The sequence below is a fragment of the Talpa europaea genome, assembly GCF_964194135.1.
Source record: "Talpa europaea genome assembly, chromosome: 6".
Classification (NCBI taxonomy): domain Eukaryota; kingdom Metazoa; phylum Chordata; class Mammalia; order Eulipotyphla; family Talpidae; genus Talpa; species Talpa europaea.
In genome coordinates this window covers 44,040,803-44,176,640 of record NC_140072.1, presented here as the reverse complement: position 1 = coordinate 44,176,640, position 135,838 = coordinate 44,040,803, and the positions used below count along the sequence as shown (strand labels likewise).

General features: G+C 42.7%; 1 gene segment (V, D, J or C); it reads right to left on the bottom strand.

The window, feature by feature from the left end:
• Positions 1-15,497: 15,497 nt before the first annotated feature.
• On the bottom strand, positions 15,498-100,915 carry LOC311172120 (immunoglobulin kappa light chain-like). The segment is given in 4 exons: positions 100,867-100,915; positions 100,447-100,748; positions 18,896-18,926; positions 15,498-16,015 (listed from the first exon to the last, which is right to left on the bottom strand).
• Positions 100,916-135,838: the final 34,923 nt, after the last annotated feature.

Below are 135,838 nucleotides of genomic sequence, written 5' to 3'. Positions count from 1 at the left end.
TAATAAAGTGCAATGGAAAGATTATGGACTTGAGAAGCCAGGAGGACCAGCCTTCTTAGAGGTGCTCTGTTATTAGCTTCAAATTATGGACAAAGAAACTGAGGTTTCAAAAGTGTTAACAACTTCTCAACACCAGTCAACCAAGTTGGTAGCAGAGCTGGTTTAAAGTCAGGTCTGCCTGGCTTCTCAAGTCCATAATCTTTCCATTGCACTTTTATCATTATACTAAAGAAATGATGTTAAAATATTTTTCTTCTTTTCTTGGTAGTTTATTCCAAAATCTAGCAATTTCCTTTTTCTGGACATGCTGAGTAGAGGGTGTGGAACTTTAACTCCTCTGCCTATAACCTGTGGCTAAACTGGGCCTTCTCTTGCTTCCCACACCTCCTGCTTGATCTGCACGCAGTGGGACTACACATGAGTCAGGGGGTTCAGAGTCCCTTATTCTGGTTTTGCCTCACTTTTCCCCATGGTGTTATGGTGACCAGCTCTGTAGCATCTGAATTAGGAATCCTGGGAGAAAAGGACCCCACCCCCAAAGGCTGCACATCAGCAACATAGTGGCTTAGCAAGTTGGACCCTGAGACCAATCTGATAGTGAGAGAAGCTTGTTTTCATTTCTTCTTTTGCTAAGCCCATCTGGGTAAGCAGGTGCAGGGCTGACTCTTAAAATAGAAATCTTTGTTCCATGTGACGTGGCACCATGGAAACCCCCCGGTTTCTTCACCTGTTGTTCGGATTAACGAGATGAGGAGGTTCTGTCCCCTCATCATGGCGTTTTCCTGACTTTACTGGGACATTGCATTTGTCACTTGGGTTCTCTAGTTTCTTCACTTATGAAATACCAAATATTTGTTCTTGGCAACCTCAAGGATCCTTCCTAGCTTTGGCATTGGGGTCAGGGGTACTCACCTGAGGGTAGCTGAGGGTCCCCCGATGTGGGACACAGCCCTGCTAGGCCCAGGCTGGGGCCTAGTGTGCTCTGATGCTGTGTCCAAGGCTCTGATTAGTGTTCAGATGGTGGGATTCACCACCTCAATCTTATTTAGTTCTACTGGCAATTTTATTTAGTCCTAGCAGCAATAGCTGGATCTCTAAATTATTGTTGTCTGTTGGTATCCCTTTTGCTCCTTAACCCTCTCTAAAGCAGGTATCAAATCCACTAAAAAGCTTGACTAAGTTCTGATATATATGGTTGGGATCACAGAACATGAAGGTGATTTAACCCTGGGAAGTGTTATTTCCACGACAACTATTTCTCCTTTTTGGTTTAAGTATTAAAGATTCCTCTCAAAAGTTCTAAATCTTTTTTTAAAAAAATATTTTATTTTATATAATTCTTACATCATTTTTCATTTTTGCACAAGGTATGCATTTTCATTTTGGTTATATTCCCTTTTAAGAAACAGAGATTTGTAAAATTCCTCTGACTTTTTTTCTGATGGCCAAACCCATCCTCAAATCTCAGCTTCCTTTTTGTTGTAAATTAAGAAAAATAATACCTCCTTCTTGAGGATTGCTGTGGGAATTAAATGAGAAAAAGTGGAACTGCTTAGCAATTTCACATATTAGACACACAGAAAATGTTCACTCATGGTCAAATAGTAGATTCCACTTTTTTTTTTTCTACTCAGGAGTGCTAGCTATTGATTAACCTTGAGGATGAGAAATAGGCACTGTGCTCTCAAGGAGTTAGCAATATTTTAATGGAACTAAATGACTCTGTATGGAACAGTTAGAGACCAACTTAAGTCAAAACATGACCAACTCTTGCACTGGGGACAAGGTACTCTTAGCAGAGCAGGAAAATCCTCAGAGGGATGATATCTGAGACTAATTTTCAAGGAGAGTGGTGTGCAGCATTGCTGACCAACCTAGACCACAGGTTATAGGTTCCAACGGTGAGAAAAAAGCTAAGTAGGGTCTCTCTAGTGGTGCAGGGGTTAAAGTCTCAGCACTATCAAGCTATCAGCCACTGCAGCATGAGTTCGATCCCTGGATGGGGAGCTGATCTGCATGGCGCAGCAGACCTCTCCTGTCTCACCTGCTACTCCCCTTAGCAGTGTATTTCAGTGGATCTGCCTGTTCTGCTCCCCACTCTGTCTCTAGTGAATCCTCTCATCCCACACACCTCTGTCCTACACCCCAGTTCTTGTATGCATAAATAAATAAAAATAAATCTTTTTAAAAAAAGCTAAGTAAAATTGTATCTGTAAATAAAGAGAATGATGTATATTATTCAAAATGATCAATATAATATCTAAGTTAAAGAAATGCAGAGGAACAGCAAGTGAAAAAGTGAAAGAATTTTAATATAAAATTGAAGGATGATGTGAATTACAATGGTGGCTATGTGTGAAGAGATACATATATATTAAAAATTATAGATAAAATAAATTAGAATAATATAATAGGTGTGTTTGGGTTATGGATTTTTGGATGAACTTCACAAATTTTTTTTTAGTAGATTTTTTACTTTTAGTAATTGACACAGACTAAATATTTTGAAAGATTTCACACTAAATGGGGTAAAGCCTGGGGTAAAGCTTCAATTCTCTAACGAAGAATTCTGAACTCTGGTATTCATTGTGATCTCTGTCTTGAATGATTTGATTTTTTTTTGGAGGAAAAATGTGTAATGAATCCAGTGGGTTATGGAGTCCTCATTCATGTACATTTCTGTGCATATTCCCTGCAACCTGATATTGAATCCAAAGGAAGGCTCTGGGAGCTCTGACTTTGGACAGGATTTGTCCTGCTGCTTCTCTGGAAAATTCTCGGTTCTCCCAATCATCAGTCAACTCTAATTGAGGCACATTCCCCATCAAGAAAGAAACCTTATACCAACAGCTAATTTAGTCAATGGGTAAAAAAAAAAGAATGACATAAATTTAATTTAGTCAAATGGACTCTTCATCCTCAAAAGAATTCCCTTAGAATGTCCCTTAAAAATATATTGATTTTTCAGAAACACATTGATTCCATGCAGTGTTTACCCAGTAAGAAGTAAGAAACACTTAGGACAGTTTTTTCCAGTTTATTAGGTAAGTTCTTGTTAATGGGAAGAATCTGAGGATGCAACACAATTAGTGACCCTTAGGGGTCTTCAATCTAACTTAAGTTAAATCAATTCAGCTCTATGAAAGCCAATCCATTCAAGCTAGACTAATCTTACCAGGTCAAAAGACACAAGAATGTTTGTACTATTGAACCAGCAACCAATCTTTCCCTCCAAGCAACATGACTCAGGTTAGCCCTCCATTCTTTCTTGCTAACCTATGGGAGCCTGGGATCCTAATAACTTTCTGTCTATGTTTGCTTGATAATGTAAAGAAGAGGAAGGAGACCTGGTCAGAGAACTTTGAGACCTGGTTTCTACTTTTGGCTCAACTTCGACTACTCAGAATGTTGTCAATTAACCTCTCTAGAACTTGGCCTCCTTATTTGTTAAAATAAAGAGAGTAAAAAGAGAGTAGGGCCTCTCTGGTGGCGCAGGGGTTAAATTCTCAGGACTATCAAGCTATCACCAGCCACTGCAGTTTAATCCCCAGCCAGCAAGGGAGCTAACCCACTTGGTGCAGCAGACTCTCCTGTCTCGCCCTCTGCTCCCCTCGGCAGTATATTTTGGTAGGTGTGCCTGTTCTGCTCCCCACTCTGTCTTTGGTGAATCCTCTCACCACCCACCCCCACCTCCCCGTACCTCTGGCTTTCACCCCAGTTCTTCTATGCATAAATAAATAAAAATAAATCTTTAAAAAACAAAACAAAATAAAGATAGAAGTCTGAGTTTTCTGGCCACTTCTCTCCAATTCTAGTAGTCTATGAATTCACTATCTTTTAGCCACACTTTTTGGGTAATTCAAATCAAGTCTTAATCACAATAATACTTTAAGTAGGCTTTTCTTAAAGCATTAGTGCCCAATTTGGCACAATCCTAATTTTCCCTTGTTTGCACCTGCTTTTTGGGGGGAGGGGAGGAAAAAATTATATATATTTTTATACACGTACTCCTTGAGGATATAACTTATGACGACTACGTCCATATATCTCCTCACAGTGGCCTGAGCTCTTGGGTGGTTGTCAAAACAACATTCTCCTTGGTGATTCTATCTTTTCTTGTGGAGTCCTTTTCAGTCTAATTCTTGCTTCATTTGAAGAATGAAGAGTTCATATGCCCATATTAAAAATATATCACTTCTTCATTTTTTCTTCACTTAATTTTTTTTAACATTTTTAACTCAAAAGTAAAGGGTTATCAAATTTTAAATTAATCCTGGAATTTTTATATAGCTACTATTTCTTTTCCAAGTAAATATTGGAAATAACTTTACAAACTTTTTTTAAAAACAGTTTTATTCTTGGGCCTCCCCAGTGGCACAGTGGTTGAGTGCTGGGTTGCGAAGCTGCCAGCAGCCTCTGCAGCGCTGGTTCAATCCCCGGCCGCCAGATGAGGGTCCCACATGGCGTGCAGACCTCTCCTGCTGCCCACTGCTCCCCTCAGCAGTGTACTTCAGTTCTTCTGCCTGCTCTGCTCCCCGCTCTGGCTCTGGTGAATTCTCTCAACCTCCCACGCTTCTGACTGTACCCAGTGTTTGTATAAATAAATAAATAAATAAATAAATCTATCTTTAAAAAAAAGTTTTATTCTTATAACTAAATGAGGTTGTTGGATAAATTTGTCTGGAAACACACACACATATCCTTTACAATGATGAAAGGGCAACAATTTAGGTCATTCAGAAGCTGTTGACTCAACACCTTCTTGTCTCTGGTCAAACCACTCTAACCAAAAGTGGACTTCCCCTCTCTACTCTCAGAAGTGCCCAGTGTGTGCACAGAGGTGGTGAGAGAGGCCATGGTGCAGGGTAGGTGGAATTGGATTAGATTTCCTGGGGTCATGAGAAAACGACTTCATTCGAGGTGGCTGGCTCCAGAAGGCTCAATCTCTTCTCTATCCTTACATGAAGCATTCTTTGGAACTGAAAGCAGTATAGGTAGAACAGGGTGGATGTACAAGGACAGCAAAGGAGTAAGAAGACCAATCCCTAAAGTCAAAGTTGGAAAGTGAATTACAAGTGCAGCGATATGCTTCAGGAAGTCCTGGATCATCTCATCCTATGATATTATTCCAGGTGGGTGGTTGTATGGAGTAGAAAAGAGCAACAGACTTCAATTCAGAGGGCAGGTATCTGAGAGATGTTTTTCTAGTTGAACAACTCTCAATCTTTCCGGTCCTGTTTCTTCATCCATAAACTGGGGTTATAATGTCACACTCTGTGAGTTGGCATAGCCGAATAACAAACAAACACAACAACATTGATAGAAAAACAACTCTTACAATAGTTCCACAAACATAAGCCAATTATCAACAATTCATTATGCATGCACCCATTTATTTATTTGATTTGTTTGTACAACCAAAGCACTGTACTTTGTGCTAAGCTCTGCAATAAACATAAAATTGTATACAGATCAAAGCACAAAAAATCTAGGTAAAGAAGAATGATCATTTGATACTAATGGAAAAAAAAATCACATTTTGTTTACAAATCCCCTAGCCTCACTAACATAACTGACCAATGTAAGACATCAGTTGTTGGGTTCTTGGTGGAATGTTGGGGTGTTTTCTGGGGCTTGTTGTGGCTGGTGTATCCACAGCTACTGGGCAGAGACATGTGATGGGTCAGTGCCGGGGGGGGGGGGGTTGCCATTCTCTGTAGATCTTGACTTTGGGTTGATCCTTGGGAAGTTGGGTGAGGTGGTGATAGAGCTGCTGCCCAAAGACCTGAGTCCACAAGTCACTTTCCAGAGACTCCAGGGGGAGATTGTGGTGTGTCCACTTTTCATTGACTTGCTATGGGTGTCTTATTTATATTCATACCTGTTCAGTCTTCTAGAAGTCTGCAAGAAGTAAGTCATGAAAAGCAGCTTTCAGAAACACTGGCTGCATGGATTGAGGACAAATGCCAACTTGTTGACAAGGTTTATGCTACTGAAAAGGAGTATGCGGGCCTTGAGACAGCTTTTGAGAATGCCAGAACTAACTAGAGAAAAAGTCATTAAATATAGCTAGCCTTGCAGAAACTTACAGACAGGTGATGAGGGCCAACTCAATTTTGATTGAGGAACTCAATATCCCAATTAAAGAACAAACAGAGGAGAGATTCAGATTCATACAGCTATAAGAAGAAGAGGAGATGTACAGATGCTAAAAATGCTCAAATCCCTAGAAGGACTCATGAGAGTCACATCGCAAGGAGTTTTTCCAAACATGCCAGGAGGCAAAGAACAAGACCTGAAGGTCCCTCCCTGGGGGTGGGCCTGGGTCTTAAAGCAGCCCTGGCCCTCCCCTCCATTCAGGCTGCCTGACAGTCGGTCAGGCTGCAGTCCCCCGCCTCCACCTTCCACCTGTGATGAGGCTGGTGGATGCAGGGAAGACCTTCTTTGGCCTGTAGTTTCTTACTTTACATCATAGTCTCTTCCAGACTAAAGTCTATTAAAATTCCTAGAACACACCAAAAATATGTGACTTTTTCATATTCAGAGTATGTGGGTTTAAAGTAGTAAAAGAAAAGTTGTACTTAATAGACTATTCTTTCTAAAGTCAACTTTGACAACAGAAGTGAAGTTCCAGGGAGCAGGGGGTGGAAAAGAGTGGCGTAAAGACAGAGGGGGTCTACAGGTAGTGATGGGTTTTTAACATTTGTTTAGTGAACAAAAAAATGTTTTTTGAAAAAGATCATGAATTGACCACATCAGGCCCTATTTCATTTGATGTTCACAGCGATATTGAGACAGAGGCCCTAAAGCCATTGCTTCCTTATAGTCAAAGAAACTAAGATCAAGAGGGGTCAGTTTATAAATGATGAGTCCCCCATCAGAGCTCATTAGCCCATGACTTCCTAGTCAGGACTGGCATCCTGGAATGGTCTTCAAGGGCATGCTCAATTTGGGCAGGAGGATGAAAGTATGAGTCTTCCCTGGCTTCCATCATGTGCTATGTGCCCCTTTTGTGTGATGCAACAGAGCTCTCTAAATACCTTACCCTCCATCCCATTGCTCTGTGTTGCAGATTGTTTCCATACTAGACTGGGAGCTGCTTGAGATGGAGAGCTCTATTGCGTTCATTACATTACCTATGGAACTTAACAGAGTCAAGGGCATGAAGATGCTAATCAATGTCAGTGGAATGAATGAAGGTGGACATCCATATATCCCATCATACAAATAAGCTTTGTGTATAGTAGTTAGGTTGCTTGGTGTTGAAGGATAAACAACTAAACCTGCAACTTGGGTTAGGCCCAGCCAATAGGTGAGTGGATATGTGAATGGCTATCTACACAGATGGAAGGGGAGATAGTAGAAGAGGATGCATCTGTCATGGATGCTAGGAAGATACTAAAATATATTCTGAAGGGTTGCTGTAACTCATCTCTGTCCTTACCAATGTCCTATTCCTGAGATGCCCAAATTATTCAACAAGAATTGCTACTTGCTGCTCTCAAATACTTGCAGGACTTCTGTGGGCCTAATGAAGAATCTGGTTACCCTCATCTTTTTTCTCACATGCAGTCTGTGTGGGTCCTATTGCAATATAAAAACTCTTAAAGGATGCTGACTATTCCGGACTGAGGTTGCCCAGTGGGAGAACCCTAGGCCTGGAGATGGAGCAGTGTTTTAGCTGGGATGGTATCAGACCAGGTTAGAGTTGGTGTTACGTCCATCCTAGTGTTGGACACAGACTTGGCCAGGTGCTGTGATGGCCCCAGGTGCAGTGGGCCTGGGGAGCTTCTGAAAGGATGTGGGGTGCACCACCCAGCCTGTTGGAGGAGATTGGGAGTGAAACCAGCAGATGTGTTCAAGGTTCTCTTTTCAGTTCCCCAAAATGTCTTCTTCTTGACCAGCGCAGTGTGACTGTTGCTATGACAATTGCTATCTTGGTCCCTGGGACTCTCCCTCATAAGGTAACATTACTTTTTTAATCTTCTCAGACCAGTCACTTTGAAACTTGGTAATAACCAATCTAGGGTGGGGATGGACTAGGGCATGGTTGGGGCCTGAGCACTGTGATGGTGGAAGATGTTGGGGTACTTAGTGGTACCATTGGTTAATGAGTTCTTTCCCCCAAACAAGATAAACCCTGAAAGTTGTCTTAGACTTGACTGACTCTCCATTTTGAAAAGATTCATGGATTCCTCCCCTGAAATATCTGTAATTAACTCCTTGCTGCATCTGGAAAAAAAACATAGCAGGTAAAAATCAGGGAACATCTGTTGGGTGTCTAGTAGGCATCTTTTCCATCTCACTAGTCTCTGAGAGCTCAGGGAAGGAGTTGACAAGTGGCGCTAAAGGCAGATAGTAAGGGGATTCCTTTGGGAATTTCACTCTTCTTCCGCCACCTCTCCCTTAGTTTCATCTTGCCTAGAGTCTTTTCTTGATTACTTTGATCTACAAAGTCTTCCCAAACTCCTAAATCTATAGAGTTTAAGTGACATATACATACTGGAGAAGTCATGAACAATTCCTAGCACACCTGTGGACTTTTCTGCACCAGTGTCCTGCATACTCCTTTTTCTCCTGTTACTGAGTAAACTGTTCCTAGCTAAGGGCCAGACCCCCCGCTCTGCCTCACACTTTCCTGCAGCACCAGACATTACTTCCCTACTGGGTCATTCTCACTTGCATTAAAAAAAAACTATCATTTCTTTTCTCCTTCCAGATAAATTGTCCCACTTTTACTTGAAAGAATTGCCCATGCGCACTGCAACAATTTCTTTCCTACCATTTTTCTTTGGAACTCATTCTGATCAGAATTCCACCTTCTCTTGTCTAGTTCACCAATGACCCCCATTATCAGTAAATCCAATGGCCCATCTTCATTGATTTGACACAGTGGACAGCTGATCAATTTCTCCTCCATGCAACATTTCTTCTCTTGATTTCCTCGTTTTCCTCACTTTCTCCTCATTTTCCTTCTTCTCTGACCAATCCTTTTCATTTTTTTTCCTGATTTTTCCTCATATGGAAAATTGCTTCATGTTGTAGTGCCTCTCAACTCAGTATTTGCCTTCTCCATCATTGCTCTGCTCTACATACTCTCTCACAGTGCCATGGGTTAGCACCATCTTTATTGTAATGACAGCACATTTATGTCTCTAGCACTGATTTCTGTTCTAAATTCCAGGTTCTTATCTCCAGCTATCTTATTTACCGTCTCTGCTTGTTTATCTGATAAACATCTCAGATTAACATGTTCAAGACAGAGTTCCTGAAACTTCAGTAATCTAGGTAGTATCTATTGGTACAGGATGGATAAATAGATCAATGGAATGGAATAGCAAGTTTAGAAATAGACCCAACTAATACAGTCAATCCATTTCAACAGAAGTGCCAAAGAAATCCAACAGGGACAAGAAAATCTTTTTAAATAAATGGAGTTGGAACAACTGGATAGCCAAATGGAAAAAAAAATGTTGACCCTTAAACATCATATAATACAAAAAAGTTAATTCCAGAAGGATCACAATTGAGGTCCTGGTCTTTGCCCCTCATCCCCAAATTTTTGCCTTCTATAAGTTTCCTCATTTTAGTTCAAGCAATTCTGTCCCCCTCTCAATTCTTCAGGTCCCAAATTCCGGATTTACCTTTGTCTTCTCACTTTCTTTTTCATGTCCACACAGTTGCCTGTCTTGTCAGTTCTGCTTTCAAAGCCACATTACCTGTGTTTTTCTAATAGGCTGTGAAGGTCCCTTCCATTTGCCCCTTAACAGTTTGTTCTCATCAGAGCATCCAGGAAATTTTTGTTTATATATGTCAGGTGAAATTATTCTTTTGCCAACCTTCATTTTACTTGGAATAGAAGTATTTCTATATTCTATTTCACTGTTGTTTATTTTTCTTTTAAAGAAGAAGATAGAAGAAGAAGATGTCATAAGAAAAGATAAGGTGGCATCTGCAGGAAGATGCCCCTGAGTAATCTGCTTCTGCAGAGTAAGATCCACTTGTGAGCAGATGATGCTGGCCACCAGCTCATATCCCTAGACTGAGTCCACCTTCAAGGGGATCAATGTCAAGTGTCTTCAGAGGACTAGGAATTGGCCCAGCTTTTTTTAGCCTCTCCACACTCCTGGACCTCAGGTGTGTACGGACTGAGGCTTGGGGGATCTCCTTCTGTAGACACCATATGCAAGTCTTTATCCTGGAGGCCTCACTTCACTGTTGTGTTACATTAAATCTTTTGAGAAAAATAAAAATAAAAGATGGAATTTTCTAATCCCTGTTTATATATAAACTAACATCGCTTGCTATTATTTTTTAAAAATAAAACATTTGACAACAAAACAAGACAAATTTCTTCCTATTACCCATGAGACCCTGCCTGACATGCCCTCCTGCCTGTAAGCTCATGTTGGAAACACTCTGGGCACACACCCACCTCAAGACTTATCATTTGCTGCTCCTGATGCCTACAATGTTCTTATCTGTTTATCCACAGGGTTCATGTCCTCACATATTTTTGATCTTTACTTAAATGTTACTTTCTCATAAAACTTCTGATAACCGAGCTGAACTTATAACTCTACTCTAACAACTCCTGCCCTTTCTTCTGTTGTCATTTCTCTTGAACACATATCACTATCAAATATAATGTATTTTTAGGTATTAATATTGTTCATTATTTATCTTCTTACTATATGATAGACCTCACAAGGGAAGGGAATTTTGCCTGTATTACATCTCCAGTATTTAAAACAGTGTCTGGGAAAGGCCTTCCTGGTGGCTCAAGGGTTAAAGTCTCAGCACTATCAAGCTATCTCCAGCCACACGCCAAGCACAGGGATGATAACTGAGATGAGAAAGCATACATTGTAAAAAAATTAAGAATGGGGAAATAAGTCAGAAAGAAAAAGAAAAATACCGGATGGTCTCACTCATAGCAGGAATTTAGAAAACCTAAATAAGGGACCAGAAAAAAGACCAATTAATACAAAATAAAAATCAAAATTGACTAGCAACTATAAACCAGAAACACACTACAGTGGGAGGGGGGTGGAGGGAAGGGGAGAGGAAGGACTAGGGTCAAAATAAGGGAGGGTGCAATTGTATGGGGAATATAACCAAAATGAAAATGCATACATTGTGCAAAAATGAAAAATGATGCAAGAATTATATAAAATAAAATATTAATTAAAAAAGATAAATATCAACAAATTCATAAAAACTGAAAAAAATTAAGAATGATGTATGTAAAAAATATATAAAAATAAAATAAAAAAAGAATTTGGTCCCCTGCCAGGGAGCTGACCCACATGGCACAGCAGACCTTTCCTGTCTCACCCTGCTGCTGCTCCCCTCGGCAGAATATTTCAGTAGATCTGCTTATTCTGCTCACTACTCTTCTCTGGTGAATCTTCTCACCTCCCACACTTCTGGCCTGCATCCCAGTTCTTACATGCATAAATAAGTAAAAAACAAAAAACAACAGTGTCTGGGACATTTTAAGAATTCAATAAATACTTATTGAGTGACATAATAAGCTGGGGTTCAGATTCACAGACTGGTGGTTAGCAAGCTTCCTGTTACCACAAACTACTCTCCTATTTGATGCCGTTGTTTTACGGGTCTGGCTCAGTTTCCTTGTGATTACAGAGGTCTGGTGTGCCCTTCACCCAGTGTTCTAGGATGGTTACTTCTCACATAATCATAGTGTAACATCAAATCCAGCAATCTGACATGTATGCATTGGGAGTTTACAGAGTTTTATGCCATCCGTATCACATGCCTACATGTATGCAATCAATCCTGCAATCAACAAATAGAATTATTGCATCATCATCAAAACCTCCCTTTACAGTCACATTCATACTCTTTTCTTCCATCTTCTCTAACCCTTGACAATCTATAATCTGTTCTCTGTCTAGACAACTTTCTTTTCTCAAGAATATATATAAAACGAATCTGTTGAAATTGACATTTTTTTTTCACTCAGTGAAAAAATGAATCACCCAAGTTGCTGTATGCACTAATCTGATATTTATTTTTATTGCTACGTGGTATTTCTTTGTCATTTCATGGTATGGAAATACCACACCTAGTTTAAGCCCTTTGATTTTGAGGGACATGCTAGCTTTTTTTTTTTCCAATTTTTGGCTATGATGTAAAAGATTGCTATGAACAATTATGGAGGATTTTCTTGGACATAATTTTTCATTTCTTGGAGATAAATACTCCAGGACTGCAATTGCTGTGTCATAGGATTATTGTGCTTTGTTAATTTTTTTCAAGAAAGTGACAAGCTATTTTCCATAGTACATGCCCATCAGCCATAAAAGAACGATCCAGTTTCACTGCATCTTCACAAGCATTTCAATATGACCACATCTTGGTTATATCTGCAACAGCCTTATTCCCAAATAAGAGCACATTTAAGGGTAGTGGGAGTTGGCACTTGAGTATATCTTTTTAAAGGACCCAATTTAACCCATAATACCTGTCTTTACTTCCTCAGATCACATGGGTTCTGGCTTCTGAGTTTTAAGAGAAAGACTTACCTTGGATTTATAGCCCCCACTGGAAGTGCCCTTGATTGTTGAATTTTGCCCCTAGGGATGAGTGAACAACTTGATGTCATTTGAAGGGCCGTTTGAATAGTCTTCCTGAATGCTACTGAATTAAGTTTCAAAGATTTAATAATAATGAATGTTCTTAGCAGGCAGAATGCTGACATTTTTTCCTCACCCATTTTTTCCATGATTATCCTTTCCCACTGCTTTTGTACTGTAGGAAAACTTGATTATAAATTTATTGAGGAGAAGGACATAGTCTTAATTACTTCTGTACCTCATTCAGAGTGCAGACTGAGAAATGTGTTCAGTAAATGTTTTTTGGATGCATGGGTAGGTGGGAGGGAAGGATTGGGTGCCCACACAGAAGTGGGGGTTGTTGGGGGGAGTCACAGTTGATTCTATATGTACCTCCACTCCCAATTATAACCTCTTGTACGTGGAATCACAATAAGCGGACTAGATTAATTCTGTCCCTTGTTGCCTTGCTCAAGTCCATTGCATTGCATTGCATTTCTTTCTATGTTTCTGATTAGCCAGATAGGGGAGGAATCCCTGGCAAGGTGGCCTGTTTGACCCTCTGTTCTATGCAGCACTGTAATCACTGGAAAGCAGAAAGACACTAGGCAAGTAGGGATTTGATCCTGGGCTACTTTTGAAGAAGAACCTATATTTACCAAAAAGAAAAAAAAAAAGCAGTACACAGATAATAATTGTATGGCTCAATTAGCTTTCATTCCCTTGTGGTGCAAGGGGTTAAGATGCAACTGATGAAGCTATTCACAGCAAATGCAGTAAGAGTTCAATACCCGGCCAGGGAGGTGACTCACATGGCTCAGCAGACCTCTCCTGACTCGCCTGCTGACGCCCTCAGCAGTGTATTTCAGTCAATCCGCCTGTCTGTCTCTGGTGAATCCTCTCACTCTCACTCCACACACCTCTGGCCTGTACCCCAGTTCTTGTATGCATAAATCTTTAAAAAAATTTTTTTTCACAAAATGGCACATTATTTTATTACCTAACCCACCAAAACCCCTTCTTATCTCTTCCCAGACAGTACTTCATTCCACCCCCAGTCAAAAGTAGCTCCCATCCCTATTTCTAGTTTTATTTGTACCTGGTGTTGAACTTTATATAGATGAAAATATATAGAACATTTCTTCTGTGTTTGTTTTCTTTTGCTTATTGTCAAGATTTAGGTAACTTCTCAGGTATAGGTGGCAGTTCATACATTTTTCTTAGGGAATGGCTTCCAGTTACAGTATATATTTATATATTTACTATACCTTGATGGTCCATCCTACTGTTGTTGGACATCTGGGTTATTTCCAGCTTTTGACTTATTTTTTTAAATTTTTATTTTTTTAAAGATTTATTTATGCTACAAGAACTGTGATACAGGCCAGAGTTGTGGTCGTGGGAGGATTCACCAGAGACAGAGTGGGGAACAGAACAGGTGGATTGACTGAAATACACTGCTGAGGGGAGCAGCGGGCGAGTCAGGAGAGGCCTGCTGCACCATGTGTGTAGCTCCCTGGCCGGGGATCAACTCATGCTAGAGTGGCCGTGGGCAGCTTCATAGGTTGCATCTTAATCCCTTGCGGCACCCGGGAGGCCCCCAACTTTTGACTTTTATAAATGAAACAGCTCTGAAAATTCTTGCATAAGTTTTTTTTTTTTTTTTTTTTTGGCAAACAGACACCTGGGATTGCTGTGTCATTGAAACTTAACATAGTTCAGCTTTATAGAAGCTGCCTAACATTTTCATGACCTGGCCCGACATTTTGATAAACATTTTTAGCCTAAACAGTGTGATGAGAATTAAATATGGCGGTGGAAAGCACTCGGTGTGGTCTTTGTCAGAAAGGAATTTAAAGTGATGAATCAATACCCTCCTATCAAGCTGGAGTCCATAGGAACTAAACATTTGCCTATTGCTTATTCATTTAGATTGTTTTTGTTGTTTTGTTATTTTTTATAATGTTGCAATGAATGACATGATATTGCTTGCATTTTTTTAAAATTTGCTTTCAGTAAATTCTCAGGTTTGACTAGATGAAAGGATATGTGATTGTAAGAACTATCCCCCTTCGAAGGACTCTAAGGTCTGCTGAGAGGGGACAACAGGAGCAAGTCTCTTCCCCCTTGGGGTGGGGTGTGAAGATGGGTGGCTCATGGATTCATGGAGTATCTTGAAGAGGTCAGTAGGGTAGATAGAATGGAGGATAATTATCTTTAGGAATGACGTCGCATTTTATTTATTTATTTTAATGCTGTTGTATTTTATAGCAATGCAATATACAGTTTCTTAGAAGATAAACTGAGTAATTGGGAAACCAACATATAACAGGTCCTTGAATAGAGTCACTTCATTCAACATTGTTTTGCTATAATGCTGAGTGGAAAAATTGAATTGCTGCCCAAGGCCACTGTCTGGGTGGAGTTTGCAGGTTCTCTTTATGTCTGTTGGGTTTTGTCCGGGGACTTGCGTTTCCCACATCCCAAAGATGTGCATGTGAGGTTCACAGTCTGTCTCAACTGTCCCAGTCCCAGTGAGTGTGGGGGTGTGTGCCTATACCCTGTGATGGAAGGGCATCCTGTCCAGGGTGGGGTCCTGCTTGCCCCCCAAGCTGCAGGAAGGTTTAGCTATTACTTTGAAGCTGTTACCCAGAATGAGCGGATTGGAAAGAAATGAGTGATTGTTCAGTAGTGGTCGTTTAGTAGTAGAAGTGTTTGGGCTCTTTATCTAAGAAGTTTGGTAATGTTTTTGTGACCAGAAATTTAACTCTTGTTTATATCAATCAGCCTGTGATAAAATTATTTTTAAATATAACATTTTGTTTCAACTATCAAGTTTCCAAGACTTATCCATGTGTTAAGTTGAGGACTTACTGTATAATAACAATTATAGCAAGAAGGAGAGAGAAGTCACAGGTGCAAAGATTCACTTTATTCATTTTTGCCCCCCCCCATATTAGCATGATTACAGCCAAAGAGGGGGAGGGGGAAAAAGTGGAGAGAGGGGGCGGGAGACTGCCATGAGGTGGGATAAGGTAGGGAAAGGGCCAGAAACTTGAGTCGGGGAGATTGGGACTGTGGTGGGGTGATGGGGCCTGATAGGCCTCTCCTCTAACACTCATTCCTGTTGAAGCTCTTGATGAGCGGGGAGGTCAGGCTCTTGTGGTCGACCTCACAGGTGTAGATGTTATGATTTCGGTAATCTGTACTGGGTATCGTCAGGGTGCTGCTGAGACTGTAGGTGCTGTCCTTGCTGTCCTGCTCTGTGAAACTGAGGTCGGAGCCATTGGCTTGTTCAACACCATCCACTTTCCACTTGACTTTGATGTCTCTCGGGTAGAAGTTATTCACCAGGCACACTAGAGAGACACTTCCGGTACTTAACTGCTCCTCAGATGGTTGGAAGATGAAGGCAGAAGGCTTAGCCACATCTCCTGTGAAAGGAAGCATGGAGAGTAGAGTTTAAGTAACATGGATATACTCCAGGGGAGTGCAGTCTGTGAGCAACGCCAGGGCTCGTCAGGACAGACATGCAGATGGCCGTGTCCTTATTCTGTGTAAAGGCAGCAAGAAGGCAGGGAGGAAGCATATTTATAATTTCGATTTTGAGTTTTTCCCTTGAGTCCCATATCCTTTAAGAGAGTCTGAAATTGTTTTGTCTAAATGCTGCAGCCATTCTAAGGCCCCTTTTTATATGCTTTTTTGACGTAAACTTTCCTTCAACTGTGTTCGCAGTCCCTACAGGAAACACAGTGCTTCTGACCAAAAAACAAAGGCCATTTTGTCTTATTCCCTTGGAATTTTGAAGTGTTCTTTTACCCTTCATGATCAGACTTGGAATCTTCCTTCACTCTCCCCTTACCCCACAAAAGTCTCAGAGGGAACCTGGGACCTGATGGCTGTCACCACACGGGTCTGGGTTCAGCTAGCCCAGGAGGGGTCAACTGTAGTTTTGGCCACCTGCCTAGGAGGAACTAGCTAGCTTCATTTCTGACCATGAGCAGCTGCCAGATGGGCTTCTGGAAATCCCCCTCTATGGGCATTCAAGCCCTGGGGTGGATGCGCAAGAGTTAAAATAACGAATCAAATATCTTTTGCTGGAACAAAAATAAATGAATAGGTTTTTTTCAGCAGATAAATGAATAGGTTTTTCTATATTGACGTTCCATGTTAACCAAACAGTTTAACGTAAGATACTAAACATTTTGTATTTTAATATTTTTTTCTTTTAACTTCATTACTAATTTTTTCAGAGACTTTATGAAATAGATTTGGTAGTAAAATAATGTGAATTCGAGAAAAAATGGAGGGTAACTATTTTATGAGGATATTCCTATCTGGGGAAATCCTTGCTAGTTAAAAATTTTCCATCCTGAATTAAGGTATTAAATAATTAGTATATTGGATACGGAAATTCTTGAAAGACATCTTATTAACTTTTAATGGAGTTTAAAATCATAGACATAGACAACTTTTTAAAAGGCCTTCCACATAGCTTTGAAATAGTTTAAAAGATTTAGTTTAGTTTTAAAACAGTTCCAATGTAGTCTTACTCAAGCCATTAACTTCTTGAAAATTAAAAACATGTCACAAATTTATCTTACCTTTATTAAAAAAAAATCAGTTAATATACCCACATGGTAGTTACTGTAAATTACATAAAAATTAATTAAGCAAAACCTGAGTAGCCAGACTACTGACCTTACATTAAATTTTTGCTGATGCAGATTTTACCCTAAAAGATTTATACCTATTTCTTTCTTTGAGGTTGAGTCTTTATTATTTAAATAGATTTGATGAGAGAATATGGTAAAGTCTCTTATCACTGAAAAAATAACTTTAAGTTCTTTATGGTGCCCTAATGGAAATTTTCATTAAGAGGACATAATAATATGAATTTTATTTCTGAAATCTCTAATAAATCAGCTTCTCCCTGCTTTTCTAATGTTAACTCAGTGCCCATCACATTTCTATCCTATTCCGTTTGTGACATTGTCTGTACCACTGTGTCAGGAAAGTGGGCAGCAGCAGCACTAAATGGACTCTCAGAGAGTCGCCAGAGCCTTTAGTGGCCAGGCCAACTGCCACGAGAGCGCCATGGCCACAAAAATTACTCAGTCACAAGAGTGCCACGGCCACGAAAATCAGTCAGCCTGCAAGAAGACACCCATGAGGGCCACAGAACTCGCTAACTGTGGCATGACCTTCTTGGCAGTCTAAAATTAAGGCCAAATAACAACTAAGGGAAAGAAAAGAATATACTTATTAAAATATTTCTTATTTTTCTACAAGTTTGTGGGCACTTAAAAATGCAATTATTTTATTTCCCGTCACTTAAACAAAGTTCTTCAAAACTGAGCTTTGGGGGCTCACCATCTTTCCTCCATTATCAGTCATTTCAAGTTTAGTCTAATACAAAAATTGAAACTGTCAAGATGTACAATATCCATAGTTTTGGACTATGGACAGTATATCACTCATTTTAGAGTCTAAAAATGAAATTGCTGCTGATTCTCAATTAAGCCGCATCTTTCCCATGGCAAAAAAGTCAACTTTTCTAACTTGTAACTGATTTTTTAATATGTGTTATTGATTTTTACTATCTTATAAAATAATTTATTGGACAGAAGAGAGAAAACAGATTAGGAAATAAATACGTTTCTCTACTTTTCTGTATCAAACACAATGAGCAAAAATCAATATTGTATTTGGCAAAACTGAATGAAAAAATTAATTCAATTTTTCTTTTTAGAGCTACAAGTCTTCCTTTTTCATCTACATTAATTTTTTCCCCTTGAGCTACTCTTTTCAGATTAAATTAACCTTTTTGCCTACAAGTCAATTTTAGGAGCTGAGTTTAACTTTTGGAACTGATGATACATCTAAAAGGTGTCTCATTTATCCCTTCCACAAAACACATATTTCAGCCTTTAAAAATTAATACTGTATTGACATTTGGCCCCAAATTTCAGAAGGCAATAGAGAAAAATCACTTACATTTAACCTCCAGACATGTCCATTGGTCAAAGGTGATCCACAGCATTAGCTTAATTTCTCTCTTTCCCCTCAATTAAAAACCTCCCTTTGCTGCTAACTTCTGTAGACTGAGGATACCAGAAAATCTGGCAGTTTAGCTGCCCCGTCAACTCATTAGCTCTTTGCTCTTCCCTGAGACAAACTGATTTTCAGTCCCCAGATCATCTGAATTTCGGAAGAACCCCGTTTTCTCCTAATTCACCTCAGTTCATGTCCTAATCATGAAATCCCCCATTTTGCGACTTTATGAGAAAAAAGGAGCAGAAAAGGGCACTTACGTTTCAGCTCCACCTTGGTCCCGGCGCCGAACGTGAGCCACAGTGAGGGCTCACTCACCGGCCCCTCAACAAAAACCTTCTGAAGCCAATTGTCTGAGAAAGTCTACTTCAGGGCAAGAGTCAGCTATTTTTCTCACAAATCCTACTCTCCTCACAAACTCAACAATTGGTTGGTTTGCTCATCTTAAAATTGGCTGTTTTCTGCTCTTTGTATTTGACTTACCAGAAATGGCCCATTTAACTAAAATGTCACAAACTGGCATAAATAATTCAACAGGATAAAAACTCACAGATAATTGAGCAAAACGGTACTCACGTTTGAGCTCCACTTTGGTCCCTCCGCCGAAAGTGAACCACAGTGATTTCCCTCTACTTACACTCTTACAAAAACCTGCTCTGAAAGCTCAGCCACCCCTTCCCCCAATTAAGTCATTATGATTTGGAAATCTTAAAAATGAACCATGGGCTAGTCTCCTGTGGGGCAACTTTCCCTCCTCTGGAGCTAGTCTGGGAATGAAATTCGTTTGATCCCTAACTTCTGAGTAATGGAAACACACACAAAGGAATAAAAAGCAAATCAATTAGAAACAGCACAGAATCAGCTGAAAACAGCACTTACGTTTGAGCTCCACCTTGGTCCCAGCGCCGAACGTGTACCACAGCAGTTCCCCTAAACCAACCCTCTCAACAAAAACTGAGTTTCCCTTCCTCACAATTCAAGGCTCTGTCAGAACATATAACTAGGCTCCCTAGTAAATTTCTGAAATTACCACTTATACAAGTTATTTTCACCCAATACCGGGACTGAATAATTGAAATCACAACAAGTGTAACCTGTTTCTCACCTTTGTTTACAGATTACCTTTGCCTGGAAGGAAGCCAAGGGCTGCAAAAGTTAGTTTTTAGATCACTTCATTGACACAGGGATCACAAAACACAGAAAAGTGAGGAAAGAGAGTTTGGATTCTACTCACGTTTGAGTTCCACCTTGGTGCCTCCTCCGAACGTCCACCACAGTGGCAGCTCTCCATTGTCTCACTGTACAAAAACCTTCTCACCCAGGGGAACAGGGCCCTGGGCAGCTGCTATTCAAGCAGGCGTGGAGGCCCTGGAGCTTCTCTGATAGAAAATGTTTGCTTTCAAGGTGAGATCTAAAATCATAGAAAATGATATTTTTGTCTCTATGGCCTGATCCTTTTCCTTTGCAAGCTACCACATCTAGACTGTTTATTTAAAATTTGCTTTTGCAAATAGGTTGACTGTTAACTATAAAGAAAGACAAGCAAGTTAAAAAAAAATACCCCTCCTCCTTCTCCTGGAACTGGAGTCTTTTACACACAATAAACCTCATTCGATGCTATTATGGAACTCTTTAGCATCAGTTAAGAATCATTAAAGGGTATCTTCCTATGTCACTGAGTTGTTTCAAAAGAGGTTAACTAAATATGCATCAAGTCAAGACCAGGGTCTTATTTTGAAATGTATTTTGGAGTCAAGCTAAAGATGACATGTGAAACAAAAATCAATAAGAGTAGAAAAGTGAACTTCACTAGCTTGAATGTCTGTTCTCATAGGAGAGGTAGAACCCATCATGTCTTATTGAGTTGTCCCAGCTACATGCCGTCTTTGGAGCTGCCAGGGAATCATAGGGTTCCATGGTGTTTCAATGGTAACCCATCAAGGACATGGAAGATCTCATTTTATTTTGAGTCTAACTTCACTTATTGCAACCTTTATTTGTCTCTTAACTTCCCATCCCCACCTCAGCTCCCACCATCCTAAACCTCTTCCTATTTTTCTATGACCCCCAGCTTTTTGCAAAACACTCCCTTTGCTTAAAAACATCTTTGTGTGCCAATATTAGCTTGTGAACAACTAATTGTCTTTCAAAACAAGAGAAACCACTTAGATTATTCCTAAGCAAGTGACCTGGCTTTGCTGCAGACAGAAGCAGGTCATTAAGTCTAATTCAGCAAATTGCACTTCTCTGCTGTTAGTTTCTTCCTACCTTCCTGGATTATAAGTTGTTTGGTGTATAATTGACTTGTATTTGGAAGACCCTGACAAGTATCTTCACCTGACAAATGCTCAACAATTATTTGCAGAATGAATGAAACAGTTAAAGTCCAAAATTGGATAATAAAAATCAACAATTGATCAGAGTTGATAAATCATAATAGACCAAGGAGTAACCACTACAACAAGTTTTACTAAAGAAGTTGTAATTGTAATTCTGAAGATTGGGAGTAGGGTTTTTGATTCTGTCACTGGGAATTTTGCTAATTTCCTTGAATAGCAAAATCAGCAGTGGATCTCACCAGAGGATGAGGAAAGAAGGACTCAAGTTGAAGGAAGTGAGAAGAGAAAAAGTGGCAGTGGGAATTAAATGTGCAAAATGGCTGATCCAGGGTATAGTAAACATAGATCCTAAAGAGGATAAAAAGTGATTTTCTCTACAGAGACACCTGAACAATGGTTCACATCTATTGAGCACTTCTAAAGTGCCAGACATTGAGCATGGATCACCATATTTAATTAGCCCCCAAATCTAGGCAAAAGAAACTAATATTATTCCCTATATTTTGTATTGAGTGCAGCAAGTTCAAGTAACCACTTACAGCAGTAAGTGGCAGATCTGGGATCTGAACTTGAGCACGTAATTGCAAGATTCTGCCCTTTGAACTCTGGGAGTCAAGTCACCCAGTGGAAGCAGCATGCCTGGCACAAAACACTGGCCTGGGGAGGAAAAGGAAATGCCACTTATTGTCCTAGGGTTGTGAGTAGGTAAGTGTGACAAGTGAATATGCAAGACTGCTCATTGAAATGTTGTCAAAAGATGTTGAAATTTTGTTCAAAAATGGAATATAACTAAAATCTTTATCAATAGGAATTTAATCAATAGTTTTGATTAAACTAATTATGATAGAGCTTTGCAATGGAGCACAAAGCAGCCAGGAAGAGGTAGGTTCCTACATGTCTTATGGAAAGTACTTGTGAAAATACAGGCCATCAAATATAGGCATCCTGAGATACCATGATCCCATTTAAGTGGAATCTATATAGATGTAAGATCAATCCCTGAAGGAGCCACAACCAGCTGTGCTCAGTAGTGGCCTCCTGGGATGACAGAGGCATCTGTGGTGGAAGGAGGAGGAATAGTTCATTTTCTTAATCTATGTATTGTAGATTATTTGATTTTTAAAACCTGTGTGACTGCATTTATTCTGTAGTCAACTATACCTGGTAGAATTCTCAATATTCTTGTGCAAAGTACAAATAGAATTTTTTCATTTTATGTATATATATATATATATATACACACACACACACACACACACACATATACACATACTAGATGTATACACATACATATATGCAGGAGTTTTCTTGAATACTTTTCTATTATCTTTAAGAATGCAAAAGAGATAGGAGTTTTCCTGATTCTGTATAGGATGTACTCTGACAAATATTGGAGATGGGAATGAAAAGATGACAAGACTGTAAAAAGGATGCATGTTCCTAGATAATTTGGAGATTTAGTATGAAGAGAGCAACTGAATGACAACTATGAAGCAGGATTTGCTTCTAATAAAAAATGATTATCAGGGGCCTCCCTGGTGGTGCAGGCAGTTGAGCGCTGCACTGTGAAGTGGTCCGCAGCCTTTGCAGCGCAGGTTCCATCCCTGCTGACCGGCAAGAATCCCACATGGTACAGCAGACCTCTCCTGTCTCACCCGCTGCTCCCCTCAGCAGTGTATTTCGTCAGTCTGCCTGCTCTGTTCCCCACTCTGTCTCTGGTGAATCCTCTCACCCTCCCACACATCTGGCCTGTACCCCGGTTCTTGTATAAAAATAGAATAAATCTTTTAAAAAATGATTATCGTACGATCCATTGTGGCAAAAACTATCACACAGAGTAGTGATTGATAGCAGTGGTGTTTGTGACATTTCTTGTAATATAAAATGAATCACTGAGAAGTGCTGAGATCCTTAATATGTGTATGGTTCTTTATTTGATGGCAAAGGATGTCTCAGAAGCATCTGTCCAAAGGATGTCTCTGATCTACCTTGATAAGAAAAGGCAGTGCCAATAAAATGGTCAGAGAGGTTCTTGATGGAAATGCAATTTTGTTAGAGCATTTTAAGAAATTCATCACTGAAGATGCTTCATATTACCCCCTAACAAACTTAAATTCTAGAATAAAGTATAAAATGGGGTAGGGGAGAGAGAGAGACACTAAAAGCATATTTATACGCTATCTTATCAATGTTCCTTATGTCCAACATTTCAAGAAGCACCATTTTTGCTTTTCTTTCTTTCTTTCTTTCTTTCTTTCTTTCTTTCTTTCTTTCTTTCTTTCTTTCTTTCTCTTTCTTTCTTTCTTTCTTTCTTTCTTTCTTTCTTTCTTTCTTTCTTTCTTTCTTTCTTTCTTTCTTTCTTTCTTTCTTTCTTTCTTTCTTTCTTTCTTTCTTTCTTTCTTTCTTTCTTTCCTTTCTTTCCTTCTTTCTTTCCTTCTTTCTTTCTTTCTTTCCTTCTTTCTTTCTTTTTTCTTTCTTTCTTTCTTTCTTTCTTTCTTTCTTTCTTTCTTTCTTTCTTTCTTTCTTTCTTTCTTTCTTTCTTTCTTTCTTTCTTTCTTTCTTTCTTTCTTTCTTTCTTTCTTTCTTTCTTTCTTTCTTTCTTTCTTTCTTTCTTTCTTTCTGATTTATTTATTTATACAAGAAACGGGGTACAGGCCAGATGCGCGGGGAGGGTGAGAAGATTCAGCAGAGACAGAGCGGGGAACAGAACAGGCAGGCTGACGAAATACACTGCTGAGGGGAGCAGTGGGTGAGACAGGAGAGGTCTGCTGTGCCATGTGGGATTCTCGCCGGCTGGCTGGGATCGAACCCGCGCTGCCGAGGCTGCGGACAGTGCAGCGCTCAACCGCCTGCGCCGCCAGGGAGGCCCCATTTTTGCTTTTCATTTGATTTAATAAATCTGCCTATTTGGAGAGGGCTGCCTCACATCAGGAATGTATAGCAACTCACCCAGTGTGTCAGGGACACAGTGGCAAATTTTGCTGTTTGTAAGATTTGAGGGATGGTGGCTTCCCTACCTGGCTCTGGAATGTTTGTGTCTGATAATCCATCTTGACGTCTGTGGTTCAATGCTTTTTCAGCTCATCCATCACAGTAGAGTTCAAGGCAGGTGCTCTTTTTACTTCAGTTTAACTCAGCCTTAGGATCAGATTGTTATATTTACTGATATAAGGAGGAAATTCTGGAGTCCACAACCTGATCACTTGCAATCCTCTGAATAGGGTGTCACAAGTGGAATCTGCCCTGCTTCCCCAAAGGGCAAGGATGATCCCATAAAACCTGGAAGGAGAGAGACAGAAGTCACTTAAGAACTTGCTGCTTCTTGCTTCTTCAGGTTGTCTGCTTCCACTCATCTCTGAACAAAAACATATTGGGAGAAGCAGAGTCCTTTGTTCAACCACATGCAAATTCTTGTGTGCCATAAGCAACACCCAAGATTCTGTTCCTGCTCTGAAAAATCTAGACATTCGTTTTCTTTCCACGAGGGCATTAAGGCTGCAGGTTTCGTTTTATTTCCTAGAGTGAAAGAGAAAAGGGCAGCAACGGTGTCAGAACTTACCATCCTTAGAGAGGCTCAGCCACCAAGATTTACATATTGAAAGTTGTGGTTCTTGACTGGTTTTACACTAATGACAACCCCCTTGAGCTCTGCCCTAGAGTTTCCTGCCCACCTCAGTCTGCCTATTTAGCACCCAACCCTGTGTCCAATCTCATCTTGCTACAGAGAAGCCCATCACGAGCAACTACGTGACTGGGAAAGTTGTGGAAGCTGTTGGGAAATAGATCAATTCAGACTTGGTTCTTCATGATTTTGCCCTCTCTGTTGTCAAAATCCCCAGATCTCTCATGGCTTCTCGATTCTGATTCCTTCTGGCTTTTATACAGAGTCACATTGTGTGAAAATATATGATACTTAATATTTAATGCATAACCAGTAATAAAATATATAAAAAATCTTATTAGATATACAATGTGAACTTAAGAAAATGGTAATTATTTAGAAGACTTTATCTCTCTCTCTCTCTCTCTCTCTATGTATCTATCTATGTATGGTTAGAGCAATACAATAAAAATTTGACTTTTTCCTTCCCTCCTTTCCTTCTCAAGCCCTATGTGTAATTACAGAACTGATTATAGTGAGAGATCATTATATTGGCATTGATGTGTTATTGTTTGCCTCCTTAATTAATTATATAATAAAGGACATTTCAAAACATAATATAATATTTTTGTCTAGGGTACCTGGTTGAGAAGCATAAATTTCAAATAGATTTCTTCTGTTCCTTATACCCTCAATAGTGAGAATAGAAATAGACATAGTCTCAAATTCTATCTATCTATCTATCTATCTATCTATCTATCTATCTATCTATCTATCTATCTATGTTTATAACACAGAAAACAAAATCTTCTCAAATATTCAGAGTATTTATAATATTTGCTCTCTACATCCCCCTACTGTGAAACATCAATAAATTGTCTCAAAGCAGAAATAATTTTTGTAACATTCTCCTAAACACAAAGCAATAAAACTAGAGATTATCCATAGTCAGCGAACAAGTTATTGACTTGGAAATAAAAAATTGCCCACTATTCAAAAACTCTCAAAAGAAAAGAGATCAAATTACAGAGTGCCAGATTATTTGAAAATAAATGAGAATTCTACATGTCAAAATCTATGGGGTGGTATCAAAATGACTCTCAAATGAAAATGTATTTATTTTACAGATTAGCCAAGAAATAAAACATAAGTAAACATAGCATGAAACTCAAGAAGTTAGTCACAGAATAAGTTAAACCGAAATAAGATGCAATTAGTAAAAAAAAGAAGCAAATTAAATAAAATATTTATTTTAGTGAATTAAGCCAAGAAATATTTCTTTGAAAAAGATCAATAAAACAGACAAATTTCTGGAAGGTCTGACAAAGGAAAAAGAAATGCAAATAGATATTGGGCATGAGAAGAGATAATAACATACAAAAATTGCTTTTCAGAAGTAAAGTACATGCTACCTGAATCTCCCCCATTTTTCCTGCCTTTTGGGACCACCCTCGTCATTATGATTTTTCCTTTTTGGATAGTGGTTGAGAGGGTCAGTTCTGTTGATACAGAATTCACATATCACACAAGTCATCATTTAAAGTGTGTGATTCAATAGCTTTCATTATATCTGCTATACCACATACCCACAAATGTAACCATCACCATAATTTTTGAAAATTTTCAATATCTCAAAAAAGAAACGCTGCCCTTCTTATCTATCACTTCCCAGCACTGTCATCCTTCACAGCCCCAGCAACTACTAATCTGTTTTGTTTCTCTATGTTTGCTCATTTTGGATATTCCATACAAATAGAATATAATATGTGGTCCTTTGTGATTGACTTTTTTTCACTTAATACAATGTTTTCAAGAGTTATTCATGTTCAAGCATTTAATCACATTCTATTCCTTTTCACAACAGAGTAATATTCCACTATAGGAATATACCATATTTTGTTTATGTGCTCATCAGTTTATTCATCCTTTTTATTCTCTAAATAAACCTGCTCCAGTCTCCCTGTGACAAGTTGGTGAAGGCTGCACCTCTCCAAGGATTCAAAGTTTTTCAAATGTTCGGTCAGTTCCTATTTCAGATTCTTATTCCAAAGAGGTATTTGTCTCCTTGACTATTTTCATGGTTTATGTGGCTGCTGTCTTGTCTCTGCTCCTTCTTACCTCATGTCTGACTCTTTCTCCTTCATCATTTCTCCAGAAACCCTCTTTGAGTGGGTTCCTCTGTTAGAGAGTGTTGGGCTAATAGAACATTTATTCTACCCATATTCAGAGAAAAACCCCCATAGGTCATTACTTATAAACATCCAAATGAAGCAGAAAATTTCTCACCTCCAAGAATAAATTAAATAATTGGCCCAAGAAAAGTTGGAAACTAGACTAAGCCCCTAATTAAAGAGGAAATAGGGGAGTATATCAAAGATCTCTCTCTTCTGAAATAATCTAATCTAAGATGATTTTCAAGCAGTTTATTTTTGAAACTGGTAATGCCTTTGTCAAGAAGATATATAGATGGAATGTTTTTCAATTTTTTCTCAGCATTGGCATGAAAGTTTACTGCAACTGGACCGGACTAGTTCTCCAAAGGAAACCTGGGGCCACTGCAGATTAGAAGGGCTCATTTCTATTCCATAAAGCCTCTCTCCAGTAGTTGTATGACTTTTTAAAGTAAAGTGAAGAGAAAGGGTAATTAGTTAGACAACTCTTACAATGATCTGGCTGGGGACTAGGAGAAGAGCTATATACAAGGGACAACTGACAAAATTAATAACCAAAACCCAGAAGATCCATCCAAAAGTAAGGCCTACATACAAGGCCATCTCAACGTAGGGGGAAAATCACAAACACAAAGATAATCACACACAATATACCACGAACTCTTGTCTCTACCCAGGATATCGTCCCTTTCAATCCTATGAAAAATAATGTTCTTTGCCTTCCTTGTTAGTCTTGCATTTCAGGGGGCACATTATGAGATCTTGCACTCACCACTGTGCTCTTAATTGGTGTTCAGCACATATTTACTGATAAATCAATGAGGCGAACAAAGATTGTTCAGCAGTCAGCTGGCACTTGCCGTTTTCACCTTGTTCTGGTGCCCTCTTGTGATCATCTTTGGTTGTTTCTGAGACTCTGAAAACTATGTGATGGTAGTGCCTTCATCTGGGATTGCCTCTGCAGCAGTTGATGCTGGGGCCATGTCAGGCACAGAAAATGGAGTGTCCCTTGGAGGGGTTTGTGGGCTTCTGAACTGTTCAAGCCAGAACAGACAAATCATGTTTAGCTTATTCAGTGCAAGTGGAAGAAAACTGCTTGAAAAAATAAACTGCTTGAAAACCATCTTATATTAGGGAGAGGAAATAATTCACTCAAGGCTGCTTAGCCGGTGAAGGACTGGGCTTGAAGTAGAACAGGGTGTCTTGCCTTCCAATTAAACTAATTCTATAACATCTGCAGCAACTGGCAAAATCTTTGCAAGCAGGGACATTTTTTTGAACAGCTGCCATCTGGTCTTCCCAAGCCACAGGGAAATTTTAATGCATTTTCTGAAATTCACTGAAAAGATGAAAAATGACCCCATGAGGGGGCCTCCCTAGTGGTGCAAGGGTTAAGACACAACCTATGAAGCTATCCGCAGCCACCGCAGCATGAGTTCAATCCCTGGCCAGGGAGAAACGCACATGACACAGCAGACCTCTCCTGTCTTGCCTGATGCTCCCCTCATCAGTGTATTTCAGTCGGTCTGCCTGTTCTGTTCCCCACTGTTTCTGGTGGATCCTCTTACCCTCTGCACTTCTGGCCTGTACCCCAGCTCTTGTATGCATAAATAAATAAATATTTTAAAAAATGACCCCATGAGACATGAAAATATGTTTCTACAGCATGACAGAAGCTTCAGAACTCAGTCAGGACCCCAGTCACCATTTTTAAAGCCGGAAAAAACCTCAAGTATTTGACTTTTATAATTGAGGAAACCAAGATTCCATTAATAAAGCTGAGACTGTAGGTGCACAGCCAGGGTCTGAACATCTGCCTTCTTAGAGTCAGCTCGTGATTTCCATTAAGTGGAACTGGTGCAGGCAGCCTGCAGAATGCATGATTGGCACATGAGCTGTCTTTCTCTTGACAGTGTATTAATGAAAGGTAACCATAGCTATGCTAATAGATGTCATTAAGGCTTAAATGATTTCTTGCATCAGAAATTTATTTTTAATCTGCATGAAGTTCTTGTTGGAAGTGGAGGGTGGAGTTTCTGTTCTAAGCTGTCCCTCAGGACACAGGCTGACAAAGGAGCTTTCAGTATAAAGTTTCGATAGCCTGTCACCATACTACCAAATTGGAGTATGATTATGATTGTGAGAGAAAAATTGATCTCAGACTCCTGTTATTAGAGTGGGCTGGAATTCCAGACTGGAACGGAAGTTATGGGGATGAGAATCTTTATACCTAACAGAGTTCGCCTCTGCTGTTAAAGAAATTTTGGCCATTTAATGAGCAGGTGAAATTGAGTGAACACAGACTCTCTGGCTGGGCCATGAAATCAGGGTGGTAACATTCTCCACCTCGAGTTTCCTACATCCTGCCTTTCTCACATTGTAGAATTTTATAATTAGATTCTTCTCTTCCTGCTAGGGACTGAACAACATGAGGAGTGTGACCTCATCTAGGTAGTTCTATATTCTCCATTGTGCTAACTAACTGATGCAGCTTTCTAATATTTTCTCTTAGAGCTTTGCATTGAGGAATATGAGTGATTTTTCTCTTTGCTTTTCTTGTTCATGTTCAGTCTTTGATTTTGGCTTCAAGATTACACTTACAACAACATGATTAAAGTTTCTAAATAATGATAATTACAGTTTATCCCCCATCCCAGTTCTCTGGTTTTTTTTTTTTTTTTTTAAATACAGGGTTTTTATTTAGGTTTTAGTTAAATTTAGCCATATTTACCTGGACCTGGACACTGATTTAAGCAAATTTACTATTAAAACAGTATTTAGAGATAACCAATAAAATGTGAGTAGACACTGGAAAATAGGTAATATTAAGGGATTAATTATTCAAAATTCTGTATTATGATGACAAGGTGGTTATTTTTCAAAAGTTCTTATCAGTTAGCAGTGTACTGAAATTCTTAATGGAATGGCTTTAAAATACTCCAGTGTGTTTTTTTTCCATCTATCTTTTATATGGTTGACCATGCTATAATCATTAAAAACGAAAATAATTGAAAAACATGACTGAGTGACTCACCACAAGGTTGGGGTGTAGTTATGAAAGTCTGTCTGTAGATGGCAGTGGTGTATAAGCGAACAAGCCACAGATAGCAAAAGCAGTTACTATAAGCTAAGGCAAATTTTACTGTTTTTGGACTAAAGTTCATGATAAGATTTCTAGAGTAAAAGGTACATAGCAATCTTAAATATTTAAAAAAAATTATAGGTGATTTATAAGTTTTCTAGATACTTTAAACAGACCATTAAAATAAACACCCATAAACCTGTAAATTTATTATACCTGTATTAACATTTTGCTCCCTCTCTCTCTATCTCTACTTCTGCTTCTATTTTTCTATGTCACCTACATAACCCTTACAAACTCCTCCTTGCTGTTTCAGAGCTGTGTGGATTCATCCTGATGCTAATCCAGATGCCCATTTATTCATTTGCAGTAAAAATTTAACCATCCAGTAAATTGGATGGTGCCATCCCCTGGCCAGCACTTTCTTCCCAATTGAACAAGATACCATGTAGTCATTGGAACATAAACTGAGACGGGATTAGAACCCCGACTCTGCATTTAATGAGCTGAGTGTAACATTAGGTAAATGACTTAACTTTTTCAAAAACTCAGATTTCTCATCTGGAATGTGGGATAGTAATACCTCTCTTATAGAGGTGTGATGAGGAGTAAATTAAGTACCATATATGGATCATGTAGCAGAGCCCTTGCTCCTGTACTTGGTTCTTAGTATGGACAAATTTTCATTGATTAGATCCAGTTCCCTGGGAAGCACACATATATATGCGCGGTTGACGAGAAACAGTCTTTGGATTATTCTTTCACTAAGTAACCAGAGTCTTCCTAAATAAATAAAGAAAGTTGATCAAGTTATCCCCCTGCTCAAAACTCTTCTTAGATTTCTCACTGCGCTTAGAAGTCCCTTGTCATCTTCTCTCAAGCCTACCTCAGCGGTTCTTCTCCGATGCTACTGTGGCTGGAATCACCTGGGGGACTTTAAATGCTATGATGCCTGAATCCCACCCTAGAGATTGTGATGCTCTGGTCTGGTGCATTGAGGATGACAGGGCATTGGAGTTTCCACGAACACACCAAGTGAGTCCAATATGGTGGAACCAGACCCCTCCCGACTGGCTGACACGTTTCTTACCAAGCTCCTCTCCCTTCCTGCTCCGGCCTCTGGTGCTGCTGTCTGATCTTTGCACATGCTGAGTCTTGTTCCCCTTCAAGGAGCCATGTTTCCTCACTACCCAGGTCTGCTTCAAATCCACTTCTGCATGAGTTGGTCCCTGGACAGAACCCGGCCTCCTCTTCACCTCTGGAATCTGGGGTTTTGGAGGGCTGCAACTTCAACTATCAGAGTCTTTCATGACTAGTTGAAATGGGTGCAATTTTGTTTTTTGACTGCAGTGTGATTTTTCACAGCAAAAATGTTTAAGACTCAGGTATTCAAAAGTTATCCCAGCTCTTTGGAGTCCCTCATGCAGGGTAGGAACTAGGATGAAACAGGCAAGGCATTTGCTTCAGGTGCAAAATTTAAGGAGATACAAAAAAACCCCTTAGTAATTCAGCTAAATAATATTCTAAAAATCAAAATCAATGCAAAAAATTCATAATAAAAAAACAATTTTAAAGTAAAGACAGGATCTATGTTTTAAATAAAGAAATATCAGTAGGGACTGATTTATTTTGTAGCTGTAGTGTACTTGAAGGAGTTTGATTCTGTGTATTTTCTTGGGTTGTGTTTCTCCAGCTAAGGTGATGGGGATTTCCAGAAGTATAAAATTTGCTGTAGAAATATTTTATATTAAAACATAAATGGACATATTGTGGAAAAGAATGTAAGTTTTAATTAAATTTCAAAAGAAAACAAACACAAGATTGAAGAAATATTTCTTTGAAAAACTCAGGTCAGGGCCTCCCCGGTGGCGCAGCGGTTGAGCGCTGGGTTGCGATGCTGCCCGCAGCCTCTGCAGCGCCGGTTCGATCCCCGGCTGCTCCCCGGCCACCGGAGGAGGGTCCCACATGGCGCGCAGACCTCTCCTGCCGCCCGCTGCTCCCCTCAGCAGTGTACTTCGGTCCTTCTGCCTGCTCTGCTCCCCGCTCTGGCTCTGGTGAATTCTCTCACCCTCCCGCGCTTCTGACTGTACCCAGTGCTTGTATAAATAAATAAATAAATCTTTAAAAAAAAAAAAAAAGAAAAAAAAAAGAAAAACTCAGGTCAATTCCCAGAACGTTGGAAAATCGAATTTTCTTCGTTCTGCACAAGGTGTAGTCATAAGTATGAGAAGCTCTGTCATAAATCTTGCAGTTAAAGAACATCAGAATCCAAGATAGTTATAACCTGCAGAATTGCTTTTTGCAAATGGGAAGGTGATAAACAATAAGAAAAGTAATAGGTGAACTTTGCAAATAGCCTTACACAAAAGTGTTCTGGTTGAGTCTTTGCTTCCTATATGTAAAGTGAAAATGTTAGGACAGATGAGAGGTAAAGTTCTTTATTACTTTAATATTTCGAGATTTTTAAAAAAAGATTTCTTTTTTTAAAAAAGATTTATTTATTTATTTTATACAAGAACCGGGGTACAGGCCAGATGCATGGGAGGTGAGAGGATTCACCAGAGACACAGCAGGGAACAGAACAGACAGACTGACGAAATACACTGCTGAGGGGAGCAGCGGGCGAGCCAGGAGAGGTCTGCCACGCCATGTGGGACCCTCGCCTGCCGGCCAGGATCAAACCAGCGCTGCAGGCTGCGGACAGCTTCACAGCGTTGCGGCGCTCAACAGCTTGGGCCACCCGGGGAGGCCTAAAAAAGATTTCTTTATGCATACAAAAGCTGGGGTGTAGGCCAGAGGTGCAGAGGGGAGAGAGGATTCACCAGAGACAGCAGAACAGGTCGATTGACAGAAAAACATTGCTGAGGGGAGCAGTGGGTGAGACAGGAGAGATCTGCTGACCCGTGTGGGTCATCTCCCTGGTCAGGGGTCGATCTTGTGCTGCAGTGGCTGCAGACAGCTTCATAGTACTTAGACTTAACCCCTTGAGCCACCAGAGAGAAACCTTCCCCAATTTTTTTTTGAAAGAGGAAGGCTGATGAACATCTTCTTGAAATTTGTAGTGCATAGATACAACCAGAAGAGGGCAGCAAGTGTCCACTCTTTTAAAAATAAAACCTTCCTAAAGGGCTACCTGGCCAGGGGGAATTGTGACATTACAATTAAAACTGTGTCTCACCCATTTAATAAAAACCAATTTAAAAGAGACTTTCTTTGGAAATCAAGAAAGTCTTTTATTATTTTATTTTATTTCCATTGAGGCATAAATGACATATATTATTTTCAAGTGTACATGATTTGATATTTGTACCTATTGTGAAATAATCACCACAATATGTTTAGTGAAATTCTTCACCTTATACAGTTGCAATTTTTTCTTGTAATTAGAGATTTTAAGATTGTCTGTCCATTTTAAAATTAGACTTTTATTTTTTCCCTTGAGTTGCATAGATCTAGATATATTTTGGATATTAGCCCCTTATCACATATATGATTTGCAAATATTTTTTTCTTCTATGTAGGTTGTCTTTTCATTTTTTGGATCACTTTTGCTATACAGAAACTTTGTGGTTTGATGTAGTCCTACTTATATATATTTGCTTTTGGTGTCAGATCCAAAAATTCGATACCAGGACTATGTCACAGAACATACTGCCTATGTTTTCTTCTAGGAGTTTTATGGCTTCAGGTCTTACATTCAAGTCTTTAATCCGTTTTGAGTTAATTTTTCTGTGTGGTACATAAAATAGTGGTCCAATTTCAATCTTTTGCATGTGACTCAATATCATTTATTTAGGAGACTGTTCTTCCCCCATGGGATGTTCTTGGTTCCTTTGTTGTAAATAATCGACTATATCTACCTGGGTTTATTTCTAGGCTCTTTAGTGTGTTCTATTGTTCTGTTTTGTTGTTTTTTTAAGCAATGATGGAGTTTTTATTTATTTTTTTATATTTTATTTTATTTTATATAATTCTTACATCATTTTTCATTTTTGCACAATGTATGTATTTTCATTTTGGTTATATTCTTATGCCAATTCCATTATGTTTCAATTTTTTGAGAAATGCTTATTATATTAAAAATATTTTTTTATTGGGGCCTCCCTGGTGGCCTAGGGGTTAAGTCTCAGCACTGTCACCGCTATGGTCTGAGTTCGATCCTAGGCCAGAGAGCTAACTCACATGGCACAACAGACCTTTCCTGACTCGTCCGCTGCTCCCCTCAGCAGAGTATTTCAGTAGATTTGCCTATTCTGCTCCCCACTCTCTCTCAGGTGAATCCTCTTACTCCCCATACCTCTGGCCTACACCCCAGTTCTTCTATGCAAAAATAAATAAAATCCTTTCAAAAAAAGAAATATTTTTATTAAAGTAACATTGCTTTATAATATTATATAAATTTCAGGTGTGTATCACTATAATCTAACATATGTACATAATGAATTATGCTAACTGCTAAAAGTTCATCTACTCCCAAGTTAGCATTGTATGTTATATAGTTTGTAATCAGGAAATGTGATGCTTCCAGCTTTATTCTTTCACAAGATTGCTTTTGTGATTCCATATAAATTTTAGGATTGTTTGTCCTGTTTCTGTGAAAACTCCCATTGGAAATTTGATAGGGATTGCATTGAGTATGTGGATTGTTTTGTATAGTGTGGACATTTTAAAAATATTAATTCTTCTAAACCATGAGCAAAAATATCTTTCTTTCCATTTATTTGTGTCTTCTTCAGTTTCTTTCATTAATGTCTGATAATTTTCAGTATATAGGTATTTCACCTCCATGGTTAAATTTATTTCTTAGAACTTTTTCTTTTTGATGAAATTATAAATTGTATTGTTTTGTATATTTCTCTTTTTGGTAGTTTGCTATATATGTGTAGAAATGCAGCATAATTTGTCCTTCTCACAACTTATCTGTCTCATCCTTGTTACTTCATTTTGCCTGGAATGGAATCCTTACATGGATGCTAGAGAATGAATGTTTGTTTCCCTGAATTCGTATGTTAAATCCTTTCCCTCCCTCCTTCCTTCCCATATGTACCTTCCCCTCCCCCCAGTATATTTTATTATTTTTAACATGATTTTTGATTTCAGGAAGCTTTCTCATTATTTCTGGAAAACGAACCAATTTATAAACACTTCTGAATTTAAAATAGAAGACGTTCATTAAATTACTCAGCAATTTGTGGTTTTAGAGTTTCTAAGTTGACCATAGGGCTCTAAATTAGCTTCTGTGTCTTCTGTCTTATAACTGCGCTTTCAGTGTTACTTGCACAGCCCACTGCTCCTGCAATCTGCCTCTATATTTGCTAATTGTTTTGCATAGGCAAGGGTCACACCAGCTGCTCAGAATTTTATAAAGAGGGCCGTGGCCATGTGAGCTGAGCAGCGACAGGCAGGGCCAGCAAGATGACGTTTCGGGCCCAGGTCCTCCTCATGCCCTTGTTGCTCTGGGTCTCCGGTGAGAAATTTCTAAGTGTCCCCATCCTTTGGAGTGATACCTTTTTTAGAGTTAAAAAATAATTTTAAGACATAATGAGTCATGCTGGCTATTTCCAATATAGACACATCATGTGCTGACATGTGATGGCATTTGAAAACACCTTTAGATGATATTTCACCGTGTCTATTTAACATGTCAGCTCATCATTATCCTTTTGTGATTGCAGGTGTCTGTGGGGACATCGTGTTGACCCAGTCCCCAAGCTCCCTGCCTGTGACTGTAGGAGAGAGGGTCACCCTCAACTGCAGGGCTAGTCAGAGCATTAGCAACTACCTAGGTTGGTACCAGCAGAAACCAGGGCAAGCTCCTAGGCTGCTCATCTCAGATGCATCCAGCAGAGTATCTGGGATCCCTGACAGATTCAGTGGCAGTGGATATGGGACAGATTTCACTCTCACCATCAGCAGCCTGGAGCCTGAAGACTTTGCAACTTATTACTGTCAGCAGCGTCAAAGCTATCCTCTCACAGTGCTTCAGCCTTGAACAAAAACCTCCCCAGGGCTGTGAATCAATACTTCTGTCCTGCCCAGCTGCTTCCTCCCCAAGTAGCGTGAATGTGGAAACTCTTTATCTGCCTAACAGGCTGTATCTCCTGTCTTAATCCCTTGGAGGGTCTGTAGAGTCCAGGAAAAAACTGAGTGGGCATTTCTGGATCTCTCTCTCTCTCTCTCTCTTGTTTTTAGTGGGATATGTTATTAAGCTGTCTTAGAGATGCTCTCAGGAGCTTTTGTGTCACAGGAAGTGGCCTGCTTCCATGGACAGATAGCGTGATAGAGTCATAAGGTCTATGCCTACCTCCTGGAGATGGGACCAGTGAAATTTACACCCTGATTGATCAATTCCCTCTTCTCTTTGCCTCCTTTACTCTGGAACATTTCTATCTAAATTTTCCCACTCATCTTACCTTATCTGCAATTGCCCTCCAGCTCTGTAACTTCCCAGTACTAAACCCTTGACCTCTTCTATTCAAAAAGGTAGTATGCCTGCCTTGAAGGTAGTATGCCTGCCTTGCTTTCTTTCGTCCATATATGCTGTTTTCCAGCCACATCTTTCTGATTAGTGTCACTAAAATGGCTTTCCCCCACCATTTCACTTAGCATGCATTTTCCTCTTCATTTCTTTTAGCTTTACCCATTCTTGCAAAGGCAATTCTCTAATGGAAATTTGTAATATATATAGTAGCAGCATTCCCCATTATCTTTCCTTATCATTCATCACCTTTCTCCCTTATACTTCCTATGGGTACCCAAGTCTAATTTTCTGATTGAAGGAAGTTGTGGCTCTAAATATCTATAACCTTCATGTCTTAGATAATATTTAGTTAACATGGTCATTTCTGCATGAAATGGAAAAACACTAGTTATTCAAGTATTAAGTCTTCACCTCCTTTAGAAGTGTTTGGGTTAATAAAATTATGCTTCATGAAAGATTACAGCAAATCTGGCCTTTTATGTATATGAGAACTTCTCATAATAAGGAACATATTTAAAGTATTGATGTTAACAAATCCATGCTCTTCATTCTGAGTGCTTACTATGTGTCAAGAGTAAAAGTACCTGCTTTCACTCCAGTTGGGAGAGACAGAGATTAAACAACCTCCTCAGTGAAATTTTACTACGTTGTTTTGTATGTACTATGGAGAAAAATAAAGCAAGGACAGGGGTTGAAGCTTGCTGTGGTAAAATATGTAGGCTTTTTTCCCCCACAATTTTAAGTATTTATTATATGAATCGAAACTATGACATTTATAAATATGCGAGAATCACCCACAGCATATAATAAACACCACAACAATTAAAGACACATCCAATAAAACATAATGTATTCATTATGGGAAAATTCTTTCTACCATGAAATTCACCTGTGATGGGTTCTTGACCACTGGGTGTTGATAAAGTATCAAGCACATTCACTTGAAGACTTTTAAAACTGAATGATGTGTTAGCCATTATCATCTAATGACCTATTCATGAAATATAGTGGCTTACAATTGTAGTGGTTCTATTGTTGTGTTCATTGGTTAGCTAAGTAGTTCTGTTAATCTGGCCTTTGGTTGATTAGCCAGATTTGGTTAATCTTGGCTGACTTGCTCATGTGCTTTAAGTTAGCCAGCAGGTTAAGTGAGTGCTAGTTAATTAGAAAGGTTCACATCTATTTAATCTACTTCTGTATTTGTCTGACCAGCAGTTGGGGATGAGCGATGGGGCCTCATGTCTCTTATTATGTGGTAGACTAATCTCAGCCTTCTTTGGCAGTTGGCAGCGTCCCAAGAGAGAAAGTGAAATCCTATAAGATATCTCATTGCCTAGACTCAGTGTTGACCCAGTAACCCACTGGCTGAATATTTTTTTTTTTATTTTTTATTTATGCAAGAGCTGGAGTACAGGCCAGATGTGTGGGAGGGTGAGAGGATTCACCAGAGACAGAGCGGGGAACAGAACAGGAAGACTGATGAAATACATTGCTGAGGGGAACAGCGGGCGAGACTGGAGAGGTCCGCTCACCACTGTTGCTCCAAGGCTGGCGGGGATCGAACAGGCACTGCAGAGGCTGTGGACAGCCTCACAGCACTGTGCTCAACCACCTGCACCACCAGGGAGGCTCCATTCCTGCATATTAGTGATCAGTGTAGTTGACCCTGCTGAAGGAGAGGTAAATAAATAGCTTTTGATAAGGAAGGACTGTGAAATTACGGCCCAATGTGTGGATATAGGGACAGAAAAGGAACAGAGGATCATTTTTACTATCAATTCACTATATAGATGGTTGTGGAAAGCTGCACTGAGTTTTCATCAAGTCCTTGATGTGGTGAGCAAAGGAGCCATGGGAATATCTCCTGGCACTAGTCAGAGGAAACAACGCATTTCTGGACCAGTGATTTGGAGAAATAGAAGAAAGCCAACATAGCTAATGTGGAGTGGACAAGGGAAGAGTAGTGGGAATAAGCTCAAAGGAATAACAAAGAAGTCACATTGTTTAGGACTCTGTAGCTTTCTCTAAGGTTATGTTTTGCGTGCTGTGGTAAGCAGGAGATCTCTGAGTAGTGCAAGTTATGGTTTGATATGTAGGTTTACAGGATCTCTCTCAGGGACAGGAGAGGTAACAGTTAGGAGGCCATCCCCATCATCTGGGCTGGAGATGGTGGCAGCTTGGGTTCACAGCTGTGGCAGCAGAGGAGGGGACGAGTGGAATATTTTGAAGCAAGAAATAAAAATATGCTGATGGGCTTGACAGTGTGAAAGCAAGAGAGGTCTCAAGTTGACTCCAGGGTTTTTCTCTCACTACCAGAGGGGCTGATTTTGACAGAATAGAACCTGCCTGGTTGAATCTACTGATGGTGCTCCTTGTTGAAGTTTTCAGTTCAGGCTCACATTCTTTGCCCCAGCATTTGTTTTGTTCTTTTTAAGCATTTTTATGTCTATCTGTGTTCTCTTATAGGTCTTATAAGACTGTTACATTGAATTATTACTCAGAGAGTTACAAATCTTTGTTTCTTTAGGTAGGTTAGAGAGCTTTATTATCTTTTGTCAGTATTGTGTTTGCTGGGTTCTTTACAGTCCCTGTGGCCTTGTGTTGGTGTCTGTTTATTTGAAGGACACGTCTATCCCATCTGCCAGTCTTTACAGTCGGGTTTTGACAGATAAAGACATTCTCTAGGCCCTTGGTCTGATGGGACTATCTCTGGGGTTATAGTTGACTGGGGCTGGATCCATGTCATGTGGCTGCTGCTGGGTCCACAACTGGGACCCAACTTGAACTTGATCAGGAAGCCACTTCTGTGTCTGCAATTGAGTCTTCAGATGGCAAGCCTGATACCAAGGGCATAGGTAAGTTTGTCTCCTGTCAGGTATCTGAGCAGATTCCCTTAAGGTCCTGGGGGATGAGGTGGAGGGGATGGTGGGCAGCCTTGCCTCCAGAACCATGGTAGAGCAGGGCTGGAGCCAGGTCACAGGGCTGCTTCAGGTCCACAGTTGGGATTAGGGTTGAGGTGCTCTACCAAGGGCAAGTTATATAGCTCTGCCTTGGTTTCTTGGCATATGGAACTGATGGTAGGACTGTAGCCAAGTGGAGTGGGAGCCCAATCTATAGAGAGATGCTGTTGCATCTGGCCTGCAGCTGGACCATGGTCAATGAACCTGCCATTAGCATGTTCTGTCTTTGCAGTTTCTCCCCTTGGTCTTGGGTTCCACAACTTCTACCAGGATCTCCAAGCTCCTGCAGAGGTACTTTTGTATATGGATGGATGCTGTTTCTGTGGGTGAACAGGAGTCAGAGAACTTCTACTTTGCCATCTTGTTGGTATCAGATTATTTTTTCTATAGTTCATGACCTAATAGAGCTTGAGGAAAGAGACCAGAAGACTCTAGAATGAGATGACTTGAGAAAGGTTAATATCTGTTAACTTACAGAGAAAGATATTATCTTCTTGTTTGGACTGAACTAAAGACCTATGGACTGGACCCCAAAATAATTTTTAAAAAATTTTCATCTGTTTTTAAAGACACCACCCAGCAAGTAATTGTTTGAGAAGTCTTTCAGTTCATGAGAACTGATGATTTTGGACTTTTAGCCAGAGGTTAGAATCAGTCAGTTCCCTTTTCTTTCTTTCTAGAGGAAAATTATTCTCAATTATGTTTAGCCAAGACTAGCTTGTTAATACTAGTTAACTCTTCTCTTTAACCATGTCTTCCTCTTTTCTCCCGTTAAAAATCCCTGACTCTGTCCCTTCTGGGCATACCTTTTAGGTTTTCTACCTGGATCTGTGTACCATGAATTATTATTCTTTGATCTCAAGTAAACACGCCTTGTTTTTTAACAACTTTTTGAATTTTCTAGGTGGACACAATCAATAGTGACTCCATTTTTAATAGGTATGAGACAGGCACGGGACATCATTACTTGCACTTGTTTTGCAAATAACTCCTTTCAAGAAGCCTATGATTTCAGTTCCTGTCACAGCTGTGGGAGAAATGCTGGCTGCACCTCACTGAACACCCCCTCTGGGGATTTTTTGTGAAGAAATGAGTCATCTTTTGTAGATATTTACACACTTGACCACGGCCTAAGTTGCCACATCCTCACACTCCAGACTTGCCACCGTTGAATGGAGTGGGATTAGTTCTGATGGTACAGTCAGAAGCTGGCCCGTGAGATGCACAGCAGTGCTCCAGCCTTGTGCTGCAGCGAGGCCGCTGGTCCCTCCATATCATACCATGATCATCATGGTACAGGGGCTGGTCTAGCTCAATAGCTGATGGCCACTGTCTCCCCCCATCACAGGTCAGAGCCTGTGATGCTACAGTATAAGGATACTGCACTCAGGAGACTTAACCTAAAATGTGAGGAAGCTTGTTTGTGAAGAAACGTTAAACAGAGAAGCTTATCTCTGTGGTGTGAGAGCTGGAGGATTAAACAGTGGGGTCTACTTTATTCCACATTACATCTTCAAATCATTTTCCCAACAAAATACAGCAAACACTGCAGGGACTACTTGCTGTGTTTCTGTGACTTGGCATGTCTTACCTCACCAGGACATAGGTCACTGCCCTCATCTCCTTGTCCCTCATCAGCTCCGTGGTTTTATACCCCACAGCTCATCAAGGTCTAATTAAAAGTCTCTGAACTGGAGGACTGTGCCTGGGGACCTGGGTGGACTATGTACAGACTGAAGGGATGGAGAATTTGCTACTTCAAAGTCCAGAGGCGTCAGGAGAAGGAAACTCGAGGAAAGAGAGGACAAATGCACCCTCGGTTGCTTCACTGCCTCTGAAGTCTAGTAAATCCTATGACCTTGAAGTTTCTCCTGTGCACTGTGTTGAAGACCAAGGAGTGGACGAAGGAGGTGGGAGAAGTTCCAGGCAGACTGTACCAGTCCCTTCAATTTGTTTTTCACAGTCTGTGCACCAAGTGTTCAGCTGGTGCTATCTGAGGCCCTCTTGAGCAGCTGGTTGTTGTGGCAGGGAGAGCTGTGGGCCCACCTCAGTGGGGGTTTGTGTTCATGGCTCAAGCACTGTGGGAGGATGCTTCCTGGTCTGTAAACAGTAGTAGACTGCAGAGTCTTCAGGCTCCACATTTCCAATGGTGAGAGTGAAGTCTGTTCCAGACCCACTGCCGCTGAAGCGTGTGGGCAACCCATTAGATCGGGTGGAGGCATGGTAAATGAGGAGTTTGGGGGCCTGCCCAGGCCTGTGCTGGTACCAGGATAAGTAATTCTTCCCATCTGAGTAGAGGAGGCTCTCACTGGCCCCGCAGCTGATGGAGACACTCTTTCCCGGGGAAGTAGGAGGGGACACAGCGGCCTGCGCGAGAGCTATCTGTGCGCTGGAGCCTGCAATCAGAGGCACACACAGCTGATCCAGACATGCTGTGATTCTGTTAGAGCTAGAAAGGGACTCCAGAGAGAGACTAGAAAAGAGCCTGTCGCTGTCAGTACTTATTTCCTGCCCCTCCCAATGCCACTCTTCTCAGGGAGCATGAGGGTTGCCCCTCAGGGAACATTCCCCATGGGGATGTTCTCTCACCTGGAACACAGAGGAGCAGGAGCCCGAGGATCTGGGATGGCAGCACCATCTTCCCCTTGCCTCACCTCCCAAGGCTGCTCAGATGCTGCCCCTGGAAAAAACCTGTTTATCAGCCTCTGCCCACAGGGCTGGGCCAATGGTGGGGGCCAGTGAGGAGGTTGATGCAAATCCCCGTGAGGGTTGAAGGTGGAGCCTGTGGAGTCAGGGTGTGGTCACCCTGGTGATGCTGTCTGCCAGAGGCTCCTCTGGCCTGCCTTCCCTTGCCGGCTTCTACCCTTGTAGACCTTCCCTGGGGATGCCACAGATGTGTAGAAATTCACATTCTCACCAGTGTGTGGAGGTCAGACCATCAATTCTTCATTTTGTACAAGTTTCTGTTAATATCAGTGATGCTGCTGGATTCTGGGATGTTTCTGAGCCCAAAGTAATTGTGCATAAAGAAAAACTATGCTACCTGACATAATTTTTCAATTTTCCGATCTAATTTTACTGACTTATTCTTTTACAAGACTACATCATTTCAGAAGAACAGCTCACAGCTTGATCTGTGTTTAAGCCTTACTTCCCAACACGGGTTCTAGTGCCATCCCACTGCGACGTCCATGCCTCTGCTCACTGAGCTCCTTCCTGCTTTTTTTCTGGTAAACACTATGTATTTCACTTTTCACAGATTCTAGGCCATTTCCATTTTTTTTAAATATCAAGAACAACTTTTCAGTTGTTTGTCATATGATTTCTCTATACTTAACTACATATACAATCATTGTTTTCATTTTTTCACCTCTCTTCTGTTAATAGCTCAATAGCTTAATAGCTTAATAGCTCCAGTGTACCTTGGGTCATTCCTTAGCAGGAATATTCTTAGAACTGGGTAGCAGTGACCACACAGGTTGCTGCTGTCCACTTCTAGTCACCACCATCCCTTCTGGACTCACTTTGCCCATAATCCTTTTTCATCTATGATTTCCTGTGTAGTTGATCAAGAAGGAGCCCATCCTGAACTTTGGAAGGCAGAGGGAAGGCTTGATATCATCCATGGCACCTGTGTGAACAGTGGGGAGACTCACCTGTAGGGTGCAGGCAGCTGAGTGCATCAGCTACCCCTAGGCTTCCTGAATAGGCCTAGGCACCAAACGGTTAGACAGCCTCTATCTCTAATAATAGATGCATTTATTTCTGGATGGAACCAAAAGGAACCATCCATTTCTACTATCAGCTTCCTTGATTACCAAATATCATGCCATAGAAAGGTTATATTCAGACTTTAATTCTCTGTAAACAATTCAATCATTGAATATCAACAGTGACTGACTTTTGCTGCATGAAATCAAACTGGGGCTGTAACCCACTTTCCTTGGGCTTAATTCATTCTGTATTTATTAAATCAGCAGAAACATTGTCATGCCTGTGTTTCTAGTCTGAGAAGAGAATTAGGGTGCTAAGAACCCTCTCTTTCTTGTGTGAAAACCTTTCAGTTATTTTCAAAGCTTGGCTGCATCTGAGGACCGTTCTATCAGAAGGTGTACCAAGAGGAGCAGCTGGGGCTACCTGGCATCACACATCTGCTCCTGGGTAGTTTTTGTTCAGGCCTGTGTTACTGTGGGAAGGTAGTTGTTATACTGCTGACAGTAAGAAGTGGCAGCATCTTCAGGCTCCATGCTGCTGATGGTGAGAGAATAATCTGTCCCAGATGCACTGCCACTGAACCGCATGGGACCCTGGGCTGCAAATTGGATGTGTAATAGAAGAGGAGCTTAGCAACTTTCCCTTAGTAGCTTAGTAGCTTAGGAGCTTTCTGCTGATATCAGGCTAAGTGTTGTTAACACTCTGACTGGCCCAGCAGGAGATGGTGACTTTGTCTTCTGGAGATGCAGGCACGGAGGGTGGATACTGGCTCATCTGGACATCACACCTGGCCCCTGAGATGGAAACAGAAAACACACCCACACTGTCATCCCGTCATCAGAGGACTTCCCTGAGGGTCAGGGGTCCTGCCCATTCGGGGCTGATCAAGTCCTGGTGTTTCCTTCCTCACCTGGGAGCCAGAGCAGCAGGAGGCTGAGGAGATGAGCAGGGGTCAGAGTACGGGGGGGCAATGTGTCCTGACTGGGACTGACTCTCAGGGGCTGTGACCAGCCTACTAATAAGCCTCTAGGGAGGTGGATTGAGGCCTGGAAAGATGCATATGAGCAGGGGCGGGGCAGGCTGGGCACAGCTGCAGGGCTGACTCCACTTAAACCCTTCAGGGTCCTGAGAGCACAGAGGAGGCCCCATGGCCTGTGTCCCAGGAGCTCACAGACACGGTGAACATGGTTCTCCTTGATGGTTACATGGGGCTGGCCATCATATGGGTAACTGTTACTGATGCCTTTTACAATTTTGCTCTCAAAATGCATTTTAAGTATATCCATGAATGACAGTATTCTTCCTCTTTAGGAAGTAAAGATGATATAGCTTATGATGAGGAACAAATTGTGAAACACACGTGAACATGTGTGTAATTTGTGTAAAAATATACATGGACCAAGATCCAATTATAAATCAGAGACATCCTGCAGGGGAGGAGGAGGGAGAGGGATCAGAGCGAGGGAGGGAGGAGCACAGGGGACTGAGGTGATGGTGCACAGGTGCATTGGGGAAGGAAACTCCATGGGGACTACACCTGAGGGGGTGGGGGGAAGCAAATATTGTTTAAAAATGAACAATGATGTAAAAAATAAAAAATAAAATGCATGAAAAATAAAATATTGTAGTATAAGAAAAAAATATACATGGACCATTGCTGGGATGATGATGATGATTATTATTATTTTTGTTATGTATGTGCATTTCCTTGTGTGTGGTCAATTTCTTTCTGTCTTCTACATTTATTTTTTGAACAAGATCATAAACTGTCTCAGGCTTGTGACTAAAAAAATCAATTTTAACTTCATGGAGAGGTTTTTATTGATTAAGTCAAAATTTTTTTTTTGACAGTATAATGAAGTAATACATTTTATTCCCCAGAAAATGTTCTACACAGTTTTTGGGTTCCTTGTCTTCATGGTTTCCCAAACAGGGTCCATCTGTTTTAAACAAAAATTATGTCACACTTCCTGGGACATGACATTATAATGAAAAAATAAAGACATGATATTTCCAAACACATCACCAAAATCTGCTGATCAAAATATTACCAAAATATGGAGATTCATTTTGCAGATTTCAGTTGTAATTAGCAGGAACCCCAATGTATTGTATAGAAGAGTACTTAAGTGCATCATAGAGAAGAGTACTTAAAAGTCCTGTGTGCCAGGCTAAAGGGAGCTAAATCCAATAATTTTTTCATATCAACTGGAACATCTCATTTCTCACCCCTCCCTGCTGTGTCCTCCTTTGTGTCACCATCATATAAAGGGCCGCTTCAGTGAATGTTGAGGAGGCACTTGGAGCAGAGAGACACGTGAAGAAGCTGCAGTAGCTCTGCATCCTGCTTCCTTCCTCCTCAGCCTCCTCTCCAGCTGCTTCTCCTCCCTGCTCAGCTCTACCCTCCCTGGTGGGACAGGGAACATGGAAACTCCCCTTTTCCTGGGACCACCCTGTTACGGTATCATCTTCCCTCGCTCCCATATCCAAGGCCTTGGAAAGTTTAATTCAGACTAATTCCCTTTATGAAAACAAGTCCAGATTGGAATATCAACAGTGACTGACTTTTGCTTTATGAAACCAACCTGGTGGTGTTACCTAGTTTCCTTGGGCCTAATTCCCTCTGTCTTTATTAAATTAGCATATACATTGCCATGCCTGTGTGCTGGCCTGAGGAGGGAAAACAGAATTTAGGGTGCCAAAGACCTGCACTGTCTCTTCTGTGAAAACTTTTCAGTTATCTTCAAAGCTTGGCTGCATCTGAGAAGTGTTCTCAGCAGAAGGGTCACCAGGAGGAGCAGCCTGGGCTGCCCTGGGCAATATCTGCTCCCCTGGGTGGTTTGTGTTAAGGCTTACATCACTGTGGGAATCCAATTATGATCCTGCATGCAGTAATAAGTTGCAAAATCTTCAAGCTCCAGCCTGCTGATGGTGAGAGTGAAATCTGTCCCAGATTTTCTGCCACTGAAGCGGGATGGGACCCCAGGTTGCAATGTGGATGCACTACAGATGAGGAGCTTAGGCACTTTCCCTGGCTTCTGCTGATACCAGGATAAGTCATTATTAACACCCTGACTGGCCCGGCTGGAGATGGTGACTCTGTCTCCTGGAGATGCAGACATGGAAGATGGAGACTGGCTCACCTGGATCTCACTCCTGGCCCCTGGGATGGAAACAGAAAACACACCCACACTGTCATCCTGTCATCAGAGGACTTACCTGAGGGCCAGGGGTCCTGCCCACCCAGGGCTGCTCAACTCCTGGTGTTTCCTTCCTCACCTGGGAGCCAGAGCAGCAGGAGGCTGAGGACCTGAGTGGGGGCCCTCATGTCCACGCAGGGTCCTGACTGGACTGGACTGACTCTCAGGGGCTATGACCGGCTTACTAATAAGTCTCCAGGGAGGTGAACTGAGGCCTGGAAAGATGCAAATGAGCAGGGGCAGAGCAGGCTGGGCACAGTTGCTGGGCTGACTCCCCTCATAACCCCCAGGGGCCTGAGAGCACAGTGCAGGCCCAGTGGCCTGTGTCCCAGGAGCTCACATACTCAGAGAACATGGTTCTCTTGGCTGGTTACATAGGTCTGGCCACCATGTGGGTAACTTTACAGATGTCTTTTGCCATTTTCGCTATCCAAATGCATTCTTAGTATTTTTCTTCCCATTTAGGTGGTAAAGATGATATAATCTAATGATGAGAAACCTAATGTGAGATGCATGTGGATATTTGCCTAATTGATATATAAGGATCATTGCTGGTACCACTCTTATTATTAAAAATTCTATGTGTATTTCTGTGTGTGCCTGTGTATGTCAAATACCTTTTGTTTTCTGCATCATTTCCTGAACAAGAACATTGTCTCTTCTAGACTTACAGCTAAAATTAAAAGCAAATTAATTTTAATTTCATTTTGAAAGTTTTTGTAGATTAAATTCAAAATCATAATTTTATATTTATGAGGTAATCAGTTGTTTTTCTAGAATATATTTATGAAGTAATCAGTTGTTTCTCTAGGCTTTTTTTTTTTTTAAAGATTTATTTATTTATTTATACAAGCACTGGGTACAGTCAGAAGCCGGGAGGGTAAGAGAATTCACCAGAGCCAGAGTGGAGAGCAGAACAGGCAGACTGATGAAATACACTGCTGAAGGGAGCAGCGGGTGGCAGGAGGGATCTGCGCACCATGTGGGACCCTCACCCTGTGGCTGGGGATCGAACCGGTGCTGCAGAGGTTGTGTGCAGCTTTGCAGCCCAGTGCTCAACTGCCGCGCCACCGGGGAGTCCCTCTCTAGGCTTTTGTGTATGGCATGAGGTAGCAGTATCATTTTTTTGCATGTGGTGGCCCAGTTTTCCCAACACCATTTATTGAAGAGTCTATCCTTTTTCTACTCATAGATTAGTTGGCCATATATGTTATGGCTTTATTGCTGGGTTTTCAATTTGATTCTATTGGTCTGTGTGTCTGGTTATGTCCCAGTACCATGCTGCTTTTATTATTATGACTTTGTAATATAGTTTGAGTCTGGGAGTGTAATACCTCCATTTTCCTTCTTGTTAGTCAGGAGAACTTTGGCTAGCCAAAGTAATTTTCCATTCACTGAATGCCACCCTGCTGATTGGAGAAAATTCCCATTTACCTGTGAAATACTATGAATTGAGCCTGGTTTACACTGAGGCCACTTTACCCTTATTGCAATAAAGAGAATAAAATCTCTTTTCCATTTTTTAACATCTATGCAACTCTGGTTTATTGCTGGCACCTTTCAGCTTCTATATTCCTAATTTCTTGATGCTGGAAGTGGAATTTGTGTTGTGTGTGTGTGTGTTTCTTTGAGTGTGTGTATGCATTATTCTGGTTCTGGACACTAGGAGGGAGGACCCTTCAGGTGTGAACTTTTCATAAGTCATGTGACTATTATGCATGCTCCTTTTGCCCCTGACTATTAATGTGGTTTTCACTTTGGGCTCCACTTGAACAATAAGCAGACACTTTTCTTATTTTGACCTTTCCTCTAGGAGGGGATGCTACAAACACATGTGTCTAGTCAGGGTCAGCAGTAGTTGTGCACAATCACAGTATAAACCAGGGGAGTGCGTAGGACTACTCTTCTAGCTTCTGTCTCTCCTTTTTTTTTTTTTTAAAGATTTATTTACTAATGCATACAAGAGCTGGGATACAGGCCAGAGGTGTGGGGGTGAGAGGACCCACCAGAGACAGTGTGGAACAGAACAGGCAGATTGACTGAAGTACACTGCTGAGGGGAGCAGCAGGTGAGACAGGAGAGGTCTGCCGCACCATGTGGGTATCTTCCCAGCCAGCTGGGATTGAACCAGCACTGCAGAGGCCGCGGACAGCTTCACAGAGCTGAGCTCAACTGCCTGCACCACCAGGGAGGCCCTCTTCCTTGGCTTCACTAAACTTCTGTTCTTTGTCCTGATAACATTTTGTGTTATACTCTGTATTCTGTTCTCCATTATTTAATAACCTCCATGGACAAAAGATTCTAAGTAGGTTGGTGTCCTTATTAGAGTTGCATGTTGTAGAATTATCTTACTCACTTTAACTTCATGTGTGTGTTATGATGAATTTTATTTCCTCCAAATGTTGAGTCGCTCTTTCCTCATTAACAGGAGCAGTGACCCTAGCTCACTCCCATTAGTGCAACTAATAGTGTGTGTGAATCAGGTTAACAGCTCTCCAGGCAAAGGGCTGCAAGCTAGATGTGAGATGTTCTTTTGCATCTAATTCAATTTTCTCCCAATGCTTCCATCAATGTAGGTCTGTGGAAAACGGGAGCATTTGCACAAAAGATTCACCTAAGCGCTGGAACACGGTATGCGATCTCCCATAGCTGACTGTCCAAATATAGATGATATAAGGACATCTGAGCCTCTGTCCATCAGCTTGACCATGACGCTAGGTGAGAAGCTGGGTGATTCCAGTGCTCTCTGTTGTTGGTTCCATCATGAGTGCCTCTAACTTTTTTGGAGTCTTTAGATCTGATCATGACTTTCTTCAGACATCTTGCAAAGGTTTTTTTCCTTTTTTTTTATTTATTTATACAAGCACTGGGTACAGTCAGAAGCGCGGGAGGGTGAGAGAATTCATCAGAGCCAGAGTGGGGAACAGAACAGGCAGACTGACGAAATACACTGCTGAGGGGAGCAGCGGTGAGACAGGAGAGGTCTGTTGCACCATGTGGGACCCTCGCCAGTGGCCGGGGATTGAACTGGCGCTGCAGAGGCTGTGGGCAGCTTCGCAGCCCAGTGCTCAACCGCTGTGCCACCAGGGGAGGCCCCAAAGGTTTTTTTTTTTTAATCAAAGGATATTATTGTATAAAGTTTACAAAACTTGATAAATGTATGTCTATTAAACCCATAAATTACTTTTATACATAAGAAAATATAATTTTCTTGGACTACAATATCTATACAATTTTCATAGCTAACATGAGCATTTATCTATGAGTACATAGTAGATAAACCTTACTGGCTAATTTGCAACTAATTCCTTATACCCTTTTAGCCCCCAAAATATTTTTTATTAGATATAAATCATTGTATTTCCAAGCAATCCGTGCTAATATGTAAGTGATAGGTGCAAACTGTCATAATATGGTGATCCCTCACCATGTATAAAATATCTGGTAATCATGTTGTACACCTGAAAGTAAGATAACATGATAGTTATACCTTAATTATAAAAACAGAAGTAAGAATAGGGGTTCCTCCTTTTAAGAATGAGGAAGAGGGCCTCCCCGGTGGCGCAGCGGTTGAGCGCTGGGTTGCGAAGCTGCCCGCGGCCTCTGCGGCACCGGTTCGATCCCCGGCTGCTCCCCGGCCACCAGAGGAGGGTCCCACATGGCGCGCAGACCTCTCCTGCCGCCCGCTGCTCCCCTCAGCAGTGTACTTCGGTCCTTCTGCCTGCTCTGCTCCCTGCTCTGGCTCTGGTGAATTCTCTCACCCTCCCGCACTTCTGACTGTACCCAGTGCTTGTATAAACAAACAAAACAAACAAATAATAAAAAAAAAAAAAAAAAAAAAAAGAATGAGGAAGAAAGAGAAGCAGATGGCCCTCTCCACTGAAACTTTAATATGAACATATTATTGCCCCCACAGAAAGGCATGAAATATTACCTTCTAGTGATGGGTGTGAAAAGATGGTTCTACATTGATATATTATCAAGAACAGATATCCTGGACCAATTTATGTGATACCTTCTCAGACCTGTGCAGCAGAGACACTCGTGTCTTATAGGAGGATAAGCCAGTGTATTTCTTTATTGTGGAGTCTAATTCATTTTGTGTATTGGCTTTCTCATTTATTCCTTATTAATTATTTCTCATTTCTCTTAATGTCTTGCTGCCTATAGATAGGTAGGTTTTGTTTCTGTCTGATACAAGCCCCCCTGTTACCAGTCATAGCACAGCCCTATTTCTCTCACAGATGAACCAATATGGGTGAAAAGTTATAAGGTCACCCTATATCCTGATTCTTTCTATTATTAGCTATTTAAGATGTTTCATTTATACTTAAAAATGAGAAAAATAGTCGAAAATTTACAAAATACATCATCTTTCAGTGTGATCAAACTTATTTTGTAATTGACTATTCAGTCTCACAACAGATCATCTGGATTCGGGAGGTGCCGGGATCACCGCTGCCCTCATGACACAGTTTCCTGCAACTGCTTTTGTGAGACTTCCAGAGATTTGCACCTGTGGAAAACAGCCTGATAGTAAAACACTTTAAGCCAGACTTTGTGATTTTAATTTGAGCCCTACATTCTAACATCTGATTTTTCTTTTCTTTTTTCTTTTTCTTTTTGTGGGGCCTGCTTGTCCTATTTTTCTCTCTGGTAAGGGTCAACACACCTCCTTCCCATTGGAGTCTCATGCAAGCTCGTTTGCTTCCATGCATCTGCTCAGAGGGTGTCCGTCCACCACCCTGAGGTCCAGCCACGGCTCTTTAGGTGAATTCTAATCACAACACACAGCACTTTGAGAGGAACCTGTATCTTCAGTAGTAGGTGCATTAACTTTTGGAGACACGAAGTAATCACTGTTTCTCGTGTCACCTTCCCTGACTTCCATATCCTGGGCCTTTGGAAGGTTGTAATTCAGGCTGTGATTCTCTGCATGAAAACAATTCCAACTTGAATATCTACAAAACTGACTTTTGCTCTATGAACCCCAACCGGTGTTCATAATCCAGTTTTCTTGGGTTTAATTAACCCTGTCTTTATTAAATCAGCAGAGGCATTGTCACATATGTGTTGTTGGACTGAAAAGGAGAAAGAGAACTAGGGTGTAGAGGAGACTCCCTGAAATTCTCTCTGAAACTTTCAGTCACCTTCAAAGCCTGGCTGCATCTCACAACTGTTCTCAGATGGGGCACCAGGAAGACCAGCTGGGGTTGCTCAGCTTTACACATGTGCTTCCCTGGGTGGTTTTTGTTCAGGCCTGTGTCACTGTGGGAGAGGAGTGTAACCCTGCTGACAGTAGTAAGTGGCAGCATCTTCAGGCTGAAAGTTGCTGATGGTGAGAGTGAAATCTGTCCCAGATCCACTGCCACTGAAGCGGGATGGGACCCCAGGCTGCACACTGTTTGCATAATAGATAAGGAGCTTAGGAGCTTTCCTTGGTTTCTGCTGATACCAGCTTAGATAACTGCTAACACTCTGACTGGCCCGGCAGGTGATGGTGACTCTGTCTCCCGGAGATGCAGACACGGAGGATGGAGACTGGCTCATCTGGATGGCACACCTGGCCCCTGGGATGGAAACAGAAAACACAGCCACACTGTCATCCTGTCATCAGAGGACTTCCCTGAGGGCCAGGGGTCCTGCCCACCTGGGGCTGACCAACTCCTGGTGTTTCCTTCCTCACCTGGGAGCCAGAGCAGCAGGAGGCTGAGGAGCTGAATAGGGGCCCTCATGTCCACGCTGGGTCCTGACTGGACTGACTCTCAGGGGCTGTGACCAACCTACTAATAAGTCTCCAAGGAGGTGGACTGTGTCCTGGAAAGATGCAAATGAGCTGGGGTGGGGCAGGCTGGGCACAGCTGCAGGGCTGACTCCTCTTAAAACCCCCAGGGGCCTGAGTGCACAGTGTAGGCACCATGGCCTGTGTCCCAGGAGCTCACAGACACAGAGAACATGGTTCTCCCTGTGGTTACATGGGACTGGCCATATGGAAAACTGTTACTAATGCCTTTTGCCATATTTGCTATCAAAATGCATTCTAAATATTTTCATAATTAGCACTATTTTTCCTATTTCGTTAGTAAAGGTGATATATTGATAATTTAAGAGGAGAAACATATAGTGAGTAGGAAGTGAACATTTTGTCTAATTAAAAGAGTGGATAATTGCTGGTACCACTTTATTATTAAAAATTCTGTGTGTAGTTCTCTGTGTACATGTATATGTCAAACCCTTTCTGTTTTTTTTTTTTTCGTTATTTCCTGAACAGAAATGTATTCTGTCTCAGGCTTTTAACTAAAATAAAAAAAACTGAATTATAATTTGTTTTAAGGACTTGTGTAAAATAAAGTCAAATCTTTTTTTTTTTACAGTTTTATGAAATAATCTATTGTTTCTCCAGAAAACATGGATATATACAACTCTTGACTTCCTTTTCTTCTTGGTTTCCAGGATAAGGACTGATCCATTTTAAAAAAAAATTATGTCACATTTCCTGGGACTTGCCATGACAATTTTTAAGTAAGGTCATATTTCCAAACATATTACCAACATTGTTAATCAAAACATTACCAAAATATGGAGAATCACTTCGCAAATTTTCAGTTTTAAATAGCAAGAATAGTATATTGACAAAATAAAGTCCAGAGTGGCAGACTAGGAGGAAGACTTGATCCAGTAACTTATTCCTATCAACCGTAAATCTAGTTTCTCCCCATGTCCCCATTCTGACCTCCTTTGTGTCGCTTAGTATGAAGAGCAGCTTTAGTGGATATTAGCAATTCCCAGGATAATGTGTTCCTTGATCAGCTGTGGTGTCCATGCCTTATATTCCAGCAGGTTCTAACCACCCTCCACATGGTCAGGCTCAGGCACTGGCCATCCTCTGCCAGGGCACTGCAGTCAGGGAGATGGCGTCCATGAAAGGCTCTTCTGCTGCCCTGCATTTCATCCCGTGACAGGGTTGGAATCAGTATTTGCCAGACCCAATACTAATTGAGAGCACTGAAAGGGTAAATGTGATTTTTTGGAAAAGAGAACTCAAGTGTCATTTCTCTCCCCAACCTGTGCTCAAAGTGTCAGACTACAGAAGTTAAAAATAAGTACAAGGGCCTCCCTGGTGGCGCAGCGGTTGAGCGCTGGGTTGCGAAGCTGCCCGCGGCCTCTGCGGCGCCAGTTCGATCCCCGGCTGCTCCCCGGCCACCAGAGGAGGGTCCCACATGGCGTGCAGACCTCTCCTGCCGCCCGCTGCTCCCCTCAGCAGTGTACTTCGGTCCCTCTGCCTGTTCTGCTCCCCGCTCTGGCTCTGGTGAATTCTCTCACCCTCCTGCGCTTCTGACTGTACCCAGTGCTTGTATAAACAAAACAAACAAATAAATAAATAAATAAAATGCCTCTATTAAAAAAAAAAGAATTAAAAAAAATAAGTACAAGATTCAGGGTTGAGCCACTAGAAATCCAAGGGACATAAAAGAAAGACTCCCATCATTTGTTTAATTCAGGAAAGCTTTTTTTTCCCCCAAGAAAAAAAAAGGAAGAGTGTGGTAAAGCAGAAAAAGACCATCTTGGCTAGAAATAAACAGTAATCATGGCGAAAGATGCCAGCCACTTCTGGGTACAGTGAGTTTTGCATGTAGTGTCCCAGGGCACTGCTTTTCCCCGTGGACCTGGGTGCTGTGGGGACCTGATGAACTGAAAACCCCTGTCCACTATTAAAAGATGCCTGGCAATTTATGAGATTCCAATGAACTCTACTTTTGCAGGTGATACACGTATTTAAACAATTTTCCTTACCTGATCCTCTTCCTCTATTTCTGTTCTGAGTGGCTTGTAACATGAAGCATGAATTTTGATGTTGTAGGCATCTATATTGATAATTATTTATCAGGCAGGGGTCAGCTGGTGGTTTCTGCTCTAGCCCCATGAGTGACCTCCAGCTGTGGCTGGTGTTGATGGAGCCAAGGCTGTGGGGGCACAACTACCCCAACAGCGCATTCTCCCTCCTAGCTGTGGCTGGAGCAAAAGCCCCAAGCCAGGCTGCAAGTGGGAACTGAGGTGTAAACATCTCAACACAGATGCACATAACTGGTTTATCCTGTCGCCTTGGTAATCTCTAGTTTCTAAGTTCTTTACCCATTTCATTTTCCAGATGTTAGAACTTGCCACTGCCATTATATTTTCCAATTTTGCCATCCTGAGGTATTTTCAAATATATATTTCTTTAGTTACAAAATGGAGCAGATATGTTTTCACTATGTGACTTGAAAGGGAAAATTTTAGAAAGTGTTCTTTAGAAAGCTTTATCTCTTCATTTGAATGCCTACTTAAATTATGCTTCAGAATTCACACACAGACCCCTGGTATCTGATAAACTCCAGTTTCCCTGGATTTACACATCTTACATTTACACATCGTATGTGTAAAGAGGCACCAGTAATTTGCATTTCTAACAAGGTTCTAGTAAGAACCAGTGATGCTGCTGACTTCTAGACAAATTTTGAACAGCAATCATTGCACTTAAGGAAATCTAGGCTGCTTCTGTACAGTTTTTAAATAATAGTTTATTGAGCTACCACTCATTTACAAGAGGATATAATTTCAGAGCACAGCTTCCATATGCTTATGTACTTTGCCCCCCAACCACCAATTCCTGTGACATCACAGTATTGAATTGAAGCCCTCTGCCCAGGGAGCATCTCGCTCACTGTCCCTCTGGTCACCTCCGTAGTTTACACAAAGTCTAAGAGCAATGTTCATAACATTCCTAAACCATGTAATGCTTCTCATTTGTCATGCAATTTTGATAAAATTAATTTTCTATATATCCAATTTCTTTCTATTTTTTTCTTCTTACACCATTATCTAATGACTGTAGCAGCTCCAGTTTATCTTGGGACAAAATTTACCAGCAAATTCTTAGAACTGGGAAGCAGTGATCACACAGGCTCCTGCTGTCCACCTCCTGTCACCACCTCCCTTCTGGACTCACTTTCCCTAGAACACCTTTTCCATTTATGATGTCATGTGGAGGTGATCAAGGAGGGACACTTTCTGAGCTGTGTGGTCAGATGGGGAGTCTTCAATATCATTCTTGGCAACTGCAGTCAGCAGTGTGGGCAGAGAGGACGGCTGGAGAGTCATCTGTGAGTCACCAGTGAGGCAGCTGAGAGCATCACCTTAACCCCGGGCTTGTGGGCAGGTTGGGCAGCTTGTATCTCCAGTGGTAGATGCAGTTACTGCTGGGGACTCCAAGGAATCACTCATTTCTAGAATCCCCTTCACTGACTACAAAATCCTGGATCTTTAGAAAGTTTTAATTTAGACTTTCTCTGTATGAAAAGTATTCAAGCATGGGATATCTACAGTGACTAAATTTGCTGTATGAACCCCAACTGGCGTTGTAACCCAGTTTTCTTGGGTTTAATTAACTCTGTCTCTATTAATCAGCAGAGATGTTGTCATGTCTGTGTTCTTGAACAAAGCAGAGAAAGAGAATAGTGTTCAGAGGAGCCTCCCTGCTCCTATGAAGACCTTTCAGTAACCTTCCAAGATTGGTTGCATCTGACACCTGCTTTTAGCAGATGGGGCACCAGGAGGAGCAGCTGGGTCAGCCCAGCCTCACACATCTGCTTTTAGGGGTTTTTGTTTAGGCTTGTATCACTGTGAGAGGAATATTGTAATCATGCATACAGTAGTAATTTGCAACATCTTCAGGCTGAAAGTTGCTGATGGTGAGAGTGAAATCTGTCCCAGATCCACTGCCACTGAAGCGGGATGGGACCCCGGTTTGCAATGTGGATGCAGCATAGATGAGGAGCTTAGGAGCTTTCCCTGGTTTCTGCTGATACCAGGATAACTCATTGCTAACACTCTGACTGGCCCGGCAGGAGATGGTGACTCTGTCTCCCGGAGATGCAGACACGGAGGATGGAGACTGGGTCATCTGGATGGCACACCTGACCCCTGGGATGGAAACAGAAAACACAGCCACACTGTCATCCTGTCATCAGAGGACTTCCCTGAGGGCCAGGGGTTCTGCCCACCCGGGGCTGATCAAGGCCTGGTGTTTCCTTCCTCACCTGGGAGGCAGAGCAGCAGGAGGCTGAGGAGCTGAGTGGGGGCCCTCATGTCCACGCTGGGTCCTGACTGGGACTGTCCTCACAGGCTGTGACCAGCCTACTAATAAGTCTCTGGGGAGGTGGACTGAGGCCTGGAAAGATGCAAATGAGCAGGGGCGGGGCAGCCTGGGCACAGCTGCAGGTTGACTCCCCTTAAACCAGCAGGGGCCTGAGAGCACAGTGCAGGCCCTTGTGACCTATGTTCCAGGAGCTCACAGACACGGAGAACATGTGCTCCCTGGTGGCCACCAGGGTCTGGTGAAGCGCCATATGGTAAATGTTTCTGATGCCTTTGTTATTTTATTGTAAGAATGCACTAAAATACTTATATTCATAGCAGTATTCTTTCTATTTAGGAAGGAATGATGATATGATTTGTGATGAGGAACAAATGGTAAAATCCATGTGAAAGTGTGTATAAATAAAATATATGGACCACTGCAGGTAAAATATCTCCACTAAGTTATCATGAAAATGCATGAGCGTGTATGTTCATTGACTTTTTGTATTTTACATATAGTACAGCTTAGGCTTGTGACTAAGTATCAGAAATGAATTTTAGCTTCATATTAGTTTTCATTATTAGAAATCAAAACCTTCTTTTTAAATCTTTTGAAGCAATCAAAATTTTTCCCAGGGGGCCTCCCCGGTGGCGCAGTGGTTGAGCGCTGGGTTGCAAAGCTGCCCGCAGTATCTGCGGCACCGGTTCGATTTCTAACTCCTCCCTGGCCACCGGAGGAGGGTCCCACATGGCACGCAGACCTCTCCTGCCGCCCGCTGCTCCCCTCAGCAGTGTCCTTCGGTCCTTCTGCCTGCTCTGCTCCCCGCTCTGGCTCTGGTGAATTCTCTCACCCTCCCGCGCTTCTGACTGTACCCAGTGCTTGTATAAATAAATAAATAAATCTTTAAAAAAAAATTAAAAAAAAGTTTTTTTTCCCAGAAAACATTCATATATACAATCATTGGCCTTTATGTCTTTGTGGTTTCTGGGACAAGAACAGATTTATTATAAAGACAGCTATTTTGCATTGCCTGGGACTTCAGATTAGTGTGTAAAAAATGATATTTCCTTGCACATTACTAAAATATGGTGATTCACAACGTTATCCAACACATCAAAAAAAAGAAATATAAAAACCATATGATATTATCAATAGATGCTGAGAAAGCTTTCGACAAAGTGCAACACCCATTCATGATAAAAGCCCTTGAAATTCTTGGGATACAAGGAACATACCTCAACATCATAAAGGCCATCTATGACAAGCCAACAGCCAGTATCATTCTCAATGGTGAAAAGCTGAAAGCATTTCCATTAAGATCTGGAACAAGACAAGGATGTCCACTCTCACCACTGCTTTTCAATATAATACTGGAAGTTCTAGCCAGGGCAATAAGACAAGAGAAAGACATCCAAGGAATCCAAATAGGAAAAGGAGAAGTCAAACTATCACTATTTGCAGATGATATGATAATATACATAGAGAACCCCAAAAACTCCACAGAAAAACTAACTCAACTAATCAATCAGTTCAGTAAAGTGGCAGGATACAAAATCAACACGCAAAAGTCAGTAGCCTTCCTATACACAAACAATAAATCTGAAGAAGAAGAAATCAAAAAAACATCCCTTTTTTTATTGAAACAAAAAAAATAAAATATTTGGGAATAAATCTAACAAAAGAGGTAAAGGTCCTATACAAAGAAAACTATAAAACACTGTTAAAAGAAATAGAAGAAGACACAAAGAAATGGAAAGACATCCCCTGCTCATGGATTGGGAGAATAAACATTATTAAAATGGCCATCCTACCAAAAGCAATATACAGATTCAATGCTATTCCAATCAAAATTTCAATTTCATTCTTCAAAGAAATAGAACAATTATTGATGAAATTCATATGGAATCACCAAAAACCCCGAATAGCCAAAGCTCTCCTGGAAAAAAAAGAAGGGAATGGAGGCATCACACGCCCAGACTTCAAACTATACTACAAAGCCATAATCATCAAAACTGCATGGTATTGGAACAAGAACAGACATACAGACCAATGGAATCGAATAGAAAATCCAGAAATAAACCCACAGATTTATGGTCAACTAATCTTAAACAAAGGAGTAAAGACTATGCATTGGAGAAAGAAAGTTTGTTCAATAAATGGTGCTGGGAAAACTGGGAATGAAGCTTGACCACTACCTCACTCCATACACAAAAATCAACTCAAAATGGATTAAAGAACTAGACATAAGACCTGAAACCATAAAATATATAGAAGGAAATATAGGCGAAACACTACGTGATATGCACATCAAAGACATCTTTACAGACACATCACCCAAAGCAGTGATAGTGAAGGCAAAATCAACAGCTGGGACTACATCAAATTAAAGAGCTTCTGCACAGCAAAAGAGACAATAACAAAAACAAAGAGAAACCCCACCAACTGGGAGAACATTTTTGCACCCAACACTAATGATAAAGGACTGATCACAAAAATCTGCAAAGAGGTGATGAGACTCAACAACAACAAAGAAAACAATCCAGTCCAAAAATGAGCAGAAGAGCTAAAAAGAAACTTCTCTGAAGAGGAAATGCAAATGGCCAACAGGCATATGAAAAAATGTTCAACATCACTTGTAATCAGGGAATTGCAAATCAAAACTATCATGAGATACCATCTTACACCAGTGAGAATGGCACATATTAAAAAAACAAGCAACAACAAATGTTGGCGAGGGTGTGGAGAAAAAGGAACTCTTCTGCACTGTTGGTGGGAGTGCAAACTGGTCCAACCACTATGGAGAGCTGTGTGGAGATTTCTGGACCTACTAAACATAGAGCTTCCATATGATCCAGCAATTCCACTCCTAGGTATTTACCCAAAGAACACAGAAACATCAATTCCAAAGAGCACCTGCACCCCCGTGTTTATAGCAGCACTGTTTACAATAGCTAAGCTTTGGAAACTGCCCAAATGCCCAAAAACAGATGACTGGATCAAGAAGATGTGGTACATATATACCATGGAATATTACTCAGCATTCAAAAAAGATAAACACATGCAATTTGCAGCAACATGGATGGCGCTGGAAGGGATCATGCTCAGTGAAATAAGCCAAAAAGAAAAAGAAAAATACCGGATGGTCTCACTCATAGCAGGAATCTAGAAAACTTAAATAAGGGACCAGGAAAAAGAATAACTATAAGAAAGTGAAAATCAAAATCAACAAAAAACTATGAACCAGAGACACTTTTTGGGGTGTGGGGTGTGGGAGGGGAGGGATTGGGGTCAGAATGGGGAGGTTGCAATTGTATGGGGAGTATAAAAATAAAATTTATTATTTAAAAAAAATAAAAATAAAGCTATGAAATCTCAAAAAAAAATAAAATATGGTGATTCATACATTTTCAAAATATGGGAATCACTTGGCAAATTTTCAGTTAAATAAGCAAGAACCTCATTGCACACTGCATTAAATTAAGGAGTAATGAAACAAATGAAAATCCAGAGTGCCAGGCTGCAAAAGATGCTCAATCTAGTTACTTCTTTTTCTACTATATGATCCAATTTCTTCCCCCCTCTCCACTCTGCTCTCCTTTGAGCCATGCTCATATTAAGAACAGGTTTAGTGAATATTTTTCAGATCTTCAGATGAAGTGCTCTCTGGTCAGGTGTGGTGTCCATTCCTCACATTTCAGCAGGTTGTGAGGTTCCCTCCACGTGGTCTGGCTCAGGCACTGGCCATCCTCTGCCAGGGCACTGCAGTCAGGGAGATGGCGTCCATGAAAGGCTTTTCTGCTGCCCCACATTTCATCCTGTGAAAGGGTTGGGTTAGCAGTCTCCCAATACAATACTAGTTGAGACTTTTGATAGGGCAAGATTGATGCTTTTGAGGAGAGGACTCAAATGTCATCTCTCCCACTCACTTAAAGATCTGAGGTAAGTATTACAGATGGAAAATAAAAGTGAGAGCTTCAAGGAGTCGTCACTCTGAACCAAAGGAACATATAGGATGAAGACTCCCATCACATGTAGTTTGGAGAGCTTTTTTTCTAAGAAAAATTGTAGAGTGTGATAAACCAGATGGTGATCTTCAGTAGAAATAAACAATAAACTTGGTGAAATATGCCAGTTAAATTTGGGTTCAATGACTTTTATAGTTATTGTCAGAGCATGATTTTCCCCTTTGACATGTGTGGAGTGTTTTCATGTTGAAAGATGAATGGAATATCCACTCTCCATCATTAAAGATGTTTGGATATTTGGCAATTAATGATGTTTCAATTATTTTACTTATGCAGAAACACAAATATTGAAACTATTGCATTGGCTGTTTTGCTCCTCTGACTCTGTTAGGATGAGGGAGGATGACAGACGAAATGGACAGGACACCTGAAGCTCCACTCACTCTGGGCAAGCACCTGGCTCCAGTGAGGGACCAGAAGGGCAGGGTAGGAGCAACAGCAGAAATCTTATGTGTCTATAATCTGGGCATCCCATTCAAATCCAAGCTGCATGAGGTCAGTGGTTCTGTCTGATTTGTTCAAAATGCCCAATAGATAAGGATGTTATGACTCTATATTTGTATAATTCTGTGACTATTTTTGGTTTATGGAAGAAAAATGAAGATTGTTGTGGCACAACCGAGGAGATGAAGCAATTCCACCTATTACCCCCACGAGGTGCTGTTACACCTCAGGTCTATATGGACAGAGCCATCAGCGTTTAGGATGTTTTCTGAGAAATTGGTTTACTGACAAACAGTGACAAAGGTGACTCATATTTCACATGTATCCAGGGTTTGTGTTTGTTAGAACACATTACTTCTTTCCATACCAAATTTCCATCAGATTATTTTGGAGACTGGCTCAATGCCCACATGGATTTTTCAAATTTTTGATTTTTTTTCATTAAGAAGGAGCATAATTTTATTTTTATGCTTTTTGCACCAAATATTTTTGAGTAACTACTGAGAGTCAGTCACTTGCTAGATGCTAAGTTTAAAGCTCAAAGAAAAGAAAAATTCAAGGGCAAGAGAGATAGGGGAGGTAGTGTGGGAGGGAGGAGAGGGGGTGAAAGGGGTGAAGAGTGAAAGGGGAATAAGGAAAGGGAGAGAGAGAGCGAGCTCGAATAATTTCTATGCAATCATTGATTGCATTGAAAGAAGGGAGAACGTGCTTATGCCCTCATACCCTGTTGAAAATCAAAGTGTCTACCTTGAGTACATGTCTATTTACATTTTTTGTCATTATTCTTTTTTTTTATTTTTATTTTTTATTTTTTTTTTAAAGATTTATTTTATTTACTTATACATGCACTGGGTACAGTCAGAAGCGCGGGAGGGTGATGAGAGAATTCACCAGAGCCAGAGCAGGGAGCAGAGCAGGCAGACCGAAGTACACTGCTGAGGGGAGCAGTGGGCGGCAGGAGAGGTCTGCGCGCCATGTGGGACCCTCCTCGCCATGTGGGACCCTCCTCCGGTGGCCGGGGAGCAGCCAGGGATCCAACCGGCACCGTGGAGGCTTCGGGCAGCTTCGCAACCCAGCGCTCAACTGCTGCGCCACCGGGGAGGCCCGATTTTCACTTTCTTATAGTTATTCTTTTTCCTGGTCCCTTATTTAAGTTTTCTAGATTCCTGCTATGAGTGAGACCATCCGGTATTTTTCTTTTTCTTTTTGGCTTATTTCGCTGAGCATGATCCCTTCCAGCGCCATCCATGTTGCTGCAAATTGCATGTGTTTATCTTTTTTGAATGCTCAGTAATATTCCATGGTGTATATGTACCACATCTTCTTGATCCAGTCATCTATTTTTGGGCATTTGGGTTGTTTCCAAAACTTAGCTATTCTAAACAGTTCTTCATGCAAATGGTAAAAGTACTGAGTGCCTGTGTTATTGACAGAGGTACTTTCTTCCTCAATTCATTCTTCTTTTTTTATTCATTTGTAATACTTTCAGGTTCATTATCTTGGGTTTATATTTCATCTGAATTTTCCTCATCTTTGCTGTTTTCAATTATTTATTTATTGAGGTATTGGATCATGTTTTCCTAATCCAGTCCATTAATTATCTATCATTTTGCTATACCTTAAGCATGCTAGAGATAAAGAAAAGGCATCCCTGGCTTATGTTAGTTATCTTCTTGGTGTATTCATTCGCCTATTAAGTGTTTATTTCAGGTATTTTTCTTTACTCGAGATTGACTTCCAATTAGTAGTGGGAATGTCTGGGCTGTTACCTCTTCAATAAATTTTCTTTCTTCTTCATCTTTTCAGTCTTCTTCATCTTGAGTTCCAGTTATAAGTGTGCTGGTGTTTCCCCCTCTATCCTGTGTGCGCTTGAGGGATTCTATATGATCTCCCTTTACTTCTCTCTGCAAAGTTCTGACATTTCCTCCTTGCCACCATTTCACTTTCTACTTCTGTCAAATCTTCTACCAAACTCATCAAAAGTAATTTCTTTACTTTTATGTACATACATATATACATATATAGTTATGTATTGAGGTGACATTGGTTTATTTCACTGCATATGATCAGAGCAAAGGGTCACGCCTCTTCAGGTGTCTGCTCCCACACCACACCCACCACCAAGGCACCAATAATCCTCCACCACAGTCCAGTGAGCTCCTTCTCCCCTCCCCACTGTACTTATCCCTTTGGTAGCTTCTATTTTACAGCAAGAGTTCCAGGATGCTTTGGTTTGATTGAGTCTCTCTGTTTCTTTCTTTTGTTTCTTTCTATCCACATGTGATAGGAATCATTTAGTATTTGCTTTTCTTCTTAGTTTTGCTTAGAATGATGCCCTCCAGTCTCATCTATATTGTCACAAGAGTTCACTTTTTTTTGTTTGAGTAGTATTCCAGTGTTTGTGTGTGTGTGTATTCTAAATCCAATTTTCATTGTGTTGTACAAGAACTTTTTTGCTTGTGCCAGGGTAAATGCTGGGGAGGCTGCCACTGCATTGAAATGGCCCCTGCAGGGCAGAGTTTGCTTTTCCAGGTTCATTTCTCCCTGCCAGGGTGCAGTCCTTCTAAGATACCCAGTTGGTATTAATCAGAGTCTGTTTTGTTTGCAACATGAGGACAGATTTTTTTGCCTTTGCCATATGAAACTTTCATCTTAAGTGCAAATATATAAAATCGAGTTGTTTTGACATATTGACCTTGAGTTAAATAGGATTAGCTGTTTTTATTACTAATTCCAATAGCTTCTCTATAGACTATTTGGTATTTTTTTCTGCACACAATCTATTGTCTGTGAACTGTGGTAGTTTTAGTCCCTCTTTCCTACTCCTCCTTGTTGGTGCTGTTGCTGCCTTGTTGCCCTGGACAGGACAGGCCTGTGTTGAAAGGCGTCCACTTAAGGGAGGCTAACCAGGGCCACGGGCAGTGAAATGGTGCCTGAACCTGACAGTGCATTTCAGTCTGAGAAACAGTCCCCATTCAGAGTTCAAATTTTGTCAAGAAGTTATATTTGAGAACTTTAAGATAATCAAACAGAGGCACAGCTGTGAAAACAGCCACCACATCAGTTGTTTAATAACAAGCAGCCGGGTCACTGAATAAATACAGATGGTCTCCCAGATTACACTGAATCACTGTGGGAACCCAGTATAATACCCAGTATGATACTGCTGACAGTAATAAGTGGCAGCTCCAGGAATAAGTCAGGCTCCAGACTGCTGATGAGAGTAAAGTCTGTCCCAGACCCGCTGCCAATGAACCAGGCTGGGATGCCATTGGGCCTGTTGGATGCACCTTAGATAGGAAGCCTGGGAGACTGTCCAGGTTTCTGCTGGTACAAAGTTAAGTAGCTGCTATAAAATACTGACTGGCCCTGCAAGAGATTGTGGCCCTTTCTCCTGGAGATAAAGACAGAGGGACCAGAGACTGTCAACACTGCTTCTCCAGTGGTACCTGAATAGGACATAAAAACAAAAGTCAGTTATTCTAGATCTTGACCACTGTCCTCAGAGCAGAGAGAGAGTGGGGTGATCTACATTGAGCTTTAGCTATTTTGCTTGCTGAGCAAAGGTGTGAACTCCCAGGACCCAAAACACAGACAAAGCAGAACCATCCAGGGTGCCCTCACCAGGGAGCCAGAGCAGCAGGAGGCAGGTAAGCTGCCCTGGGGCTTCCATGGTCCCCTGTGTCCTGGCTGAGGCAGGTCTTGCCCAGAGCCTGCCCAGCACTGATATGGGCTCTGGGCAGCAGGGCAGGCTGGGTGGGTGGGGGGGAATCAGCGGGGGTTGAGGAGCAGGGCTCTAGCTGCAGAGACCATTTCCTTAGCTTCTCTCCACACATCAGCAGCCACCCCCGGTGGGGGTGGGGGGGGAGGGTCATTCAGAAAAGCCTGTTGACTCGGACTGACTCTTTCTCTTTGGTCACAGAATTTACTTCTGTGTCCTCCCTGAACCTAGAATAGTTCCATATCCACCTCAAGAAAGTCTGTTGGGAACAAATTAGAGGCCCGTGGGCCTATTCTGTTTTTCCTGTGATGTGCTTCCTGATCTCCTGTGGAGCATGAATGGGCCCAGCAATATTGAGGGTTGATGAGAAGTTGATCTGCCAGATATAGTTTTCATTTGAGACTTATTTTTCCTGAGACTTATTTTGTGAGAGACAGGTGTGAAGAGTCCAACCTATTCCTCCAGGCAACTTGGGTGGCAGGACAGCCACACGTGAGGGCAGGACCCAGGCCCTCACCCCTCCTGTACTCACACCATTTCCCTGAAGACAGAGGAGGGGCTGACATGCAGGCCAGGAGCTGTTCCTTGGGAAAGAAGGAAAACTACCAACTACATTTTAGTTCTACAACAGAGTAGGCATCTACTAACAGAGTGGTGATCTACTCAGCACAGGTGGATCTATTGAAATATACAGCTAAGTTGAGCAGCTGAGGAGACAGGTAAGATATGCTGTGCCATGTAGGTTAGCTCCCTGGCCAGGGATTGAACTGAGGCCTTCGCAGTGATAGCACTGAGACTTACCCCAGGCCACCAGGGAGGCCCCTAGTTCTACAACTTTAAAAGCATTTTCAGTGTTTCTTAGAGAAGACATCTGATGCTGTGGTGGAATTTCTTGGCAGACACAAACAGGAGGTCTCATTTTAGATTAAATGAATACTTGAGGGTTTTGTGTTTCTTTTCTAAATCAGCAGGGGCACTGCCAAGTCTGTATTGGTAATCTGAGGAAGAAGGTGAAGAGTTAGGGTTTCAAGGAGCCTCACTGTCCTTTATACCAAAATTGTATAGTCAGTTTCAAAGGTTGGCTACATCTGAGAAAAGCTTTCTGCAAATGGTGAGGAGAAGCTGGGGTTGCCCAGCCTCACACATCTGCTTCCCTTGGTGGTTTTTGTTCAGGCTTGTATCACTGTGGGAGGAAAAGTGTAATCATGCATACAGTAGTAAGTGGCAGCATCTTCAGGCTCCAGGCTGCTGATGGTGAGGGTGAAATCTGTCCCAGATCCACTGCCACTGAAGCGGGATGGGACCCCGGGTTGCAAATTGGATGCATGATAGATGAGAAGCTTAGGAGCTTTCCCTGGTTTCTGCTGATACCAGTCTACCTCATTGCTAACACTCTGACTGGCCCGGCAGGAGATGGTGACTCTGTCTCCTGGAGATGCAGACACGGAGGGTGGAGACTGGGTCATCTGGATGGCACACCTGACCCCTGGGATGGAAACAGAAAACACACACCCACACTGTTATCCTGTCATCAGAGGACTTCCCTGAGGGCCAGCGGTCCTGCCCACCTGGGGCTGATCAAGTCCTGGTGTTTCCTTCCTCACCTGGGAGCCAGAGCAGCAGGAGGCTGAGGAGCTGAGTGGGGGCCCTCATGTCCACGCTGGGTTCTGCCTGGACTGACTCTCACAGGCTGTGACCGGCCTACTATTAAGTCTTCAGGGAGGTGGACTGAAGCCTGGAAAGATGTAAATGAGCAGGGCGGGGCAGGCTGGGCACAGCTGCAGGGTTGACTCCCCCTCCAACCAGCAGGGGCCTGAGAGAACAGTGCAGGACCTGTGACCTGTGTCCCAGGAGCTCACACTCACCAGGGTCTGAGATTCCTTCAATATTGTCAGGTTCAGGCACTGGCCATCCCCTACAGTCAGGGAGATCGTGCCATGAAAGGCTCTTCTACTGCCCCACATTTCATCCTGTGAAAGTGCTGGAATAAATGTTTTCCAAACCCGATACTAACGGAGACTTTTGAAAGAACAAATGATGGTTTTAAGGAGATAATTCAAGTGTCATCTTCCCCATCTGTTTTCTAAGGTTTGCGGTAAGGATTACATAACAAAATATGAGTTTCAGGAGTATTCCCTATAAATCTTAGTGACCCAGTGGATAAAGACTCTTATCTTTTGTTTACTTCAGGAAAACTTCTTTTCTTCTAAGAAAAATGGAGGAGTGTGGTAAAGCAGAAGAAGGTGATTTTCACAAGAAATAAATATTAAACATGGTGAGTGATGCCAGCTACATGTGGATGACTAATATTTGTGTCAAACCTTGACTTTCTCCTTTGACTTGTGTGTCATCCTTCATGCTGAAGAATTACCTGAAAGTCCCCTGTTCATGGTTAAAGATGATTTGTGAACTTGGCAATCAATGAGATTACAATTGACTCTGTTTTTGTCGACACATAAATAGAAACAGTTGTGCTAACCAGTCCCCTCTTCCTTGAACCGTTATGATGAGGGATAAGGACAGATTACATGTGCAGGACACCCATAGCTCCTCTTACTCTAGGCAAGCACCTGGCTCCAGGCAGGGACCAGGAGGAGTAGGGCAGGAGCAGCAGCAGAAATCTTAGGTGTTCATAATCTGAGCATCCCATTCAGATCCAAGCTGCATGAGGTCAGTGGTCTGTATGATTTGTTCCAAATGCCCAATAGGAGGGATGTTATGTTTCTGTAATTTGTGTAATTCTATAACTATTTTTGGTTTTATGGAAGAAGAAATGAAGACTGCTCTAGCACAGCAGAGGAGCCGAAGCAATTCCATCTCTTACCCCCAGGAGGTGCTGTTACACCTCAGGTCTGTTAGTGACTGTAAATAGCACTTGAGATGGTTGACCAAAAAGCAGTGACAAGGGTGACTCATATGTATCCACGGGTGACTTCATATGTATCCACGCCTCATTTTTTGAGATAGTGTTTATGTTTGTTAAAACAAATTACTTCAATCCAGACCAAATTTCCATCAGACCATTTTGGAGAGTGGCTCAATGCCCATATAGATATTTCAAATAACTGAGTTTTCTCATAAAGAAGGAATATAGTTTTTCATTTTTATGCTTCTTGCAGCAAATGTGTTTGAGATGCTACTGAGAGCCAGACACTGTGCTAGATTAAGTTCAAAGATGACCAAAAAGAAAATAAAGGGAGGGCCTCCCCGGTGGCGCAGCGGTTGAGCGCTGGGTTGTGAAGCTGCCCGCAGCCTCTGCAGCACGGGTTCAATCCCCGGCCGCAGGGCGAGGGTCCCACATGGCGCGCAGACCTCTCCTGCCGCCCGCTGCTCCCCTCAGCAGTGTACTTCGGTCCTTCTGCCTGCTCTGCTCCCCGCTCTGGCTCTGGTGAATTCTCTCACCCTCCTGTGCTTCTGACTGGACCCAGTGCTTGTATAAATAAATCTTTAAAAAAAAAAAAAAAGAAAGAAAAGAAAAAGACTATGAATACTCAGGGGTATTTATTCAGAAGCAAAGCAAAGAACTGATGGAGGCACAACCTGTAGTTGGAGAAAGTAGCTGTGGAGCTAATCTTCTTTCCCTGGGTCTGCAGCAAAACTGTTCTAAACGGTCAGAAATTTCTGTGGCTACTTTGACTGGAAAGAAGGTAAACTTCCTACTTGAGTACATATTGATTTTTATCTACAGTTCTTTTTGTCATTAGTCTTTGCGTAAATAATAAAAATACTGAGTCCCCATATTATTTAAAGTCTTTTCTTCCTCAATCCTTCCTCATGGTCATCTTTTTTTAAATTAGTAATACTTTTACTTAACTTGTATCCATTTGCATTTCTCTAATCTTTGCTGCTTTCAATGATTTATATTTGATTTGTTGGATCATTTTCTCCTCAATTAGTTTGTTAGTTGTATAGTATTGTATTATTTTAATTATTTATTATGTATAATTATTTATTTAAGAATTTTATTATTGAGTATAGTAGAGATTTACAGAAGGCAGCCTTGGTTTATCTCACTATGCATTCATTCTTTTATTATTTATTTTTTTCAGGTATTTTTTATTAGGAAAGATGGGTCTGACATCAGTTTTGGACATTTCTCGGCTCTGATGTCTTCAATAGTTTTTCTGTCTCTATTTTCTCTCCTTCATCTTCAGTTTCATGTATAACCTGTTTGATATGTTTCCCCCTATATTCTGCATGCTCTTTAACCCCTTTTTATAATTTCTGTGTTTTTTTGACACAATAAGTTTGTAATGTTTTTTCCTGTCCACTACTTTACTTTCTATTTCTGTCAAATTGGCTGTTAAACTCATCTATGAAGCTGTTTATATTTATTTATTTATTTATTTAATTTATTGTACTTTTATTGAGATGACAGTTGGATTACATACAATTTGTTTTTTGCATATTCACTTGAATTCAATGGGATGAGCTATTTTTATTACTAATTCCAATAGTTTCTGTTGATTAGCTTGAAATTCCTCTGCACACAATCTATTCTCCGTGAACTGTGATAGTTTTATGTCCTTTTTCCTACTTCTCTTTGCTGCTACTGTTGCTGCTCCATTGCTCTGGTCAGAACAGGCCTGTGTTTAAAGACGTCACTCACGGAGGCTGATCCAGGGCCACTGACACTGAAATGGTGCCTGAACCTGACAGTGCATTTTGGTCTGAGAAACAGTCCCGAGTCAGAGTTCAAATCTAGTAAAGAAGTTTTTACACTTGAAAACTTTCAGACTTTCAAATAGAGGCACAGCTGTGAAAATAGCCACCATAGCATCTGCTTATAAAGGAAGCTGCTGCTGTCACCACATAAACACTGATGGTCTCCCAGAGGTTTTTGTATTACATCAAATCACTGTGGAACAAATTATAATATTGCAGACAGTAATAAGTGGCAGCATCTTCACGCTGGTGATGGTGAGAGTAAAGTCAGTCCCAGACCCGCTGCCACTGAACCTGTCTGGGATGTCATTGGCTCTGGCAGATGTACCATAGATGAGGAGCCTGGGAGACTGTCCAGGTTTCTGCTGGTACCAGGCTAAGTAGATGCTAACACTCTGACTGGCCTTGCAGGTGATCATGGCCCTCTTTCCTTGAGATAGTAACAGAGAGGCTGGAGACTGTCAACAGTACTTCTCCAGTGGTACCTGAATAGGAAATAAAACACAAAAGTAACAGGGTTATTCTAGATTATGACTACTGTCTTCAGAGCAGAGATAGAGTTGGTGATCTACATTGAACTTTAGTTATTTTTCTTGCTGAGTAAAGGTGTGAGCTCCCAGGACCCAAAACGCAGATAAAGTGTCCTGAGCAGAACCATCCTGGATGTCCTCACCCTGGAGCCAGAGCAGCAGGAGGCAGAGAAGCTGTGCTGGAGCTTCCATGGTCCCCTGTGTCCTGGCTGAGGCAGGTCTTGCTCAAAACCTGCCCAGCACTGATATGGGCTCTAGGCAGCAGGGCAGGCTGGGGGAAGCATGCAAATCATTGGAGGTGGGGCAAATCCGGCCTCTAGCTGCAGAGACCATTTCCTTAGTAACTCTCCACACTTGAGCAGCCACCCCCAGGGGTCATTCAGTGAAGCCTGTTGACTCAGGCTGAGCACTGAATTTTTCTCCACTGGTCACAAAATTACATTTTCTGTGTCCTCCCTCATTACTCACCTATAATAGCTTCATTATTAACCTAGAGTAAGAATGATATTCTTGACATATGTCTGTTGGGAACAATATACAGGCTTGTGGTCCTATTTCTCTGTTTATCAATAATGTGCCTCCTTGGAGCATGAATGGATCCGGTTGTACCAAGTGTTGATGAGTAGTTATCTCTCCAGATAGAGCTTTCACTTGCCACTTAGTGAGGATATTTTCCTGAGGAAACTAATGTCACCTTATTTTTGTGTGTGTGAGACTAAAGAGTCCAATTAATTCCACTTGTTGATAGGGTGGCAGGACAGCCACACCTGCATGTGAGACTTAGCCACTATTCCTCCATCTTGTGTATAACCACCATTTTAGTATTTTCAAGTTTTGCTTACTCAAGACTAAATAGCCTGCATTCCAAAGAGGGTTTATGACCCTCACCCCACTCTTGTCTTATCTTGGATGGCCAGCCACAGCGGAGCCGAGTAATGGGTCAAACTAGCCATAAAATAAATGTGTACCCACCGTTGTTAGGAGATGCACCTGTGTAATCAATAAATGTTTACCCACCGTTGTTAGGAGATGCACCTGTGTAACCAATAAATGATTGCCAACATGATTTAATTTTTAGAAATCTACTTGTAACCCTATATAAGATCACTGTTCCCTTTGTTCAGGGCTCCTGACCTCCGCTGTTACATTGGTGCGTGTCATGAGCCTGGACTCGAGCCCATAATAAACTTGTTTGTGTTCTTGCATCGGCTGTCTGTGTGTCCTTGGGGGCTGCACTAGTCGACGTTGGGCACAACACTGCAGGGTGGGCAGGACCCAGCCCTTGACCCCTCGGGTAGTCACACCATTTCCCTGAAGACAGAGGATGGGCTGACCTGCAGGCAGGAAGCTATCCTTGGAGAGTCTCCAGTATCCATATCACTCTGGCCTGCACCAAACATCCTTCAGCCAGACTCAGCTTTTTCTTTTCACAATTTGGGAAACTGCTCTCATTCCTAATGTAGATGGAATCCCATGTGGGTCTGTGAGATGCTCAGAAAGTGCACATGTGAGGTGAGCAGTGGTCCGGAATGAGAACTAACTGAGCAGCTGGGCACAAACTCCAGGTCTGCTCATTTCCTTTAAATCTGCTGCTTCCCCACAGCACTTCTATTCTTTGCTGTCCCAGTCTTTGTTAACATCTCAAGGAAAGAGTTTTATTAATGCTTGGCCCACAGCCCAACGATATCTGTCCAGTAGTCCAGACATTATAGTGCTAGAATCTGAAGCCGGATAGCTACATGAGGGAGGAAGCTGCATTGCTTGAAGATGGATGACAATCATATAAATTTGCAATCATATAAATTTCCCCTTTCCAGTTTCCATATCTGCGAATATGTGATAGTAATAGTATCTATCTTACTGTTATGTTTTAATGTTAACCACAAGAAAACATTTAGAACTTTGCCCAAGAATAAATATATTGCTATTAATTTATAATGATGATCACTGTGATATTTAGCACTATAACAATTACCATTATTGTAAGTACACTTAGCAGAGACCCCTGAAAAACAATCTTAAACCTAATCCATGTGTGTTTCATCCACAGACACTTCAGGTTCTCAGGCTGTTTCTTCACCTCCTGGCTCACAGCTCTCAAAAGGTCATTGTCTTAGTTTACACTAATTGCTTAGACTTCCATTCATCCACTCAGCCCTGTTCTATGTGTTTTTTTCTCCATTGCCGGTAAATCTTTAACCTAAGAAATGTTGTAATGCATTGAAGTCTTCTTCTGAGATAATCATTATTTTGCTTTTTTACTTTTTCTAGTTTCTCTAGTGCTTGTCCCATGACTCACAATAAGGAACAACTTCCCCTGTCCTGCAAGGCCTGCTCTAGCGTTATTTCTTCAGGCTGGTCACCTAACGAGTTTTGATAGAGGAAACTTCAGAAGCATTTCTCTCTCCTATTTATTTATTTATTTTTGTAAAATGGGGATTTAACTGTCCCTGGTCAAGAAATAAATTTAGAGTGCCATGGGTAATATTTTACAATCATAATGAATAATATAGAACAAAGCAGAAAACTCGTGTCATGCCTGATGGACGAATATAAGCATTGCTTCACGGATTGTGTTAAATGGTCTAGCCTCATACATGTGCAGTGTGTGCTGGATGATCCAAGTGTCAATGTCACTGGCATAGGATATCTGCTCTGCCCTGAACTTGCCCACTTTTTCCATTATGAATAATGGACTGAAGTATTTTCCAGTGATTCTCAAATCATGGGGCTGTTTAAGATGCAGGTGGAGGAATCTGATTGAGAGAAAGCACTGGAAGGCCTGAGGCTTGTCCTGGGCTGCTGTTGCCATCAGCTCCCTGGGGAGACAGCAGCTGGAGGGGGAGCTGGCCATGCTCCTCCTGTGCTCACACCTCCCCTCGGCTGCACAGTGATGCTCCAGGATCTGGCTCTTCTAAAGAAGCCATATCACTGCTCTAAAGGACTCTGTGACAGAGCATGTTGTGAGTCATGCTGACTGGTCGGGTGACTGGGATGGAGGAAGGACAAGGACCTGGGAATGTCCCACCCTTAGGTGCTGGTGAGGATAAGGAGTTGGTGGATCTTAGATCTAGTTAGATGCCCTGTGGTCAGCAGTATGGAGAGGAGGCAAGGATACTAGTCTCACTCAAGCAAGATCACTAAATTTGTATTTTTTCTTTTTTGAGGGCTAAATTGATATTAGTCTTTCCTTCATTTGAAGCCAGTCATGAAATTTCACAGCAATTTAAGGGGTGCAGGCAGAACCAAGGTGATTGGAAGGCTCGTTGGTGTTGTGTCCCTGATGGCCAAATAGGTGCAGGCAGGGCTGGGCTCTCATGGGCAGCTGGAGCAGCACTGACTGCCTGGATAGTTGGTAGGTAATTTCTGGAGCTGGCAGGAATGTTCTCCATGGGATGCAGTTTGGTTTGAGCAAGACGTTGCCTGCAGTGATAAGCATGTGGGCATCAACTCCCTGGCCTTGGATTCATACTTGGCAGAGTTGATGGCCCTCTTCTGCTGCTGCTTAGCCTTTTCTACCACAAGTCTTGCCCTCTCTGCTTCCTACTGAGCCATCTGTTTGGCTTCTAATGCTTCTGTGGGTAACTTCCCAAAGGTCAGATGTTAGCTCCGTATATCACTGCTCACCTGTCTGGAGACCGGTTCTCTCTGGGTGATAGGTTCTTCACTTCAAAATGAACCACCAACTGACTTGAGGATTTCTGTTGCAGCACGCGATGGTCATAGCCTGTTCTGGTGCTTGTGGGGATGCAGGGAAGTGGGCTAAGAAAATGGCCAGAAAAGGATGCACTGGGTGGTGTTCACGATCTATAAATCTTTGTTGCCAATGATTACTGACATATTTCAAGGTCGAGAGCAGCAGTCAGGGGATGAGAAGTGAGTCCCTTCCCTTTCCATGACATCCGGCACACCTGGACTTAGTCAAAATGACAGTTCTGTGTCCGGAGCCACATAAAAAGGTGGCGTTCATGCCTCCAGAGACAGCTCAGGCCAGGCCACACTCCCCATGGACTCAAGCACACTGGCTGCCACATCTTCTTCTGGACCCGCTCACACCTGCCACCACTCTCATTTCACACCCACACTGTCATCCTGTCATCAGAGGACTTCCCTGAGGGCCAGGGGCCCTGCCCACCCGGGGCTGCTCAACTCCTGGTGTTTCCTTCCTCACCTGGGAGCCAGAGCAGCAGGAGGCTGAGGAGCTGAGCGGGGGCCCTCATGTCCATGCTGGGTCCTGACTGGGACTGACCCTCAGGGGCTATGACCAGCCTACTAATAAGTCTCCAAGGAGGTGGACTGAGGCCTGGAAAGATGCAAATGGGCAAGGGTGAGGCAGGCTGGGCACAGCTGCAGGGCTGACTCTCCTCCAACCACAGGGGCCTGTGTCCCAGGAGCTCGCAGACACAGAAAACGTGTGCTCTCTGGTGGCCACCAGGGTCTGGTGAAGCATCACGTGGGTAAATGTTGCTGATGCCTTTTGCTATTTTTGCCATCAAAATGCATTCTAAAATATTTCTATAATAAGCAGTATTCTTTCTATTTAGAATGTAATAATGATATGGTATGTGATGAGGAACAAATAATGAAATGCATATAAAATGTGTGTAATTAAACTATATAGACCACTGCTGGTACCAGTATCACCACTGTTATTATCATTAAATTGTGTATGTGTGTGTGTGTATGTTCATATCCTTTTTGTTCTACATTATGTCTTAGGCTTGTGACTAACTCTCAAAAAAGATTTTTTTTTAGCCTCATCCTGGGGTTCTTATGATTAGGTATCAAAATCCCTTTTAAATTTTATGAAGTAATAAAAATTTTTCCCAGAAACTATTCCTATACATGATCATTGGCCTTCATGTCTTGGTGGTTTCCAACATAAGAACAGATCTATTTCCAAGAAAAATTATTTTGCATTTCCTGGGACTTAACATTAGTGTGTAAAAAAAGCTATTTCCCAGCACTTTATCAAAATATGGCGATTCAAATTGTCAAAGTATTGAAAATATTTAGCCAATTTTCTGTTAAATAAACAAGAACCTCACTGAACACGGCATTAGATCGAGGAGCAATGTGACAAATGATAACCCATAGTGCCAGCCTGCAAGACAGGCTCAGTCTGGTGATTTAGTTTCTACTCTCATTTCCAATCTCTTCTCACTTCTCCACTGTGTCCTCCTTTTGCCACCATCATATCAAGGGCAGCCTCAGTGGATACTAACAGATCCCAGGATGATGTGCTCCTTGACCTTGTGTGGTGTCCATGCCTCACCTTCCAGCAGGTTCTGAGAATCCCTCCATGTGGTCAGGCTTAGTCTCTGGCCATCTTTTGAGAAGTTATTGAAGTCACGGAAATAGTTTCTTGAAAGGCTGTCTGCTGTCCACATTTCATCCTGTGAAAGTTTGGAATCAATATTTTCCCAACTCAACACTAACTGACAGCTTTGAAAGGGCAAAATTGATGCCTTTGAAGAGAGAACTAAAATGCCATCTCTTCCTTCTGTACTCAAAGGTCTGAGGTAAGGATTACAGAAGGAGAAAGGATGTAAGAACTTCAAGGAGGAGTCATTTTAAATCAAAGGAACATATAGGATAAAGACTCCCATCTTAGTATAGTATAGAAAGCTTTTTTCTAAGAAAAGTTGTAGTTGGGAGGTAAAACAGTGAAGGTGATCTTCACTAGAAATAAATAGTAAACATGGTGAACGATGCCAGTTCATCACGTGTTCAGTGATTTTTGTGGCTGTTATCAGCACTGATTTTCCCCTTTGACTTGTGTATTGGATGGTTTCATGTTGAAAGATGGATTGAACATCCACTCTCCATCATTAAAGATGATTTGGCTATTTGGCAATTAATGACCTTTCAATTGTTCTACTTATGCAAAAGCACAAATATTAAAACTCTTATATTTATTAGCTGCCACTGCTGATTCTGTTATGATGGGGGATGAGAACACAGCCTCTCTCACCCTGGGCAAGGACATAGTTCTCAGTGAGGTACCAGAAAGGAGCAGCAGCAGAAATCTTATTTGTTTATAATCTGAGCATCCCATTCGAATCCAAGCTTCATGAGATCAGTGGTTCTGTCTGATTGTTCAAAATTCCCAAAAGGTAGGAATGCTATGATTCTGTAATTGACTATTTTTGGTTTTATGTAAAAAAAAATGAAGACTGCTCTAAAACAACAGAGGAGCTGAAGCAATTCCACCTATTACCCCCAGGAGGTGCTGTTACACCCTAGATCCTCAGTGACCCTAGAAATAACACTAGAGTTGTCTGAGACATTGGTTGCCCAAAGATCAGTGACAAGGGTGACTCAGATTTCATATGTATCAAGTGCATCATTTTCTGAGATATTGTCTGTGTTTTTAAAAACAGATTGTTTTATTCCCAGACCAAATTTCCATCAGATTATTTTGGAGAGTGGCTCAATGCTCACACAGATTTTTCAAATTTTAGAGTTTTTTCATAAAGATGGAACATAATTTTATTTTTATGATTTTGCAACAAATATGTTTGAGTTCCTACTAATCCAGGTGTTGGGAAGCTCGTTTGCTTCCATACAACTGCTCAGAAGGTATTTATTCATCTCCCCAAGGTGAATTCTAATCACAGAACATAGTCCATTAAGACAAACCTCTATCTTCAGTTGTAGATGCATTAATTTCTGGTAACACAAACTAGTCACCCATTTCTAGTGTCATTTTCCCTCACTACTAAATCCTGGGCCATTGGAAGTTTGTAGTGAGACTTTAATTCTCTGTTGAAGCAAATTCAAGCATGGAATATTAGCAGTGACTGCCCTTTGACCTTGAAACTCAACTAGAGCCATAACCCAGTTTCTTTGGGTTTAATTACAGCTGTCTTTATTAAATCGGTGGCATTTTTATATCTGTGTTGCTTCTCTAACCCACCACCAACTCCTAATGGCCCCGTAGTATTGCACTAATGCCCTTGGCCCATCAAAGCACTCTTACTTCCTTTCCCTCAGGTAATAACATATTTTTCACAGACTCTAAGACCTATTTTCATAAATAGTTTTATGACAAGTAAAGTTTTTATTGATCACATGATTTAATACATCTAATTTCTTACATATTAATTTTCTTTTTCTTTTTTTTTTGCTTACTCAGTTACTTCATACCTTCGGCACCTCCTGTGTATCCCGGGACATTCTTTAACAGCAAAACACTCAGAGGTGAAGAATAGGGACCCTACTACCTCCTGCTGTCCACCTCTGTCATCACTTCTGGACTCATATTTCCCAGCACCCCTTTTCCATCTATGATTACCTGTGGAGTTGATCGAAGTGGGGCCCTTCCTGAGATCTGGAAGTCAGAAGCAGAGGCCTCAATATCATCCATGGCACCTGCAGACAGATGTGTGGACAGAGTAGAGGGTTGGAGAATCACCTGCGAGGTGCAGGCAGCTGAGAGCATCTCCCAGTCTAGGCTTCCCCGGAAGGTCTGGGGACCACACAATTGGGCAGATTGTATCTCCAGCAGTAGATGCGTTTCCTTCTGGAGACACCAGAGTCACCCATTTCTAATATCAGCTTCCCCGATTTCCATATCCCAGTTCTTTTCCAGGTTGTAATTCAGACTTTAATTCACTGAATGAAAACAGTTAAGGCATGGAAGATCAACAGTGACTGTCTTTTGCTGTGTGAACCTCAACTGGTATTATAACCCAGTTTCCTTGGGCTTAATTACCTTTATTATCTTAATTTTTCTGTTGAGTAAATATTAGTTTATACCATTGTTTTCATAATAGCAGTGTAGGATCCCACCTTCAGGCATTGTGACCACTCTGTCCACCACCAGAGAACCCACAGTCCACTGCCGGAGACACAATGCTTCCCACTTTCTTTGTTCACTGATTTCTGCTTCTCAACCCCCCTTCCCTGTGGTTGTCCTCATTCCACAACTACTTATATCTTTATTTAATCAGCAGAAGTATTATCAGATCTGTGTTGCTGGGGGAGGTGGGGAATGAGGATTAGGGGTTGAGGGGTCTCCCTGCCCTTCTATATAAACCTTCCAGTTATCTTCATAGCTTCACTGCTTCTTAGAAACTCTCTTAGCAGATGGAGCACCAGGAGGAGCAGCTGGGGCTGCTCAGCTTTACACATGTGCTTCCCTGGGTGGTTTTTGTTCAGGCTTGTATCACCGTGGGAGGGAAACTCCAATCCTGCTGACAGTGGTAAGTGGCAGCATCTTCAGGCTCCAGGCTGCTGATGGTGAGAGTGAAATCTGTCCCAGATCCACTGCCACTGAAGCGGGATGGGACCCCGGGTTGCAAACTGGATGCATGATAGATGATTAGCTTAGGAGCTTTCCCTGGTTTCTGCTGATACCAGTCCACCTCATTGCTAACACTCTGACTGGCCCGGCAGGAGATGGTGACTCTGTCTCTTGGAGATGCAGACACGGAGGGTGGAGACTGGGTCATCTGGATGGCACACATGGCCCCTGGGATGGAAACAGAAAACACACCACACTGTCATCCCATCATCAGAAGGCTTCCCTGAGGGCCAGGGGTCCTGCCCACCTGGGGCTGCTCAACTCCTGGTATTTCCTTCCTCACCTGGGAGCCAGAGCAGCAGGAGGCTGAGGAGCTGAATAGGGGCCCTCATGTCCATGCTGGGTCTGGCCTGGGACTGACAATATGGGTTGTGACCAGCCTACTAATAAGTCTCCAGGGAGGTGGAATGTGTCTTGAAAAGATGCAAATGAGCAGGTGCAGGGCAGACTGAGCACAGCTGCTGGGCTGACTCTCCTCATAACCCCTAGGGGACTGAGTGCACAGTGCAGGCCCCATGGCCTGTGTCCCAGGACTCACAGGCCTGGAGAACAGGTTGTCCCTGGGGGACACATGGGACTGGCCATCATAAATAATGATGGCTTTTGACATTTTTGTTATCAAAATGCATTTTAAATATTTCCATAAATAGCAATGTCCCTTCATTTAGGAAGTAATGATTGAATAATTTATGATGTGGAACAGATTGTGAAATGCATATGAATATGTGTCTAATGAAAATATTTGGGCTATTGCTGGTATCAATATTACCCTATTATTATTATTATTATTAGTAGTAGTAGTAGTAGTAGTAGTAGTAGTGGTAGTAGTAGTAGTATTGCCAGAAAGTGTGTATCTACTTTTATGTGGGCAGGTATAAGATCAAATTTCTTTTTCTTATCTCCATTAATTTTCTGCAGATCATATTCTGCCTCAGGCTTGTACTAAAATAATAAAGTGATTTTAACTTTATTTTAGAGCATTTTATTCATTAATATCAAAATCTTTTTTAACAGTCTTATTAAATAACCAATTATTCCCCAGAAAATTTTGAGTTATACAATTTTTAGCCTTCATGTCTTTGTGGGTTCTAGTATAAAAACAGATCTATCTTAAACACAAATTATGTCCCATTTCCTGGGACTTGACATCACAATGTGTCAATAAAATCATGATATTTCCAAACTTATTAGCAAAATTTGCTCAAACTTTACCAAAATATGGAGTTCATTATTAAATTTTCAGTTATAATAAACAGAAATATCAATTTATACTACATAAATAGAAGAGTGCTTATACAAAAGAATATCCAGTGTGGCAAGCTGAAAGAAAGGCTTAAACCTGTGACTTAATCATTTTAACTGTCAGATCCAAGTTCTTCCTGTTTCTCCACTCTGGCCTTCTTTTTCCACCATCAGATTAAGGGTAGATTTACTGTAAGACAAACATCCCACAATCATGTGCTTCTTTATCAGGTGTGGTGTCCATTCCTCATATTCCAGCAGCTTCTGAATTCCCTCCACGTGGTCAGGCTCAGGCACTGGCCATCCTCTGCCAGGGCACTGCAGCCACAGCGCATTGAAAGGCTCTTCAGCTGCCCCTCATTTCATCCTTCAAACACGTTGGAATCAACATTCTCAAATCCAAATACTATTTGAGAATTTTGAAAGGACAGAGTTGATGCTTTGGAAGCAAGAATTCAACTGTCCTCACTCCCACCTGTACTCACAGAACTGAGCAAAGGATTACAGAAGGAAAAAATAAGAAAATTCTTCATGAGCAGTCACTATAAGCCCAAGGAACATGAAGGATAAAGACTCCCATTTCTTCCTCATCTCATGAAAACTTTTTTTCCGAGAAAAATGGAGGAGTGTGGTGAAGCAGAATGTGATTTTTAACTAGAAATAAATATTGAACATGGTGAGAGACGCCAGGGACATCTGCACAAGTGATATTTGTACATAGTGTCAGACATTGACTTTCTCCTTTGACTTGTGTGTTGGATGTTTCATGTCCCAGGATGACTTGAAAGTCCCCGGTTCATGATTAAAGATGATTTGTATACTTGGCAATTAATGAGATTGTAATTGACTTTACTTTTGCAGAAATAGAAATATTTTAACAGTTGTACTATCCGGTTTTCTTTTCCTCTGACTCTGCTATGAGGAGGTCTGAGGACAGACTAAATGGACAGGACACCCACAGCCCCACTCACTCTGGGCAAGCACCTTGCTCCAGGCAGGGACCAGAGGGAGCAGGGTAGGAGCAGCAGCAGAAATCTTACCTGTTTATAACCTAAGCATCCCATTCAAATCCAAGCTGCATGAGGTCAGTGTTTCGATCTTTGTAATAATGGCCTATGATGAGGCAAGTTGTGATACTGTAACTTTATATTTTCAGTTTTAAGTAAGGATAAATGGAAGTGCTGTAGCAGAGCGGAGGAGTTGAAGTTATTTCACTCTTCCTCCAGGAGGGGTATAAAAAAATCAAGGGTTTTTATGGTGGTGGACTAGGGTTGATTTGATGCTGGTTGCACTATGTTGGTGATACCTGATGCGGGTATCCAAATATCACCTCAATTAAAATCATTCAATTAATTAAAGAATCAAAGCCCTCATTTTCTGAGGTAGTTTTTGTGTTGAGGAAAATATGAGGGATTCCTCTGGATATAGCCTGATCCCCAAGAGGAACATCAGAAATGCATTTAAAAAATCAAAAACAAGTCTGAGACGGAGCTATGAGTTTATTCACCGTGTCCTCATTCTGTTCAGTGACCTGTATATATTCCATGAGCTGATACCAGTCTTATAAATATCAAGTCACCTTTGAAATTCATGCTCATAAACACATACATCCCATTATATTAACAAATTTATGTTTCAAGTTGGCTGCAATTGTGTGAAAGGGAAAGTGAATCCAAATAATATTTCACATTAGCAATTTTTTTTCTGGACTTTATTTTCTTTTATGTTTTAAGCTGATTTTCAGACTCTTCTCAGATCCAATCACATTCTCTGGAACAAAGATGTTTGTGCCTCCTTTCCATTATCTGTCCTCACAGCTCACTGCACGGGCACCCTTTGTGATCATACTCTCTGAAGCTTCTGGAGGCAGCAGGCTCCTGGGCTGACTGATCAGGGCTCTATTGATGGGGTTTCCTGGCCCTGCAGCCTGAGGGTGTCAGACACAGGAGCTGCAGCAAGATGGTGCCCCAGCACAGCTCCTCATCTCCCTGGTGCCCCCTGCAGGAGACAAGGAAAATCTCATATTAGCCACTGGGAGTGGCGGGGACCGGAGGGGTGGGGGGCACGTCATTTAATCACTGCAATTATATTGTAATAAAATTTATGCCTCATCTTTGAAATCAATATATAATGTAGTGGATTGACTAGCAGCTCTCATATTAAAGCTCATAATCCTGCAGGGAGAAAAGGCATCCCTCCACGAATCAGTGGAACTTGGGATGGGTTTGCTATTTACCTCTTTCCCTCTGAACCTTCCCCAGTACACATCTCTAACTAGCTCCTGTGACACTGATGATACCACTGGATTTCGGACAAATTCTAAGCAACAGAGCATTTGCATATCAAAGAAAAAGAGTGTGTGCCACCACACACATAGACATGTACATCCCCATGCGGTTTTTTATCAAGGAAGTCTGTCAATGATTCCTATATATTTACAGTAATTTTTTTACTTTTCTGTATATATATGATTTAACAAAGTTTCATTGCTATGAACCCAGGTTAGCTAGATACTTGGAGGAACGTTTAAGAATATCTGGGGTTCAACCCCTATCTTAAAAACCTGAGTTGGGGAATGAGTGATAACACTGGGTTGTCAGCTTCCCAACATTGCTATCATTTCTGGAAAGACACTGCCAAAACCTTTTTACTTTCTGTTATTTCTTGCAGAGTCCCCTGATGAGGGTGTTGCCCTGAAATTGGAAAGTCAGAAGAGGACGTCTTAGTCCTCTCCTGAGCACTCGCAGGCAGGTGTGTGGGAGGAGCTGACGATGAGAGAATCACCTGGTGAGACCCTCCAGGCAGCAGGGAGCATAGGCGGCCTCACCTCCAGTTTCCTGCAGAAGTCAGAGTCTGGGACCTACATCACTGCTCTGACTTCGGGGAAAGACCATCTTTCCACTTCTGGCATTTGTTTCCATTGTTACCATATCCACCGACATATGAAATGATACATGATTTAGTTCTACATTATTATTATTAACAAATAATTCCTTGGACTAGCTAGGATGAGTTCTCTTTTATGCTAGGAACCCTGGCTGATGCTGTAACCCAGACTCCTCAGATATAAAAATGACTGTCTTTTTTTGAATTAGATATTGATTGTCCAGCTCATGCTGCTTGGCTGGGGAGGAGGAACATTTAGGGTGTAGAGGAGCTTCCCTGCCATCTGTGCCTACATTTGCTGTCTTCTTTAAAGTGTGGCTGGATATGAAATGTGCTCTCAGCAGATGGGGCATCATTAGGAGCAGCTGGTGCTGCCCAGCCTCACACATCTGCTCCCTGGGTGGTTTTTGTTCAGGCTTGTGTCACTGTGAGAGGGAAGCTGTTACCTGGCTGACAGCAGAAAGTGGCAGCATCTTCAGGCTCCAGGCTGCTGATGGTGAGAGTGAAATCTGTCTCAGATCCACTGTCACTGAAGCGAGATGGGACCGCGGGTTGTAAATCAGTTTCATATTTAATGAGGAACTTAGAAGCTTTCCCTGGTTTCTGCTGATACCAGTGTAACTAGTAACTAGCGCTCTCACTGGCTTGGCAGGTTGAGATGACACTGCATCCTGGTGATGCAGACACGGAGGGTGGAGACTGGGTCATCTGGATGTCACACCTGGCCCCTGAGATGGACACAGAAAACACACCCACACTGTCATCCTGTCATCAGAGGACTTCCCTGAGGGCCAGGGGTCCTGCCCACCAAGGGCTGATCAAGTCCTGGTGTTTCCTTCCTCACCTGGGAGCCAGAGCAGCAGGAGGCTGAGGAGCTGAGCAGAGCCCCTCATATCTGAGCTGGGTCCTGCCTGGACTGACCCTCGGGGGCTCCATAGATTAGACATAAGTGTGGAAGGAGGAGCTGTGCTCAGGGAAAATGCAAATGTGCTAGTGGGGCAGGCTGGGCACTGCTGCAGACTGGTTTGTCTCAGTAACCGCATAGCACAGTATCCTCAGGGCTCCAGGTCAGACCAGAGATTTGCCTGCAGAGTGTGTTTCTCCATGGGGACCAAGGGCACTATCAATCTGTGAATGGAGTGTTGTTTTTGCTCTCCTCATGTTTGAGGACATGCTTTTTGCTTCCTCTCCAATGCAGACAGGGTCTGTCAGGCATGACACAACCTCAGAACCCCCCTCAATTTGGAACCTATGGATATTCATGAGGCCAGAGACGTTTCTTTTGTTCTGATGGTTTGGCATGCTACATTATTGGCACTACCAACCAGAGGTACTATAAATTATATGCCCAAATAGAAAAACTGAGTGATCAGGGTTTGTAAGGAAGGGACCAGACACCCTATCTGCCATCACTCACCTGTGATCCCTGCTCAGCCTTTATGGGAGTTCTGCCCCATCTTTTCCACCAACACCAGCTAGGGCAGGGATTTCCCCTCCACATCTGGGAAGCACAGACACATTCCTAGCACTGTTGCTATTAAACTATCCATGCTAAGGGTACCCTGATTTTCCCACATTTTTCCTCCTGCTTTCTATTCCCTCTTAAATCAACTTCTTTCTCTTTAGAAGCTGAGGTTCACCTTAGACCAAGAGCTCAATTATAACCTTGAAGCTACTATGTCCCCTAAACCTGCATATTCTACCATCACCCAGTCGCTCCCAGTTCCTAAGCAGGGCTTATTCTTAATGATTAGATTTAGAACATTGGGCCCCCAGCAGAGGGAGGAGACAACCTTGCTGACAGGTGAAGGTGGAAGCTTGCGCAGGGTGCTGAAGCCCACGCAGTATGGAGCTGTCATGTACGTGGGGTGAAGATGCAAGTGTAGTGGGAGTGCTGAGCTAGGAGAGACGAGGGCTCCCCACATGCACGTGACAAAAGATGCACCCAGTTTGGGTGTGCAAGTGAAGGGACATAAGGGAGGTTATTCACATGGGTGGGGACCCACCGTGCAGAGTTCAGAATCCAGAGTGGGCGAGAGGACACCCCTGCAGGGGGATAAATATGGTGGATGCCTTGCAAGGCCATGCAAGGGCTGGAGCAGAGTGTGTGTGTTTGTGTGTGTGGGCGGAGTTGGAGTTGTCTGCACAGTATCTCCAGGGCTCCAGGTGGACCGGGAGGTGGAGGTGGCAGCCACAAGAGTGATTGCCATCAGGCATGCTGATCAAATAGAAAATGCATTAGTGACATCTAGAGCCAATAGTATCACTTTGAGAAAAGAGTTTTAGATAATTGAAGTAGAAATGGCAAGATTAGAAGAATGATGTCTGGAAAAAAAGCATGGAGTGGATACATGGGGTGATGCAGAGGTGAGAAATCTTTTATCAAATGTTCATTCCAGCAGAGCCTCCACCACGAGAGGCTCACCATCAAATTAACACAATACTTGGCCAGTGGATGGCAACTTCTGCCCGTTGTTGGCCGTGGGTGGGCCCCAGGGCATGTGTGGACCTAATGGCCCTGATTCCAATACAGGCTGGCTGGCTTCACAAGCTATTTGTCTTATTTCTACTTGATTGTTGTTTGCTTGCTTCCTTCTGCGTGCACATGCCTCTGTGTGTGTATGTGTGTGTGTGCGTGTGTGTGTGTGTCTTGCTTGATTTCTTTATATATTCATTATACTAACACATGATAGCATTTTATTTATCCAAATATTCTTACCTGAAGCCAGAGGAGCAGAACTCCAAGGAGCTGTAACGGTAACCCCATCTCTTCTTTGACTTTTCTCTTTTGCTCAAGACATATTTTTTTTAAGATGTATTTATTTATTTATTTATACAAGCACTGGGTACAGTCAGAAGCGCGGGAGGGTGAGAGAATTCACCAGAGCCAATGCGGGAAGCAGAACAGGCAGGAGGACCAAAGTACACTGCTGAGGGGAACAGCGGGCACAGCAGGAGAGGTCTTCCCACCACGTGGGACCCTCACCCAGTGGCTGGGGATCGAACCTATGTTGCAGAGGCTGCGGGCAGCTCCGCAACCCAGCGCTCAACCGCTGCACCACCGCGGAGACCCTCAAGACATATCTTAAGATATAGATCTTCTGATAGCATTTTGAGAGACAGGACCACTTGAGATTTAAGAGAAAGAGCATATGCAAATTATGGGGCTTTCTTGTGGTTTAAATATTTAGAGAAGAGTGTCAGGAGAGCTCTCACCCTTTTTCCTTCTTTCTGTGTATTATCTCCCTCTGCTGACCACCTGCAGATAGTGGTGTGAAGGTTTTGAAAGAGCTGACTCCAGGCTTGAGCAAATACAGGCACTGCCAGGCTACCACCCACTGAGCTACAGAGTATGTTATCTGCAATGAACAAGATGCCATTCATCCAGTGTTGGGGCAAGGTGGTTACCTCTCCTGTGCTCTGTCCTAATTCATTGTCTGAACATTCCAAACAGCATCACACCACACCTCACAACATCACGTTAACTAGACTTGATGAACAAGGAATGACCAGGTGTGTGTTTAATAGAAACACACAAGCAGCAGTTGGTGGATGCATATCCTAAAAAAATTCGTGGGCTTGCCATTTTGGTAAACATGTCAAGGGTCCAGATGTCTGAAGTATTCAGATCACCCCCTTCAAGTTAAGACAAGTAAATGCCTTTGGCACTGTTGATGACAGATACTGAAGCACTGTGTTTTGTAATCACTTCTGAAATATTGCAAGAACACATCCCACACTTGTGTAAACGGCGCCATCCCACCTGTCAGCCAACTGTGGTCACAATTTAGAGGGGACTCAGAACAGAGAAGTTCTGTAGCAGATTCAGGTGGTGATGCCAGTGTGCTGTCATTTGGACCTCTGACCTTGGTGTGTGAAGCTGATGAATGTGTGTCAGATAAGGGCACTTCTGAGCACTCAACAAACCCTGACAGAGAAACAAAGCATCGACATCTAGGATTCTACAGCAACACCTTGTCATTGTCTAAATATCCTATTCCCTATTCAAAAAGTTGTGCCTGAAATAGCATAGAACCATGGCAGATGTGTCCAGGGTATAATAAGGAACTGTACACCTAAAACATATATATTGTTGTTAACCCATTAAAAAATAATTCAAACTAGAAAAGGAAACTATTTCTTTAAAAAAACATTTATTTAAAGAACAACAAAATCTTGACTATCAATCTGCTGTCAATTCCCCATCAGCACCATCACTTGCAACACATTTCCCAGAGCCCCTTTCACCTATAGTTCCCTATAGAATTGCTCAGTGAGGGGTCCTTTCTGAAGGTGAAAGACAGAGGAGGGGCATCCAGTAATATCCATGGGTACCTGTGGCAGATGGGTGTAGAAGAAGACTGGAGACTCAACTGCTGAGATGGTCCAGGCAGCTGAGGTCATGAGCACACCACCTCAGAGTTTCCTCTACACGCCTGGGGACCCCGTGGCCAGGCAGCCAGTACCCCAGTGGAATATGTTCTCTGCCATCTGGGGACACACTAGACGATCACTTGTCTATATATCTGCTTCACTTATTATATCCCCAGGTCTTTGAAATAATATAATTTTTCTTGTTTACAAGCAATTCTGCTCTGACTTTCTACATTGACTTCTCTTTGATGTATAAACTGTGGTCAATGCCCAAAACAAGTCTCCTTGGATATAGCTAGCTGTGTGTTTAATAAAGCGGCAGAGGAATTGTCATGTCCCTTTGCTAGAGTTGAGGAGGAAGAACGAGAATTAGGATGCAGTGGAGCGCACTGCCCTGTCTACCCAAACCCTCCTGTCAGTTTCAAAGAATGGCTGCAACTGAGTTGTGCTCTCAGCAGATAGAGGGATGGGAGAGGCAGCTGGGGCTGCCCAGCCTCACACATCTGCTCCCTGGGTGGTTTTTGTTCAGGCTTGTATCACTGTGGGAAGAGAACTATAATACTGTTGACAGTAGTAAGTGGCAGCATCTTCAGGCTCCAGGCTGCTGATGGTGAGAGTGAAATCTGTCCCAGACCCACTGCCACTGAAGCGGGATGGGACACCAGTTTGCAAATTGGATGCACGGTAGATCAGGAGCTTAGGAGCTTCCCCGGGTTTCTGCTGGTACCAGGCTAAATACTTGTTAACATTCTGACTGGCCCGGCATGAGATGGTGACTCTGTCTCTTGGAGATGCAGACACGGAGGGTGGAGACTGGGTCATCTGGATGGCACACCTGGCTCCAAAAGAGAAGAAGCCCGAAGCAGAGAACGCCAGAGAGCCCAGATAGAGTGAAGATTTGCCAGTGAAGATTTGCTGGGGGCTGGGAGGACTGCCAGCCTCCCAGCCCCCCAGCAAATCTTCACTCTATCTGGGCTCTCTGGCGTTCTCTGCTTCTGCTTCGGGCTTCTTCTCTTTTGGTTTCTGCTGCTTCTCGGCTTCTGCTTCGGCTTCTCCTGATGCTACTGGTGCTGCTCACGTCCCCCCGTGATGCCGCCCTTAAAAAGCAGTCTTAACTCAGCTGAATCCCATCTACCTATGCCCACACCCTATTCCAGGTGCCCGCCATCAGGCATGCATTCAGGACAAGGATCCATCATCTATCCTGATGGCGGAAGGGCAGAAAAGCCTGACATTTTCTTTACCCTACAGTCCACCCCCTCAGTGTTTTCTGCCATACAGTCTATACATATATATACAATTTTCTAAGCAAACAAACAATGCAGCCATGGCCCACAAAAGCAAATACATCAAATATAACAAAATACAATATAACAAAATACAACAGAACACAAATAAGTCCAGGCAGGGCACCAACCTAGTGCAAAAGACAATTATTGGTACCAGCAGATAAGCCACCAAATCTGCTGCCGAAGGCACTGCTCATACGAGGGAGGGGAATCACTCACGGCATCTACTATATCACACCAGGAGCCGTCAGGCTTCCTGGCCTTCTCTGGCTGTAGTCTCGGCTACAAGGCACACACAGCATCCACCCCCAGGATGCACTAGCTCTGGGATTGGCAATTTTATTCTGTTGGGGGTAATCACCAACCCTCAGGGTTTCTGTCTGCAGTCGCTCCAACACTCGGCCTTCACAGCCACCCATGCAACTCGCAGACCCCTGCACTCAAGCCAACCCACTGCACAAGCACATGGGTTGGGGATCAAAACTCTACATGTGGCTTGGGCTCCACCCCAAGCCACGTTCCCCACCCATCCCCCAAGGACAGGTTCCTCAGCTCCTCACCTTCACTCAAGAATGAGCAGGGCATCACCCACAGGTGATTTTACGAGACTCACAGTTCTTCAGCATACTCAGGCTGCTTAACAGCCACTCAGGGCTTCTCAACTTAGCATCAGTACCAGCTTTTGCCTTCTTAGTTGGCTTTTCTCCTCCACCTGGCTGCTGGGCATAACAGGCTGCTTTTGGCCATCTAGACCCACTGGCCACCCCCTGATTCTCAAAAAAAACATAACCTGCCAAGGTCCTCCGCCTTCTGGCGGGATTGTCAGTCCAAGTTTATCAGTCCATGTCCATTGGCCTCTCCCTGCATCAGCAGCGGCCTGCTGCCTCAGGGGTCATTGGCTGGTCCTTTCTGGTGTCATTGCCTGGTCCTTTCCAGTGTCGTTGCCTGGTCCTTTCCGGTGTCGTTGCTTGGTCCTCTCGGGCGTCTCCTCCATGCGAGGTCTCGTCCCACAGCTCCGGACTGTATCCACCTTCTGTGCTGCCATGGCACCTTCAGTGTCATCACAGGCAAACAGTCTGTTCTCCTTAGTCCCTCCAGGTCTTCGGAGGGCTCCAATACCTATCTGCATGGATCCTGCCGACTACGCCAATTGCAAGGGCAGGACCGGCCACAGTGCAGGTTTTCTGATCCCATGCAGACCGGGTAAAGGAGGAGCCAGAGTCCTCAGTAGTTTTGCAGGTTTTTTATTTGGGGTTCACCAGGCATATGGCAGGCAGGGGTGCTGGCTGGGGGGCTGGGAGGCTGGCAGACCTCCCAGCCCCCAGCAAGTCTTCAACCTATCTGGGCTCTCTGGAGTTCGTTCTGCTGCTTCTCGGCTTCTCCTTCGGCTTCGGCTTCGGCTTCGGCTTCTACTGCTTCTACTGCTGCTGCTGCTGCTGTTGCTTCTGCTGCTGGCGTCCCCGTGACGCCGCCCTTAAAAGCACAGTCTCAGCTCAGCTGAATCCCATCTACCCATGCCCACACCCTATTCCAGGTGCCCGCCATCAGGCATGCATTCAGGACAAGGATCCATCATCTATCCTGATGGCAGAAGGGCAGAAAAGCCTGATATTTTCTTTACCCTACACTGCCCCTTGGACATTGAATTGCCCATGATCCCAGCTACCTTACCTTACTTTACTTTACTTGCCGGCTTACCACAGCTGGTCCTTCAGCGGTTCCTTCGTTCTTTTTCGTGCCCCATGTTGGGCGCCACCTGTCCCGACCCGCGGGATTAGGAGGCACGAAAAGAGAAGGGCTGAGGATTGAAATGAGGGGCTTGAGACAACTTGACGCTAGCGTTTGCTTCTTTATTTTTCCTTTATCCTTTTCCTACTTTTCCATGTCTTTCTTTTCCCTGACTTTCTTACTTCCCTGGCCTTCTCTCTGCTCCTCTCGCAGTAACCCTTGCCGTATCTCCTTACAGTCTCCTCGCAGTCCTCCTCTCTCTCTCGTGGTTCCCTTCTTATACCCTGGTCCCTCCTCCCATCGTGCCTCTCAGTCTCGCGTGATTTACAGGAGAATGCAGGGGTTTCTCCGAAGGTGAAACAGTAAATCGAAACCTAATTCATCGAGCACATGTGCAACATGGCGCATGCTCCAGGCGGCTCCAGACACCACCTGTCAGCTAACTGCGGTCACAATTTAGAGGGGACTAAGAACAGAGAAGTTCTGTAGCAGATTCAGGTGGTGATGCCAGTGTGTTGTCATTTGGACTTCTGACCTTGGTGTGTGAAGCTGATGAATGTGTGTCAGATCAGGGCACTTCTGGGCACTCAACAAACCCTGCCAGAGAAACAAAGCATCGACATCTAGGATTCTACAGCAACACCTTGTCATTGTCTAAAAAATCCTATTCTCTATTCAAAAAGTTGTGCCTGAAATAGCATAGAACCATGGCAGATATGTCCAGGGTATAATAAGGAACTGTACAACTAAAACATATATATTGTTGTTAACCCATTAAAAAATAATTCAAACTAGAAAAGGAAACTATTTCTTTAAAAAAACATTTATTTAAAGAACAACAAAATGGTGACTATCTGCTGTCAATTCCCCATCAGCACCATCACTTGCAACACATTTCCCAGAGCCCCTTTCACCTATAGTTCCCTATAGAATTGCTCAGTGAGGGGTCCTTCCTGAAGTTGGAAGACAGAGGAGGGGCATCCAGTATTATCCATGGGTACCTGCGGCAGATGGGTGTAGAAGAAGACTGGAGACTCAACTGCTGAGATGGTCCAGGCAGCTGAGGTCATGAGCACACCCACCTCAGAGTTTCCTCTACAGGCCTGGGGACCCTTTGGCCAGGCAGCCTGTACCCCAGTGGAATATGTTCTCTGCCATCTGGGGACACACTAGACGATCACTTGTCTATATATCTGCTTCCCTTATTATATCCCCAGGCCTTTGAAATAATATAATTTTTCTTGTTTACAAGCAATTCTGCTCAGACTTTCTAGAGTGACTTCTCTTTGATGTATGAACTGTGGTCAATGCCCAAAACAAGTCTCCTTGGATATAGCTAGCTGTGTGTTTAATAAAGCAGCAGAGGAATTGCCATGTTCCTTTGCTAGAGTTGAGGAGGAAGAATGAGAGTTAGGAATGCAGTGGAGCTCACTGCCCTGTCTACCCAAACCCTCCTGTCAGTTTCAAAGAATGGCTGCAACTGAGTTGTGCTCTCAGCAGATAGAGGGATGAGGAGAGGCAGCTGGGGCTGCCCAGCCTCACACATCTGGTCCCTGGGTGGTTTTTGTTCAGGCTTGTATCACTGTGGGAGGAGTACTATAATACTGTTGACAGTAGTAAGTGGCAGCATCTTCAGGCTCCAGGCTGCTGATGGTGAGAGTGAAATCTGTCCCAGATCCACTGCCACTGAAGCGGGATGGAACACCGGACAGCAAACTGCTTGCATCATAGATCAGGAGCTTAGGAGCTTTCCCTGGTTTCTGCTGGTACCAGGCTAACCACTTGTTAACACTCTGACTGGCCCGGCAGGAGATGGTGATTCTGTCTCCTGGAGATGCAGACACGGAGGGTGGAGACTGGGTCATCTGGATGGCACAACTGGCTCCTGGGATGGAAACAGAAAACACACCCACACTGTCACCCTGTCATCAGAGGACTTCCCTGAGGGCCAGAGGTCCTGCCCACCCAGGGCTGATCAACCCCTGGTGTTTCCTTCTTTACCTGGGAGCCAGAGCAGCAGGAGGCTGAGGAGCTGAGCGGGGGCCCTCATGTCCATGCTGGGTCCTGACTGGACTGACTCTCAGGGTTTTGAAGTGTCACTAATAAGTCTCCAGGGAGGTGGACTGTGTCCTGAAAAGATGCAAATGAGCAGGGGCGGGGCAGGCTGGGCACAGCTGTGGGGCTGACTCTGCTCATAACCCCCAGGGGCCTGAGTGTACAGTGCAGGCCTGTAGCCTGTGTCTCAGATGCTCTCAGACATGGAGAACAGATTCTCCCTGGGGGTCACATGGGACTGGCCATCATAAATAATGATGTCTTTTGCCATTTTGGTTATCAAAATGCATTCTAAATATTTCCATAAATAGCAATGTTCCTCCTATTTAGGAAGTAATGATTGAATAATTTATGATGAGGAACAGATTGTAAAGTGCATATGAATATTTGTCTAATGAAAATATTGGGTTATTGCTGATATCAATATTATCCCTATTAATAGTAGTAGTAGTAGTAGTAGTAGTAGTAGTGGTAGTAGTAGAAGTATTGCCAGAGAGTCTGTATGTATTTTTATGTGGACACATATATGAGCAAATCCTTTTTCTTTTCTCCATTAATTTCCTGCAGATCATACTCTGTCTCAGGCTTGTACTAAAATAAGAGTGCATTTTAACTTCATTTTAGAGCATTTTATTGATTAATGTCAAAACCTTTTTAAATAGTCTTATTAAATAACCAATAATTCCCCAGGAATTTTTGATTTATACAATTTTTAGCCTTCATGTCTTTGTGGGTTCTAGTATAAGAACAGATCTATCTTAAACACAAATTACGCCCCATTTCCTGGGACTTGACATTACCATGTGTTAATAAAATCATGATTATTTCCAAACTTATTAGCAAAATACATTGCCCAAAACTTTACCAAATCATGGAGATCATGCATTAGATTTTCAGTTATAATAAAAAGAAATATCAATTTATACTACATAAATAGAAGAGTGCTTATACAAAAGAATATCCAGCGTGGCAAGCTGAAAGAAAGGCTTAAACCTGTGACTTAATCATTTTAACTGTCAGATCCAAGTTCTTCCTGTTTCTCCCCTCTGGCCTTCTTTTTCCACCATCAGATTAAGGGTAGATTTACTGTAAGACAAACATCCCGCAATCATGTGCTTCTTTATCAGGTGTGGTGTCCATTCCTCACATTCCAGCAGCTTCTGAATTCCCTCCATGTGGTCAGGCTCAGGCACTGGCCATCCTCTGCCAGGGCACTGCAGCAACAGCTCATTGAAAGGCTCTTCAGCTGCCCCTCATTTCATCCTTCAAACATGTTGGAATCAACATTCTCAAGTCCAAATACTATTTGAGAACTTTGAAAGGACAGAGTTGATGCTTTGGAGGCAAGAATTCAAATGTCCTCACTCCCACCTGTACTCAAAGAACTGAGCAAAGGATTACAGAAGGAAAAAATAAGAAAAATCTTCATGAGCAGTCACTATAAGCCCAAGGAACATAAAGGATAAAGACTCCCATTTCTTCCTCATCTCATGAAAACTTTTTTCCGAGGAGAAAATGGAGGAGTGTGGTGAAGCAAATTGTGATTTTTAACTAGAAATAAATATTAAACAAGGTGCCATATGATAGCTACACGAGTGATATTTGTATATTGTATTAGAGAATGACTTTCTCCTTTGACTTGTGTGTTGGATATTTCATGTCCCAGGATGACTTGAAAGTCCCCTGTTCATGATTAAAGATGATTTGTATACTTGGCAATGAATGAGATTGTAATTGACTTTACTTTTGCAGAAATAGAAATATTGAAACAATTGTACCAACCAGTTTCCTTTTCCTCTGACTCTGCTATGATGAGGGCTGAGGACAGACTAAATGGAAAGGACACCCACAGCCCCACTCACTCTGGGCAAGCACCTGGCTCCAGGCAGGGACCAGAGGGAGCAGGGCAGGGCAGCAGCAGAAATCTTACCTGTTTATAACCTAAGCATCCCATTCAAATCCAAGCTGCGTGAGGTCAGTGTTTCGATTTTGTGTAAAATTTCCTTTGATTAGGCAAGTTATGATACTGTAACTTTATAAATATTTTCAGTTTTAGGTAAAGATATATGGCAGTGCTTTAGCAGAGCTGAGGAGCTGAAGCTGTTTCATCTCTTCCTCCAGGAGGTGCTGTTACACCTCAGGTCTTAGTGACAGAGGGATTAGAAGAACTTGAGGTAGAGTCTGAGAAAATGACTCAAAAAAAAAAAAAAAAAGAAAAGAAAAAACCATGACAAGGGTGGTATAAAAAATTAAGGGATTTTATGGTGGTGAACTAGGGTTGATTTGATGCTGGTTGCACTATGTTGGTGATACCTGATGCGGGTATCCAAATATCACCTCAATTAAAATCATACAATTAATTAAAGAATCAAAGCCCTCATTTTCTGAGGTAGTTGTTGTGTTGAGGAAAATATGAGGGATTCCTCTGGATATAACCTGATGCCTTAGTGATGCCCAAGAGGAACGTCAGAAATGCATTTAAAAAATCAAAAACAAGTCTGAGATGGAGCTATGAGTTTATTCACCGTGTCTTCATTCTGTTCAGTGACTTAATATATTCCATGAGCTGATACCAGTCTTATAAATATCAAGTCACCTTTGAAATTCATGCTCACAAACACATACATCCCATTATATTAACAAATTTAGGTTTCAAGTTGGCTGCAATTGTGTGAAAGGGGAACAGTGAATCCTAATAATATTTCACATTAGCAATTTTTTTTTCTGGACTTTATTTTCTTTTATGTTTTAAGCTGATTTTCACACTCTTCTCAGATACAATCACATTCTCTGGGACAAAGATGTTTGTGCCTCCTTTCCATTATCTGTCCTCACAGCTCACTGCACGGGCACCCTTTGTGATCATATTGTCTGAAGCTTCTGGAGGCAGCAGGCTCCTGGGCTGACTGATCAAGGCTCTGTTGATGGGGTTTCCTGGCCCTGCAGCCTGAGGGTGTCAGACACAGGAGCTGCAGCAAGATGGTGCCCCAGCACAGCTCCTCATCTCCCTGGTGCCCCCTGCAGGAGACAAGGAAAATCTCATATTAGCCACTGGGAGTGGAGGGGGCTGGAGGGGTGGTGGGCACGTCATTTAATCACTACAATTACATTGTAATAAAATTTATGCCTCATCTTTGAAATCAATAAATAATGTAGTGGATTGACTAGCAGCTCTCATATTAAAGCTCATAATCCTGTAGGGAGAAAAGGCATCCCTCCACGAATCAGTGGAACTTGGGATGGTTTTGCTATTTACCTCTTTCCCTCTGAACCTTCCCCAGAACACATCTCTAACTAGCTCCTGTGACACTGATGATATCACTGGATTCCGGACAAATTCTAAGCAACAGGGCATTTGCATATCAAAGAAAAAGAGCGTGTGCCACCACACACGTTGATATGTACATACCCATGCGGTTTTTATCAAGGAAGTCTGTCAACGATTCCTATATATTTACTGTAATTTTTTTACTTTTCTGTTTATATATGACTTAACAAAGTTTCATTGCTATGAACCCAGGTCAGCTAGATACTTGGAGGAACGTTTAAGAATATCTGGGGTTCAACCCCTATCTTAAAAACCTGAGAGTGATAACACTGGGTTGTCAGCTTCCCAACATCGCTATCATTTCTGGAAACACACTGCCAAGAACCTTTTTACTTTCTGTTATTTCTTGCAGAGTCCCCTGATGAGGGTGTTGCCCTGAAATTGGAAAGTCAGAAGAGGACATGTTAATCCTCTCTCTGAGCACTGGCAGGCAGGTGTGTGGGAGGAGCTGGCAATGAGAGAATCACCTGGTGAGACCCTCCAGGCAGCAGGGAGCATAGGCGGCCTCACCTCTGAGTTTCCTGCAGAAGTCAGAGTCTGGGACCTTCGTCACTGCTCTGACTTCGGGGAAACACCATCTTTCCACTTCTGGCATTGTTTCCATTGTTACCATATCCACAGACATATGAAATGATACATGATTTAGTTCTATATTATTATTATTAACAAATAATTCCTTGGACTAGCTAGGATGAGTTCTCTTTTATGCTATGAACCCTGGCTGATGCTGTAACCCAGACTCCTCAGATATAAAAATGACTGTCTTCTTTGAATTAGATATTGATTGTCCAGCTCATGCTGCTTGGCTGGGAGGAGGAACATTTAGGGTGTAGAGGAGCTTCCCTGCCATCTCTGCCTACATTTGCAGTCTTCTTTAAAGTGTGGCTGGATATGAAATGTGCTCTCAGCAGATGGGGCATCAAGAAGAGCTGCTGGTGCTGCCCAGCCTCACACATCTGCTCCCTGGGTGGTTTTTGTTCAGGCTTGTGTCACTGTGAGAGGGAAGCTGTTACCCTGCTGACAGCAGTAAGTGGCAGCATCTTCAGGCTCCAGGCTGCTGATGGTGAGAGTGAAATCTGTCTCAGATCCACTGTCACTGAAGCGGGATGGGACCCTGGGTTATAAATCAGTTTCATATTTAATCAGGAACTTAGAAGCTTTCCCTGGTTTCTGCTGATACCAGTGTAACTAGTAACGAACGCTCTCACTGGCTTGGCAGGTGAAGATGACACTGCATCCTGGTGATGCAGACACGGAGGGTGGAGACTGGGTCACCTGGATCTCACACCTGGCCCCTGAGATGGACACAGAAAACATGCCCACACTGTCATCCTGTCATCAGAGGACTTCCCTGAGGGCCAGGGATCCTGCCCACCCAGGGTTGATCAAGTCCTGGTGTTTCCTTCCTCACCTGGGAGCCAGAGCAGCAGGAGGCTGAGGAGCTGAGCAGAGCCCCTCATATCTGAGCTGGGTCCTGCCTGGACTGACCCTTCGGGGCTCCATAGATTAGTCATAAGTGTGGAGGGAGGGGCTGTGCTCAGGGAACATGCAAATGTGCAGAGTGGGGCAGGCTGGGCACTGCTGCAGGCTGGTTTGTCTCAGTAACTGCACAGCACAGTATCCCCAGGGCTCCAGGTGAGACCAGAGATTTGCCTGCAGAGAATGTGTTTCTCCATGGGGACCTAGGGCACTATCAATCTGTGGAGTGTTATTTTTGCTTTCCTTACGTTTGAGGACATGTTTTTTGCTTCCTCTCCAATGCAGACAGTGTCTGTCAGGCATGACACAACCTCAGAACCTCCCTCAATTTGGAACCTATGGATATTCATGAGGCCAGAGAGGTTTCTCTTGTTCTGATGGTTTGGCGTGCTACATTATTGGCACTATCAACCAGAGGTACTATAAATTATATGCCCAAATAGAAAAACTGAGTGATCAGGGTTTGTAAGGAAGGGACCAGACACCCTATCTGCCATCACTCACCTGTGATCCCTGCTCAGCCTTTATGGGAACTCTGCCCCATCTTTTCCACCAACACCAGCTAGGGCAGGGATTTCCCCTCTACATATGGGAAGCACAGCCACATTCCTAACAATGTTGTTTTTAAACTATCCATGCTAACGGTACCCCGATTTTCCCACATTTTTTCTCCTGCTTTCTATTCCCTCTTAAATCAACTTCTTTCTCTTTAGGAGCTGAGGTTCACCCTAGATCAAGAGCTCAATTATAACCTTGAAACTACTATGTCCCCTAAACCTGCATATTCTACCATCACCCAGTCTCTCAGTTCCTAAGAAGGGCTTATTCTTAATGATTAGGTTTAGAACATTGGGCCCCCAGCAGAGGGAGGAGACAACCTTGCTGACAGGTGAAGGTGGAAGCTTGCACAGGGTGTTGAAGCCCACGCAGTACGGAGCTGTCATGTACGTGGGGTGAAGATGCAAGTGTAGTGGGAGTGCTGAGCTAGGAGAGAGGAGGGTTCCCCACATGCACGTGACAAAAGATGCACCCAGTTTGGGTGTGCAAGTGAAGGGACATAAGGGAGGTTATTCACATTGGTGGGGACCCACAGTGCAGAATTCAGGGTCCAGAGTGGGCAAGAGGACACCCCTGCAGGGGGATAAAGATGGTGGATGCCTTGCAAGGGCCATTCAAGGGCTGGAGCAGAGAGAGAGAGAGAGAGAGAGAGAGTGTGTGTGTGTGTGTGTGTGGGTGGGTGGAGTTGGAGTTGTCTGCATAGTATCTCCAGGGCTCCAGGTCAGAACGGGAGGTGGAGGTGGCAGCCACAAGCGTGATTGCCACCAGGCATGCTGATCAAATAGAAAATGTATTAGTGACATCTAGAGCCAAGAGTATCACTTTGAGAAAAGAGTTCTAGATAATGGAAGTAGAAGTGGCAAGATTAGAAGAATGATGTCTGGAAAAAAAAGCATGGAGTGGATACATGGGTTGATGCAGAGGTGAGAAATCTTTTATCAAATGTTCATTCCAGCAGAGCCTGCACCACGAGAGGCTCACCATCAAATTAACACAATACTTGGCCAGTGGATGGCAACTTCTGCCCATTGTTGGCCATGGGTGGGCCCCAGGGCATGTGTGGACCTAATGGCCCTGATTCCAATACAGGCTGGCTGGCTTCACAAGCTATTTGTCTTATTTCTACTTGATTGTTGTTTGCTTGCTTCCTTCTGCGTGCGCATGCCTGTGTGCGTGTGTGCGCGCGCGCGCGTGTGTGTGTGTGTTGCTTGATTTCTTTATATATTCATTATACTAACTCCTGATAGCATTGTATTTATCCAAATATTCTTACCTGGAAGCCAGAGGAGCAGAACTCCAAGAAGCTGTAATGGTAACCCCATTTCTTCTTTGACTTTTCTCTTTTGCTCAAGACATACCTTTTTTTTTTTTTAAGATGTATTCATTTATTTATCCATTTTTAAGATTTATTTATTTATTTATTTATACAAGCACTGGGTACAGTCAGAAGCGCGGGAAGGTGAGAGAATTCACCAGAGCGAATGTGGGAAGCAGAACAGGCAGGAGGACCAAAGTACAATGCTGAGGGGAGCAGCGGGCACAGCAGGAGAAGTCTGCGTGCCATGTGGGACCCTCACCCAGCGGCTGGGGATCGAACCGATGTTGCAGAGGCTGCGGGCAGCTCTGCAACCCAGCGCTCAACCACTGCGCCACCGCGGAGACCCTCAAGACATATCTTAAGATATAGATCTTCTTATAGCATTTTGAGAGACAGGACCACTTGAGATTTAAGAGAAAGAGCATATGCAAATTATGGGGCTTTCCTGTGGTTTAAATATTTAGAGAGGAGTGTCAGGAGAGCTCTCACCCTTTTTCCTTCTTTCTGTGTATTATCTCCCTCTGCTGACCATCTGCAGATAGGGGTGTGAAGGTTTTGAAAGAGCTGACTCCAGGCTTGAGCAAATACAGGCACTGCCGGGCTACCACCAACCCACTGAGATACAGAGTATGTTATCTGCAATGAACAAGATGCCATTCGTCCAGTGTTGGGGCAAGGTGGTTACCTCTCCTGTGCTCTGTCCTAATTCATTGTCTGAACATTCCAAACAGCATCACACCACACCTCACAACATCACGTTAACTAGACTTGATGAACAAGGAATGACCAGGTGTGTGTTTAATAGAAACAAACAAGCTGCAGTTGGTGGATGAATATCCTACAAAAATTCGTGGGCTTGCCATTTTGGTAAACATATCAAGGGTCCAGATGTCTGAAGTATTCAGATCACCCCCTTCAAGTTAAGACAAGTAATGCCTTTGGCACTGTTGATGACAGATACTGAAGCACTGTGTTTTGTAATCACCTCTGAAATGTTGCGACAACACATCCCACACTTGGTAAATGGCACCATCCCACCTGTCAGCTAACTGCGGTCACAATTTAGAGGGGGCTCAGAACAGAGAAGTTCTGTAGCAGATTCAGGTGGTGATGCCAGTGTGCTGTCATTTGGACCTCTGACCTTGGTGTGTGAAGCTGATGAATGTATGTCAGATAAGGGCACTTCTGGGCACTCAACAAACTCTGACAGAGAAACAAAGCATCGACATCTAGGATTCTACAGTAACACCTTGTCATTGTCTAAAAAATCCTATTCCCTATTCAAAAAGTTGTGCCTGAAATAGCATGGAACCATGGCAGATGTGTCCAGGGTATAATAAGGAACTGTACACCTAAAACATATATATTGTTGTTAACCCATTAAAAAATAATTCAAACTAGAAAAGGAAACTATTTCTTTAAAAAAACATTTATTTAAAGAACAACAAAATCGTGACTATCTATCTGCTGTCAATTCCCTATCAGCACCATCACTTGCAACACATTTCCCAGAGCCCCTTTCACCTATAGTTCCCTATAGAATTGCTCAGTGAGGGGTCCTTCCTGAAGTTGAAAGACAGAGGAGGGGCATCCAGTATTATCCATGGGTACCTGCAGCAGAAGGGTGTAGAAGAAGACTGGAGACTCAACTGCTGAGATGGTCCAGGCAGCTGAGGTCATGAGCACACCTACCTCAGAGTTTCCTCTACAGGCCTGGGGACCCCGTGGCCAGGCAGCCAGTACCCCAGTGGAATATGTTCTCTGCCATCTGGGGACACACTAGGCGATCACTTGTCTATATATCTGCTTCACTTATTATATCCCCAGGCTTTTGAAATAATATAATTTTTCTTGTTTACAAGCAATTCTGCTCAGACTTTCTAGAGTGACTTCTCTTTGATATATGAACTGTGGTCAATGCCCAAAACAAGACTCCTCAGATATAACTAGCTGTGTGTTTAATAAAGCAGCAGAGGAATTGTCATGTCCCTTTGCTAGAGTTGAGGCGGAAGAACTAGAGTTAGGAATGCAGTGGAGCTCACTGCCCTGTCTACCCACACCCTCCTGTCAGTTTCAAAGAATGGCTGCAACTGAGTAGTGCTCTCAGCAGATAGAGCAGTGGGGAGAGGCAGCTGGGGCTGCCCAGCCTCACACATCTGCTCCCTGGGTGGTTTTTGTTCAGGCTTGTATCACTGTGGGAGGAGTACTATCATACTGTTGACAGTAGTAAGTGGCAGCATCTTCAGGCTCCAGGCTGCTGATGGTGAGAGAATAATCTGTCCCAGATCCACTGCCACTGAAACGGGATGGGACCCCGGATTGCAAATTGGATGCATAATAAATCAGGGGCTTAGGAGCTTTCCCTGGTTTCTGCTGGTACCAGGCTAAATACTTGTTAACATTCTGACTGGCCCGGCAGGAGATGGTGACTCTTTCTCCTGGAGATGCAGACACGGAGGCTGGAGACTGGGTCATCTGGATGGCACACCTGGCTCCTGGGATGGAAACAGAAAACACGCACCCACACTGTCATCCTGTCATCAGAGGACTTCCCTGAGGGCCAGGGGTCCTGCCCACCCAGGGCTGATCAACTCCTGGTGTTTCCTTCCTCACCTGGGAGCCAGAGCAGCAGGAGGCTGAGGAGCTGAGCGGGGGCCCTCATGTCCATGCTGGGTCCTGCCTGGACTGACTCTCAGGGTTTCGAAGTGTCACTAATAAGTCTCCAGGAAGGTGGACCGTGTCCTGGAAAGATGCAAATGAGCAGGGGCGGGCCAGGCTGGGCACAGCTGTGGGGCTGACTCTGCTCATAACCCCCAGGGGCCCGAGTGCACAGTGCAGGCCCCGTGGCCTGTGTCCCAGAGGCTCTCAGACATGGAGAACAGATTCTCCCTGGGGGTCACATGGGTATGGCCATCAGAAATAATGATGTCTTTTGCCATTTTGGTTATCAAAATGCATTCTAAATATTTCCATAAATAGCAATGTTCCTCCTATTTAGGAAGTAATGACTGAATAATTTATGATGAGGAACAGATTGTAAAGTGCATATGAATATTTGTCTAATGAAAATATTGGGTTATTGCTGATATCAATATTATCCCTATTAATAGTAGTAGTAGTGGTAGTAGTAGAAGTATTGCCAGAGAGTCTGTATGTATTTTTATGTGGACACATATATGAGCAAATCCTTTTTCTTTTCTCCATTAATTTCCTGCAGATCATACTCTGTCTCAGGCTTGTACTAAAATAAGAGTGCATTTTAACTTCATTTTAGAGCATTTTATTGATTAATGTCAAAACCTTTTTAAGACTTATACAATTTTTAGCCTTCATGTCTTTGTGGGTTCTAATATAAGAACAGATCTATCTTAAACACAAATTACGCCCCATTTCCTGGGACTTGACATTACCATGTGTTAATAAAATCATGATTATTTCCAAACTTATTAGCAAAATACATTGCCCAAAACTTTACCAAATCATGGAGATCATGTATTAAATTTTCATTTGTAATAAACAGAAATATCAATTTATACTACATAAATAGAAGAGTGCTTATACAAAAGAATATCCAGCGTGGCAAGGTGAAAGAAAGGCTTAAACCTGTGACTTAATTATTTTAACTGTCAGATCCAAGTTCTTCCTGTTTCTCCACTCTGGCCTTCTTTTTCCACCATCAGATTAAGGGTAGATTTACTGTAAGACAAACATCCCACAATCATGTGCTTCTTTATCAGGTGTGGTGTCCATTCCTCACATTCCAGCAGCTTCTGAATTCCCTCCACGTGGTCAGGCTCAGGCACTGGCCATCCTCTGCCAGGGCACTGCAGCCACAGTTCATTGAAAGGCTCTTCAGCTGCCCCTCATTTCATCCTTCAAACACGTTGGGATCAACATTCTCAAATCCAAATACTATTTGAGAACTTTGAAAAGACAGAGTTGATGCTTTGGAAGCAAGAATTCAAATGTCCTCACTCCCACCTGTACTCAAAGAACTGAGCAAAGGATTACAGAAGGAAAAAATAAGAAAATTCTTCATGAGCAGTCACTATAAGCCCAAGGAACATGAAGGATAAAGACTCCCATTTCTTCCTCATCTCATGAAAACTTTTTTCTGAGAAAAAAATGGAGGAGTGTGGTGAAGCAGAATGTGATTTTTAACTAGAAATAAATATTGAACATGGTGAGAGACGCCAGGGACATCTGCACAAGTGATATTTGTACATAGTGTCAGAGATTGACTTTCTCCTTTGACTTGTGTGTTGGATATTTCATGTCCCAGGATGACTTGAAAGTCCCCTGTTCATGATTAAAGATGATTTGTATACTTGGCAATTAATGAGATTGTAATTGACTTTACTTTTGCAGAAATAGAAATATTGAAACAATTGTACCAACCAATTTTCTTTTCCTCTGACTCTGCTATGATGAGGGCTGAGGACAGACTAAATGGACAGGACACCCACAGCCCCACTCACTCTGGGCAAGCACCTTGCTCCAGGCAGGGACCAGAGGGAGCAGGGTAGGAGCAGCAGCAGAAATCTTACTTGTTTATAACCTAAGCATCCCATTCAAATCCAAGCTGCATGAGGTCAGTGTTTCGATTTTGTGTAAAATATCCTTTGATTAGGCAAGTTATGATACTGTAACTTTATAAATATTTTCAGTTTTAGGTAAAGATATATGGCAGTGCTTTAGCAGAGCTGAGGAGCTGAAGCTGTTTCATCTCTTCCTCCAGGAGGTGCTTTTACACCTCAGGTCTCTTAGTGACACAGTGATTAGAAGAATTTGAGGTAGAGTCTGAGAAAACGACTCAAAAAAAAAAAAAAGAAAAAAGAAAAAGAAAAAAACAATGACAAGGGTGGTATAAAAAATTAAGGGTTTTTATGGTGGTGGACTAGGGTTTATTTGATGCTGGTTGCACTATGTTGGTGATACCTGATGCGGGTATCCAAATATCACCTCAATTAAAATCATTCAATTAATTAAAGAATCAAAGCCCTCATTTTCTGCAGTAGATTTGTGTTGAGGAAAATATTAGGGATTCCTCTGGATATAGCCTGATGCCTTAGTGATGCCCAAGAGGAACGTCAGAAATGCATTTAAAAAAATCAAAAGAGTCTGAGATGGAGCTATGAGTTTATTCACCGTGTCCTCATTCTGTTCAGTGACCTGAATATATTCCATGAGCTGATGCCAGTCTTACAAATATCGAGTCACCTTTGAAATTCATATGCTCATAAACACATACATCCCATTATATTAACATATTTAGGTTTCAAGTTGGCTGCAATTGTGTGAAAGGGAACAGTGAATCCTAATAATATTTCACATTAGGAAATTTTTTCTGAACTTTATTTACTATTATGTTTTAAGCTGATTTTCAGACTCTTCTCAGATATCATCGCATTCCCTGGGACAAAGATGTTTGTGCCTCCTTTCCATTATCTGTCCTCACAGCTCACTGCACGGGCACCCTCTGTGATCATACACCCTGACGCTTCCAGAGGCAGCAGGCTCCTGGGTTGCTCAGGCCTCTGTTGATGGGGTTTCCTGGCCCTGGAGGCTGAGGGTGTCAGACACATGAGCTGCAAGCCGATGATGCCACAGCACCGCTCCTCATCAACCTGGTGCCCCCTGCAGGAGACAAGGAAAATCTCATATTGGCCACTGTGAGCGGAGGGGGCTGGAGGGGTAGGGGGGCAAGTTATTTGATCACTACAATTACGTTGTAATAAAATTGATGCCTCATCTTTGAAATTCAATAAATAATGTAGTGGAATGACTAGCAGCTCTTATCATATTAAAGCTCATAATCCTGCAGGATGAGAAGACATCCTTCTGTAACAGGGTGGTCCCCAGGAAAGGGGGAGGTTTCCTGCCCCACCCAAGGGAGAGTGGAGCTGAGCAAGGAGAGAAGAAGCTGCAGAGGAGACTGAGGAAGGAAGGAAGCAGGATGGAGCCAGAAGGAGACCTGGAGGAGGCACATGGAGCCGAGAGACATGTGAAGAAACTGTGCTTGCCTTTTGGTCGTAGACTGGGTGACACAGATGTGGGTGAGAGACCCATGGGGAAGTGACCATGGCAGCTTATATCTTGATTTTGATTTTTCTCTTTTCCTTCTGGGCTTGTCTGGTTGTTTCTGACCCTTTTCTGTGGGTCCCCACTGGAAGATGCTTTAGACTTGTGGCAGGCTTTGGGGCCTTGTTCTGGGCCAATCCCATTTGGATGGACTTTTACCCACGAGGGGACGGGTAACTCTGGATGCTTCATTTAGAAACTAGACTCTTTGCCTTTCCTGTATTGTTTCCTAATTGTATTAAAGTTCCTTCCCATTAAAGTCTTATACGTTTTGTGTTGATGTGGCGGATGGCAGAACCCATTTAGAATAGGCAGGTTTGCGGGGTTTGGGCTGCCCCTCTCCCTGTCCTGTAACACTTCCACAAATCAATGGAACTTGGGATGGGTTTGCGATGTATCTCTTTTCCTCTGAAACTTTCCTAGTACACATCTCTAACAAGTTCCCATGACACTGATGATACCACTGGATTCCGGACTGATTCTAAACAACAAGGCATTTGCATATCAAGGAAAAAAGAGTGTGTGCCAACACACACATATGCGTGTATACATACACATGTGTTTTTTTTATCAAGAAATTCTGTAAAATGATTGCTATATATTTACTGCAATTTTCTTACTTTTCTGTTTATTTTATGACTTAAAAAGTTTTCTTGCTATGAACCCAGGTTTGCTAATGATCCTTGGAGGAACGTTTAAGTATATTTGGTGTGCAACCCTAACTTAAAAACCTGAGAGTTGGGGGATGAGTGATAATACTGGGCTGTCTGCTGTCAGCTTGCCAACATCGAAATCCTTTCTGGAAACATATTGCCAAGAACCCCTTTGCTTTTTATGATTACTTGCAGAGTCATCTGATGAGGGTGTTGCCCTGAATTGGAAAGTCAGAAGAGGACGTTTTAATCCTTTCTCTGAGCACTTGCAGACAGGTGTGTGGGAGGAGCTGACAATGAGAGAATCACCTGGTGAGACCCTCCAGGCAGCAGGGAGCATAGGTGGCCTCACCTCTGAGTTTCCTGCAGAAGTCAGAGTCTGGAACCTATAACACTGCTCTGACTTTGAAGAAACACCAGGATCTTTCCACTTCTGGCATTGTTTCCGTTGTTACCATACCCACAGGCATATAAAATGTTACATGTGGAACCAAGCATAAGTATTCTTAGCCATTGCTTTGTCATTTTGTGTGTAACTGCCATTTTAGAATTTTAGGATTTGCTGTCCAGGGAACGACTGCATTCCAGAGATAGTTTCGACAGTTTTGACCCTCACTCCTCCCTCGCCCTCCGGTCACCAGTGAGGGTGAACTTGCTGTAATTGGAGCTGCAGGCTGGAGCTGCATCTGGCCCAGCCAGCCAGCTTAGAATTCTAGCCGGGCAAAGTTGGAGAATGCATCCTTGTAGCCAATGAGTAACTGCCAGCATAATTTAACCTTATTAAAAAAACCCTGCTTCCTTTGTTCAGGGCTCTTGATACCTGCTGCTGCTTTGGTAGGTGCCGTGAGCCCAGACTCTAGTCTGTAATAAACTCCCTTTTGTGATTGCATCAGCTGTCTTTGGGTTCTTGGAGGCTATACTCGCCGAGTCTGCTGATCTTGGGCACAACATTGCATGACTTAGTTCTGTTGTTATTATTAACAAATAATTCCTTGGACTAGCTAGGATGAGTTCGTTTTTAAGCTATGAACCCTGGCTGATGCTGTAGCCCAGACTCCTCAGATATAAAAATGACTGTCTTTTTTGAATTAGATATTGATTGTCCTGTTCACATTGCTGGGGCTGGGGAGGAGGAAGAGTTAGGGTGTAGAGGAGCCTCCCCACCCCTTCTGACAACATTTGCAGTCTTTAAGTGTTGTTGCATCTGAGATGTGCTCTCAGCAGATGGGGCATCAGGAGTTGGTGCTGTGGCTGCCCAGCCTCACATTCTGCTCCCTGGGTGGTTTTTGTTCAGGCTTGTGTCACTGTGGGAGGGTAGCTCTTACTCTGCTGACAGTAGTAAGTGGCAGCATTTTCAGGCTCCAGGCTGCTGATGGTGAGAGTGAAATCTGTCCCAGACCCACTGCTACTGAAGCGGGATGGGACCCTGGGTTGCAAAGTGGTTGTATAACCGATTAGGAGCTTAGGCACTTTCCCTGGTTTCTGCTGGTTCCAGTGCAAGCTGGTACTGATACCCTGACTGGCCTGGCAGGAGATGGTGACTCTGTCTCCGGAAGATGCAGACACGGAGGGTGGAGAGTGGCTCAACTGGATCTTACAACTGGCCCCTGGGATGGAAACAGAAAACACAGCCACACTGTCATCCTGTCATCAAAGGGCTTCTCTGAGGGCCAGGGGTACTGCCCACCCGGGGCTGATCAACTCCTGGTGTTTCCTTCCTCACCTGGAAGCCAGAGCAGCAGGAGGCTGAGGAGCTGAGAGGGGGTCCTCATGTCCATGCTGGATCCTGCCTGGACTGACCCTCAGGGGCTCCATAGACTAGTAATAAGTGTGGCGGGAGGGGCTGTGCTATGGGAACATGCAAATATGCAGGGTGGGGCAGGCTGGGCACAGATGCAGGCTGGTTTGGCTCAGTAACAACACAGCACAGTATCCCCAGGGCTCCAGGTCCAACCACAGATTTGCCTGCAAAGAATGTGTTTCTCCATGGGGACCAAGAGTACTATAAATCTGTGAATAGAGTGTTATTTTTGCTCTCCTCAAGGTTGAGGACATGCCTCTTTGCTTCCTCTCCAATGCAGACAGGGTCTGTCAGGCATGACACAACCTCAAAACCTCCCTCATTTTGGAACCTATAGATATTCATGAGGCCAGAGAAGTTTTTCTTGCTCTCATGGTTTGGCGTGGTACATTATCGGCACTATCAAGAGGGGCTATACATTAGAAGCCCAATTAGAAAAACTGAGTGATGATTTTTTTTTTTGTTGGAGCAACATGGCGGCGAGGAGACGCTGCGAGTAAGATCTCCCATTAAAAAAAGTTAATAGGGAGGAAAAGCGGCAGGTCCCAGTGAGAACTGGGACACGGAAGATAAACGGACGACTCCAGCAAACTGCCCGAAGAAGAAAGTTGCCATAAAAGAGGACGAGAAGGGAGGGAAGCACAGAACCCTGCTCCCCTCCCCCGCCCACAGAGGCGGCACTCTCCGACCGGCAGAGACCAGGGAAACAACAAACCAAAACGCCCAACAAGAAAAACGGATGCAGCAAGCGGGACTGTGAGTGGAAAGGAACTATTTCAGCCACCACACCCCGTGAACGGGAGCTGAGGCGAACCCTGCAGGATCCGCCGCGGAGGTGAGCTCCAGGCGCCATTAAAGAGAGCCCCGCCCACCAGGAGGAGACCAGCACCAGCACACAGCCCCGGCCGCCCGGTAAGCTTGCGCGAAAGCGGCGCTCGGATTGCAGCTGCCCAGGCCCCTGCGCCTGCGACCTAGGCTTGCGGGGAGACGGCGGAGGCCCTCCCTGAGTGAGCAGGAACAAGGTGCCCAGGCAGGGGAGCGGGATTCAAAAGGCGCCATTCCCGCGCCACTGATCTGGGCTACAGCCCGCGTCCTGGAACTGAGGGCTTTGGAACTGAGACCCGGGCGAGGCCCTCCCTGAGTGAGCAGGAACAAGGCGCCCAGGCAGGGGAGCGGGATTCAAAAGGCGCCATTCCCGCGCCACTGATCTGGGCTACAGCCCGCGTCCTGGAACTGAGGGCTTTGGAACTGAGACCCGGGCGAGGCCCTCCCTGAGTGAGCAGGAACAAGGCGCCCAGGCAGGGGAGCGGGATTCAAAAGGCGCCATTCCCGCGCCACTGATCTGGGCTACAGCCCGCGTCCTGGAACTGAGGGCTTTGGAACTGAGACCCGGGGCACGAAATTAGGGGCGTGGGTTCCCCACGACGGTGGGGCACAAGGCAGACACAGCACCCCAAAGCTGTTGAGGTGTACCCTACCATCCCCGCTCTGCTCCCTGTCCCACGGGGTGGAAAATCAGCTCCCCAAGGGCTCTAGGAGAGATCTCTGGTGCCACCTAGCGACTTGACCCCAGCACAGGCTACTGAAGGAGCTAGTGGCCAGCTGGGGAGTTAGCCCACACCGGGCCCCTTCTGAACAAGTAGTCTGAGCCCACAGGGAGAGCGAGCACCCACAGCCGGGGCAGACCAGGCGCGCAGAAGAGTGTGCCTGAGACCAGAAGCGCAGGGAGTGTGTCCCACATCACCATTTTAGAACAGGGACATTTCTTCAGTAAAGACTACCTGCAGAAGGCTTCCTCAGGAGCCAGAGGTGAGCGGGGGAAGTTCGCCCACGCCAGACCCCCTCTGGCCTGCAGTCCAAGCCCAGAGGGAAGCAGGAACCCACCGCCGGGGCAGACCAGGCGCACAGGGGAGTGTGTCCCCACATCGGCATTTTAGAACAGGGACCTTTCTCCAGTAAAGGCTGCTTGAAACTGACAGATGACTCCTGGAAGAACCAGAGGGGAACAGAGAAGCCCACCCAAGATGCCGGCAAGTCCCAACAACACAGTGTCCCAACGCATACGGCAAATTAGAAAACAGACAGTAGGGAGGAGAAGAACCACACGCAACCTAGCAACTCTCCAGAGAAAAAGCACACCACAAAAAGAAAGCCAGCCCCCAGATTGCAACGACAATAACTTGGAAGAATTTCTGAGCCTTCCAGAAAGAGAATTTAAAATTGCCGTGATTAAAAAACTGACAGAAGTCATAAAGGAAAACAATGATAAGGGAAAAATAATCAACGGTCAGAAGAATGCAATTGAGTCCCTAGAGAGGGAAAACAATGGTCAGAAGAAAGAAATTGAGTCCCTAAAGAGGGAAGTAAAAGAAATGCAGGAGATCAAAGAATTAATGGAAGAACTAAAGAATTCTGGGAAAAGCAATGAAAGCAGAATAGATGAAATGGAAGAACGAATAAGTAATCTTGAAGACACAGAAATAAAAAGAACCAAAACAGAAAAGGAAAGAGAAGTACGAAGGAAAAAGAACGAAGAAAGACTTCGGGAACTATCTGACTCCATGAGGAAAGGAAATATAAGAGTTATAGGAATACCAGAAGGAGAGGAGAGAGATGTAGGAACAGAGAAAATATTCAAAGAGATAATTGAAGAGAACTTCCCAAATGTGAAGAAGGAGCTGAAAATTGATATACAAGAAGCAAGAAGAACACCAAACTTCCACGACGAAAGGAAAAATACAGCAAGACACATAATAGTAAAGCTCCCAAGAATCCAGGACAAGGAAAAAATAATGAAGCTGGCAAGAGGGAAGAAACAGATAACATTCAAAGGAAAACCAATCAGGCTGACATCAGACTTCTCCGAAGAAACACTACGGGCAAGGAGAGAGTGGAGGGACATAGTCAACAGACTCCAAGAAAACAGATGCCAACCAAGAATACTCTATCCCGCAAAGCTCTCCTTCCTCTTTGAAGAAAGAATATGGACCTTCCCAGACAAACAGAAACTCCGGAATTTCATTGCAACTAAACCCCCACTCCAAAAAATACTACAAGGAGTCCTAAAGCCAGAACCTCAGAGCGACGAATAACAATGAAAGAAGGCCAAAAAAAAAAAAGTTATTAAAAGAATAAATAAATAAAATCAAAGGAAAGACAAACACAATGGCAAATACAGATGTTAACATATCAATATTAACTCTAAATGTAAATGGACTAAACTCTTCAATAAAAAGACACAGAGTTGCAGCCTGGATTAAGAAACAAAACCCAACCTTTTGCTGTCTCCAGGAAACACATTTAGCTACAAAAGATAAAAATAGGCTCAAAGTTAAAGGATGGAAAACAATCCTACAAGCAAATGGACCAAAAAAGAAAGCAGGAACAGCTATACTTATATCAGATAAAACAGATTTCAAACTCAAAAAGATAAAAAGAGACCCCAATGGTCACTACATTATGATCAAGGGGACAATACTTCAAGAAGAAATAACACTCATTAACATATACTCACCAAACGAAGGAGCACCAAAATATATCAGACAACTGTTGTCCTCTCTGAAAACAGACATCAGAGAAAACACATACGTAGTGGGAGACTTCAACACACCACTATCAACAATGGATAGATCAACAAGACAAAAAATAAGTAAAGAAACCAAAGCTCTAAATAAAGACCTAGAGCAATTGGGCTTAACAGACATCTATAGAACACTAAACCCCAAAAAAATGGAGTACACATTTTTCTCAAGCGCACACGGATCATTCTCCAGGATCGATCACATACTGGGGCACAAGACAAACATCAACAGATACACCAAGATTGAAATCATATCAACCATCTTTTCTGACCATGAAGGCATCAAACTAGAAATAAACCATAAAAAGAAGGCAAGGAACTTTCCTACCTCATGGAGATTAAAAACCACACTACTGGAAGACCATTGGACTAATGAGGAGATCAAAGAAGAAATTAAAAAATTTTTTGAATTGAACGACAAGGAGGACACCAATATCCTAAATGTATGGGATGCAGCAAAAGCAGTAATAAGAGGAAAATATATAGCAATAGAAGCTCACATCAAGAAACAAGAAAGAACGCAAAGAAACAACCTAATCTCGAAGCTCAAAGATCTAGAAAAAGAACAACAAAAAAACCCCAAAACCAGTAGAAGAAAAGAAATAATAAAAACCAAAGCAGAAATAAGTGAAATTGAAACTAAAAAAACAATCCAAAAGATCAATGAAACCAAGAGCTGGTTCTTTGAAAAAATCAATAAAATAGACAAACCCCTAGCCAGGCTCACAAAGGAAAAAAGGGAGAAAGCACAAATAAACAGGATCATCAATGAAAGAGGAGAAATCACAACGGACACAGCAGAAATCAAAAGAATAATCAGTAACTACTATGAACAGTTATATGGAAACAAGTTTAACAATCTAGAGGAGATGGACAAATTCCTACAACTCTACAATCACCCAAAGCTAGATAAAGAAGAAATAGAACACCTAAACAGACCAATTACAATTAGCGAAATTGAAATGGTAATCAAAAACCTCCCCAAAAACAAAAGCCCAGGACCTGATGGATTTACAAATGAATTCTACCAAACATTCAGAGACGAATTAGTGCCTATCCTTCACAAACTCTTCCAAAAAATTGAGAAGGAAGGGACAATACCAAACACGTTCTATGAAGCCAACATTACACTAATACCAAAACCGAACAAAGACAACACAAAAAAGGAAAACTACAGGCCAATCTCCCTAATGAACACTGATGCAAAAATCCTCAATAAAATTTTAGCTATCAGAATCCAACAATGTATCCATAAGATAATTCACCACGACCAAGTTGGATTCATTCCAGGGGCACAAGGATGGTTTAACATCCGAAAATCAATCAACGTTATCCAACACATCAACAAAAAGAAATATAAAAACCATATGATAATATCAATAGATGCTGAGAAAGCTTTCGACAAAGTGCAACACCCATTCATGATAAAAGCCCTTGAAATTCTTGGGATACAAGGAACATACCTCAACATCATAAAGGCCATCTATGACAAGCCAACAGCCAGTATCATTCTCAATGGTGAAAAGCTGAAAGCAATTCCATTAAGATCTGGAACAAGACAAGGATGTCCACTCTCACCATTGCTTTTCAATATAATACTGGAAGTCCTAGCCAGGGCAATAAGACAAGAGAAAGACATCCAAGGAATCCAAATAGGAAAAGAAGAAGTCAAACTATCACTATTTGCAGACGATATGATATTATACATAGAGAACCCCAAAAACTCCACAGAAAAGCTAATTCAACTCATCAATCAGTTCAGTAAAGTGGCAGGATACAAAATCAACACGCAAAAGTCAGTAGCCTTCCTATACACAAACAATAAATCTGAAGAAGAAGAAATCAAAAAGACCATCCCTTTTGTTATTGAAACAAAAAAAATCAAATATTTGGGAATAAATCTAACAAAAGAGGTAAAGGACCTATACAAAGAAAACTATAAAACACTGTTAAAAGAAATAGAAGAAGACACAAAGAAATGGAGAGACATCCCCTGCTCATGGATTGGAAGAATAAACATTATTAAAATGGCCATCCTTCCAAAAGCAATATACAGATTCAATGCTATTCCAATCAAAATTTCAATGTCATTCTTCAAAGAAATAGAACAATTATTGATGAAATTCATATGGAATCACAAAAAACCCCGAATAGCCAAAGCTCTCCTGAAAAAAAAAGAAGGGAATGGAGGCATCAGACTCCCAGACTTCAAACTATACTACAAAGCCATAATCATCAAAACCGCATGGTACTGGAACAAGAACAGACATACAGACCAATGGAATCGAATAGAAAATCCAGAAATAAACCCACAGGTTTATGGTCAACTAATCTTTGACAAAGGAGCAAAGACTATGCATTGGAGCAAAGAAAGTTTGTTCAATAAATGGTGCTGGGAAAACTGGGTCGCTACATGCAAAAGAATGAAGCTTGACCACCACCTCACACCATACACAAAAATCAACTCAAAATGGATTAAAGAACTAGACATAAGACCTGAAACCATAAAATATATAGAAGGAAATATAGGCGAAACACTACGTGATTTGCACATCAAAGACATCTTTACAGACACATCACCCAAAGCTGTGATAGTGAAGGCAAAGATAAACAGCTGGGACTATATCAAATTAAAGAGCTTTTGCACAGCAAAAGAGACAATAACAAAAACAAAGAGAAACCCCACCAACTGGGAGAACATTTTTGCACCCAACACTAATGATAAAGGACTGATCACAAAAATCTGCAAAGAGCTGATGAGTCTCAACAACAACAAAGAAAATAATCCAGTCAAAAAATGGGCAGAAGAGCTTAAAAGAAACTTCTCTGAAGAGGAAATGCAAATGGCCAACAGGCATATGAAAAAATGTTCAACATCACTAGTCATCAGGGAAATGCAAATCAAAACTACCATGAGATACCATCTTACACCAGTGAGAATGGCACATATTAAAAAAACTAGCAACAACAAATGTTGGCGAGGGTGTGGAGAAAAAGGAACTCTTCTGCACTGTTGGTGGGAGTGCAAACTGGTCCAACCACTGTGGAAAGCTGTGTGGAGATTTCTGGACCTACTAAACATAGAGCTTCCGTATGACCCAGCAATTCCACTCCTAGGTATTTACCCAAAGGACACAGAAACATCAATTCCAAAGAACACCTGCACCCCTATGTTTATAGCAGCACTGTTTACAATAGCTAAGCTTTGGAAACAACCCAAATGCCCAAAAATAGATGACTGGATCAAGAAGATGTGGTACATATATACCATGGAATATTACTCAGCATTCAAAAAAGATAAACACATGCAATTTGCTGCAACATGGATGGCGCTGGAAGGGATCATGCTCAGCGAAATAAGCCAAAAAGAAAAAGAAAAATACCGGATGGTCTCACTCATAGCAGGAATCTAGAAAACTTAAATAAGGGACCAGGAAAATGAATAACTATAAGAAAGTGAAAATCAAAATCAACAAAAAACTATGAACCAGAGACACTTTTAGGGGGGCGGGGGCGGGAGGGGAGGGATTGGGGTCAGAATGGGGGGCTGCAATTGTATGGGGAATATAACAATAAAATTTATAAAAAAAAAAAAAAAAAAAAAAAAAAAGAGAACAAGACTCCCTTATAACTTAATGCGCTAAAGTTGGCTGGTCAGAAAATAAACAACTAAATAAGCAAAAAAAAAAAAAAAAAAAAAAGAAAAAAAAAAAAAAGAAAAACTGAGTGATCAGGGTTTGTAAGGAAGGGACCAGACACCCTATCTGCCATCACTCACCTGTGATACCAGCTCAGTCTTTATGAGCACTCTGCCCCATCTTTTCTACCAACACCAGCTAGGGCAGGGATTTCCCCTCCACATATTCCTAGCACTGTTGCTATTAAACTATCCATGCTAAAGGTACCCTGATTTTCCCAAATTATTGCTCCTGCTTTCTATTCCCTCTTAAATCAACTTCTTTCTCTTTAGGAGCTGAGGTTCACCTTAGACCAAGAGCTCAATTATAACCTTGAATCTACTTTGTCCCTTAAACCTGCATTTTCTACCATCACCAAATCTCTCAGTTCCTAAGAAGGGGTTATTCTTAATAGTTAGGTTAGAACATGGGTCCCAGCAGAGGGGGGAGACAACCTTGTAGGCAGGTGAAGGTGGAAGCCTGCGCAGGGTGCTGGAGCCCATGCAGTATGTAGCAGTCATGCACGTGGGGTGAAGATGCAAGTGCAACTGGAGTGCTGAGCTAGGAGAGAGGAGGTTTCCTCACATGCATGTGATAAAAGATGCACCCAGTTTGGGTGTAAAAGTGAAGGGACATAAAGGAGGGTATTCACATGGGTGGGGACCCACCGTGTAGAAGTCAGAGTCCAGAGTGGGTGAGACGATGCCCCTGCAGGGTGATAAAGATGGTGGATGCCTTGTAAGGGCCATGGAAGGGTTGGGGCAGTGTGTGTGTATGTGTGTGTGTGTGTGTTTGTGTGTGTGTAGGTGGAGTTGGAGTTGTCTGCAGGGGAAGTGGAGGTGACAGACACAAGAGTGATTGCCAACGGGCATGCTGATCAAATAGAAAATGCATTAGTGACATCCAGAGCCAAGATTATCACTTTGAGAAATGAGTTTTAAATAATGGAAGTAGAAACAGCAAGATTAGAAGAATGATGTCTGGAAAAGAAGCATGGAGTGGATACATGGGGTGATGCAGAGGTGAGAAATCTTTTCATCACATGTTCATTCCACCAGAGCCTCCTCCACGAGGGGATTCACCATCAAATCAACACAATACTTGGCCGGTAGATGGCAACTTCTGCCCAGTGTTGGCTGTGGGTAGGCCCCAGGGCATGTGTGCACCTAATGGCACTGACTTCACTCACTTCACAAGCTTTTTTTCCTCATTTTCTTTTTTTTTTTTTAAGATTTATTTATTTATGCATATAAGAGCTGGAGTTCAGGCCAGAAGTGCGGGGTGTAAAAGGATTCGCCAGAGTCAGAGCAGGGAATAGAAACAGGCAGACGGACAGAAAACATTGCTTTGGGGAGAAGTGGGTGAGGCAGGAGAGGTCTGCGCCATGTGGATTGCTCCCTGGCTGGCCAGGGATTGAACCCGTGCTGCAGAGGCTGTGGACAGCTTCACAGCCTGCTTCTTAAGCCCTTGCGCCACCAGGGAGGCCCTTTTCCTCATTTTCTACTGGATTGTTTTTTGCTTGATTCAGTATGTGTGTGTGTGTGTGTGTGTGTGTGTATGTGTGTGTGTGTGTGTTGTTGCTTGATTTCTATATGCATTCATTATACTAACTCCTGACAGCAGTGTATGTTGCAAGTATTTTCTTCTAGTTTTGGGCTTGTCTTCTTCTGTTCCCAATGTTCTTTTTTCTACTTTTATTTATATTCCTAAATTTATTGCAATATAATTTATCTACATTGAATACACTCTACTGAGTGGTTTAATAATTATATTTTTGGTATGTAACAAATTCTTCTTAGTGCCAGATTTTTATATTTCAAATTTTCATTTCTAATCTAACATTACTTTGATAGAAGTTATGGCACAAAATTAGATCAATTTGTTACTTTCTCTATATGTTAAATGCCCTTTAATCCATCTTTCCAATGATCAAATACAACTTCTTTTCAAATGTGTGTTTCATTCTCTATTATGTTCTATTTATATATCATTATCTATGAATCACTCATTATCTTTCAATTATAGTTTTAAAATGCTAGTTATTCTAGTATACATGATTGCAATTTTTATTTACTTGTTTATTTTCATTAGGAATGAATTGATTTCCTGACCACTTTGCTCTACTATAAATATTTTACCATCACTCACCAACTTTCTTTTCATAAATTATCTGTTCAATGAATAAATACCATAAGAATGACGATATCTATCTATCTATCTATCTATCTATCTATCTATCTATCTATCTATCTATCTGTTATCTGTCTGGAAGAGTATGAGAACTTACTTCACATTTGGAATTTTCAGATCAGGCCATAAGTTTATTTTAATTAAGGTTTCCATTATTCCTTTCTGCTTTTCGCTTTTATCACAATGATATCACATGTTTTCTCATTAAGCTAATATGAGTTAATGTAACATAAAATAGTGTCAACATTTTGTTGCTATAAAAATGATATAATTTCTTAAACTACTGTTGTTAGCCATGGGTACTAGCATGTAGAAATGTAATAACTTACTGTAAATTGATATTATAGTCAATCTGCTGGTTAAACCATATCATAATTATTTTTAAAACATATTCTTGTGTTTTTCTCTACATTGGCATTCATATCAGTTATAAATCTTGAAATTTTTTGCCTTATCATGTCTCTGTGCTAGAGTTAAGGAGGGAGAATGAGAGTTAGGATGCAGTGGAGCTCACTGCCCCATCTACCAAAATCCTCTAGTCAGTTTCAAAGCATGGCTGCAACTGAGATGTACTCTCAGCAGATAGAGATATGGGGAGGAGCAGCTGGGGCTGCCCAGCCTCACATATCTGCTCCCTGGGTGTTTTTGTTCAGGCTTGTGTCACTGTGGGAGGGAAACTGTTACGCTGCAGACAGAAGTAAGTGGCAGCATCTTCAGGCTCCAGGCTGCTGATGGTGAGAGTGAAATCTGTCCCAGATCCACTGCCACTGAAGCGGGATGGGACACCGGGTTGCAAACTGGATGCAGCATAGATCAGGGGCATAGGAGCTTTCCCTGGTTTCTGCTGGTACCAGGCTAACCACTTGTTAACACTCTGACTGGCCCGGCAGGAGATGGTGACTCTGTCTCCTGGAGATGCAGACACGGAGGATGGAGACTGGGTCATCTGGATGTCACACCTGACTCCTGGGATGGAAACAGAAAACACACACCCACACTGTCATCCTGTCATCAGAGGGCTTCCCTGAGGGCCAGGGGTCCTGCCCACCTCGGGCTGATCAAGTCCTGGTGTTTCCTTCCTCACCTGGGAGCCAGAGCAGCAGGAGGCTGAGGAGCTGAGCGGGGGCCCTCATGTTCACTCTGTGTCCTGACTGGACTGACTTCTGCAAGTGTGTGACCAGCCTATTATTAAGTCTTCAGAGCAGTGAGCTGTGCTCTGGGGACATGCAAATTAGCAGGGGTAGGGTGGGGTGGGATGGGGCTTTGCACAGCTGCAGGCCTGACTTAATAATACAGGGCAGGATAATTTCTCTTAAGACTGGAGTTCTTAAGAGGGTAGATCAAATTTGCTTGCAGGAATATGTTTCTCCTTGGCAGCCTCAGGAGAGAATCATTCTACTATCCTTTGAGTATATTGGTATTTATTTTTTCCATGTTCAAGCTTACAGACACACTTCCCTATTTCTCCAGGCTGAATGTGATGTGTTTGGCACAGCCCTTTAACTTGTAAGCCAATTTACCAGCTCCTTTCATTTGGTACCCAGTCACCTTTCTTTTTAGTTGAATCTTTAAAGCCCTTGGTGTAGTAAATTTTTAGCACTACCAGCCAGAGATGCAATGAGGTATAAGAGTGAGAACCCAACAGCTGCGGTGTCAGGCTTTGTAACATGTCCATCACTGAGTATCTGTCCTCTCTAGGTCAGTGATTTGTCTGGCTCCATTTCTGAGTGCTCTGTGCCACCACGTCCAAGTGGGCCAGCTAAGGTGAGGCCCAATTATGCCTGGAATGTGCCATCTGCCAATCTCCCCCCTGTCATCCCCATGCCCACGCTACATGCTCCCTGAGCTCCTAAGATGACTGCTTATACCCTTCATTTATCTTAACAGAAAACTATTCTCACTGGCTGAGTGGCAGGTCATTGGGGCACAAGCAGGGTGAGGAGACAACCACACGGGAAGATGAGGCTGAAAACCCTGCACGGAAAGAGCTTCCATGGTGGGGGGATTGGCAAGGAGGAGCCACGCATGAGGTACTAGAACGAGCCACGCATGAGGTACTAGGGCGAGGAAGGTGTCTCCCATATGAGATGACTCTGTGGGCTGCTCCATGTGTCCAGTCTGGGACAGGATGGGGTGATTCACACAGGTGGGGCCTCTCAGTCAGAGCCCAGGCAGGGTGTGGGGCCACCTGTGCAGGGAAGCAAAGTTGGTATCTTGGCAACAGAGTCTGTGGTTGAGGATGTGCTGGGTGTTGTCAGGAGAAGAATGTAGCTGACAGAAATGAGAGGTCTGTTTCATTCAGGAGGGTTGCTGATCACATAATAGATATACTAAGGATAGTTAGAGCCACGATTCTCGCTGTTGGAAAATGGAGTTTTCAAAGAGAGAGAAAGTGCTAGAATAAACTGGTATTGAATTGGAATTGAAAATGTCCAATAAATATAAACTCATGGTTATATATAAATATAAATGTGAATGTGTGTGGAGAGAGATAGGTAGATGATAGATGAATAGAGCTTCCCTAGTTTAGAAGTATTGACACCTAAGTGCCAAAAAGCACCCATATTGCCCACATCTTTGTTTCTAAATACTGTTTTCTACTAAAAGATACCAGTAATTTATTGGATAAATGATTGGTTCCAGATCTAGGATAGAGAAAATAGAAAAATATGCCTGGAAAATTTTGGCCAGAAAAATGAAAGTGCTCAAAACTGATGAGGGAAAAGGGGTCATCTGGGATAGATCATGTTGGCCAAGTCTGGGCAATTTGTGTATCAAAATAAATGACAGTGACTCGTTGAAGAAAATATATCTTTATGATCTAATACTGACACTTTGATGGGATTAGGATACTCATAATGTATTAAGGACTCTTTCTGCATATTCTTAATAATTTCAAAGCGCAAAAGAGCACTTTGCAGCAGAGAAGTCTGGCAGACACCCCCTCTATCCAGGAACTGCAGTGATACATCAGTAGCCAGACAGAGTCAGGCACCTCAGCACCAACTAGGATACAGTGGGAAGGGTAGGGAACCATCTACAGATATCCCTGCCAACCCTGGATTAGCTTAATCTTTCCATGAGAAAAATTCAAACAAAATATTTTACAAAATAACTGGTATGCAATCCTTAAAAGTGGAATTAAGTTAAAGCAAAGAATGGAGAACTGTTTCAGAGTGAGGAGACATGAATAGCTAAAAGCAACACGTGAATCTAGACAGGATCCTCTTGCTATATAAGACAGTGGTTGGACAATTGTAAAACCTGAATGGACTTCATGACTAGCTGAGTTAATACATAATGCTGATTTTCTGATTTCATCATTATTTTGTGTTACATAGGAGAATGTTCTTTTTTTTTCCTCTCTGTAAAAGATATATAGTGAAGTTTTTGTAAGTCAGACTATTTAGTCATCAACTTTCTCTTGAATGATTCAGAGAGAAAAAAACTCCCTACATTATTTTTGTAAGACTGAAGTTGTTATGGGACAGGGTGAGGGATAGCCCAGAACCCTCAAACCTGCCCATTCTAAATAGGTGCTGTCATCTGCCACATCAAGACAAAACATATTCTATGGCACAAGACCTTTAATGGAAAGGAATTTTAATATAGTTAGTGTATAATATAGAGATGAGAAGGGAAAGATAAAGAACATAGTTTCCAAATCAAGGCCTGAAGTTCCCCATTCCTTCGTGGGTAAATGTCCAGCCAAATGTCTGCTTTGGGTTGGCCCAAAGCAGAGCCATGGAGGCCGGAAAGCCTGCCACAAGTCTAAGGCACCTCCTGGTGGGGACCCACAGGGAAGGGGCTGAAGGGGCCCAACACATCTAGGACAGAAAGAGAAAAATCAAAATCAAGATAAAAGCTGCCAGTGTTAACCTCTCCTTGGGTCTCTCACCCACATCTGTTCCAACCAGTCCAGGACCAAGAAGCAAGTGCAGCTTCTTCATATATCTCTGCTCCATGTCCTCCTCCTGCTCTCCTTGTTGCCCCCCATCCTTCCTCCTTCTGTAACAGTGTAGTCCCCAGGAAAGGGGGAGGTTCCAGGTTTCCTGCCCCACCCAAAAAGGAGGGTGAAGCTGAGCAGGGAGAGAAGAACCTGCAGAGGAGACTGAGGAAGGAAGGAAGCAGGATGGAGCCAGAAGGAGCCCTGGAGAAGGCACATGGAGGAGAGAGACACATAAAGAAACTGCACTTGTCTTTTGGTCGTGGACTGGGTGACACAGATGTGGGTGAGAGATGCGTGGGGAGGTGACAATGGCGGTTTTTGCCTTGATTTTGATTTTGCTCTTTTCCTTCCAGATTTGTCTGGTTGTTTCGGACCCTTTTCTGTGGGTCCCCACTGGAAGATGCTTTAGACTTGTGGCAGGCTTTGGGGCCTTGCTCTGGGCCAATCCCATTTGGATGGACTTTTACCCATGAGAAGACGGGTAACTTTAGGTGCTTGATTTAGAAATTATATTCTTTGCCTTTCCTGTATTGTTTCCTAGTTTTATTAAAGTTCCTTCCCATTAAAGTCTCATATGTTTTGTGTTGATGTGGCGGATGACAGAACCCATTTAGAATAGGCAGGTTTGCGGGGTTTGGGCTGCCCCTCTCCCTGCCCTATAACAAATTTGGCGCCCAACATGATTTAGGACAGAGCCATCCCCTCGTGAGTAAAACTCCATCCAAATCGGATTGGCCCCAGAGCAAGGCCCCAAAGCCTGACACAGTCTAAAGCATCTTCCAGTGGGGACCCACAGAAAAGGGTCAGAAACAACCAGACAAGCCCGGAAGGAAAAGAACAAAATCAAAATCAAAATAAAAGCCGCCACTGTCACCTCCCCACACATCTCTCACCCACATCTGTGTCACCCAGTCCACGACCAAAAGACAAGCGCAGTTTCTTTATGTGTCTCTCTCCTCCATGTGCCTCCTCCAGGTCTCCTTCTGGCTCCATTCTGCTTCCTTCCTTCCTCAGTCTCCTCACTGGAACCTCACCCCCTTTCTTGGGGACACCCTGTTACAACAGGACCACCCTGTTACAAAATTGCTTTAATCACTAAAGTTATTTCAAAGCATCTTGCTTCTCTACTTATTATCATTATATGACCAAGTCATTTATTGCAGATATAGAAGGATAATATCACATTTCTTCAAAGATGTGTTAATTATATGTCCAAGGCCATAGGGGATTTTATTTCCTTGTGAATTAATTGGGTTATGAAAGGTCTGGCGCGGCAAAGAAAAGGAGAGCCAGGCTAAATTTCTCAAAGGAAGGGAAAATTTATTGCACCCCAGGTGAACCTCACAGACCCAAGGTGGGGGTCAGTGAAGTCGCGCACATTGCCAGGGGGAGGCAGGCTTTTACAGGGTGAGGAGAGGTCAGGTGGGAGACTGGGTTCATTTGGCGGGAAAAAGTTTGCAGGGCACGAAAAGATTTGTAGGGCGGGGGGAGTTTCTTTGAGAAAAGATTTGTAAGGCAGGGAGAGTTTCATTGTCTGAATTCTTTAGGCAGGCTTCTGCATTCTTGTTCCCAGGTGGGCTTCCTGATTTGTTTTTGCATTCTGGCTTCCTCCATGGACCTTTCAGTTTATATCTTATTTTTGGTTTGAACTCCTCCATATTCTACATCCTCTTCTGCCTTTTAACCTCACTTCCCAAAGTTCATCATCATGGAAGCCCTGACGTCTACAGGTAACCAAATTTCTGAGTAAGGACTAGAGAAGGAAAGATAAGTGGGAGCTTCAAGGAGTCACTGTAAATCTGAGAGGTATAGAAAGCTAAAGGTATTTCAGCACGGGAAAAAATCATTTAAAAAATGGAGAAAGATAGTGTCAAGAAATATTAAATATATTGCAAGATGCCCAGCCAAGGCTGAGTCCAGCTCATTTTAATTTTTTTAAAGATTTAGTTTTATTTATTTATGCTTACAAGAACTGGGGTGTATGTAGGCTAGAGGTGCAGGGGGTGAGAGGATTCACCAGACACTATTTGAGTGGGGAACGGAACAGGCAGATGTACTGAAATACACTGCTGAGGGGAGCAGCAGGCAAGACAGGAGAGGTCCACCGCACCATGTGGGTTAGCTCCCTGGCCAGGGATTGAACTCATGCTGCAGGGGCTGGCAATAGCATGATAACACTGAGACTTTAACCCCTGTACCACCAGGGAGGCCCCCAGCTCATTTTTATACACAATGTCTGAGCATTGATTCCTGTTACTGTGGAACCAAGCATAAGTATTCTTAGCTATTGCTTTGTCATTTTCTGTGTAACTGCTATTTTAGAATTTCAGGTCTTGCTGTCCCAGGAAAAGACTGCATTCCAGAGTTCCACCCCCACCCCACTCTGGTCTTATGTCAGTCAGCTAGCCACAGCAGAGCCGAGCAATTCAGGCCACTAATAGGGTCAAACTAGCCATAAAATAGAGCTGCATCTTGATGTGACCAATCAGCTCAAAAACTGAAACTGTGCACCCACCGTTGTTAGGAAATGCACCTGTGGAACCAATGAATGTTTGCCAACATGATTTAATTTTTAGAGATCTGCTTGTAACCCTATATAAGATCCCTGTTCCCTTTGTTCAGGGCTCCCGACCTCCACAGTTACATGGGTGCGTGTTGTGAGCCTGGACTAGAGCCCGTAATAAACTCCTTTGTGTTCTTGCAGCGGCTGTCTGTGTGTCCTTGGGGGCTGCACTGGTCGACGCTGGGCACAACAGTTGCTTGTTGCAGAAATAAATTCTAGCCTTTACACAGGCAAAGGAAGAACAAGCGGTACTTCAGGAATGGTGAGGTCAGAAGAAGCTTTATTACTCACGTGTGAGGTCCCAGACCTGGGTAGCCCCGTAAGGTTTGAGCACCGGTCTAGAGACAGAGTTTCTTTTATTACCATTTTACATTGATAACATTGGTTAGTTAGCATACAAATTCTTGACATAGGAAAAGGGGAAGGATGCAGATCTTTGAGGATGGCCTGGGAGATCAATCAGCTTAGCAGGCTGCCAGACCTTGTTTAGATATGCTTATTAAGGAAGCAAACTTGTTATTTACTTTACATTTCCAGGTCTGTGACACTTCAACAGGGAAAGATATCCTTTTCTTAGCAATTCCCTTTCATACTGACCTGGTGTTTGGTGGTTTCGGGCTGCAGGAACATGATTTAAAAGTCCATGATCAAAAGGTGATGTGGATACCTGGCAATCAATGAAATTGATGCTGTTTAGAGAGTTGTTGGGTTTAGAGAACAGGGTCCTTGCGTTACCTCTGAGAAAGGCTTCACAGGAGCTCCAGTTTCAGCAGTTTTAGCAACACATGGCGAGTTTCCCCACAAGGCAGAGACTTTATTTATATCCAAAAGGGCAGGTTTATTATAGAAGAAGAGGAAAGGGAAAGAAAAGGATGCTTATATGGACACAAGCAGGCAGAAAGAGCTGCCCTTAAAAGGAACAGTTTTGTGAAAAGAGAGGCTTGCATAGTCACAGGAGGGAAATCTTAGGCGGAGAAGGCTTCTGCTGCTTTGCGAAGGAAGAAGGTCTGTTAAAAAAAAAAAAAAAAAGCATCTGCATAGTCACAGGCAGGCAGGGCTGTTGTGCTCGGAAATGTTACATTTAAGAAAGAGATACCTGCATAGACACAGGCAGGCAGGAAAGCTGCCCCTTGTCAGTGCAGAAATTGCTTGGATATAGGATTCTTCTCTTTGGAAGGGTTCATTCCTTTGGGGATGCTACCTACAGTCAAAATAGTTACTTCTAGGATGTGACTAAGGTAGAGTTGTCAGAACCAGTGAGTGTCTGCAGTGACCCTCATCTCCATATCCCCACCTCTGGTCTGCCTCAGGATACTTAATTATAGTGGTCTGTACTTGCTGGAGCTGTTGGCGCCTAAGGCTTTTTTTTTTTTTTTTTTTTCTATGCTGGTTTAAAGACTATGTTAGTCATTTACCTCCAGCTCCAGTTTCTGGTATTGTGATACCTCCTCCTAAATTGTCTACTCTTAGCCTCCATCAAAACTACAAGTGGGGCCTCCCTGGTGTTACAAGGGGTTAAGACGCAACCTATCAAGCTGTCTGCAGCCACTGCTGCACGAGTTCAATCCCCAGCCAGGGAGTTAACCACATGGTGCAGCAAACCTCTCCTGTCTCCCCCGCTGCTCCCCTCAGTAGTGTATTTCAGTATATCTGTCTTCCCCACTCTGTCTCTGGTGAATCCTCTCACCCTTGCACTTCTGGCCTGTGCCCCAGCTTTTGTATGCATAAATAAATGAATCTGAAAAAAAAAAAAAAAAAAACCTCACAAGTGATGTTGAAGTTCCAGGAAACACAAGCAAGCAACTGCAGTAACTACACTAATTAGTTCCCTCTCCTCTGACTCTGTTCATTCTAAGGGATGCGGTTTCACCAAATGGACCTAGAAACGCAGTGCTCCACTCACCTGGAGAAATAAAGGGATCTCAGGAAGCAGCTGCACAAATCTTATTTGTTCATTATTTGTTCTCAATAAAATCTTATTTGTACTCAATAAAATGAGAACTCTATGCTATGAAGTCAGAGTTTCTGCTTGGTTCGCTTAAATGTTCTATGCATTAAAAAGTACGATTCTGTTATTTCTCTAATTCTATAATTAAAAACAAATTTTTGAGTAGGGAAAAATGAAGACCAGCTCTAGCCGAGTTAAGGAACTGAAACTATTTCAACTATTACTCCTAGGGGGCGCCATGACACCATAGTTGTTTTGGTGAAAGCGGATTGGGAGGATTTGAGTGGCTATAAATGTATTCACTATATCCTCAATCTACACTGATACAAAAAGATTCTATATATTGATACCATATTTATATGGTGTCAATTATATTCTGAAATCATATGCTAATAAATACCAATATTTTATTGTAAAAGCTATTTACATTATCTAGTCAATTTGAAATACAGTAGTTTGTGCTAACAATAGCTTACATTCTGGGATTTTGTTGGGTAGTATTGAGAATGATACTTTTAAATTGGTTTCTGGGTCTCTGGTATATCATGTTTCCTGGGGCAGTGATATGTTTGTTTCTTTTTTTTACCATTATTCATGTTCACAACTTACTGCACAGACACTTTTGATTTCAAGCTGTCCAATGCTTTGCATAGGAAACTCGGGCACTCAGCTGGCTGCTCAGAGCTCTATTAATAGGGTTCCCTGTGTCAGGTACCAAGTGTGCCAGACAGTTGAGATACAGCAAGATGGTGCCACAGTCACAACTCCTCATCTCCCTGCTGCTCTGGGTCTCAGGTGAGAGGTTTAGAAGAAAATTATCTTCATAAAGTTGGAGATTATTTTAACATGGGCAGTGAAAATATTTTATCTAAAATTGTTGTTTTTGTGATAAAATCTATAGTTTAAGTTTATGTTTAAATATATTAGTGATGCAATGTATGGTCAATGTCCACTTCTGTTTGCAGGAGTCTCTGGGGCCATCGTGATGACCCAGTCTCCAGACTCCCTGGCCATGTCTACAGGAGAGAGGGTCACCATCTCCTGCAAGTCCAGTCAGAGTCTTTTGTACAGCGACAACCAGAAGAACTACTTAGCCTGGTACCAGCAGAAGCCGGGACAGCCACCTAAGCTGCTCATCATCTGGGCATCCACCCGGCAACCTGGGGTCCCCGACCGATTCAGTGGCAGCGGGTCTGCAAAGGACTTCACTCTCACCATCAGCAGCCTCCAGGCTGAAGATGCGGGTGTTTATTACTGTCAGCAGTATTATGAATATCCTCCCACAGTGTTTCAGCCTCGTACATAAACCTCCCTTGCCCATGGCTCAGTGAGTCTTTGTGCAGCAGCTGCTTCCTTTCTGCTCAGTCCTGTCTCTTTCTCAGCATGAGAGAAGGTGTCTCCAGGCGGAATTGTGGACAGATGTGCACATCTCAGTAATGATGGGGTCGATCCATCTGTTCAGTGTTTCCTGCGTAAGGAAGTCATTCGATGGAGACTCCCGAATGACCTGTAGTGGAACCTCTTCTACGTTGTTCCAGATAGTTCCATAACCTGAGTCTGCATTGTCCATAATTTCTTCCTTCCCTTAGGATCATTTTCCATCCATTTTTAATTTCTTCAAAAGTAACTTAGGGGTGAATCTATTTTACTTTTCCCACAGGTGGTGTCCAGGCTGAGGAGCTGAGCAGTGAGGGAGTGAAAATCACAGTACCTGTTCTGCTATTATCTCTATTGGGGACCCAGCCTGTATAGAATACCCAGCTCCTCCACAGTATTCCCCTCCTTCAAGGGTGTGTGTCTACAAAACCTCTGCTTCCTGCCTCCACAGGTGCCTGCTAGGCCAATAGAACTGCCACCAGCTGCACGTTCTTTTCACCAACTGTTTCCTGTTCAATACAGCAAGACTCTCTCGGTGTCAGCCCTGTTGAGTCTGCACCGTAATATACTGCTGTCAACATCTAATATCAATGCAGTGGCTGCAGAGTCATCAGGGTGGGGTCGCTCCCCATGCAGCTGCTCTGCTCACACCACACTGTCTCCCTCTCTCAGTGTTACCTCTGCGGCAGTTATCTGTCCTACTTGCACCCCTCAGTTCCCCTGGATGTATTGAGAGGACAGGGGTTAAGCACAGGGAAGCCGGTCTTCAAGTTCTCAGTTCTGTTTAGATCTCAGCTCCACGCCACTGGGCAGTCTCCTGGGAGCCTGGTGGAGCCAGCAGGTGGGATTGGAGAGAGGAAATCTGCCCTCTCTTCCCTAAATTGAAAACATTCTGCATTTGTAAACATGCTTAAGGCCATCTCTGCAGAAAACTGCAAATGGCCGTTTCAAATCTGTATTGAATATAGATCCCAAGTTCTAAGAAAGGTGTTTTTCTTTGCTATTTCATTCTCTGATTCCACAAAGGAAACTGCATGAACAAGGCAAGAAGCCTTTAATTCTGATCCACGGTATTATAAACCTATAAACCTATGCTACCTTAAAAATTTATTAAAAAAACTAAGTAATAACTAGCCATTTTAGCTAAAGCAATATGTTGATTCAATGTAACCAGTATCAATGTTTTGATGGAATTCTTCAAAGAAATAGAGGAAACATAACTAAAATTTATATGGATCCACAAAAGACCCCACATAGCCAAGCATGCTGTTTGTAAAATTACTTCTATAATGTTATATAATTTCCTCACTCTGTTCAGTCACTTAACAAAGGTTTCTTATTCTGAATCCAGACAGATAGTTGGAAGTAAGTCCTCGTATAGCTCCATATTTAGGACTTTGTCCAAAACCACACAATTCTGAAAGAAGTAAAAATAGCGACAGACATCTAGGTTGTCTGCTGCCAACTCCACATCTTCATCATCACTTCTGAAGACTTTCCCATCTCTTGTTTCCCACAAATTGCTCAGTGAGTTGCTGTCCCTGAGATTTGGGGATCAGAATAGGAGATTTCAATACTATTCATCGATATGGGCACGCAGCTTTGTGGAGAAGGTAAAGACTGGAGAGTCACCTGGTGAGGTGCCCAATTTCTAGATTTCCCAGACAAGCCTGAGAACCACATGCTAGGCTGCTCATATCCCCAGAGGAATCTGTTCTCTGGCTTCTGGAAGAGTACCCAGGATTCACCTTCTTAATTTGCTTATTTGCTTCCTTTGGACTCAAATCTCCAAGTGTTTGAAAGAATGTGGTTCAGACATTAATTCCCTATATTGAGTTGTTCCTGCCAAGACACTCTAGAGAGGCTGCTCCTTTCTGTATCAGTATGGTTCTGTAACTCAGTGAAATCATCCATCTTTTCTAAATTAGCAGAGGCACTGTCTCTGTGTTGCTGGGATTGAGGAAGAAGGAAGTTAGGATGCTGAGGACCTCTCTGAGACCTCGCTGAGACCTGCCAGTCACCCTCAAATCCTGGCTGCATCTGACAATCCCTGTCAGCAGATGGGACACCAGGAGGAGCAGCTGGGGCTGCCCAGCCTCACACATCAGCCTCTGGGTGGTTTTTGTTCAGGACTGTATCACTGTGGGAGGGCTACTATGATCCTGCTGACAGTAGTAAGTGGCAGCATCTTCAGGCTCCAGGCTGCTGATGGTGAGAGTGAAATCTGTCCCAAATCCACTGCCACTGAAGCGGGATGGGACCCCGGGTTGCAAAGTGGATGTGGCATACATCAGAAGCTTAGGAGCTTTCCCTGGTTTCTGCTGATGCCAAGCTACCCACTTGTTAATGTCCTGACTGGCCCGGCAAGTGATGGTGACTCTGTCTCCTGGAGATGCAGACACGGAGGGTGGAGACTGGGTCATCTGGATCTCACACCTGGCCCCTGAGATGGAAACAGAAAACACAGCCACACTGTCATTCTGTCATCAGAGAACTTCCCTGAGGGCCAGGGGTCCTGCCCACCCGGGGCTGATCAATTCCTGGTGTTTCCTTCCTCACCTGGGAGCCAGAGCAGCAGGAGGCTGAGGAGCTGAGCGGGGGCCCTCATGTCCACGCTGGGTTCTGACTGGGACTGACTCCTGCACGGGCTGGGACCAACCATTAAGTCTTCATGCCAGTGGACTGTGCTCTGGAAACATGCAAATCAGCAGGGGCAGAGCGGGCTGGGCACAGCTGCAGGGCTGACAGATCTCGCTCTTCCAGCACAGGTGCAGCCTCTGCCAATTTACCACGGTCAAAGGGGAAAGAACAAATCTGCCTGCAGAAACTGTTTCTCTTTGGCAGTCTCAGACTCAGTCTACCCTCCTGTGAGTACAGTCTTCTGTTGTGCTCCAAGTTTCAGGGTGTGTTTCTTTTGCCATTTCCCTAAGATGGGATCTGCCAGGCATAGCACAGTCCTAGGACTTGCAAGAAACTTTACCAGCCCTTGCATTAAGTACCTATGACCTTACTATGTCTAGAGAAACTTCTGTTTTAGTTGAAGATTTAAAGTCCTTGGTGTAGCAAATTAACATTTCTATCAGTCAAAAATGCAATAAACCATCAGAGCAAGGGACAATACAAAAAAGCCGGGTGGGTGTCATGCTTGGTAAGAACGAGTCTGTCACTGAGTGTCTGCCCTGCTCACCTGTCAACTCCAGCTACGTGATCTGTCCTCCATGTCTGAATGCTCTTCCCACCATTTCAATCAAGACCATTATAGTCAGGGATCCTTTGTACATATCTGAAATATTTCGTTAACTTTCTTTCTGTGTCTTTCCCCATTCCCATGTTCCCTGGGCTCCTTATATCATTGCTTTTCCCTTTCATCGTCCTTAACCAAGTTATTACCAACCGAAGCTGCAGTCTTTCTGGACCAAGTGAAATCTTCGTATTCAATGCTAAACTTGCACATTTCTCCACTACTATATGGATCTTCCTAAGAGAACACAGCCCTCCATGGTTGAATGCAGAGGGCTGGGGAGTAAATAGAGTAGCATCCAAAGAGGAATGTGAAAGTGAAAGATTTTGCCAGGGATATTAGTGAAGAACAAGACGTATGCATGAGAGTGTGGGGATTGTCCATAAGTTGTCCATAAGGGGATTGTCATGGCAAAAACAATAGGAGATTGGTTTTATCCTAGAGGGTTTTGATCCTGTCATAAGTATATTGAGGATAATCTGAACCAAGATTTCAGTAATAGAGAGAAGAGTTATAAATAAATGGATTGTTAGAAAAAAACTGGTTTGGCATTGGAATGGAGGTTATCAGTGGAAAATCATTGTATACAGATATAGACATGAATGCGTGTGCTGAAATATAGATGATAGATAGTAAGGCAGAGACATCGTCGGTAGGTAGGCAGTCAGTCAGGCAGTAGATATGTAGATAGATAGATGATAGATTTTTCTCTCACTTATATGTAGTAACACCCAACTCCTAACAAGCATTTACAATGCCCAGATCTAATAAGCATTTATAATGCCCACCGTTCTTCACTAAAACTAACCAATAATTTTTAAGGAAGTGATTCTAGGTCTAGGACTGAGAAAATACAAAATGAGTCTGGACAATTTGGGGCAGAAACTAAAAGCACACGAAGAATGAAGAGGTTATGGCAAAAGTGAAGAGAAGCTGGGCCTCCCTGGTGGCACAAGGGGTTAAGCACCACGCTATGAAGCAATCCACAGCCTCTGCAGCACAAGTTCAATCCCCAGCCAGCCAGGGAGCTACCCACATGGCACAGCAGACTTATCCTGACTCTCCCGCTGCTCCCCTCAGCAGTGTATTTCAGTCAGTCTGCCTGTTTTGTTCCCCACTCTGTCTCTGGTGAACACTCTCACCCCCTGCACCTCTGGCCTGTACCCCAGCTCTTGTATGCATTAATAAATAAATCTTAAAAAAAAAGTGAAGAGAAGCCATGTGGGAAGGGACTCCTATTGGTTGAGTCTAGGGAATTTTGAGTAAATCATGATCGTAACTATTGAAAATAATATGAACCCATGATTCTATACTGACACTTTTATGGGAATAGGATATTCACAATGTGTTAAGGACTCTTTCCACATATTTTTAATACTTTCAAGGGCAAAAGAGCACTCTGCTGTGGAGACGTCTGGCAGACACCCCTAAGTTGAAGTGACACATCAGCAACAGGCAGAGTGAAGGGCTGTGCGGTGAGGGCAGAGAACCACTTTCAAATATTCCTGCCAAAGAGGCATAAACTGAATCTGATTATGAGTGAAGATCAAACAAACCCAAATTGAGGGATAGTCTACAAAATTTCAAAAATGTATTTAAAACTAGGAAGGGTCTTATATAGAGAAACAAATAAGTACTCTACGTGTTCAATCTATTGACATGATTATATTTCATACTTATATAATCTCCAGTAGGTTCTGAAGTTCAATGCACCTAAGCACATCTGCCTTCTTGTTTTACTTTTACAAAGGCTTCTAGTTGACTGGGTTAGAAATAGAGCAGTTGGTGCTAACTAAACTTTACATTCTGAGGTCTTGCTGGGTATTATTGACAATGATAGTTTTAAATTGATTTCTGGTTCTCCTGTCGACATTCAATCATGTTTCCTGAGGCGATGATATTTTATCTCTTTTTTTCCATTATTCATCTTTACAGCTCACTACACAGGCACTTTTGATTTCATGCTGTCTGATGATTTGCATGGGAAATTCAGGCACTTGATTAACTGCTCAGAGCTCTATTAATGGGGTTCCCTGTGATGGGGACTGAGTGTGCCAGACAGTTGAGATACAGCAAGATGGTGCCACAGTCACAACTCCTCATCTCCCTGGTGCTTTGGGTCTCAGGTAAGAGGTTTAGGAGAAAATTATCTTCATAAAGTTGGAGATTATGTCAACATTGGCAATGAAATTATTTTATCAAAATTGTTTTCATGATAAAGTCTATAGTTTAGGTTTATGTTTAAACATATTGGTGATGCAATGTATGGTCAATGTCCACTTCTGTTTGCAGGAGTCTTTGGGGACATCGTGATGACCCAGTCTCCAGGCTCCCTGGCCGTGTCTACAGGAAAGAGGGTCACCATCTCCTGCAAGTCCAGCCAGAGTCTTTTGCGCAGTTCCAACCAGAAGAACTACTTAGCCTGGTACCAGCAGAAGCCAGGACAGGCACCTAAGCTGCTCATTACCTGGGCATCCACCCGGCAACCTGGGGTCCCCGACCGATTCAGTGGCAGTGGGTCTGCAAAGGACTTTACTCTCACCATCAGCAGCCTCCAGGCTGAAGATGTGGGTGTTTATTACTGTCAGCAGTATGATGAATATCCTCCCACAGTGTTTAAGCCTCGTACATAAACCTCCCTGGCCCATGGCTCAGTGAGTCTTTGTGCAGCTGCTTCCTTTCTGTTCTGTCCTCTCACCCCCGACTCAGCACGAGAGAAGGTGTCTCGGGGTGGAATCGTGGACAGATGTACACATCTCATTAACGATGGGGTCGATCCGTCTGTTCAGTGTTTCCTGAGTAAGGAAGTCACTCGATGGAGACTCCCTAGTGACCTGTAGTGGAACCTCCTCTACGTTATTCCAGATAGTTCCATAACCTGAGTCTGCATTGTCCATAGATTCCTTCCTTCCCTTAGGATCATTTTCCATCCCTGATTTTCCATCCCTTCTCCTACAGCATTTTCTCACTTACTGCCTTCTCAGACCCTTTGGCCAGCTTCTCTGGGTGTGATTTTCTGTACTCTTGTCTCAGGTTCTTCATTTCAGAGCTTCTTTTCTCCATTGTGTTCCTCTGGTCACGTCTACACTCCCTTTGACTGCCTCATATTCTACTTTGTCCTCATAGATTTTTTTTCCTCTCTCTCTAAGTGTAACTCTTGGTTCTCTTTCTGCCCATAGTCAACCCTGTTAACTCCAAAAATATGTGCACCCAGCTCCATGACATTGTTCTGTCAATTGCAAGTCACCAGCTGAGCTGACATTTAAAACTAGTGGGCAGCTTTCAATCCTTATCTTGTTTGATCTCACTTTCCTTTCTGGTCACTTGCAATCATTCCATTTATTAAGCATCTACTATGTATGTTGCACTGGCCTAAGTAACTTAAAATATTTAGTAGACAATATTACAATTCCTATGTCTTCTGGTACTGAAGATAGTGGTATCCAAATATCTGTTTGCTCATTAGTACTTCATAGAACTAGGAAACTTTTGGGGGTGTTGTTAAAATGTAGGTGCTCACATCTCAGGTCAGGGAATGCTGACTTTCAAGAGAGTTTGTACATGAAGGACACATTTTTCTCTTGCTTCCTATGCTTTTGACTCATCCAGATTTGAAAATTATAAGTAACTAATAAAGAATATTTTTATTCAATGAATGCAGGTTGTGAGTTCAGATTCTGGTGTCATAATTATTACATAAGATAATATGTAATTACATAATTACAAAAGATTTTAGGTTGTATTCTTCTATGCCTCAATTTTCTTACATATAAAAGTTTATATATGCCACAATTGCTCAGATGATTAAAATTTGATATGAGATATCATGTGAATATACTTCTTTAAAATTCAATGTTAAATAACACATTTTTATTAAGGTGTGATGTCTTTTATATATTTATTAATGCTCAATATCTGAATTTTTTGTTTCCTTAGGTTGGCATAATTCAATTTTCTACTTCTACCATCCTACTAGCTACTTTTTCATCTTTAATATATCAACATGGTGTTATAGTGATTGCTTTTCAAATGTTAAATCACTTCACTCTTGGTATAAATTCTACTTTGTTGTGATGTATTTTTTTTCAAACATATTGACAGATTTTTTTCTTAATATTTCAGATTTTTGCCTCAATGTTTATGAGGGATATTAATCTATCCTTTTTTTACTCCAAATTCTTTGATTGTAAGGGTAATACTTCCTTTACAAAATAATCTGGAAAGAATTTCCTTCTCTTGTTTTCTGAAAAACATGATATGGAGTCAGTATCATTCCTTTATGCACGGTTTGATAAAATTTGCCTGTAAACATATTTTGGCCTGCAGTTTGCGTTGTTCTTCCTTCAGGATTTTTAACTATGAACCACAATCTCTCTCTCTTTTTTTTTTTTCTCACAATCTCTTTAATAGATTCAGGAAAATCTGTGTTTTATACTTGCTCTCGGGTAAGTATGCACAGTTTGCATATATCAAGGAACTTATAAATTTTTAAAAAATTAATTTATTTATACAAGCACTGGGTACAGGCAGAAGTGCGGGAGGGTGAGAGAATTCACCAGAGCCAGAGTGGGGAGCAGAGCAGGCAGAAGGACCGAAGTACACTGCTGAGGGGAGCAGCGGACGGCAGGAGAGGTCTGCGCGCCATGTGGGATCCTCGCCGGCAGCCGGGGATCGAACCAGCGCTGCAGACGTTGCCAGTAGCTTTGCAACCCAGCGCTCAACCACTGTGTGACCAGGGAGGCCCGAGGAACTTATAAATTTTATCTAGGTTTTCTATTGTATGGCCATAGAGTTGTTTGTTGCATTTTCTTTATCCTTTTCATGTCTGCAGGAGCCATAGCAATTGCTACTCTTTCATTCTTGATATTGGCAATTTGTATTGTCTCTCTCCTTTTCTTGGTCTTGTTAAGAGGCATATCAATTTTATTAATTTCTTCAAAGGAAACAACTTGTGGCGTAATTTATATTTATTGTTTTACTCAGTACACTCTCATTGATTTTCCATTTAATTTTCATTCCCTCTCCTAAATTGGATTATATTTTCTTATTTTTCCTTGTTACCTAAGTTGGTAGCTGAATTTATTAATTTGAATTCTTTCTTCTTTTGATTTAAGAATTCAATGTTAAAATTTCCATGCAAGTACTGCTTAGCTGCACACCTCTAGACACACACTGGGGGAGGTATTTATTCCATTTCTGTGGTTTGGGTCATTGTCCCTGACTTGGAACAAGCAGCAGCGGGAGATCAAGGACCTGCCTCCCAACTGCTCCATGGTGCTGCACCCCACAAGGTTCCTACTGCAAAGGATGTGTCAGGGAACTTAGGTGTGCCAATCATTTCACCATGTGTGTTATAACAAGTCATCACTATTTGTTTTAAATAGATAACAACTTATTTGTTAATTATATTTCAGTTAACTTGGGGTGAAAGCATCTGTGCTGTAGCAGCGCTCCTGGGCATGTGTGAGAGCAGCATCCAAAAGCTCCCGGAGACAACAAGGGGAAATGGATGGACAGACATCCTGGTAAAAACTTATATCTGATTCTTGCACTATACGCTTGTGTCCAGAACTTTCTTCGGTCCTTTCTCTGATAAAACTTAGGGCTTCTTAGAGACTTCATGATAGAAGGAGGTAAGAGGTGGCATTATTTAAAGACATGGTATTCAAAGCTGAGTGATTTTAGGGTAAAAATGAGGAGCATGGCCTGGGTGTGGCAGTGAGGAGAAGACACAGAAGACTTCTGTGGCTGCTGCCTGGCAGTGTACAGAACCCATTCACCATGTGAGGGTTTCAGGGTGGCGAGACCCTCAGAGAGAACCAGGTTGGGTGAAGGGGATGAGGGTGATGTGCAAGTTCACATAAGGAATAGAAACATGAGAGTGAACAGATCACTATTAAACTTTAATTAATTAAACTGTTAACCTTAAAATATCAGGTCCTCATATTTATCCCCATATTTCAAGTGCTCAACAATGCATATGGGACTGGTCACTGGAGTCTAATGGCTACTTTATTACTCAACATGTTTTTAGGACTTTATACTCTTTGTCTTTCAAATGTTTGTTTTTTTTTTTTAAAGATTTATTAATTTATGCATACAAGAGCTGGGCACAGGCCAGAGGTGTGGGGGGTGAGAGGATTCACCAGAGACAGAGTGGGGAGCAGAACAGGCAGAATGACTGAAATACACCGCTGAGGGGAGCAGCAGGTGAGGCAGGAGAGGTCCGCTTCGCCATGTGGGCAGTTCCCTGGCTGGCCGGGGACCGAACCCATGCCGCAGAGGCTGCGGATTGCTTCATAGTGCAGTGCTTAACCCCTTGCGTCTCTGGGAGGTCCTGTCTTTCAAATGTTTTTATTAAATCTTTTTTCCCAAGCCAAAATTCTTGATTTTTCTGGGGTAGAAAATAACGTCTTGCTCTGTATTTTTCTATGCCCTATGTAGATGGGTAATTAGCTCTATTTGTTATGTTAGCTCTGGAAATAGGACAGCCAGGGATTGAGTCCAGTCCTGACAAAGACAGCG